The following is a 144,179-nucleotide window of genomic DNA, read 5'->3' on the forward strand; positions in this document are numbered from 1 at the left end:
TCCCAGAATACATTTTAAAATAACTTGATGTTCTAGAGTGGTGCTACCCTTGGCCACCATAAACCCTTCAGGTTAACAAGGAGAATGAGATGTTCTTTTAAAAACAGATGGGGAAAGAGAGAACAAAGTGAGAATAAAGAAATAGGATATGAAGGGGGCAGAGAGGAATCTTGGCCTGGGTCAGGCCGTTGGAGAGTAGAAAAATGTTGAGAACAGGATAAATGGGCACAGAAGGAGGAGAGACCCTGACTGAGCACCTGGAGCAAGCATCACGTAGGAGGCTTTCCCCAAAGAGGAGGGACCCAGGCATTCTTGAGGGGAAGCAGCTGCTTGTCTTCCAGGGAATAATGATGTGGTTCCCAAGGTGCTGTCCGGTAAAAATTGTCCAATAAAAGTCAGAGGAACAAGTGAGCATTTCTTAGTGGTAAGAAATGCTAATGGGGATAGTTTCAGAAGAACCTGGTAAGATTTGTGTGAACTGATGCAGAGTGGAGTGAGAACCAGAGGACAGTTTATATAATAATACCATTGTCAAAACAAACAACTTTGAAAGACTTAAGAACTAAGATTAATGAAACAATTAACTATTATGCCAGAGGACCATTGATGAAGAAGGTTTCTCACCTGACAGGGGATGGACTCAAGACACAGAAGGAGACACACATTTTTGGGCATGAATCTAGGGTTACATGGGAATCTGTTTTGCAAAGGTTTTCTTCCCAGAGTGGGGAGAGGGAGGCAGGAAGGAATTAGAATAAATGCTTATTAATTGAAAAAAAAATCCAAAGTCTTTTTTTGTTTGTTTTAAAGAGATGACTAGTGGAGCTTGTGCCTGCCTACTCACGGGTACAGAAACAGTTATTTGTCAACCTAATAATAAAAGAAATCTGCTGTCTTACCAGGGTCTGTATCCAAGAGAACTTCCCAAGACTTGTCAGACCTGAAGATTCCTGTCTGCCTCTAGTGATTCACTTGGGACCCATCCGATAGTGCCAGAAGAATCATTAGCATTGCTAATGATCGTGAAGTCATGGGAGAGAAACTGAAGACCTTCAGGACACAGGTGGAATTTTCATCATGGCATTACATCAAAGGTAAAGGAGTAAGAAGAGAAAGGCAGGATGGGAAAGTGAGCAGCTGGGAAAGAAGATCATGTCTGAGAAGGAGATTTGGCATTCTGGACCATAGCTTAAAATAGACAGGACTGCCTCCAGGTCCAAGATGCAAGACACCTAAGAAGGGCTGGTCACAATACATTAGTCTGAATTCTTGCAAATCAAATCAAAGGGCTTTCAAACTGAAAGGGAAGGGAGGAGAAAACTGCCCATCTAAACCCATTCAGCTAAATACGGTAGAACAAAGAATAGCCATAGAGACAGCCAGAAGACAAAAATCCAAGAATCTAAGCCAGTAGCCTCACATATACAAAGTATGGGTAATGGGCAAGACAAATTAGAAATTTTAGAGAAAATCAGAGAAAAATTTCATCTCCTAGGTATCACTGAGACTCAGTGGAATGAGATTCATGTCTGACTATGGCTCTGGGAGTATAGAGGATAGACTATGTGACCTGGAGTCCAGGAGGCCTGAATTTGAATCTTTCCTCTTTCTGCCTCAATTTCCACATCTGAAAAATGAGAATACTAGCAACATCGACCTCTTGGAGATATTATGAGGATAAAATCAGATAATATTTGTAAACTTTAAAGCACTGTATAAATTCCAGCTATTTTGATGATGGCGATGATGAGCCTTTCAGCTGTAAAATTCTGTGAGATGGCTCTAGGCCTTAGATAGGTGTCTTTGGGGATGAGAGAGATCAGGGACTCTTAGCCTGCAGTCTACAGACCCCTTGGTCCATGAATAGATTTCAGTGGGTCTGTGAGCTTGAATGAGCGGGAAGAATCATATTTTAATTTCTATTAATCTCCAACTGAAATTCGGCATTTCCTTCAATTATTTGAAAACATTATTCTGTGAAGGGGTCCATAGGTTTCACCAGACTGCCCAAAGGGAGTCCAGGACGCACAAAGAAGGTTAAGAGCCCCTCATTTCCAGCATATGGACTGCAGGCTTGCCAGGACCCTACCGTCAATGGTCTGAGACAAGTGACCAGTCTGTACCTTAAAGCCTGTTCTGTATCAATGTTCCAGGCTGACACTGGAAAGAGGAATTGCTGTCAAGATCCCAGAATCACTGGGTCTCATTTCACAGATTAGTTTCATTGATTCTTAATTAGAAGGAATAATGGAAAGGAGGAAGTAGGCGAAGCTATAAATGACCAGCCCTTGGCTCTGATCCCCCCATAACATTAAGCTGAGCTGATCGTTCAGGAAATAGAAGTGGAGTCTCATTAGATTTCCAGTATGTTTGATGAGGGTGATAGTGGAAGAAGGAGGGAAATGATAAACTAGAATGTGGGCAGAATGATGGGCAGAATGCACCCAGTCATCAGACACAGATACACACACCCCCTAGGAGGCGGTGAAGGGTGAGGCATGTCAGAAGTCTTGGGTTCGAGTTCTTCCACTTACTATGTATATGCCCCTGGTTCTCAATTTCCTGTAAAGTGAGTGGGTCAGATTCAATGATCTCTCAAAGATCTCTTCTAGCTCTTTCAGGGGTCAAAATTATTTTCCTAATAATTTATTGTATAATTTATATAATTATATAATCATATAATTTGTTATAAAAATATTTTCCTACTAATACTAAGACATTTTCATTTTTAATATGGTTGATCTCAATAGACATAATCCACAAAAGCAGAAGCTCTGAGGTCCTCAACAAGAGTGTAAAGGGGTCCTGGCACCAAAAAGTTTGAGAACTGGTGAACTACTCCAACTCTATTTTTACAGATTAGGAAACTGAAGCCCAGAAAAGTGAAGTCATTTAGCATTTAAGAAATCTTTAAGAAGTATCTACTGTGTACAGGAGCTGGAGGAAATACCAAGCATCGATGAGATAAAATCACTAGCCTCACAGAATCAGAGCTTTAGGGGTTGAAGGCGTCTTAGAAGCTGGCTAGTCCAAGCAGGGATGTGCTAGTAAATATTTAGCAACCAGCTCTGGGGTCGGGGGTGAAAATGTACACAGGGCACACTTTTCTGTTTAATCTGCATCATTTATATTTTTCCATCACTTCTTGGGTCTAGACCATCAGCAAAACAATAAATCAAGTCCTGACTTATTGAGTTTACAGATCACCAAGTTGTAAATGTTTATTTGGTTCTCAGAGTTGGTTTGGGCTGACTCCAGCTTACGCCTTGAGCCTCAAACAGGGCTAGAGAAGCAGATCCCAGAGGGCTGGGAGTAGCAGCCCTGATTTGGCCCCAGTCCATAGCCTTGCATCCAGAGCTGGTTAACTCTAAAGACTGAGACCAGGCAGAAGGAGGCTGATTAAGAGGAAGCTGAGGACAGCAGCCAGGGTAACTCATGCTAGAGGGCCCCGATGAGCTAAATGAAAGGGAAACGCTGTCAGGAGCTCTTTGGGAATCATTTCTAGGAGGTGAGCCTTTGGTGTGCTTCTCCAGCAAGGCTGGACCTCCAGTAACACCCATGCAGCCCATCACTGGGCCTATACTCAAAGCTGACCCAGCTGGTCTGGACCAAGGACCTGTGAACCTCTGTGCACTTCCATGGCACAATGAGATGTTCAGGGAAGACTGGAGTAAAGGGGTCATCATTGTTCTAAATTAACTTAAGATAAAACCCTCCTGCCTTTCTAACCTTAGCATCACAAATCATCCAGTTTAGGTTGCCAGGGTAACAAGGCATCAGGAAGCCACTGACCGATGAGGATTATAAGGATAATGGCGACAGCTAGGGCAGGGGGTGGGGCTTGAGGAGCAGGGCATTTTTTTTTTTATTGCTGTGTCCATTGAATCTGAATTGAATGGCTAGTTCTGGGCCAGCATTATGATGATGCCCATTCGACCTATAGGGAAAATTGAGGCCCACTGAGTCAAAATGACTTACAAGAAGTAATGAGGCTCTTCTGTACCAAAGGCAGAAATTTAAACTGGTGGGAGACCAAGCCCTTATCTGGGGGTGAGGATACAGATGTAGGGAGAGATTTCTGAGCCTTTGGGGAAAAAAGCCACACAATGAACCTTTGTAGGTTTGATCTGATTCAGGTTTTTCAGCTTTGTCACTAATGACCCATGAGAAGCATACTAAGGAGCACCCAAGAAGGAGCACAGGGAAGGTCAGTCAGTCAGTCAATGAGCATTTATTGAAGCTAAATTACCATGTGCCAGGCACTGCCCTGGGTGCTGGAGATACAAAGAAAAGCAAAAGCATGGTTCCTGTCCTCCAGGGGCTCACACTCTGATGGGAGAATGGGAACAAGTATTTATGAAGCACCTACTATGTGCCAGGCACTGTGCTAAGCACTTTACAAATATGATCTCATTCTGTCCTCACAGCAATCCTGGGAGGTGGGTGCTGTTATTATCCCCATTTTATGGGTTAGGAAACTGAGGCAAACAGATATTAAATGACTTGAGTAGAGTCACACAGCTAGTAAGTGTCTGAGGCCAGATTTGAACTCAGGTCTTCCCGACTCCAGGCCTGGTTCTATCCCTTTTGTCTCCTAGCTCCTATCCAGGCTTTGGAACAGCAGTTGGGTTCAGAACATAGTTGGCCCCTTCCTTCCTTCTTTCCTTCCTTCCTTCCTTTCTTCCTTCCCTCCTTCTTTCTTTTTTCTTTCTTCCTTCCCTTCTTCTTTCTTTTTTTCTTCCTTCCTTCCTTCCTTTCTTCCTTCCATCCATCTCCAGTCACTCAGAGGACACCATTCTTTGTTTTCATGCTGGAAGGGGAAAAAATATATTTTCCTGGCAGCTGCAAGGTAAAATTTTTCCATTAATCTTCCCTTTTGGAGACTATGCACATTTCTTCACCAAGATCCAAAGAGATATAACACTGAACCCAGGATTTCACACCAGCAAGAATGGAGAAGCCCAGTCCTGGGGCCCCTGCCAGGGGCCACCAGCCTCCTGTTTGATCCTTGAAGAAAGAACGCCCAGGGGCCAGCTGTCCCCATTACATCCTGAAGAATCCCCTCCATATCCTTCCCCATTCCCTCCCTCCACATGCACCCCCATTCAAAATAAATTAATAAAATAAAGTAAATTAACAGAATAATCAACACAATAAACAACATAATGAAATTTATTAATAAAATAAATATCAAAATAAAGCAAATTCAGTAAGATGCATTTATTGAGTAAAATGAATTTATAAATAAAATAATTACCAACATTAATTAATGCAATAAATGAATTTATAAAATACATTAATAAATTAAAATTAATCAATAAAATAAATCCAAAATTAACCTTATACCATTTAACCACTCATAGCTAGTCATTGAAAGAAAAATCTATGGAGGGAAAATCTTGAAATTACAGGCCTTTGACAAACTTATTAGGTCATATTGTTAAGAACATACCCATGTACACACACATCTGGATATCAAAACAAAAATATAAAGAAGGTGAAATCTGGGGGTGGCCACTGGGTTTTTGCCCCACCTCCGCCATCCCACCCAGTGGGCCAGACTTGCTGTTTCCCAAAGCCTTGATCTGAGATGAGCCTCCCCATCTCCCTCTCCTTCGTGAGCTCATCACCTTCGTCTCCTTCCAGCATCACTGGGTGTCCTCTAAGGTGCAAACCTGAAGCATCTGGAGTCCGATGAATCGTCCAGATGTGCGATGGATCATCCATGCACTTTGCAGCACACCATGGGGTGCAAAAGAGGCCAGCCAATGAAGAGGGATAGACGTGTGCCAAAAACACTTGCCCAGAATGGCTCTGGGATTGACTATAATGTATCTTGAAACGCTCCCAGAGCTTAACAGAAAAACAGCTCTGCTGGTGAACGGGATGATGGGATGGATGCTCCATAGCTCCAGATTTCTTGGGTCGGCTCCTCACAAATGCCTTTGCCGCCTCACCTCCTTACCGGGGGGCCAATGACAAGATTCCTGGGTTCCAAAGGCCTAGTCTGGTCCTGCCACCAATTGATTAGCAAGGTTGCCAATTCCACATCCTGTTCTTGCTGTACGCTGTTGGGGTCAGGAAAATAGAGGTATAGGAGGGGATGACAATAATAATAGCTCAGTTCTCCATAGCCCTTTAAAGTCTGCAGAATGTTTCACTTACCACCATGCAGGGTAAGTGTTAATGTCCATTTTCTAGATAAGAAAATGGAGGCTTAGAAAGGTTTTAGACTGGTCCATGGTCACAGAAAGCTTCTGAGACAGAATTTGAACACAGGTCTTCCTTATCCCAATTCCATCACTCTCCCCACTATCTAGCACCTACCTAAGGTTTGTACCTGCAAGCAAGCCAAGGCCATGGTTAAATTTAGAATGGAAATATTTTCATTCAGATAATTTGCATTTGTAGCATTGTTTCCTCTGATACAATAAGCTTCTTGAGGGCGGGGACTTCCATTTTTATCTTTTTATGCCGTACTCAATCAATTTAATAAGCATTTATCAAATACCTATTATAAGCCACTATGCTAGATGCTAAGGATAGAATTGAAATAGTCCCTGCCCTCGAGGAGCTTCCATTCTCTCAGAGGAGACAATATATTAAAAAAAAATTCCAGGTCATTTTTTTTAGAGTAGAAGCACAGTAGGTAGGGAGATCAGGAAGGACCTCAGGTAGGTGGTAGCATTTGAACTCTGCTTGGAAAGGAGGTAGGGATCCCAAGAAGCAGAGATCCCAAGAGGCAAAGGTGATGTGTGTGTGTGCATGTGTGTGTGAGAGAAAGAGAGCATGTGTGAGAGTGTGCGTGTGTGTGTGTGTGTGTGTGTGTGTGTGTGAGAGAGAGAGAGAGAGAAAGCACAAGGTGATGGGAGATTTCAATCAAAGCAAGAAAACCACTTGAGCCAGAATGTGTGAAGGGGAGTAATGTGTAACCAACTAGACAAAGTAGGCTGGTACCTGGTCGTGAAGGCTTTCAATGACAAACAGAAGAATTTGTATTTGATGGTAGAAGTAATAGGAATTTGAATATGAATAAGTAATTAGAATAAGTCACAGGAATGAGAAGTAACAGGAAGCTGCAGGAGCTTTCTGGACAGAGAGGGACATGGTCAGTCTGGTGCTTAGGAACGCTCACTTTAGCAGCTATCAGGACATTGGACTGGAGAAGGGAGACCCCTGAGGTAAGAAGATCAATGAGGAAGTTGTCCAGGTGAGAGCTGATGAGCTCCTGAGCTAGGAGTGGGTGAAGAAAAGGATACTCTACTGGGATAACTCCAGGAATCTATGAAGTTAATACCCATCTAGCATATTCAGTTTCATATCTGAAAGCCAACAAAGGCCATTGTTAAACTTAGAAACAGAATATTTGTCCCAGGTAGGAACTGATAGCAAGTTGTCTCCCTTGATGGACTGTAAGCCCTTGAGGCCAGGAACTGTCTTTGTATGCCCAGCATATTGACCAGCACATAGTAGGTGCTTAATAAATGTTCATTGATTAATTGACCGCCATAAATGTGCTATGATGCCATAGATGTACAGGATAGCACCAAGGATGGGTATGCCAGCACATGTCATCTACAGGCATACTTATGGTGTTGAAATCTGTAAGGGAAACAGAAAGGCCAGACACGCTGGTATTAACCAGTGAACCAGGATCAGGTGAAGGTAGATGCTACCAGGTGCAACCAAATATTTCAGGCCCCCAGTCCTTGTTCCTCCCTCTTCCTGATCCCCACATTGAGCCCTGCCCTGCTTGGGTCACTGAGGCTGAACAGATCTTAGGACTTCTGCTAGCCTCCTGTCTCTGACCCTTTGAAGTGCTGATTTTAGCTGAACCCCTGCTTTCTTTCCTCCTGTGTGGGTGGCTTGCCTCCTATACCAGCTCCACCTGGCTGCCTACATTCCATTTCCAGGTAACCTGGCCCCAGTTCCCCATTGCTCCCTTGGATGGTTTGGCTGGCACTTGACCCTGACTCAGTGACAGACCCTCATCAAGAGGGCCTTAAGCACTTGGCACCAGGGTGGCTTTGGCAAGGAGTTATTTCCAGAGGTGGGGTGGACATGGCAGGGTTTATTTTCCTCCAATTGATCCAGGATAGCCACCCTTATAGAGGCAGAGAAGGAACAGATGTTGCTATGAGCCATAGAAGGGGCAATGAGGACAGATGAAAGTCCTCTATCAATGGGGGGTCCTTGCCTAAGACCTAGACTCCTCTGCAAATTTGCCCTATTGTGGCTAAGATTATTTATCACCCCTATTCTACTTTAGTGAAACCACCTCACTGAATACTTGGTCAAGAGTCATTTATTAAGCATTTGCTATGTGCCAGGCACTGTGCTAAGAGCTCTATATACTAAAAAAAAGGCAAAACCCCAGTCTCAGCCCTCAAGGAATTCACAATTCTAATGAGGGAGACAATACGCAAAAACTGTGAGCATGCAAGATAAACAAGTGGAAATGGAGAAAGGCAATCCCAGAGGGAAAGCCCTTGTTCAGGGTAGGACTGGGGGCTTGGCTAGGAAGGGTGGGATTTGAGCTAGTTCTGGGAGCCACATTTTAGGAAGTACCAACTGGTGGGTATCCAGAGAAGGCCATCCGGGGTGGTAAGAAGACTGGAAATCATGACCTATGAAAGTCAGTTGAAGAAACTAGGATTATTTAGCCTAGAGAAAAGAAAAATTAGGCAGAGCAACATGGCTATCATCAAACATTCAAAGGATGGAGACAGAGAAAAGGGACTAGATTTTTTTCCCCTTGGCTCCAAAAGACAGAAGCAGTAGTGATGGGTGGACGTCACACAGAGGCAGGTTATAAGGAAAATGAGACAGGTGTGGGGCAAGCAACTAGACCCACAATTCCACTGGAACAGAAAACTCCCAGATGAGGAATCTCCCTGAGCAATGTAAGTCAGCATTTTCTCTGCAATTTATAGTCTTAAAGAGCTGTATGAGAAATGAAATGGCTTACCCAGAGTTACACTATACGCTATAAAGCAATAAGGATACTAATTAGTGGCATCAAAAAGTAGAATGAGCTATCTTGGGAAGTGTTGGATATCCTCTCACAAACTGGCTCCTGTTGGAGGCTATGTGACCACTGGTAAGGTTTCAGAGAGGGGATTTCTATTCAGGACTATGCCATTGGAGCAATTGGCCTCTGAAGTCCTTTCCAGCTCTGGGATCCTGTGATTCTGTTTGTCTGATGACTAAGCAAGACTCGGAGTTTAATCTCATTTCCACAATGTCATCCCCAAATATATTTGTTTGCTCCTTTGCTGGCTAAGAAGCATCCCTCCTGTTCTCAGAGCTGGGACTCATCTGGACTCATCTTCTTGGTATTTTTATTTCTGTTTGTACTGCTTCTTGGAAGCTGTAAAAAAAAAAAATGACAACCCAGGTGTTTTATATGGTGATAAATTGTTTTGTTTTGTTTTTAAAATAAATTCTGCTGTTCTGATTTTGAAATCCTCAGTCTGGGTTGTGGTTAGCTCCACCCAAATGTTATTCTGAAGCTAGGGAATTTGAATTTCTGTAGAAATTTTGGCAGCCAACATGCCCACAACACACACACACACACACACACACTCACACACTCTCCCTCCCTTTGATAAAACTCTTCCAAAGGAAGTTAGTGAGACTGGAAGACTTCTGGAAATATGGAATTGGGCAAAGGGCAGAAGAAAGGGGAAGAAGAGAGAGAAGGAATGATCTTGCATCACAGAGGATTGTCATAGGATAGTGTGACCATAGATTTAGAGGTAGAAGGAACCATAGAGGTCATTGTGTACCCCTCATTTTCCGTTGAGGAAACTGAGGCATAGGTTAAATGACTTGCCTAAGATGATAAAGCTAATGAGGCAGAATTTAAACCTGGTCTTTCTAACTCTAGAATCTATCTACTTTTGTAGTGTGGTGGATAACACTGGACTTGGTAATCTAGATTACTAGACCAATGGGAAGAAAAAAAATGGGTCTTTCTTTCTTCTGTACTCTTGGTTTATTTTTCTTTTTTTTGATCTCCAAGGAACCCAAACCCCAACCTTTACAAAAAAAAGGGGGGGGATCATCTACTATTGTGGAATCCTCCCAGTTTAGAATACTATGGGCATTTATTCATTTAACAGTCCTCTTATGAAGCAATGTCTTCTAGGTATTCTTTTCTCATCTTTTGAGTCATCATATTAACTTCAACTACATTTTATCTTTTACATCCTTTTTCATTTTTAGGGCAGAAGTATACCATCTATCTTTACTGTTTGCTTTTCAGTAGCTACAGCTACACACGTCCCACATACCAGGTGACCTGAACAGAGAACACTGACCCTGAGCCATCCATCAGGAAAGGAACCCTATTCCTAAGCTTCTTCTGTAAATGGGCACTAACCCCTGAAAATTGGGATATGGTTGTGAAATGCGGAAGGCTGTCCTTCCTGTTCTTGTTTAATAGTCCATTTCATCCATTAAAAGTCTCTGAAATGGCAAGTGTCAACTTTCAAGAGTTTAGAAGGAGTATTTTTCCTGTTTTGTAGCCAAAGCTTTTTCTTCTGGATGGCTAGGTGGCTCAGTGCATAAAGCCCTGAACCTGGAGTCGGGAAGACCTGTGATCAAATCCAGCCTCAGGCACTTATTAGCCTTGTTACTATGGGCAAGTCAATTAACCTCTGCCTGCCTCGGTTTCCTCACCTGTAAAATGGGAAACAAAGTAGCACTTACCCTCGAGGGCTATTGTGAGGATCATGAGAGAGTATTTGTAAAGTACTTACTTAGTGCAGCATCTGGCCCATAGTAGGTGCTTAATAAATGCTTTCCCCCTTCCCCTCCTTGCAGTTTGATTGGATCAGGCCGTTTTTCACCCAGGGAAGGAAGGAGATCATGTATCTATGAATGAATGGCCAAAGGTCACATATGTCACAGATAGAAACAGCTATAGTGACAAAAAGTACTCGTGAGTACGATCCCTGATTGTCGCGAAATTCTGCCAATCACTATGTTTGGCTTTATTTCCTTTCCAGAAGCCTGGTGTACATTTAGGAAACACCATTACCTTTGACTGTTGTTATTCAGTCACATCTGACTCTCTGTGACCCTGTGGACCATATCCTGCCAATGCTGTCCATGGGATTTCTTGACAGACATAGTGGAGTGGCTTGCCATTTCCTTCTCCAGCTCATTTTACAGATGAGAAAACTTAGGAAAACAGGGTGAAGTGACTTGCTAGTCAGTGTCTGAGATTGGATTTGAACACAGATCTTCCTGACTCCAAGCCTGGTGCTCTATCCACATTCATTAAGTGCCCATTATGAGCTAGGGACTGAGCTCAGCATGAGGGGGATACAATTAATAAAAAGAAAGTATCTGCCCTCAAGGAGCTTAAAATTTAATTGGGGGGGGGGGCGGAAAGACAACACATAAAAGGAAGCAGGAAGGGGAGGGGGGAGGATGAGGAAACAGGACACAAAGGGTCACCCCTCCTGGGGACATTTTGTTCTGTGAAGTTGAAACCAGGTGGGGCAGCTAATGCAAAATGGAGGGAGAAGAGTCAAGTTTCTGCCCCCTGTAAAAGAAGGCACTGGGTGAAACTGATTACTCTGCCATCCAGCTTTCTGATCAGAGGAGACAAGAGGCCGAGGGAGGTGATACCAATCAAAGCTTGAATCGGCCGCTTGGTGGTGAGTTTAGAAGTGATAAGCCTAACCCGGAAGGGGCATCTTGACATGAAGTTGAAACCAGACTGGACAGCACCACCTCCAGTTTCTATGATGCTCACTCAGATAGGTCCTATTTGTGTTGGGATCTCTGAGTTCAAATCCTACATCAGAGGCGGTTGGACACAATGCTCTCTGAAGACCCTTTCAGATCTAAATCTGTGATCCTATGATTCTAGGCACTGAAAAAGAGACAGAAAGGAATAAGAAATTATTCCAGATCTTTCCTAGCCCTTTGCCCCTTCCTAAGTCCTAAGAGAAACCACTCCCATATATAAAGGATATGACTTCTCCCAAGTCCTGGACTGAAGCCCAACTTGTTATGCCTTGGGGCTGAAAATGGAACACCTTGACAGTAAGCCAATGTGTACTGAGTATCTGAGGGTGAATTTCCTGATATTTCTAAGTGTTTACATCCTGTGCTTCAGAATTTATTTGAAATGTTTTGTTTTTTAACATTTGTTTCATTCCCATGGTGTTCTGAGAACTGTGCACAGTTCATTTCTTCATGAGGTTTTTCTGTCTGAGGAAGACTTACAAGCATTTCTTTGCAGCCTTTATACTTTGGTCTTAGCTTCCTTTAATTGGGGCAGCCCCAACTGAGACATCTTTGTCCTTGGTGTCTTAACAATAGTAACCTAAAATTGCATAGAGCTTGAGGTCAAATTCCGTGACAAGGAACTCTCAGTGGCTGGTACAAATCCCTCTAAGGAAAGTTCTCAAACTTTTTGCCCTCAGGACCTCACTATGCTCATAAAAAAAAATTGAGGACCCCCAAATTTTGCTTTTGTTTATGTGGTTTATATCTATCAATATTTCCTGTATCAAAAATTAAGACTGATCAAATTTTAAAATATATATTTATCAATTCATTTAAAAATAGCAATAAACCCATGACATGTTAACACAAATAACACATTTTCATGAAAAATAATTATACTTTCCAAAACAAAAAAGATGTAGTGAGAAGAGTGGCATTTGTTTTACATATTTTTGCAAATCTCCTTAATGTCTAGCTTAATAGAAGACAGCTGGATTTTTATATCTGCTTCTGCATCCAATCTGTTGTTTTGACTAAGTGTATGAAGAAAATGCCACCTCACACAGATATGTAGTTGGGAAAGGGAGGAGCATTTTAAGGAGAATTTAGGAAAATAACATTTTAATATTATTGTGAAAATCATTTTGACCTCAAAGTCTTCAGACCACACTTTGAGAACCACTGCCCTAGAGTTTTCTTGTAGTAAATAATGCTTGAAATAAGTGAGCCATTGGAAATCATTTTGTTACTGGGATTTTGTTACAACAATATTTTCTTGAAAAAGGCAGGGCTAGATGGCAAAGAAAAGGCAGGGACTCACCTAAGCTCTCCCATATTCCCTTCTAAACAACTTTAAAATAATGCTTCAGAGTGAATTTTGGAGTGGCAGAACCAATAAGAGGATGGGGGGAAACAATTTTCCAGACCAAGACAACTTAGAAGGTTGGCAAGAAAGATCTGTCATGCTGGGGCAGGTGGGAGGAAAGGGCAACTGATTCAGCAGCAGCAGCTTCCAGAACTCTTAGCCTACAGACAGTAAGGGGGTTAGACAACTGGTCAGAAGGAGACTACAGGAGTCCCTTTGCTAGCACTGGCTGCAGCACTCTGTTGCATTGCCCATACGTGGATCCACGTCTCAGTCCTCGGTTGCAAATCCCAGGGCAAGGATGATTGCCAACACACCAGAATGTGGGGTCACAGGAAAGTGAGGGACCCTGGTCACAGTTCCAGGATGAAAAACAGTGCTTGTGGCCACTCATGGAACAGAGCACAGACCAGGAGAGTAGTAAACACACTTCTCCTTAAATCATACCACTCGGGAAGAACTGAAAGCTTGCAGACCCCCAGAATTAGCTTTGAAAACAGCTGTACAAAAACACTTGAAGCGTGGGACAGTGCTCCTTTCCTCTCCTCACCTCCCCCAAGCAGAGCCCAACCTCAACATAAAATTAAAAGTCAAGAAATAGGCTGGAAAATGAGCAAACAACAAAAAAGAACCTGACTATAAAAAGTTACTATGGTGACAGGGAAGATCCCAACAGAAACTCAGAAGAAAAAAAAAGTCAAAACTGTTACCTCCAAAGCCTCAAAGAAAAATGTGAATTGGTTTCAGACCCCAAAAGAATTCCTAGAAGAGCTCAAAAAGAATGTTAAAAATCAAATAAGAGAGGCAGAGGAAAAATTGGGAAAAGAAATAAGAGTGATACAAGAAAATCATTTAAAAAGTGAACATTTTGGTTAAAAAAAAAAACCTCAAAAAAATACTAAAAAAATAACACTTTAAAAAATAGGCCAGAAGATGGTGGCTGGAAAGCAGGGACTGGCCTAAAGCTCCCCCCAGGACCCTCCAAACATCTATAAAAATGACTCTGAACAAATTCTAGAACTGCAGAACCCACAAAATAGCAGAGGGAAGCAGGGCTCCCGCCCAGGACAGCCTGGATGGTCACTGGGTAAGGTCTATCCCATGGAGCTGGGAGTGGAGCAGAGCAGAGCCCAGTATGGGCTGCGCCTGGACCAACCAGACAGGGATCTGGAGGAAACAGGCCCTAGCATCCTGAATCAGTGAGTTATGGCAGTTACCAGACTTTTCAACCCACAAACACCAAAGACAACAGAGGTTAGTGGGAAAAAACTGCAGGGATAGACTGAAAGGAGTTTGTGGTTCAGCCACTGCCCCAGGGGCAGTGGAAGTGCTGTAGCTGCAGTTGTTTCTGGCCCTAGGCTCACCTGGTGGGAGGAATTATGTGGCAGATGAGAGCAGGAGTGCAGAGCCTGCTCAGATCTGAGTTGAGGTCTGGGTTGGCAGTTCTTGGGGGAAAAGGAGCGCTGGTGTGGCAGAGCTTGCTGTGTAGAAGTAGCTCTGAAAACAGCAGCACAGCCCATCAAGCAAAGTACTCTGTACTCTACAAGCAGTCATACCCTGACGAAAAACTCGAGGGTCAAGTAGTTGGCCACGCAGTGAAAATGGACTTGGATTCAGACTCAGACTTTGGGATCTTTCTTTGGTGACAAAGAAGACCAAAACATACAGCCAGAAAAAGTCAACAAAGTCAAAGAGCCTACATCAAAAGCCTCCAAGGAAAATATGAATTGGTCTCAGGCCATGGAAGAGGTCAAAAAGGATTTGGAAAAGCAAGTTAGAGAAGTAGAGGAAAAATTAGGATGAGAAATGAGAGTGATGTGAGAAAATCATGAAAAACAAGTCAATGACTTGCTAAAGGAGACCTAAAAAAATACTGAGGAAAATAACACCTTAAAAAATAGACTAACTCAAATGACAAAAGAGCTCCAAAAAGCCAATGAGGAGAAGAATGCTTTGAAAGGCAGAACTAGCCAAATGGAAAAGGAGGTCCAAAAGACCACTGAAGAAAATACTACCTTAAAAATTAGATTGGAGCAAGTGGAGGCTGTGACTTTATGAGAAATCAAGATATTATAAAATAGAACCAAAGGAATGAAAAAATGGAAGACAATGTGAAATATCTCATTGGAAAAACTACTGACCTGGAGAACAGATCCAGGAGAGATAATTTAAAAATTATTGGACTACCTAAAAGCCATGATCAAAAAAAGAGCCTAGATATCATGTTTCAAGAAATTATCAAGGGGAACTGCCCTGATATTCTAGAGCCACAGGGCAAAATAGAAATTAAAAGAATCCACAGATCGCCTCCTGAAAAAGATCCCCAAAAGAAAACTCCTAGGAATATTGTCACCAAATTCCAGAGCTCCCAGATCAAGGAGAAAATACTGCAAGTAGCCAGAAAGAAACAATTTGAGTATTGTGGAAACACAATCAGGATAACACAAGGTCTAGGAGCTTCTACATTAAGGGATCAAAGGGCTTGGAATATGATATTCCAGAAGTCAATGGAGCTAGGATTAAAATCAAGAATCACCTACCCAGTAAAACTGAGTATCATGCTCCAAGGCAAAAAATGGATTTTCAATAAAAGAGAGGACTTTCAAGCTTTCTCAGTGAAAACACCAGAGCTGAATGGAAAATTTGACTTTCAAACACAAGAATCAAGAGAAGCATGAAAAGGTAAACAAGAAAGAGAAATAACAAGGGACTTACTAAAGTTAAACTGTTTTGTTTACATTCCTACATGGAAAGATGATGTGTATAATTCATGAGACCTCAGTACCTACATACATGTATATAGATAGATATAGATATAGATAGATAGATATGTATAGATATATAGATAAATGAACAGAGGGCACAGGGTGAGTTGAATATGAAGAGATGATATCTAAAAAATAAAACCAAATTAAGGGATGAGAGAGGAATATATTGAGAGAGGGAGAAAGGGAGAGATAGAATGGGGTAAATTATCTCACATAAAAGTGGCAAGAAAAAGCAGTTCTGTAGGAAGGGAAGAGGGGGCAGGTGAGGGGGAATGAGTGAATCTTGCTCTCATTGGATTTGACCTGAGGAGGGAATAACATATACACTCAAATGGGTTTCTTACCCCACAGGAAAGATGGAGGAAGGAGATAAAAAAGTGGGGACGATAGAAGGAAGGGAAGATAGGGGGAGGAGGTAATCAAAAGCAAACACTTTTGAAGAGGGACAGGCTCAAAGGAGAAAATTGAATAAAGGGGGACGGGATAGGAAGGAGCAAAATATAGTTAGTCTTTCACAACATGAGTATTGTGGTAGGGTTTTATATAATGATTCGTGTGAGACCTATGTTGAATTGCTTGCCTTCTTAGGGAGGGTGGGTGGGAAGGGAAGAGGGGAGAGAATTTGGAACTCATAGTTTTAAAAGCAGATGTTCAAAAAAAAAACCAGTTTTTGGATGCAACTAGGAAATAAGATATACAGGCAATAGGGCATAGAAATCTATCTTGCCCTACAAGAAAGTAAGGGAAAAGGGGTTGGAGGGGAGTGGGGTGACAGAAGGGAGAGCTGACTGGGGAACGGGACAATCAGAATATATGTCATCTTGGAGTGGGGGAAGGGTAGAAATGGGGAGAAAATTTGTAATTCAAAATCTTGTGGAAATCAATGCTAAAAACTAAAAATATTAAATAAAAAATGTTTGAGGAAAGAAAAATAGGGCAAATGGTAAAAGAGACACAAAAATCCACTGGAGAAAAGAACTCCTTAAAAAGCAGAATTGGGTAAATGGAAAAGGAAGTACAAAAGCTCACTGAAGAAATAATCCCTTAAAAATTAGAATTGAGCACATGGAAGCTAATGACTCAATGAGACTTCAAGAAACAATAAAACAAAATCAAAAGAATGAAAAAACAGAAGAAAACATGAAATATCCCACTAGAAAAATAACTGACCTGGAAAATAGATCCAGGAAAGATAATGTAAGAATTATTGGACTACTTGAAAGCCATGATTAAAAAAAAATCTTAGACATCATCTTTCAAGAAATTAACAAGGAAACTGCCCTATATTCTAGAACCAGAGGGTAAAATAGAAATGGAAAGAAACCACCAATTACCTCCTGAAAGAGATTCCAAAATGAAAATTCCCAGGATAGCCAAATTCCAGAGCTCCCAGGTCAAGGAGAAAATATTTCAAACACCCAGAAAGAAACAATTCAAGAATCATGGAGCCACAGTCAGGATAACATGAGATTTAGCAGTTTCTATGTTCACATATTACAGAGCTTGGAATATGATATTCCAGAGTCCAAAGAAGTTAGGATTATAACCAAGAATCACCTAGCCAGTATATTAGGAGGGCAGAGTTTATAATCTCAAAGAGGATCATAAACATGTCTGAAAGGTTCGGAACCGCCGGATATAAGAAACTCTCAAAGTAGAAGGCAGAAGAATCAAAACATATATTTAGGCTCCACAGTAACCAACCCATGAACCAGCAACCCCATTTTGATATATTGATCAAAAGCTTCCAGGCCCAATAAGTATGCCTTGAAAGAGTAACCAGGAGGCTACAGAGAAGCATGATTGCATAAAGCAAAATCATGCTTCCCCCTCTATGGTAAAAAGATTACCCACTGGCCTGAAGTCTTTGTTCAGCTTCCTCCCGTAGGTCAGCTCTGCTACTGGCAGCTCCTGCTTCAGCTGTGGCTGTGGCTGTAGCAGCCTCTGGCTCCAACGGGAGCTGCTTTTAACCATCCAGCTTCTGCGGGGGTGTAAAGTACGCCGGGGAAAGCACAGGTTCTTTCAATCTGCTTAAGCAAGGTGAAGGGGTTGACTGGGAAAGCACAGGTTCTTTCCATCAGCTTAAGCAAGGGAAGCAAGGTGAAGGGGCCGACAAGCTTACTCCAGTCCAACATACAAACAGCATTCAGTTCAGGGGAAAAAGCCAAACTAGTCAAGGGCACTTGTTGACTAAGTGCTAAGGAGCCCATTTTTGGTTGCCAATACAGCCAGCAAAATGGAGTAAAACCTTTTGGGGGAAAAATGGATATTCAATGAAATAGAGGACTTTTGGTCATTCCTGATGAAGAGACCAGAGATGAATAGAAAGTTTGACATTCAAACACAAGGCTCAAGAGAAGTATAAAAAAGGTATATAAGAAAGAGAAATCATAAGGGATTCAATAAGGTTAATCTGTTTATATCTATGTATGGGAAGATGATACTTATAACTTTGAAGAACTTGATCATTATTAGGGCAGTTTGAAGGAGTAAACATAGGCAGAGGGCACAGGTATGAGTTGGCTATGATGGGATGATAGCTAAAAAAATAAAATTAAAAGGTGAAAAAGAGGGCTGCCCTGGGAGAAAGGGGAAGGAAGAAGTAGAAGGGGGTAATATCTCACATAAAAGAGGAATGAAAGAGCTTTTACTCTACCAGGGGAAAGGGGGAGGTGGGGGAAGAGTAAGTATACTTTGCTCTCATTAGAATTGGCTCAAAGAGGGAGTAACATACACATTCAGTTCCATATAAAAATCTGTCTTACCCTACAAGGAAGTAGGGGAGAAGGGGGTAAGAAGGTGGGGCTAATAGAAAGAAGGGCAGATTGAGGGAGGTGATAGCCAGAAGCAAAATACTTTTGAGGATGGACAGGATGAAAAGAGAAAACGAGAGATAAGGATAAATAGGGAAAAATAGGATGGAAAGAAATACACAGTAATCATAACTATGAAAAAATTTTTACAGCAAGTTTCTCGATAAAGGCCTTACTTCTCAAACATATAGAGAAATGAGTCAAATTTATAATAATACAAGCCATTCCCCAATAGATAAATGATCAAAGCATATGAACAGGAAGTTTTCAGATGAAATAATCAAAGCTATCTATAGTCATATGAAAAAATGCCCTAAATTACTGTTGGTTAAAGAACTGCAAATTAAAAGAACTTTGAGGTTCCACTCCATACCTATCAGATTAGCTAATATGACAGAAAAGAAAAATGACAAATGTTGGATGGAATGTGGGAAAATTGAGACACTAATGCATTGTGCATGGATTTATAAACTGATTCAACCATTCTAGAGAGTAATTTGGAACTATACCCAAAGGGCTGTAAAACCATCCATATGTCTTTTGACCCAGCAATTCCACTACTAAATCCATATCCCAAAGAGATATAAAATAAAAAGAAAAGAACCTATATGTACTAAAATATTTATAGCAGTCTTTTTGTGGTGGCAAAGACATAGAAGTTGAGGGGATATCCATTCACTGGGGATTGGTTGAAGAAGTTATGGTATGTGATTGTGATGGAATACTATTGTGCTATAAGAAATGATGAGCAGGATGCTCTCCAAAAAACCTGGATTTACATGAATTGATGAAACATGAAGTGAGCAGAGCCAGGAGGTCATTGTACACAGTTACAGCAATATTGTACAATGATCAATTGTGAATGATTTAGCTATTCCCAGCTCCAAGACAATTCTGAAGGACTTATCATGAAAAATGCTATCCACCTCCAGAGAAAGAACTGATGGAGTCTGAACGTAGATCAAAGCTCACTTTGAAAAACTGTCCTTGTTTTTCTTGTTTGTTTTGGTCTGTGTTTTCTTTCACAACATGACTAACATGGAAATATTTTTTGCGTGACTGCACATGCATAACCTATATAAAAATGCTTTTCTTCTCAGTGAGGGAAGAGAAAAAGAAGGGAGGGAGAGAATTTGGGACTCAAAATTTTTTTTAAATGAATGTTAAAATTTGCTTTTACTTGTAATTGGGGGAAAAAATAAAATACTTTTTTAAAAAGGCCGGACTGGCCCTATTGAAATAGGAATACATTTCAAATTTTCTTTTCCTGCCCTTTCATTTGTCCTGACTTTCTGTAAGTGCCTAAAAGGCATCTAGTAGCCTTATGATCTCTCTCATTCTGCTCCCCCTCCCCCACCTCTCATGTTCCCCAAGCCCCTACTTTCTAAAAGGGCTCTGGAGTTAGCCATTTGCTGAGGCCCCAGGTAGTCTCTTCCTTCATCCCTTAACTATTTCTAGGGTCCCATGAGAACATAGTTCTTGAATTTAGCTCTACCCTGTTCCTTCCTCCTCATTTTTTTCTTTAATAGTGTTTTTCCTAATTCATGTAAAGATAGTTTTCAACATTCATTTTTGTAAAACTTAGAGTTCCAAATTTTTCTCCCTCTCTCCTCCCCCTCTCCCCAAGACAGGAAGCAGTCTTATATAGGTTATACATGTACAATCATGTTAAACATGTTTCCACATTAGTCATGTTGTGAAAGAAAAACCATGAAAAAGAAAAACAAAAAGAAAGTGAAAATAGTATGCTTCAATCTGTTTTCAGATTCCATAGTTCTTTCTCTGGATGTGGATAGCATTTCCTATCACGAGTTTTTTGGACTTGTCTTGAATCATTGTATTGCTGAGAAGAGCCAAGTCTATCAAAGTCGATCATCACACAATGTTGCTGTTACTGTATACAATGTTCTCCTGGTTCTGCTCACTTCATTCAGCATCAGTTCATATAAGTCTTTCCAGGTTTTCCCAAAGTCCACCGCTCATCATTTCTTATAGCATGATAGTATTCCATTACATTCATATACCACAACTACCTTCCTTCCCATTCTTATGAACCTGGAGTTCCCAGTTCAGGTCATCTTCATAACTCCTATAAGGAAGTACCAAAAACCTGAGAAAAGAAGCAGTTTAAGGAGAAAGAGTCCCACATACACTAGAATATGGGGAAACAGGCAGCATCATGCAGTGGTTTGAGTGCTGGCCTTGGCCTCAGGAAGACCTAGGTGGGTATCCATCCCACCTAGGAGCATACTGACTATATGACTCTGAACAAGTGACTTCATTTCTCTGGCCCTCAGTTTCTTCAAATGTAAAATGAGGCTGTTGGATTCAGTGGCTCTAAATCTAATCTACCTAAATCTATAATTAAGCTATCAGCTTTGGATGAGTTAATTAAGGTAATTAAGCCTATCAAATAATGCCTATGAGAGGCTGATGAGGCAACAAACTGGATGGGAATAGAATACAGGACCCGGAGTCAGAAGGCTCGAGTTTAAATGCTGCTTCAGATACCTGCCAGCTGTGTGACCATGGACAAGTCACTTACCTTCTCTCTTCCTCAGTTTCCTCTTCTGCAAAATGAGGATAATAACAGAAGCTACCTGTCACGTTATAAGGATCAAAAAGATAATATATGTTAAAAACTGTTTGCAAACTGTAAAGAACTACATAAATGGCAACTATTATTATTTGTAGTAGTAAAGACATATAAAATTTGTAAACTCTAACTGTTTAAAACTGTTTAAGACTTTTGGGACATCCTGTAGAGGGTTTTTAAAGCTGGCAAAGCATTTCGCATACATGATCTCCTTTGAACTTCAAAGCAACCCTGTGAGAGGGGTACAGCAGGTGTTATCATTTATGAAGAGGCTCAGAGAATTGGCCCATTGCCCAGGATCACATAGCTTTTGAGGATCAGATACAGAATCGGAACCTGGATCTTGCCATTTCCAAATAGACTGTAAGTTCCTGGAGGGCAGGACCATTTCATTTTTTATTTATATGCCCATTTATATGCATATTATATCCTAAGGACTTTCTAGTTGAATTGAATTCCCTGACATCTGGATTTGTCTTCAGCGACTTCAGGTTGTCCGTGTTTCATGGGCACAGTTCTAAGGGTGGCCCAGGAGTGTGTGGATGAGGGGCAAGTGAAAACAACTTAAGATCAAGGGACATGGAGAGTATAAATAACAAGCTTTGTGTTTGCATTCTGTTCAGCCTTTATTCCAGGGCTTTTCCTTTTGCCCTCAATCTTTCCCAACATGAGAGTCTTCTCATTATGTGGCCAAAGTATTTAAACTACAGCTTTAGTATTTGATCTTCCAGTGAACATTATAAATATACAAAAATTTTATTATTTTATTATGTTTCATGTATTATATTATATGGCTATCCATCCACCTCAGAGCCTACTGGCTTATGACTCTGAAAAAGCGATTTCATTTCTCTGGGTCTCTCTCCTTTTCCTTTTGCCCTCAATCTTTCCCAGTATCAGGGTCTTTTCCAATGAGTCCCATCTTCTCACTAAGTGGCCAAAGTATTTAAGCTTCAGCTTTAGTATTTGATCTTCAATGAATAGTCTGAATTAATTTCTATAACTATCGACTGATTTGACCTCCTTGTTGTCCAAGGGACTCTCAAAAGTCTTCTCCAGCACCACAATTTGAAAGAGTTGATTCTGTGGCGCTCAGCTTTCATCATCTCATGGGCATACATTGCTACTGGAAAAACCACAGCTTTGACTACATCGACCTTCATTGGCAAGGTGATATCTCTGCTTTTTAGTGTGTTGTCCAGATGTGTCATAGCTCTCCTTCCAAAGAGCAAGCATCTTTTAATTTCATGACTTCAGTCACTGTCTGCAGTGCTCTTCGATTCCAAGAATATAAAATCTGACACTGCTTCCATTTCTTCTCTATTTGCCAGGAAAAGATGGGAACAGTTGCCAAGGTGGGGGGTACAAATACAAAAAAAAAGTCTCTGCTCCCCAGAAGCTTACAAGTTAATGGGAAAAGACAACACACAAAAGAAAGGAGTAAAGGGAGGAATGGGGAAGGAAGGTATCTGGTGCTGGAGCATAAACTAGTCTAGGACTAAGCCTACCTCCTCTCGAGGTGTTCTTAGGGAAACTGAGAAAACTGGCCGCCAATGTCTATCCAACAATTCCTTCAAGACCACTGCTAAGTCCTCAATTCACCAATTAAACCTAGTTTTCCTCACCCTTCCCACGCTGTCTCCAGGGTCAGAGAATCTTTGTGGTTTGTTGAGATCCAACTTGAACCTTGCAAAGCTTCTGGAGGAAGCTAAGGCTTGGGAATCGACAAGGGACAGGGGAGAGGAGGATGGTTTCCTTCAGGCAGCATGTGCAGAACAGTATTGGCGTTGGAGAAGGCTGCTTTCTTTAGGTGAGTGGGGGAGTGAGCAATCAATCTTTCTCAAACCCACACAGGGCTCAGTAATCATGAACATGTGCCTCACAGCAGCAGTCTACTGCATGGAAAAGAGACTGAGTCAGTACCATCTGAGGCCAGAGACTGTCCCTTTGCTCTCACCAATGCTATGAACTGCTAGACCCCTGGCTTTGGGTTGCTGAGGTGAGCACTGTCTAGAAAATGGTAGAAAGTGGAAACAATTTGTAATTATGCCCAAAGCATTATTAAACTGCCTATACCCTTTGACCCAGCAATGCCACTACTAGGTCTATTTCCAAAGATGGTTAGGGAAAAGGGTCAAAAAACCTATATGTTCTAAAATATTTATAGCAGCTCTCTTTGTGGCAAAGAATTGGAAATTACAGGGATGCCCATCAGTTGGGGAATGGATGAACAACTTGCGGTTTATGCTTGTGATGGAATTCTACTGTGCTGTAAGAAATGCTGAGCTCTATGATCCTGGAAAAACACGGATAGACTTGCACAATAAAGAAGAGTGAAATGAGCAGAACCAAAAGAATGTTGTGTAATACAGTGACAGCAATATGGTATTAAGAACAACTTTGAGTGAATAAGTGGCACCCCAATTAACTACAAAGGACATATGAAGAAAGGTGCTATCTGCATCCAGATAAAGAAATGATAAATAGAAGTGTGTATAGAATGATTATACATATATATGTGTGTATATATATGTATATATATATATATATATATATGTGTGTATATATATATACACACATATTTGTATCTAATGGTAGCCATCTTTATGGTGGGGAAGGAAAAAAAAGCTTACATGATAACGTTATTATATATTTTAAAAGGAATAGCAAGCTGTACATAATAGATTTGCAGTTTCATGTAATCATCTTTTTATTGTTATGGAAATGGTTGTTTTATCCCAGAAATTAAAAATAAAATAAATAAAAATTTAAAAGGATATTCTAGAAGGCTAGATTCTAGGATGGGACAGTGCCCTTGAACTCTCAGGAACTTTCCTTTCTCTGACAGATTCTGAAATTCTCAGACTTCCCTAAAAAGCAGGGATTCTGGATCCTGTGTCACTCAAGACTATTTAGTTTTCTTCTCAGTAGCTGCCCCATGGTTGAAAGTGCCTCCGCCATTATCTCTCTAGAAATTCTCAATTCCACCACCACCAAGGTTGCTGCCTTCTTTTGTTCCACAAGGATCCTTTTTCTGGGTCACATGGCCTCCACATTTACCGTGTGGTTGAGAGCCCATCGGTCTGATGCACCATGGCCCAAGGCAGTCATTAATGGCCTTGACCCTGTTCCAATCCTAGATCTGCCAAAAGGTAAAAGGGCCCAAGCATCCCAAGCAGTCTGTTGGCCCTAACAGCCATATCAAAGAATCCAAGTCAACCAATTTATTATCCACCAGATACATAGCTCCTCCCACAAGGATGGTCCCATGACAGTAGGAGCCAATCAGTTCATCTTGGTGGCAGCCCTAGTCACTTGGATACCTTCCAAGATTTGCTTGTATGTTTCTACCCTTCCTGTGGAAAGATTCAATCAGTATCCTAATCATGGAACTCTGTTAATTAACTACCTTCATAGTTACTTGTTTATGTATCACATATTCCCTACTAGACTATAGGCTACACGAAGGCAGAGACTGTATCTTATCTAAACTTCATATCCCTTCATGGTGACTAGTATAATACCCACAGATGTTTAATAAATAGTTGGTTTAACTTGAAATGGAATGGTCTCTTGAGCCTGGCCAAACAACCAATGTTGTGGATGATGGGGAAGTGGTACAGGGGTTGGTGAGCAAACCCCAAGTTCCATGTGTGTGGGTGCACATAATACAAAACTGTCCTATTTTGAGAGCAGAGACAGCTTAGTCAGGACCTTGCTAATTCATGCTGCCATCTGTACAGCATCTGGGAGACTATTCTTAGTAAAAGTTTTGCTGTGATACAGCAAGGCTTCACACTCGTCCTTTGTTTACAGTTGGCTCTCTGGGCACTCCCGTGTGGGATGGCCTCCCAGAGAGATGGAGGGACTGTGTGGTCCAGTATTAAGCTCCAGCTTTAGAAGGCTGATTCTGAATAGAACATGTGAAGTTCAAGTTTAAGCTAATCCCAGGACGTTCAAGAATTAAAGAATGAAACTGCTACAGAAACTTTCAGTTTGGGAGTTGTCCAGAGGAGCAAGAATGGTTTAAATGGCCAGGGATTGCATGTCCAGCTCTGCGAGTTTCTGGATTCTTGGCCCCTGACTCCAAGACTAAATGTGCCCAACTGGATAGACCTTGTTCATCTAACCCCCTCTGGTGGTTATCAGGTGCAATAGCAACTTAAAGAGGGTGTTGACTTGAACCAAGGTTTGTGCTTCATCCCCTTCGCAGATGTGTGTGGGACTGCCTTGATTGAAGAGAAAGTGATACCCAATCATCTGAATTGCTAGTGCAGATTAATTGTATGTGCTCCCATAAGGCTTTGCGACCTTACAAAAGAGCTTTCCACTAGATCTTCCTGGGTACTTTGGCCAATATTTTATTTAAACATTTTTCCCCCAAGAAAATCTCTCGGGTGAAGCCAAGTCCCCCTTCTCTTCCTTTGAAAATCATCATAATACCTTGTATTTGTATAGAGCTTGCTGGAGTCAAGGAGGTGGTGTGGTCTATATTGCAAGGTGAACTGGTCCTGGGTTCAAATCCCACTCACTACCTGTGTGATCTTGGACAAGTTACTTCTGCTGGAAGCCTCAGTTTGCTCATCTGCGAAATGACCTTCTCTGAGATCCCTTCCAGCTCTGGATTTAGGATCCTAGTCTTGATTTCTCCAGCCACAGGCTAAGCCTTAGCCCTGACTCCTATCCCCTCCACCCTGCTCCCTTTTCTCAAACCACCCCCTGCCTCCTCCCCCAGCTGAAATCTCTTGTGCTCGGTACCTTCTAGTCTAAAAACTTCTGGTTCCCTAGTTAATTTGGTGCCTCTCTGCCCATAATAGCAGAAGTTGATCAGACTTGTATAAAGCAGGACCCTTTACCACACGCCCCCTAAACCAGCCCCGTAAAATACATGGCCCTGTTCTGTATCCTTGAGGTGAATGTAGGGAGGAAAAATCACTCCTAGCTTAATGAGAACAGCTTATTTAAAATGGTAGGTATGTGCTTAGTGTAAGGAATCTTGGCACTAGCCTTGGAAAGGGGTTCTGTTTGGCCAAACAGACTAGCTCCCAGTAGTGGACTGACCAGGGGTCATAGAAGGAACCAGGTGCAGAATTATCCCAAGTGCATCCCTGCTATCAGAGAGATAGCAGCTCTCTAAGCATGTGTTTTACCCAGAGAGGGTCATTAGCATCCTCTTTATGCAAGAGAACATTATGGCTCATTCAGGGCCAGATGGGCCCTGCCAAGCACATTGCAAAGGACTGGGAGTCTGCCTGTCTCACAAAGACCTTCTAATGGATTTGTTTTGTTTAGTCCGTCAAACCACAAGTGAGAAATAGACAACTTGACGTCTAAATTACTACTGGCCTTCCATCAAGGGCTCTTGGATGGTTCTGCAAGCTACGGCAAGGCCCTGTTTGAAAAAGCAACATGGCACCACAGGATTGGGAGTCCAAGGACCTGGCCTCGAAATCTGGGTAAATCATTTAACCTTTCTTCTAGGTCTGAGTTTCCTCTTCTATAAACCAAGAGTGTTGGGCTTGAAAGAGGGAAACAGGTATTCATTAAATGTCTACCATGTGCCAGGCACCAAGCTAAGCCCTTTACAAAGATCTCATTTGACCTTCACAACTACTTTGGGAGATAGCTATTATTTATTGCCTTCAATTTAGAGATAAGGAAACTGAGGCAGAGGCCAAGTGACTTGTCCAGGGTCACACAGGTAGTAAGTATCTGAGGCTGGAATTGAACTCAGGTCTTTCTGACTCCAGGCCCAGTGCTCTATCCACTGAGCCACTTGTAAGATCCTCTCCAGCTCTAAATCTATGATCCTAAGATTGGCCAACATTTATATATATATATATATATATATATATATATATATATATATATATGTATGTATGTATGTATAATTTATTTAATATTTTTAGTTTTCAGCATTGATTTCCACAAGATTTTGAATTACAAATTTTCTCCCCATTTCTACCTTTCCCCCACTCCAAGATGGCATATATTCTGATTGCCCCGTTCCCCAGTCAGCCCTCCCTTCTGTCACCCCACTCACCCTCCATCCCCTTTTCCCTTACTTTCTTGTAGAGCAAGATAGATGTCTATGCCCTGTTGCCTGTATATATTATTTCCCAGTTGCATGCAAAAACAACTTTTTTTTTGAACATCTGCTTTTAAAACTTTGAGTTCCAAATTCTCTCCCCTCTTCCCTCCCCACCCACCCTCCCTAAGAAAGCAAGCAATTCAACATAGGTCACACATGAATCATTATGCAAAACCCTTCCACAATACTCATGTTGTGAAAGACTAACTATATTTTGCTCCTTCCTTTATTCAATTTTCTCCCTTGACCCTGTCCCTTTTTGAAAGTGTTTGCTTTTAATTACCTCCTCCCCTATGTGCCCTCCCTTCTATCATCCCCCCTTCTTATCCCCTTCCTCCTTCTTTCCTGGGTATGTTATTCCCTCCTCGAATCAAATCTGATGAGAGCAAGATTCACTCATTCCCCCCCATCTGCCCTTCCTACAGAACTTTTTCTTTCCACTTTTATGTGAGATAATGTACCCCATTCTATCTCTCCCTTTCTCCCTCTCTCAATATAATCCTCTCTCATCCCTTAATTAGATTTTATTTTTTTAGATATCATCCCTTCAAATTCAACTCTACCTGTGCCCTCTGTCTATATATATGTATGTATGTGTGTATGTATATATGTATATTCCCTTCAGCTACCCTAATACTGAGGTCTCGTGTATTATACACATCATCTTTCCATGTAGGAATGTAAACAAAACAGTTCAACTTTAGTAAGTCCCTTATGATTTCTTTTTCTTGTTTACCTTTACATGCTTCTCTTGATTCTTGTGTTTGAAAGTCAAATTTTCTGTTCAGCTCTGGTCTTTTCACTGAGAAAGCTTGGAAGTCCTCTATTTTATTGAAAATCCATAGTTTGCCTTGGAGCATTATACTCAGTTTTGCTGGGTAAGTTATTCTTAGTTTTAAGCCTAGCTCCATTGACCTGTGGAATATCACATTCCAAGCCCTTCAATCCCTTAATGTAGAAGCTGCTAGATCTTGTGTTATCCTGATTGTGTTTCCACAATACTCAAATTGTTTCTTTCTGGCTGCTTGCAGTATTTTCTCCTTGATCTGGGAGCTCTGGAATTTGGTGACAGTATTCCTAAGAGTTTTCTTTTTGGGATCTTTTTCAGGGCGTGATCAGTGGATTCTTTCAATTTCTATTTTACCGTCTGGCTCTAAAATATCAGGGCAGTTGATAATTTCTTGAAAGATGATATCTAGGCTCTTTTTTTGATCATGGCTTTCAGGTAGTCTAATAATTGTTAAATTATCTCTCTTGGACCTGTTTTCCAGGTCAGTGGTTATTCCAATGAGATATTTCACATTGTCTTCCACTTTTTCATTCCTTTGGTTCTGTTTTATAAAGTCTCATAAAGTCACTAGCTTCCACTTGCTCCAATCTAATTTTTAAGGTAGTGTTTTCTTCAGTGGTCTTTTGGACCTCCTTTTCCATTTGGCTAGTTCTGCCTTTCAAGGCATTCTTCTCCTCATTGGCTTTGTGGAGTTCTTTTGCCATTTGAGTTAGTCTATTTTTTAAAGTGTTATTTTCTCCAGTACTTTTTTTGGGTCTCCTTTAGCAAGTCATTGACTTGTTTTTCACGATTTTCTCACATTATTCTCATTTCTCTTCCCAATTTTTCCTCTACTTCTCTTACTTGATTTTCCAAATCCTTTCTGAGTTCTTCCATGGCCTGAGACCAATTCATGTTTTCCTTGGAGGCTTTTGATGTAGGCTCTTTGACTTTGTTGACTTCTTCTGGTTGTATGTTTTGATCTTCTTTGTCACCAGAAAAAGATTCCAACATCTGAGTCTGAATCTGAGACCGTTTTTGCTGCCTGTTCATGTTCCCAGCCAACTACTTGACCCTTGAGCTTTTTGTTGGGGTACAACTGCTTGTAGAGTATAGAGTCACAAACTTGAGGGACTGTGCTGTTGTTTTCAGAGCTACTTCTACACAGCAAGCTCTGCCACACTAGTGCTCCTTCTCCCCCAAGAACTGCCAACCAGGATTGTGGCCCAGATCTAGGCAGGGCAAAGCAGGCTTTGCACTCCTGCTCTGATCTGCCACTTAATTCCTCCCACCTGGTAGGCCTGGGGCCGGAAGTAAGTGCAGCTGTAGCTCTGGAAGCAGCCTCAGAGCTGCACCACCTCTTACCCCCAGGGTGGTGGCCTACTGGGAACTCCTTTCACTCTGTCCCAGCAGCTTTTCCCACTAAGCTTCTCTGTTGTCTTTGGTGTTTGTGGGTTGAGAAGTCTGGTATCTGCCGCAGCTCACTGATTCAGGGTGCCAGGGCCTGTTCCGCCCACCTCCCGGTCTGGTTGGTCCTGGTGCGGCCTACACAGGGTTCTGCTCCACTCTGCTATGAGCTCCGTGGGATAGACCCTTCCCAGTGACCATCCAGGCTGTCCTAGACTGGAGCCCTGCTTCCCTCTGCTATTTCGTGGGTTCTGCAGCTCTAGAATTTGTTCAGAGTCATTTTTATAGGTGTTTGGAGGGAGGGGAGCTTAAACAAGTCCCTGCTTTCAGCTGCCATCTTGGCTCTGCCCCCTGACCGACATTTTTTATTGGGGGCTGGGCTGGGGTGAGGACGAAGAGCACCCTACTGAGGATTTCACTACAATGGGTAATGCCTAGCATGGAAACTCCTCTGTGGCCTCATTTTCTCCTCTGGTAGAATAGACCTCAGGGGCTACTACTGGAGGCCCTCATTTTACAGATTGAGGAACTGAGACCCAGAGATGCTAAGTGACCTATGGGTGTCCCTTTAAGATGAAGCTCAAGCAACATTTTCTGCATGAAGCCTTTTTTGACCCACACCCCTGAAACAGTAAGGCAATAAACACAACATCAACAATAATCATGAATATGCCTATGTAGTTCTGTATCGCAAACTATGATAGACTCTCCATAAAGAAGGTAAAAGAAGTAGAACATTTATTCAGACACCAGAAAATCATACCCATAACCAAATGTTCAGCTCCCACAGTCTTCCACTATGATGAAGTCCACTTCATCATAGCAGCAAGGAACTTAAAACACCATATAACAGCCTGGAGCCTTGCCATCCCAAAATCTCTCCGACCCCCTGCTGGGGTCTTCCCAAAGACAAACTCGAAGGACAGCTAAGTCAGCCTGTTCGGTTCTATCAATCACGAGGCAGACATTAGCAGCCGCCAGCAGCCATATTGTCTTTCTCTCTCTCTCAGCATTTTCTGGAACATAACTTCCTTTTCCTGTCAGGAAACTCCTCCCACCACATGTGTCTTGGGCTTCCTATGACATAAGCAGGTCACATGGCCTATTAATGGGCAGGAAAGATTTTCAAATCTAAATTGCTACTATACCACCCCCCCCCCCCACTGTTAGTGCCTCCCTCCCAGGCTTCCCTGTATCTAGCTTCTTTGTATATATATTTATTAACTTTATATTTACTCTGAATGTATTTTTTCATGTACTTGTCTCCACTTATTAGAATGTAAGCTTCTTGCAGGTAAGGCTTGTTTCATTCATTGTACTTGTATCCCCAGCAACTAGGACAATGCAGGCATTTAATAAGTCCTTGTTGATTGGTAGGATTCTATCCCATATCCTCTGATTACAGAATCAGGATTCTTTCCACTGAACCACACTGACTCCCTCATGGTTAGCCAGCTCAGTTCTACTCTGTCCCCTACCCTGCTTTGTCCAACTGCTATTCACAGCCTAGATCACTAACATAACTCTAAATGCTGGCCATCTGCCTTCTCTTCTCCTCTGCTCCCAGAGTCTCTGAATGCCACTAGAGGAAGCCACACTGTGAGGCTGACCAGGTCCACCTCAAAGTCATGTGGCCCCACCTCAGCCGGGACCTCACTCCCACATGGCAAAACCTTCATTCCTACTTAGCCTACTTCTTATCCCACTCCTCTCAGTTGTTGTTCCCCACCTTTTTCCTCGTGGCCACATACCTTTGCCACCACCACCTCCCTACCCTGCCTCTCGGTAGAGAATCATGTATAAGAACTAGAAAGACCTTGGAAGCCATCTAGGTGAATCTCTCATTTCACAAAGACACTAACACCCTGAGAGGATTTTGCCAAGGTTGGACAGACTGCAAGACAGACAAGTAGCAAGAAGCAGGATTCAAACCCAGGTCCCCTGACTCCAAATCCTGCACACTTCCCACCCTGGCTTCCTGTCTTTCACTTCCTACTTTGCTGAGAAAACCAAGAGTACATTTATCATGAGTTTCCTATTCTCTCCATACCTTAAAACCTTTCAACATTTTTATTCCCCTTGCTAAGGAAGGAATGGCCTTTTTCCTTGTCATGGACTTTAATTATCTCACCACTTCCCATCTTCGATAAGACCCTACCCCATCCATTATATCCATTATATTCTCTCCCCTCCCCCCCCTCTCCCTTCCTCCCTCTTGTTTCTCCTCTCTCTTCCTCCTTTCCGCTTTCTCTCCTCTCTTCTTTTGTCTTTGTCTCTCTCATTCTCTCCCTCCTTTCTCCTCTCTCTGATTGTCTTCCCCCTTTCTTCTCCTTCTCTTCTCTCCTCTGTTTCTATCTTCCTTTCTCTCTCTTTCTCTCTCCTGTTTCCTCTTTCCTCTCTCTCTGTGCCACTCTCTCCCTCTCCCTCATCTTCCATATCTCCCATATTGCCCTTCTATCCTCATACCAATCCCATGCTTTTAAAGCCCTCACTTGCCCTCTCCTTGAGCTACAGTTTCATATTTCTTTGCCCTGAAGAAAGAAATAAGAATGAGAATGTTCTACACTCACTGCCTTCAGTTCCTCACTACCCACTCACTTCTCAACCCCTGGCAATCTTTCTTCTAACCCCAATGCTCAACTAAACTTGGTCTCTCCAATGAGCTCATTCCTGCTAAATCCAGTGATCTTTTCTCCATGCTCATCCTCCTTTTGCCCCATGCCTTTCCTGATACTGGTTTCTCTTAGTCATCCTCATAACTGTCTGACTTCTTCTCAGTCTTCTTTGCTAGATCCCCATCCACCTCCTACTCCATTGGCATGGAAATGCTCCTAGGGCTTTGCCCTGGACCCTCCTCTCTACTCAAAGTCTAATTTCATCTAGAACTCATCAACCATCTCCCACTGGTTCATTTATCCATGTTATGTAGAGGATTACCAAATCTACATGTTCAAGCTCGATTAAAATTAGTCACTCATCATCAACCAATAAACTGTCTTCAAGTCCAAAATGGAACTCATCGTTTTCCCCCTAAACCTGCCCCTCTTCTAAACTTCCCTATTTTGGTTCAGGGTACCACCATTTTCCCAGTCATTCCAGTTTATAACCCCAGAGTCATCCTCATCTCTCAGCATTCTCCTTCTCCCACCCCACTCCCCTATTCTAAAATCAGTGGCCAAATCTTGTTCATGCCACCTTCACACCATCTCTTGCATCTATCCCCTTCTTTCTACTCATAGCCATCACCCTAGCTCAACGCCTCTTATTTGGGCTACCGTAAGTGTCCTAATTAGCCTCTTTTCAGCTTATAGATAAATGATAATGCCTTTATTAAGTACTCACTATGTACTAGGGTGTGGCTGCTGCACATACTATAGCAATCTTGGAGCCATGGGTAAGAGTTGGGTGAAGGTGGTCGCCAAAGATGCATAAGCAGACCCAAAAAGGGTTTGGAGTACCCTCATACTAGAAGGTGCTAGTCTTCCTGAACATCCCATAGACCGACTGAACCAGGTTGAGGGTAACTGATAGGCTACGGTGAGTTAAGGGGATGTCTACCTGAAGCACGTGAAGACTTCCCCTGGTGGAGTGGGCAGATGAGAACAATTTGTTCCAACAGCCATGAAGGAGCACTTAGAGCTTGGTCAGGCATCAAAGATGCCAAGGTCATCCAGTAAATCCCAGGCCATCACCAGTCATCCTGACTTTTTGTCTTGCCACTGGACTTTGATGACTCTAGAGGAGAGAGTGAGGCTGACTTTGTGCAACTCTGCCTCACTTAAATCCAACGCACTGCCACATCAAGACATCATCCGTAATGTCATTGATCCTCTTCAAAAATGAAGGACGAACATCATTTTATTGTATAAAACAAACTGGTTCTATGTTCCAGGGAACTGAAGACTACTATATGACTATTAGAAATGAGCCAAAATCAGATGTTCCCCTAGGAACCTTGAGTAGGGAAATGAAGTATGATATTACTGACAGATAAAGCTCCCACATTCCTTCGTCTTCAATCAACATACAGATTACAGCGATCAGAACCCTAGCAAAGATCTCTTCTTGACTATACACACAAATACACATAGATATATATATATGTGTGTGTGTGTGTGTGTGTATACGTATACAGCACAGATTAGATGCTTTTAAAATGCTTGTTGATTATGCCCAAAGAGTTATAAAACTGTATATACCCTTTGATCCAGCAATACCAGTACTAGATCTATTTCCCAAGGTAATTAGGGGAAAAGGAAAAGAACCTATATGTTCTAAAATGTTTACAGCACCTTTCTTTGTGGTGGCAAAGAACTGGGAACTGAGGGGATGCCCCTCAATGGGGGAATGGCTGAACAAGTTGTGGCGTATGATTGTGATAGAACACTACTGTGTTGTAAGAAATGGTGAGATGCTTGATTTTAGAAAAACGTGGATAGACTTGCATGAAATAATGAAGAGTGAAACGAGCAGAACCAAAAGAACGCTGTATACAGTGACAGCAATGTTGTGTTAAGAACAACTTTGAACTCAGTCATTTTGAATATTATAAGTACACAAATCAACGGCAAAGGACCTGTGAAGGAAGATGCTATCCACATCCAGAAGAAGAATTGATAAATAGAAGTGCACGTAGTATGGTTTTACACACACACACACGTATATATATATGTAATATATATTTGTGTTTAATGGCATAGTGGTAGCATTCTCTAGGGTGGGGTAGGGAGGGAGGGAGAAAAAATTTTTTAAATGCACAGCAGACAGCAAAAGAAAACTTAGAAGGAAGCCCAGAAAAGCTGGGTAGTTTTGAAAACAATGTGTAGTATTTATTACACAGTTTTTCAAAAAAAAAAAGTAAACAGTGAAATGGAAATTCGTGGTTTCATATTGAATTCTCTTTATATGTTGTGCTGCGTACATGGAAATGGTCTCTTTTTTTCTTTTTGTGTTTAAGCTCAAAATGATTTTTTTAAAAATTTTAAATGCTTGTTGATTGATTCTAGCATCTACCTCACCAGGTTGCAGTGTCATTTGTAATTATCCATTTGCAGGCACAGGAAAACAGCTCTGCAGGGCACGATGATTTTTAGCAAGATTGCTAGAACCCCCCCCGGGAACAGCTCCAGCTTAGTATTGGGGAAAACTTTACCGTGTCCCTACTACTGAGTAGGGACCCTGATTGCTCCCCCCCGCCCCCGCCCCAACTTACAAATCCACGTCGGCTATGAAGGAGTTGATTCTCAGAGCTGAATAGAATGTCAACCCCATCGTTCCTCACCTCGCCTCCCCGTGCTTCACCCACTGCAGTGACTGTGAGAAGCCTGGGATGGAGGGAAGGGAGGTTTTATCTAAATGATAACACTTAATCTCCTGCCCCTTTTCAATGCCAAGCCCTCCTGGAGACATCTTGAAGCCGAAAGCCACAAGGGTAAAGCCAGTCTAGATGTGCTCTGTTGGTTTTGAATTCAAATTCAGGTGGAAACTGTCTAAGGAGCAGGTTTGAGGAAGGGAAGGATGTTGACTGTTGAATGAACAGAGAGCCCAAGTGCAGCAGAGAAAAAAGCAGGGTCTGTGGACATGGTTAAAGAAAGACGTTGGGATAAAGGACATTTAAGGAGAGGTGATGGTTGTTAGAAACTCCAAACAAATTACAAGGAGAAGCTGAAATCTGAGGGTGGAGGTCGGGGCTGGGGGTGGGGAGAATTCAGAAAGCATGACTCAAGGAGCCTGTCAGTCTGAATAGAAGTAATTTTCTATGGCATTTCCCAGAGCTCATTTTCTCTTATTATTGGAGTGATCCCACGTGATCTTCCCTGCTTCCCCCTTCTCTTCCCCCTCCCAAGTAAGCTCATGCTGTGTCTATTCAAAATCCACACATCATTTGGTTGAAAGGGCATTTTCAAGAAAATGGATTTTGCCGAGAAACCACATTTTCAAGTGGGAGTGGCTTGTCAAAGCTGGATCAACAAGAAAATACTTTGAAATCAATAGAGACTCCCCTTCTGACCCTGAGGAGTTGGCATAGGGGGAGGGTGCCTGCGAAGATGGGCTGCCAGGAAAGAAGAGAAGGAACGACCACAATGATCACAGTAACAGCAGCTGAAATGTACAAAGAGCTGTCCATAGGTGATGTCATTGCAGCTCAGAACACCACTATAAGGAAGGTACTGCGGGAATTATTCCTAGATGAAGAAACAGATTCTGTGAAGTCAGTGGCCTGCCAGGGGCCACACAGCACGGCGTCAGAGGTGGGACCTGAATCCGGATCTACTGGACTCTAAGCCTAATTCTTTATCCATTATGCCATGTACATGTAATATCATGGAAAGAAGTGTCATGGCCGGGCTCCCTTCCCAACTCCACCATCCCCTCTGAGTGAAACCCCTACCCTGTCTGCCTGCATTTCCTATATTTAAAACGAGGATGATAAATATCTGTCTTCATAGGGTTATAAGCCTCAAATGAGGTCACGAGAAAGTGCTTTGAAAAGATTCAAGCCCTATCCTCCTTTTTGTCCCCCAATGCCATTTTTTTTAAAGTTTTATAGATACTTTATTTGTTTGTTTTTTGGACTGGACCTGAGATTTCATTACAGGGCAGCTAGGTGGCTCAGTGGATAGGGCACCAGACCTGGAGTCAGGAAGATGCATTTTCCTGAGTTCAAATCCGTCCTCAGACACTTACAAGCTGCGTGACCCTGGGCCAACTCTGTTTGCGTCAGTTTCCTCATCTGTAAAATGAGCCAAAAAAGAAAATGGCAAACCACTCTACTGTCTTTGCCAAGAAAACCCCAAATGGGGTCACAAAGAGTCAGAGATGACTGAAATTAACTAAACAACTGAGATTTCGTTGGTCTAGGAAACTTCCAGTGAGAAAGCTCCCTCTACCAATGCAGATCTGTACCTTCTCTACAACATCTAGTCTTAAAGAGTTACCTAGACACTAAGAGGTTAAATAATTTATCCAAGATCTCCCAGCTAACGTATCAGAAGATGGATTTGAACCTAGGTCTTCCTGACTCCACTAAGCCAAGCTGATTCTCTTTGCTGTTATACTCTAGTTAATTTCCCACATACACTACCATCCCCATGGTACTCTCCCTCATGGTACCCAGTATATAGTAGGTGCTTAATAAACGCTTGCTACCATAACAAAGAAAAACAATTCAAGCCAAATAACACAGGAATCATGTGTGGTAGCATTTGTGAAATTCCACACCCATCATCCCCCGCCTCTTTACAAGGAGGAAGGAAGGATGTTTTATCTTCTATTCTCCTGGACCAAAATTGATCACTCAGGATGTTCTGCCATTGGGTATCCTTGTAATACGCTAGGATGAGACAGGAAGTTGAGCCGGTGCATCCAGATGTGTCCTGCTTGACCTCAAGCTGCTGCCCAGATGTTGACTAATCATAGCAGGGGGAGGGCTCACTTGTTTTGTTGTGGTACCCGGCTGTTTGGCACTAGCCCACGTCCCCAGAAGCTACTGGCTGCCCTTGGAACTTGGTCTTCATTTAATTGTAGTCTGTGTAAACGGATGGCTGCACATTCTTGGAAGAGGAAATCTATGCAGCGGGTCAATCAATAACATCTATTTTTATAAGATTGAAAATACATCATAAATAGGAGTGCTTGGCTTCCCCACTCTATAAGGGCTTTAAAGAAATGCTTCAGCCCAGGTGGAAGAGAACCACGATATGAAGGGAGAGGAGCTGTACCTAGTCCACATTCTCATTCTGTAATGGAATGATTCCTAATCTGAGGTCCCTGCATAGATTTCAAGAGGGGAAAAAAAATTACATCCTAATTTTCATTAACTCCTAACTGAAATTTAGTATTACTTTCCATTTGCAATGAAAGCAATAAAAATAACTCTGAGAAGGGTGTATAGGCTTCACCAGACTGCCAAAAGGGTCATGACACACAAAAAGTTAAGAACCCCTGTTCTGATTCTGTATGTAGCTTGTGGCTCAGTATTCAGGGCTTGGAGTTCTCATGGACCAGGTTACATCTTAGGGACTTCACACTGAAGAACTCTGTAGTGGGGTCTGTAATGTGTTTTATCTTGGTGGGACTTTGAAGGCTCCACAGGGGAAACTGAGTCCACAAGAGCGATGAATTCAAGAACAGGAGGAAGACACGTGAGAAGCTGGGAAACAGGATGAAATTTTGTGTGTGGGAAGATAACTTGGCCCTTCCCCCTGGGTAGTTTAACGGGCTTCACACTACGCAGGCTTCCAGACCCCTTTTCTAATCCTTCCCTTCATGTAGCCAGGAGCAGGGAAGTTTCTCTGATTAGAAGCCTGGAGCACTTGCTGCTTCTAATTCCTGTCATGGCCATTTAATGGCTTTAGCTAGATAGAGCCTGAGCTGGGCTCTTTGGAAGAGAAGTTAGGACAGATCTTGGAGACCTGGCATGGTCACAGCGGAGGGATGGAGGTACAAAAGATCGGCCCAGGCCTGGAATACGCTCCCTCCTCATCAACTCCTCTCTAGATACTTCAAGTCCCTTCAGGGTTCACTCCTCCATGAAACCTTCCCTGATTGCACCTCCCACCCCTAGCTACTTGTACTTCCCCCTCCTCAAATTGCCTACTAATTACTTATCTATGAATTAATAATAACCGAGTGCTTTATATAGCATTTTAAAGTTTGTAAAGTGATTTTCAAAGGCACATGAGACAGACTAGCAACCCAAGACCAGACCAGTTTGGAAATTCTTTACTGTGTATTCCAGGAGCAAATCTGCTGGAGACAAATTTATTAATTAAATAATTATAAGCATTTCTCCTTAGAGACAGAAAATCTAAAGGCACGGGTTTGCCTGCCTTTGAAAATCTCTCTGACATTAACCACTTCTACTCATAATTTGTGGTATTCCTAAGCAAAAGACAAAATTTTACAATACAATAAAGGGTAGTCATAAAATTGAGCTAACAGTTTTAGCTCATCAGAGAAAACAACCATCCCTTAACTTTTGGGGCGGTCTAGACCATCATTTTTCTAAAGCCACTCAGTCTCTCTTTAACTACTCCCTCACAGGATTCTTTTCAACCTGGTCAACAGTGAACTCGAAAGATACTTCCACTTAATTAGAGGCAACTAGGTGGTGTGGTCGATGTTGGGCCTTAGAACAGGAAGACCAGAGTTCCAATCCAGCCTCAGACGCTTACTAGTTGTGTGGCCCTGGGCAAGTCATTTAATCTCGGTTTCTTCAACTGTAAAATGACCTATATTATTTGTAAAAAGTCTATAGCACTTGACACATCAATGCTTATTCCCTTCCCCCAAGTGAATTAATCAGAGCTATTTATTCTTCCTTCTCTTAGTTTGATTAATTTCAGGGAGAAGTCCTTCCTCTCTCTCTTAGAATTGATTAGGCCTTTGACATAAAAAGGACATTAGAGTAAGATGCTATCTCCTTGGCATTGTTTTATATTCAAGAGAAAATTAATTAGATGTTTCATCCAAGTGAGACCAAGACAGTGAATAAGCATTATTCCTTCATATCGCTAAGGGGGAATCTAGGGAGCCTCCATGTGCTTCCATAAGGGGGTGGACTTGACTAATACTGATGGCTACCATGAAACCCCAGCTTTGGTGATTCTGGGAGGGAGGCCAATCCAAACAAGAGTGCTTCCCCCACCCCCTTTCTTTGTATCCCCAGCAATAAACCCAATACTTGGCATACGATAAGGGCTTAATAAATGTTTGTTAGTAATGATGATAACAGTGTGATCCCTTGTTTTCTGTTTGCTTGCCCAACCTATCTTGGTGAGTTCCAAATACACAACCTTTTCCCTTATCCTCCCCACCCCACCCCCATCTATCAGCTAGGAAGAGGTGTATGAGAATAGGAGACAAAGCACCATCGGCAATTTCTTTATATTCTTTCTAATTTTTCTAAGCAGCAGTACCACTTACAGTTACTTACTGTACCGTGTCATAAACCACCTGCCATTAAAAAGTCAGTCTTCTGAGACTTACAAATATAAGGCTGGTGGATGAAAGAGCAGATTCCCCAAATTCAGGATGGAGACTCAGGAGAAGCAAGGAGAGGCTTTTCCTATTTTAATGATTTTACAGCATATTCTCCCTCATGCTCCTGCATCTATACTGAACCTGGGGTCAGCACCCAGGCATTGGGAACTGAATAGACTCAGCTTGGTGGAAGCAGGGATAGTTCAGTAGTTTGTAGGCTGAAGCCTTCTGGTGAGCATCTGGAATACTTTGACCTCAGGCAAAGCCTGTATATGCACATGGATAACCTCTGACAGTCACTTGGCTAGTCAGCTGAGCATAGCACCACCTGATGGCCAAAATATCAACTACATCCCCTTTCTGGTTCATTGAGAGATTAAGACAATCTACTTTTCTCTAGGCTACAAAATGTGGAGTGATGAGCCTGCTGTGGGTAGCCATTGTTAAGGCAACATGACCATGTGTACATTCAGGGGTGAGGAACCTGTAGCCTCAAGGCCACATGTGGCCCTCTAGGTCCTCAAGTGTGGCCACACTTGACCTAGAGGGCCACGTGACCGTACTTGAGGACCTAGAGGGCCACACGTGGTGGCACTTGAGGACCTAGCAGGCTACATGTGTCCTTAAGGCCACAGGTTCCCAACCCCTGCATGGCATACCAATGATAATTCCTTTGACTAATGCCCAACCCAGTGTTTCTCTAGGGAAATGAGGAATTTGGCTCATCTTTAGGACAGTACAACACAAAAAGTTTTCTCAGCTCCCATGCAAATCCTCAGGCTAACAAAACAGAATATAGGACAATGTTTATTTCTTTTTCAAAAAAAAATATGAAAAAGAATCATACCCAAGTCCACAATGAGCCAAGCCAACCAACTCCTTGACCCTCTCTAGTGATCCTCCACTATCCCCTCATTACCCTCAGAAGATCTCACCATCTCCACAAGGGGAGAGGTTGCCAGATAGCAGAGTTTCTTTACCTGGGATCTGCAAACTTGTCTGATTTTTTAAAAAATAATTTTGATAACTCTACTTCAACATAATTGGTTTTCTTTACAATGCCATACATTTTCTTTTATGCATCATTCATATGCTTTGCCAGACTGCAAAAAAAAAAGGTCCATGATGCCAAAAACCAGTGAGAACCTCCGCTTTAGAGTCAAGTGACTCCTCCCTCTGTGATCCAGACCTTCCCTAGGGGCCTATTTAGTCACTTCAGATTTATAATGACCCCCTAGAGTTGGGGTCCCTCCCCAAGCAAAGAAAGAACTCAAGATTGCTAGAGAGTTGATCCTTCCTCCTTCTGATGTGCACAGTCCACATGACTCACTGTAGTGTACCATTTAAGGATAAGGGAGCAGGTTTGCTTCTCATTGGGGCTCTGTGCCTTTTTGCTTCTTGGTTCGATTTCCCACAGCTCCAGACTTGAAGCAGGTCCTTGTGTTGGTATAGGAATGCTGTGTCACACCGTCACACTGCTTTACTGGTGCAGGTTTACATTACATTCATGAAACTTTCCCCTTGACCCAGGACTCCTCTTGGCTCCACTGTGCCCACATAGCCTTCAGGAAGACCATTGTTTAAACGGAGCTCTCTCCAGAGAAATGTCAGCATCTATGTGGAAACCCTTTCTCCTCTCTCTAGGCCTTTCTGAGTTCCCTGTAGCACCCCTTTAGAAGCCAACCTCAAGGTCAAAGCTAAGGCCAGTGAACTAGCTGTAAATGTGAGCCAATGTGGGCTTCAGCCCACAAACTTTTAACAATTCCCCCTTTCACCATGGTGAGTTCGTTAAACTCTGATGCATAGGTACTGACCCCAGGTTTAATACAGATTTAAGAGCATGATATGGAGCAGGCACCAAAATGACTAAAATAGGAAAGCCTCTCTCAGTGGCTCAAGAAGGACTTCCCAGATGTTTCCACATTATTAATATAGCAGGAGAGAGAGCTCGTCCAAGGGCCTGTCTGGGCATACTTGCTACAGAGAGATGCAGCTGTAGAAGAAAGAATATGACCAGAGTCTGTATAGACTCTAGGATAAATGCTAGGATTTAGGAGTTTGTTTAAGTAAATCCCTGATATGATGTTGTTTCCTGATTTTTCCTCCTCCTAAATACAGACGGTCTCCCCCGGTCCCCACAACCTCATCAAATTTCAGTTAAATAATTTAGCAGTCAATCAAATTGTGAGGCAATGTGGTATAAAGGAAAGAATATAGGCTCTGGAGTCAGAAGACTTGAGTTCAAATCTTGCTTCTGTGACCTTAAGCAAATCATTTAACTTCTCTGCGCCTCAGTTTCCTCATCTATAAAGTGAAAGGATCGGACTAGATGGCCTCTGAGGTTCCTTCTAGCTCTAAATCATCATCTTCTGATTTGGAGCATGTGTCAGCTGAGCCCCTTTCCCCACACAGCTCAAATGATCGACCAATCCATGAGCCTCACACCTGTATCATCCAAGAAATTCTACCAACTAAGGGTACGTATTCACCACTTAGGATGATTGTATTCTGAAGGTGCTTGGGCTTTGCCTACATTTGTTTTTTGTTTCAAAAAAGAAGCATCAGCCTTCTTTGCCTCCTAAATATAAAACAAGACTATTTTTAATCATTGGTGTACTTCTGTCCTAGCCCATAATTCTGGACAGGGATAGTTTTCCTGGAACCACATGAGCTTCTTTGCTTATCAGAGATTAGGACAGCTCAGAAACTGAGTGGCCACTGGTGCTCCCTGATACATGTACCATTGCATTCTTTCTGTGTGTGCACCCCTCGTGGTGTGTTCCTATTATCAATGAACCTAGTAGAGTTGACTTTAAGGAGTATGTGCCTGTTTTTTCTGTTACTTGAGACATAGAACTGGACTAATTTAATCAATTAATCAGCAGCAAGCATTTATTAAGTCCCTACTGTATGCCAGACACTGTGCTAGGTAATGGGTATACAAAGACAAAAGCAAAATGGTCCCTACCTTCAAGGAGCTTATACCCTCCCGGGAGAACAACTTGTACACATATAAGTAAATACATAGCATAACTCTAGTTTATAATGGTAACATGGTTCATTATCATTCAATGTCAACCACTGTCATAGTTGATTATCTAAGACCAACTCCAGATCTTATTGTGGGCTTGTGGAGAAACTCCCAAACACCTTAAACACTTGTTGTCCCCAGCAAATCAACCAGGGGAGCTTTTGAGAATTTGGAAGCAGTCCAGGCTTTGAGCAGTTGTGGAGTGTGACCCCTGTGCTTATACCAGAGGGAAGCAAGCATGTGTGGAGGGACTTTCTCTAGTCTCTCTTACTCCATGTTGGCCCTGTCACTTTGAAGCCCGGATATTTGACAAGTAAGAAAGCTCTTAGATTATAAGCTTCCCTATAATGAGGTATTGAGGCACGCCACACATGTTTTCCTTTCTATCCTAAAGGAGATAACCTGCTGAGAGCTAGAGCTCAAATACCCATCAAAACTTACCTATTCTGTTTTTCATTCCCCTGATTCTCTGCTCTCTGTTACTTTGCTAAGGCCAAGAAAATGCCTAAAAGCATTCTACTTCCTGCTTGGTGCTCCATGTATGTCTATATTATTTTGACTAAATCTTGTTAATCTCCTAAGGAGAGGAGCTACATTAAATGTGCACATTTGAAAGTGAATTTTACATTTCCTGGAGGAAAAAGAAATATCCAACCAAAAGGAAGAATCTTTACAAGTTATCACTTTATTAGTGACATTTTTTGGCTTTGAGATGAAATTTACCTATAACATTCATCTCTAGATTCATATTCCATAAATGCAGATGAATCACATAGAGGGTTTCAAGAGAGAGTCCTCCAACAAGTTAATTTGAACTATGAGGATTTAAGTGAAAAACCTGTTTTGCTGAAGGACCTACCATGATGCAGTAAATTTGTACCAGAGTCATATTTTCTCATATTTAGGATTTTGAGCTGGAAAGGACTTCTGAGATCATCTAGTCCAATTTCTTCACTTTACAAATAAAGAGAATGAAGCTCACAGAGGTTAAGCCTCAGGTCTTCCTGACCTGAGTTCAAATCTGACCCTGGGTGAGCCATTGAACCTGTTTGCCTCAGTTTCCTCACCTGTAAAATGAAGATAATAATAGCACCTCCCTCCCAGGATTGTTCTGAGGATCAGATGAGACAATAATTATAAAGGGCTTAGCACGGTGCCTGGCATATACAGTAAACACCATATAAATGTTAGATATTATTATTATTATGAAGCAGCACGTCCAAGGTCACACAGGCAATAAACAACAGAGTTGCCATTCTATCCTAGGCTTCCGACTCCAAAGCCAATGTTTGTTCTATTAACTAATTTCTCCTCCCCAACCTCCTACAGTGACACACCCAATGAATGAATCAACAAATGAATGAATGAAAAAGCACTTACTAATTACTTATTGTGTGCCTTATACTGCACTAGGAAAAGGGAAGGGCTCAAAACAATATAACAAATATGCAGCCAGTGCTGACTTGGGTACTTCGTCACCCCCAATTTTTGCTATCTGGTGTACTCTAGGCTCCTGGCATCAGGCACCCCCTACAGTATGTCCTGGCACAGAAGACAACCCTAGGAGGGCCATCACACAAGGGGATCACACCCCCAGAAATGCAGACGTCAAACAACCATGAGCAGCTAAATCTCGCACGTACATTATTGTGACAGAATCCCATCTGTCTCCTCACTCCTCCTTCCAGAATGACAAAGTTTTGCTTCAGCAGAATCACTAGGACTAGTCTGTAGCTCCTGCAGTGAGAGCTCTGTATCTCTTTGCTTGATTACAGGGAGACCCAGCATGAGAAGGATACCAGTAAACTCCTCTGGGTTACTGGTCTCCGTGTTGCCCTGCTTTCTTTGATGTGCTAACACTTGGGGTGTGGTGTAACCACTTGAGACAAAGGTGTTCCTTTACAGCCACGCACAAGAATCTTGTATTAATAGGGCCTCAGAGATAATTATGAGAAATAAAACTGTCAGTTATGGGAGAAGAGGCACCCTCCCCTCCATGTGGGGGGAGTCACATGCTTTAGTTTTTCATATAGAAATAGTCTCAGACGAAGGGATCTCATGCTGAATCATCTCTGTGAATTTCCACTGTAGTCGTCAATGAGGGAAAGAGTTAGAAATGGAATTTCAGCGTTGAATATTTAAGGCTAACATTCTAAATAAGAAGTATCAGTGTGTTGAAAGGCAGCTAGGTATAGAAGATACGATTCTAGATTTGGAGCTGAGAAAACCTGGGTTTGAATCCCACTTCTGATAGTCATTAGCTGTGTTATCATGGGAAAGTGGCTTGACCTCTCTGAACCCTCGTTTCTCCACCTGTAAAATGGAGATGATACCACCTATAACACGAAGCCATTGTGAGGGTCAAATATATTTTCACTGAAGGTATGTGAATGAGCTTCATTTTACTCATAGGTAAAATAACTATACTACCCAGTATATCACACCATCTGGGATATTCCTCCTAACTCATACTGGAATTTGTAGGTTGGATTCCCAAAGGATGGCTACTATTTTGAGATCAAGGGTGTTCCTCTGTGGTTATCTATAGCTCTGGGGTACGCACCAGCGCACATCCCATTAATTGTCAGTCAGTTGGTACATTTAATTCTTAGCAAAGGCATTTACTAAAATGGCTCAGTAAGAAAAATAAATACAAAACATTTCCCCCACAAAACTGGGATGTACTCTTCCACAAATACCCCTTAAAGCACAACAAGGGAATTCACAACTTTGGGGCTACATAGCCCCAAAGTCCTTTCTCTCCTGTGGTCTTCTCTGCAGCCCAGCCCTTGATTACCAAGACTTTCTGCCAACTCTCTTCTCTGCTGCCAGAGGTCCTGCCTCTCAAAGCTACTTCTCCCCTCTAGGGAGGGCCTCTTGTAAAATCCTAAATTGTCCAACCAAATCCTGCCCCCCAAAAACATGGCTGTCTCCACCAACATTCATTCGGAGAAAGGTGATGGACCATGAAAGCATCATCATGTGTTTAACATCTTGTTAGCACATTCACACCTCATTACTTCTGTTAACTACTCTTTGCTTTCTGTGACTATATCAATGTTTGGGAGGAGGGGGACCGACTCCTGCCCCTTTTCCTTAAACTATTTCACAGGGTTTTTACAGGGAAAGCCCTTTATAAACCTTTATAAAGCCTTAAGGCTATGTAAAAATGAGAGATGGTTATCATCTACATTCATGGAGAGAGGGGAAGTAGGAAATCAGTTCTTTGGACTGAAAATAACAAATCTTGCTTAAGGAAGAAGAAATTGAAATCGAGTTGGCCTAAAAAAGAATGACCAGAGTTGATTTATATGAGTAAGCAAAGCTCAGACTTTCCAGAAGGTTTCAGGAACCCTATTTTCACATCCTCTTGGTTCGGGTAGTTTTTATCCTTTAAAACATCTGGTCTGTTTTTCCTTGTCAAGAGGGAGGGCCCAGCAGGCTGACATACATGTGTCAGTCTCTTGTCTCTACAAGTCCTAAGATTGATGGGGACTGTAATTGTCTAGCATAAGGCAGTGGGTCTGACTCAAGACAATGAAGCCAAAGTGCCCCCAGTTTCCACACAATGGAGCCAGTGATGGCTGGACTCCCATCTAATGGCATGGATCAGCCACAGCAATTACTGATGAGCTCTGAAAAAATCAGGAGCTGTGAGACAGAGACAGACCCAGAACCATATGAGGGAATGTTTCCATGCATCGATCAGGGAAAGAATAAGTCCTGATTTTGAAATTCATGCGATGAAACCCACGGAGGAGGATTCTGATAATATGGAAATAAATGCTGTATGTTATCAGATGGGAAAACGTGCTCTGAGATGCACTTTATAATCCCTAGGGAAATGCTGCTGCATTTTGTTTTAGGAACCACCTCCACCAGGGCTTGGCTGGATTTTATTAGCATCAAGCACACTTTGGCACTACTGGATAAGCAAAGTGTTTGAACCAATCACTAAATATTAGGAAGCTTAAAAATATAAATAAAAGCTTTCATTTAAAATTCCTTAAGAGATTTTCTTTTTAAGTCTTGCTTGATTAAAGAACTTCAACCTCCCCACTTTTCTTGTTTTTGATTTTACCCAGCTCTTGAGTTGGAGAGGAGAAAGCGAAGAAGCAGCAAATGCATCTTGGGGGAACGGGTGGTTTCCAAGGAAGTCAGTTAATGACAAACAGGTAATGCTACCTGATTCCTCCACTCCAGCCCCACCCCCCAACCCTGCCAGTCCGGGACGTTCACGTTCCCTGTATCAGTGTCTGAGAAGAATGCTGTCATTCTTTGAGCCCGAGGCCTAAAGGAGTGGGCAGGGCCCTGAGGGCAAGATCTTGTGTCAGCCCCAGGGACTACAGCAAAAGCCTCCTAATTGGGCTCCCAGCTTCCATTCGCCAATCTCTCCTTCACACAGCTGCCAAAAACTAAAAAGTAAAACCTTCATAAAACACAGGTCTGACCATAACACTCTCCTCTAGCTCCCTGTTGCCAGGGCTTCTGGCCTCCTTTCTCTTCCTCTCACAAGACTCTCCATCGTCTGACTCCATGAATTTTCCCTGGCTCTCCCCCAGGCCTGGAAGGCTCTCTCTCCTCATCACCATCTCCTGGCTTCCTTCATGTCCCAGCTCCAATCTCATCTTCCACAGGAAGCCTTTCCTGCTCCTTCTTAATGCTGGTGCCTTCCCTCTGAAGTTATCCCCAATTTATCTTGTATATGTATCTTTGCTCATTGTCAGGTGAATGATGTCACACACACACACACACACACACACACACACACACACACACTCATATACTCACATCCTCACCTCCTGTTAGGTTGTAAATGCCTTGAGGGCAGGGACTGGCTTTTGCTTTTTCTTCATACCCCAGAGCTTAGCATTGTGTTTGGCATGTAGTAGGTGCTTAATAAATACTTATTGATTTGATTTGACTTAAAACTCTTTATAACATGGCCCCAACCTATCTTTCCAGTTTTGTCATCCATTACTCTTCTAGCACTCTGTGATCCAGCCAAACTGACTTTCTCTTTCTTTCTCACACATGACCCTCCATCTCCCATTTTCGGGCTTTTGGTCTGGCTGTCCTCCATAGTTGAAATATGTTCCTCCTCCTCCTCTTCTTCCTCCCCCTTCTCCTCTTCTTTCTGTCATGTCTGACTCTTTGTGACCCCATTTGGGGCTTTCTTGGCAAAGATACTGGAGTGGTTTGCCATTTCCTTCTCCAGCTCATTTTACAGACAAGGAAACTGAGGCAAACAGGGTTAAGTGACTCACCCAGGGTCACACAGCTATTAAGTGTCTGAGGCTGGATTTGAACTCAGGAAGATGATTCTTCCTCACTCCAGGCCCAGAGCTCTATGCACTATGGGACCACCTAGCTGCTCTGGATAAATATTAATCATTATTCTATCACAAGTGTAAGATATAAAAAATAATAACCAATTTGTATTAACAACGTATTTGTTGAAAGACTTTTGGGGTGAAGGGAGTACATGGGACCACAAGAAAGTTGCTTCTCTTCCAGATTCTGGCAATGGTTTGTCCCATAGCAGAGGTAAATTTACCTTATATAGTGGGAAGAACTCTGGGTTTGGAATCTGAGACCCTGAGTTAAAATTCCAGCTTTACCATTTACTGTGTGATTCCAGACAAGTAACCTCACTTTTTTGGGCCTCAGTCTCCTTGTCTGTACAATGAGGCACCTTCCAGCTCTCCATCCCGTAACCCTATGACATGAAGAACTCCTGGCTGGTTTTCTGTTCTGAGGTATAGGGCTCCCAGCTGCTGAGAGGTGAGGATGATTTAGATAGGAGGCAGTGATCTGTGGAGCAGTTGAACCTTTTGGAGCAGAGAATTCTCCGATTATGAAGTATTTAAAGGTTTTCTGATGCTGAAGGCTGGGGGGGGAGGAGCACTTAAGTGTTACAGCCTTAGCGTCATAGGTCAGCAAGCATATGAAAGTTCAATGGACTTTGAGCTCCTAGAAAATGTGGGACATGACTTGGGACTAGGAGGGTGGGGTGGGGAAAAGACAGAGGAGTTGGCCAGACTGCTCTGATTTCTGTCATTTGTACACTCATAGAATGACAGGAATGAAAGTCACCTAAGACATTGTAACCAGAATTGTCTTTGTTTTCTTTGAGTGACTCAATTTATCTCAGTGAGCTTTACTAGGTGCTAAGCCCCAGGCCCAAACCCCATTAGGTGTTAATGTAATCCATGTGAATGTGAACATCCCAGGGTCCTAAGGGGAGGGGCCAACTCAAGAACCAATCACCAGAGCCTGAGCTCTGGTGATTCAGATGATGTCTGATGATGTCTAAAGCCCTATAAGAAGGGAGGACAGAGCTATTCGTGCGGGGCTCTGGAGATGGTGTTGATGAGGAGACTCTGGGCAGCTGTAGCTAAGGAGCCCTCCAGCCCGGCTGGCAGCTTCTGTGGGGGTATAAGATTCACCCACAGCCAACACCCAGAAAGCTGCCAACAGCACAGGTTCTTTCCATCTGCTTAATTAAGGAAAGCAAGGTGAAGGGGTTGACAAGCTTACTTTTAATTCAAATATCATTCAGTTAGTTCATGGGAAAAAAAACCAGCACCCTGAACTTCAAAACAAAATGCAAATTACAGACATCAATAGACTTTGTCTGATTCAAGTCCCAACAGATAGTTACCACAGTTCAACAAAGTTTCAACATCCGGGTTTACAAGCTGGACCCCAACACGGTGATGTCGTTTTGGTCCTCTTCAGGAACAAAGGAGAACAACCAACCCGGCATACTTGCACTGGGTCTTTTCCAGTTCTGTAGGGATGATGAGATAAAAGCAAATGGGAGTCTGATCATAACACTTTACAAATGAGGAAACTGGAGCTTAAGTTTACCTGACTTTCTGGTTATTGTTTAGTTGTGTGTGATCCTATTTGGAGCTCTCTTGGTAAAGATGCTGGAGTGATTTGTCATTTCCTCCTCCAGTGAACTAAGGCAAGCAGAAGTTAAGTGACTTGCCCAAGGTCACACAGCTGGTAAGTGTCTAAGGCTGGACTCAGATCTTCTTGACTACAGGCCCAGTACTCTATCCACTGAGCTACCTAGCTGCCTCCTGACTTTCTAGTGGCAAATCATAGAGCTTGAGCATAAATTTAGAAATCACCTAATCCAGCCCTTTTATTTTAAGGGTCAGGAAAATAAAGCCCAAAGATGCCCTAGGTCATGCAGCTACATAGGGACAGAAGCAACACTTTAAGAGATGTGACCTATATTTCGGGGCTGACAACTCACTTGATGAGTTGGTGGTTCTACTGAACCCCCTCTTTTTTTATTCTTTGTTACACAGAAAGAAAACTGTGTACTCTACATTTTAGCCAAAGTCCATCCTTCTGCTCGGAGAGAGATCCAGATAGGAAGCTTCCCCACCCCCAGCCCTGCTCATTAGAAATCTCTGATCCCAGGGATCCAGAGGAATGTTCCCTTTTCACTTTATAGCCATCGTGAAACAAAAGACAGAATTCCACACCAAGATAAAAGAGAAGTACATTTAAGTTTAAGGGTTTCGATTCATTTAAACAAAACTATAGCAAAGCTAACTGTTAGCACAGCCATGGAGAAATATCTTCCTGAAACCATCAACATTTTTGCCTTTCATTCTGGTCAAGAGTGAAGGAGACAAACTGCTCTTAATTGGATTAAACAAGAAGACTTTTCCCCTCCCATTATGGCTGCTATAAACAAGCCTTAGATTCAGGGAATTGAGATTCCTCCTGGAAATGGATTGTCTTCAATTCAAGGAAGACTGATTAGGTCTTTAATTCAAGGGAGACCAAGGGGTTCAGAAATGAAACTGTCATAATATTCATAATATGATTTCTTCATTTCTACAAGACTCCTGAGGCCCAGGTGGATTGACTTCCACAGCTATAAGAAAAAGCTAAGGAAGGGGGAAGAGATTTAAGAGCATTTAAAAGCAAAAAATGCCAATCAACATTTTTTTAAATGTAAAAGATCCTCAGAAGCCTTGAGTTTGAGGCCCAGCTTGAACACTAACTAGCTTGCGTGACCTTGAATAAGTCACTAATTTAATCTCTCCAAGGCCCAATTTTCACATCTGTAAAATGAGGGTAATCATAATTCTTACACCAGCTTCTTCACCTGGCCCTAAGTTCCTCCTCCAGGGCCTCATCCTGACAAGAAGGTGGGCCTGAATTCTCAAAAGCTGGGTAATTAAACCCATCAGGCACAGCCTATCAAGCTGGAAAAGTTAAAATATGGCTTTCTCAACAGACTCTGGAGATCTTTTCTGAAGACCAACTGGCTGCCTCCAAAGAAGCCTCTAAGCAGGTTGGCAAATAAACTCTCAAAGATCTTCTATTAAGTGGTGGAGGCATTGCAGTCTATGTGGAAATCGCAGGTCCTTGAAGCATCCAAGTGAGTACAGAATTATGAACTCTTAATTAAAGCTGGGGTTGACACCCAAAAGGCCCAGGCACTACCACCGTGTCATAACTTTTGAATTGAATCAAACCTCCTGGAAAAATTAATTTTCTAGTAGCAGGAACGGTGATACCTTAAAGACACATACATTACCTAAATGAGTCCAGCACATAGCTGGTCATAAATCTGGAGTAAAAGGACAGATGCTGAGCGGGCTCCAGGCCTGGTCCCTTTACTCTCTTAGGAGCACATTTAGGGCTTTCCATTATACCGGGTGGCTAAAGATATGTTAATTACATGTGTCAAACCAACCAGCCTGGCCCCTGCTACCTGAAGGCCAGGTGGTCTACATTTCACTCCTCCCCCAGGGTTCTCTAGTACCTTTAAGGGGGTTAGGGGGCATCTAGGCTTTCTGCAAATGGTTCAGGCCTCCACTGATAGTGTTCCTCCAATTGTAGGGCGTGGTCCCCTGAATTCTTGTTCCATTTTGCCACCAACAGTCAGACTAGCTTTTACAAAGAAATATTCACTTCAAAAGGTGTAATCACAAATTTCTAAACTTACTCCCCCTTCCCCCAGGCCCCATCACTACCTCAGTCTCTGGGGAGAGGAAGGGGGTGAGATTCACATCATCGTTGTTGTGAGATAGTTTCAGTTGTGTTGACTCTTCATGACGTCATTTGGGGTTTTCTTGCCAAAGTCCAGTCTTCCTAACCTAAGTCTTGCCCCCGGACTCCAATGTCTCTGGAGGAGAGAGTGAGGCTGATGGCTTTGCACAGTTCTGCTTCACTTAAATCTAATTCACAGGCAAGTCAATATATCCTCCTCCTGATGTCATCGGTCCTCTTTGTGAAGGATGAACAGCAGTGACGATAGCCGGAGTGGTTTGTCATTTCTTTCTCTAGCTCATTTTACAGACGAGTAACTAAGGCAAATGGGGTCAAATGACTTGCCTAGGGCCACACGGCTAGTACCAAAATGTCCTCTTTACAGCAACATTGCTAACTTTCTACTACAACATGTTTAATTGACAAAGCAAGGAAGGCTTCATGGAGGAGGCAAGACTGGACCTGAAAGATGAAAAGATTTGGACCATTCTGGAAAGCAACTTGGAACTAGACCCCCAAAGTCACAAACCTGTGCATACCCTTTGATCTAGCCCTACCATTACTAAGCCTGTGCCCCCTAGAGACTAGTGGAAGAGGAAAAAGTCCCATACATACAGCAATATTTATAGCAGCTCTTTATGTAGGGGAAAAGGACTGGAAACTAAGAGGTTGGCCATCAACTAGGGACTAGCTGGACAAATTGTGGTATATGAATCTAATGGAATACTGATGTGATGAGAGAAATGATGTAGGTAGGGGATGGTTTCAGAGAAACCCGGGAAGTCTTGCCCTGTCTTAATTGGATTTAAGTGAGAGCAGAAAGACAGTCCCTGCCTAAGGAGCTTATGTTCTAATGGGATAAGACAACATATTAATGGGAGTTAAAGAAGGGTGGGGGAAGGGAAGTAGATGTAGGTACTGGGAGCAGGATAAAGTCTAGAGAGTCAGGAGTTCAGATTGGAGAGCTACGAAGACATGGCTGACCTGGGCATTCTCTTTAAAATAGTGATTCTGGGAGGGAGCAACCAATCAGAGAGAGAGAAAGGCAGAAGGGGTGGAGGGTACTTCCAATGTATGAAGTCGAGCTTCCAGAGTAAAGAAGTTTCTGTGGCATAGTAGAGGACCAGAGAGTCAGGAGGGCAGCCTGGAGAGGGCACGTTTAGGTTGCAATATTGATGCCGGAGGGTGGGTCAACTGCACTGCCAATCACCTACAGGCAGTGTGATCTAGTGTAAAGAGATCCCTGGAAGTTAGGAGCTTGGTGGTCTGGTTTCAGCTCTGCCACCAACTAGTTGTGGGACTTTGAGCAAATCATTCATTTCTCTGGGTCTCAGATGGCTCATCTCTAATATGAAGGATTCAGACTAAACAATTTCTAATAATTCTAGTTCTAAAAATTGTTTCCAACAAGTATTAAGTGCCTTCTGTGTGCTGGACATTGTGTGAGGCCCTGAGGATACAGAGATTAAAAAAAAATGCTCTCATCGGGCTTTTGTCTTTGCCTAAGTCCATTTCATTCCCTACCTCAATGCTCAAAAGTTTTGGTTCCAGAGTTACTTAATTTTTATCTGATAAGTAGCCTCACTGCATGCAAGAGTAGGATATTGAATTTTGAACTATATTGTATGATCTACACTTGTTTGCCCCACATGAAGGAGGGCTAAGCTGTGCATGTCCTAAAACTTGAGTTTAAAGCAGCTTCTGACCCCTTTGAGGTTTTCTAGGATCCAGAGGGCAGCAGACGTATAGCTCCTTGGTAGATGTTTCATTATGTATTGTTTTCTTGTTATTATATACCATTTATTTAGTTATTGGTTCTGTGTCAATATTAAAAACGTATATCATTTTTGCCCTATGGCACTTATATTCTGTCTGAAAAAAAGCAAGAGGAAAAGGTCAGGTTCTGAAAAAAAGGCACCGGGGTTGGCTAAGTGGGAGTGTCACACAGTAGAAACAAGCTAAGTCATCTGCATAGGCATATACTCTATCCTCCCACAAGTGACTACCAGTGAACGAAGATAATGATGGTGATGATGAGGATGACGATGGTGATGGTGACGATGATGATGGTGATGGTGACCATGATGACGACAACGATGATGATAGCTAACACTCATAATGGTCCCAGAGGACAGATATTGACACGTGGCTCCCTCTCCTCAAAAGATAGTACAAATATTGTTACCCCCACTTTATAGATAAGAAAACTGAAGCTCAGAGAAGGAAAAGGACTTGTCACTTTTACACAGCTAATAATGATGAAAAGATCACAAATTTGGAGGAAGAGAATGTGGGTTTAAATTCCAACTCTGTACTTAAAGTTCTACAACATTGGATTAAGGGTCATTTCCCCTTTCTTGACTTCCTTATGTGTAAAACAATAGGGTCAGACAAGATCATCACTAAGGTCCATTCCAATGAGAATCCTACAATCAGAAAATCAAAGAATCTCTCAGTCGGAAAGAGCTTGAGAAACCCTCTTATACCTGAACAACAGGAGCCATGTCTTAGGATTCCAACTCTAATGTTCTTCCCATCTTTCCTCTCTAAAATTTAATGGTTTTTAAGTACCAGACGGGATGGGAGAGGCTTGGCTCCTCCACAGTCTGTGTCCAAAAACAAAAACACCAGCAAAGCAACTAAGGGTCTCATTGACCACAAGTTCAATATAATACAGTAAGATGGATGCTAAGAAAATAAAAAGCTAATGGAACAGCAAATGGGCGTGTATGACTGGACCATAGAGTATATGGCATAGAGTAATATATAAAAAGACTGGAAAGACAGGAAGCAGCCAGATGGTGAAGGCCTTCAAATGCCAAGTGGAGGAGTTTATGTTTGATCCTGCAGGTAATAGAGACTCACAGGAGTTTATAAATCACTAAAATCAAATTGAGTTTGTTGCCTACTTTCAAAAGCAGCAGCCCATTCTATCTCTGAGTGGTTAAGAAGTTGTGCTTAATGTTACTAATTATATACTATCTTGTTCTCTGATTATTTCATGTGTGAGTGTATTGCCTCCCCTAGAGTGGAAAGTTCTTTTTGGCGAAAAGTAGGACTTCCGTGTCAATATCCTCTGTAGCACCTAGCATTGTAAAGAAGAAAGAATGATGATTCCTTTGGGGTCGAATGATGGAGGTGGGAGCAGCCTGGCCACCTGGTTATTATCAGCAGTGGTTCTTCACTATTGTCACTATCGTCGATCACAAAAGGAGGGCTTTCCACAGCCTATTGGTGAAGCTATGGATTGGTCTAATCATTCTGGAAGTTGACTTGGAATCATGAAAGAAGAGCCATAATCGCTGACCCAGAGATCCTGCTACTGGGCATATAGCCCGAGGAAATCAAAGACAGATAGAAAGGATCCCTGCATAACAAAATATTTATAGCAACACTTTCTGTGGGACTTCCGGCCAAGATAGCTGCCTTGAGTAGAGGCAGACCATGCAGCTCCCACACCCCCACTCTAGCAAAAACCTCAAGACAGGAATAGATGGAAAAACAATCAAGAAAACCAAGAAGCAGCTCCAGGAAGTGACTTCTTTCATCATGGAAATTCAGAAAAAAAGTCATCCAGAAACCCATAGACATGAGAAAAGGGGCCAATGAGAAAAGCCAGCAGCCCGAAAACCCAGAAGAGACAGGTGCAGCTTTTGAGGCTTTGAACCCAGAGGCAGCAAGAGTAGAGAATTCCACAGAGAAAGTGCCAGGTTGGTCAGAAACCCAGTGTGGACCTTGGCAGCAGGTGGGAGTGGAGCAACCAGTGAAGTGAGACTGTGCTCATGACAACTCTGAGAGAGAGAGAGAGCCCAGTCTTTAGTGCTCTATCCTGTGATGCCCAAGAGGGCCCTGAAGATCCAGGACTCTGAACCTCAAAGATCCAGAGGGGTCTAACCCCGAGACGAAGTTCAGGAACTCAGGTGACCCAGGGCAAAGCTGAGTATACTCCTGGCTGGTGAAGGGAAGGAGAAGACCTGTAGAGGGATGTAGAACTTTAAAGCATTTTTTAATGAAAAGAGCAAAGCCAAATGGAATTTTAAAATATAAACACAGGAGTCAAGAGAAACCAGAAAGGCAAATTTATTTGAACGACCGGAAGGAGCTATGTGATGGTGTCGTACTAACATCATCATCATTGTCACAGCGTTTACAGCTTTTAAGGTTTACAGAATGCTTTGCAATAAGATAAAAATTACTCATTGTATCCTAACAACCACTCTGTAAGGTAGATACTCTTATTATCCCCATTTTACATATTAAAAAACTGAGGTAGACAGAGATTAAGCAACTTGCCCAGGGCTACACAGCTAGTAAGTGTCTGAAACAGGACTTGAATTTAGGACTTCCAGTGCTCCGCCCACTATGGTACCTCGATGCAGAAGCTTAATCTCTTCAAAGGGTACAGAAGAAGTTGATTTTTTTTTAAAAGGCCCTGGGAATGGATTGATTCTGTCCTAAGGATTTTAAGAGGGGTAAAGGAAAAGAAAGATAAAGGAGCACCCTAGTGTAGAAAGGAGGAAGAGAGAGATGCCAGAACTTGGTGTTTTTCCTAATTAGGATTCATGAGAAGAGGAATGATGGAAGGAGCTGGCATCTGGTGACCTCCACTCTTATCTCAGCGAGACACAGGAGGACTGAACACACACACACACACACACACACACACACACACACACAGCTCCTTTCATGAACACACAACTGCACGTAGAAATATACCAAATGCCACTGGGAAACAGGTAGAGATAGAGAGAATAGGGGTTAAGGGGAAGAGTAATAACAGTGAGGAGAGACTTCCAAGCAAAACAAACTTCCCAAGAGATTAAAAGGAAAAAAAGAAGAAAATATTTGAAAATTAAAAGAGTGCCTGTAAGTTGGATTATGGCTGAGCAAATGATGGTATATCACTTTTATTGATCTGTAAGAAATGACAAAAGACTCGATTCAGAGAATCCTGGGTTAGCACTAGGGGTGGGGAGCCTGCAGCCTCGAGGCCCTCTAGGTCCTCAAGTGCGGCCCTTTGACTGACTCCAAACTTCACAGAACAAATCCCCTTAATAAAAGGACCTAGAGGGCCACGTGTGGCCTTGAGGCCACAGGTTCCCCACCCCTGAACTGTAAAGAAAAACAGCTTTGAAAGACTGAAGAACTCTGATCAATTCAATGACCAAGGACCAATGATGAAGGATGTTAACTTCCTCCTGGTAGAGGGCTGATGGCTTTAAGGTGTGCAGAGACACATTCGTTTTTGGAAATGGCCACTTGGATTCGTTTTGCTTGACTATGATAAGTTGTTAGATTTTTTTCCTCTTTCTAATTGGGAGCTAGAGGAGTAGCAAGAGGTATGCCAAAAAAAAAAAAAAAAAGAGGAGGAGGAGGAGGAGGAGGACTATTGAGAACAGGAGAACAATTAGGAGCTTAGGAGGATGAGAAGGACAGTTTTGAAAGTGGCATAATGAATTCATTATACACCTTTTAAAAAAGTGAGCAGCATAGAAAAGAGATTCATAGTTTCATATGCAGTCTTCTTTGTGTGTTTAACTTGATTTATAGAAATATTCAGGTTTTTAAATGTTTAAGTTAAGAACTTTAAAAATTAAAATTAGGGAAAAAACACATTCTGTGGTAGGAAAAAAAAAAACCAGGAAACAAAAGTGATTGTCCATCAACTGAGAAGCAGCATGAAGGATTCAGAGACTCAGTTTCCTTATCTGTAAATTGGAGATGATGATATAACATAGCCTAGCTCCCAGGGTTATTGTGGGCATCAAGTGAGATAAGGTATGTAAAAAGCTTTGGAAAGCTTAAAGGGTCATCTGACAAACAGCAAGGTCAGGCTACCTACAAGAAGCACATCTACCCTACTTGGATGGAGGTTGCAGTGATAATTGGTTTTTATCATTTCCCCCTGGAAAAGGTATGGAAACCACTGCATGATTTTTCTCCCATAGTCATCATGGAATATGGATAGGGTCTGGACATCTGATTTCACTGATATTAAAAACTTCCAAATGAAAAAATTCCCCATAATAGGACAAGCCACCATCTTCTTGGTGACCTACAGTCCTCATGTATTGCGGTTCAAATCTGTGATTTTTAATCAGTATAAGGAATTCTTCACCACTGCAGAGATATATGTTGTTGTTTGTCCTTCATTTTTGAAGAGGACCAATGACATCATGGGGTGATGTCTTGACTTGCAGGTGAACAGGATTTAAGTGAGGCAGAGCTGTGCAAAGTCATCAGCCTCACTCTCTCCTCCAGAGTCATTGAAGTCCAGTGGCAAGACAAAAGTCCAGGTGTCTGGCAATAACCTGGGATGCAGTGGATGACCTTGGCATCTTTGATGTATGACCACGTTCCAATCGCTCCACAGCACCTGCTTCAGCCTTCATGGCCTTTGGAACGATTGCTCTCATCTACCCATTCTGCTGCCAGAAGTCTTCACACTCTTGGGGGTAGACACCCCCCTAACTCACCGACTAGTCTGAGACCTGTCAGTTACCTTCAACCTAGTTTAGTGCATTTGCCAAGATGGTTTACCAGGATGTGGCCGCTGTACATGCTACAGCTTCTTGGAGCCACAGGTGAGAGTTGAGTGCTGGATGGACACCAAGGGTAGATGAGCAGCCCTGAAGAGGGCTTGGCAAGCTGTCATACCAAAGGTCCTAGTCCTCCTGGGACAACCTATACATGCCAGCAGAGATAAACACATAGATATATTAGATATACACATACGCATATACATATAAGATGTAGGTCTACACACAAATATACATATATGCATACATACACGTGCACACATACATATATACACACACATTTGTAGGGATGAGATGTCTGGACTAGACAATGATGTCAGACTCGAATTGAAATGAGGACTTCTCTGGATGGCTATACATGAGGATCTCTGGGGCCGCATATTGGCTTAGTTTTACAATGTAATGTTACCTATGTTTTTTTGTAATTTCATTTATTTTGTTACATATCCCCCAATTGCATTTTGATCTCTGCACTCGGGAGTGTTGAAGGCCATGTGTTTCCCTGCTAAGATCCTTTTCAGTTCTGAATCCCATGATCTTAGTTTGGAAAGGGCCTGAAATGTGTATGATGTCATTCTCTCTTCTAGTTTGCATCTTTTCCAAATAAGAATGAGAAATAGGGGTGTAGACCTAGAGGCAGAGTGGCCTTTTGGGTCACCTAGGCTTCTCTTCATTTTATGGAAGAGGACCCTGTGAGGTGGGGAGGGGAAGGACATCTACCCCAGGTCACACAGGTAGGGTTGTGGAAGTTGTTCCAGACCAGGAACCCTGACAATTTCCCTCAAGCATCTTGCCCAGGCCTGAGAAGGGGCTCCATACCCACATCCCTGAGGAGAAAACCCCTCAGCTGGGCCAGCACCACCACGTGGACCAAGCTGAATTTGAGCAAAGTGCCATCTCCCAGATGATCCTTTGTCTAGAGACCTACTTAGTGCCAGCCTCCTCCACCTCCCCCCTTCCCCTCACTGCCTAGGGCGTGGGGTCCTTCTGCTTTGGTGAGAGCTCAGCCTCTGTCTTTGTGGAGCAGACTAGCACTGGCCTCTCCATCCCCAACCTTTGTGACATACCAGTCAGAGGGAATGTTCGGAAGAGGTGCTACTGCCTAGGTCCATCTAGAGACCGTTACCTTTTCTTTCCTTCCATGTCACCTTCAACAAAACTGATGAACCAACCATGAACATGTGCCTGGTATCACACCACGGGAATCCTTTGAACCCGGGAGCTCAACCATGACAGGCTGTAGACTAAAGAGTGAACGAGATCCTTGGATTCCAAATTTAGCACTTATACCACAGGCTTTGGATCAGGAGTTATTTGAATAAAATATTTTTAAACAAATCAGATGTAGATTTTTCTATTATTTTAGCTTAAGTATTTAAAATATCATTAATGTAACAAGAAGGCCACTGATTTAAATTAACACTGGATATTTACGGAAAAGAACTCAACATCTTCACTTAGAGCAGGAGTCTGCTATCACTTTTAGGGATGGGTTGATTCTCTCCTCTCCTCGCATGCCCATTTGCCTTCAGTTCAGGTCCATGACCCTTTAGGGGCACTTCTGCCATCAGAAGGGCAAATGGAAATTATCATGTTCCTCCTTTTCACCATCCCTTGTTACTTGGAGATTTACGTGCCTTAAAATTATTTGGGGGACCTTATTATTTCAAGACCCCTGCCTTTGGCCTTATTCCAGCACTTTCTGACATTTTTTATTAAGTGGTCATGTGCAAACTCAGTCTCTTTCCTCCTGCCCGATGTGATATAGGGACTGTAGCTAGCTTATGCAATTTATCACACATGTACAAAGAACTGCCCAAGAGGGAGCTGGACAAAGAGAAACTCGGAGGCTGATTCTTTACCTAGGCTGATCAGTCAGATCTCAAGCCCCAACTTTTGATCTTTTTTTTTTTCTTCAGATGAATTGGAACACAGAATTCTTTAGTTTGTCTATTATGTTTCCACCATTACTGCCAAGGACTTCCCTCAAAGACTAAATGGAACCATTGTCTGCTTGGCTCTTTTTGTAATAGCAAAGAACTGAAAACTAAGGAGTCACTCATCGATCGGGGTATGACTGAACCAATTATGGTATACGAATGAGGTGGAATACTATTGTTCCACAGGAAATGATGACAGGCACTGTTTCAGAGAAACCTGAGAAGACTTCTATGAACTGATGCAGAGTGAAGAGAGTAGAACCAGGAGAACAACTTACATATCAGCAACAGATTGTAAAGACAAACAACTTACAAGGACACAAGAACCCTGAATAATGCAATGACCAACCATGATTCCAAAGGGTCCAGAGGAAGCATTTTACTCACCTCCTCACAGAAAAGTGACGGATCCTGAGTGAAGAAAGAAGAATATATATTTTGGACGTGGCCAATTTGGTCATTTGTTTTGGTTGACTATGCATATTTGTTACGAGGGTTTTGTTTTCCCTTTTCTTTTTTCAACTGAGTAGGGAGAGATGGGAGGGAGATAAAAAAAATTTTTATTAATTAAAAGAAAATCAAATTAAAAAAACCAATTTGTTTGTTTGGAAGATTTCCTCCCTATCTACATGTTTCCCTCTTGACCATAGAGTATTGATTCTTGGGAGGAGAAAAATAGTAAATACTTGATAAGAAAAAGAACAGAGGACAGGCGAAATAAATAGTACAGGGGACCAGGACCAGCTCTGCCCTGAGCCATTTGTGACCTTGGGTAAGTCTCTGATATTCTTGGTGTCAGAGTCCCATCCTTAAATGAGGGGCTGGACCAGAGGCTCTCCAAAGTCCTATTTGGTGTATGACCAGGGACAAATTATTCACTTCTTCTCTCACAGGACTTATGAGATGCAAAGTCCTTCCAGGCCATGTAATTGAACCGCCTTCTTCCCCAGAGGAGGCGACTGGGACCAAGAAGCGATGGAAGTTGCACAATAGTAAACTGCACAGTCAGCATTTGAGCTTCCATTTCCTTGTTTGTAAGATGTGGTTGACAAGACTCACATTACCCACACCCCGGAATGTTGTTACAGGAAATCATTTATAAACTTTGAAGCATCCCGCTCCCTGCCCCCAACACAAATCACTGTATTTATCTTGTGTCTGTCCTTTATTTACTTAACTAGCTTCCTTAAAACTCAATGCCTCCTCCCACAAGAAGAAGCCTTTTCTGGTCTTCCAGCTTTGGTACCTCCCACCTAATTACCTTATATCAACTGTGCACAGCTAGGGAGTGACATAGAACATGGAGCGCTGGGCCTGGAGTCAGGAGGACTCCTCTTCATGAGTTCGAATCCAGCCTCAGACACTTCCTAGCTGTGTGACCCTGGGCAAGTCATTTAATCCTGTTTGCCTCAGTTTCCTCATCTGTCCAATGAGCTGGAGAAGGAAATGGCAAACTACTCTAGTATCTTTGACAAGAAAATCCCAAATGGGGTCGTGGAGAGTCTGACATGACTGGAAAAAACATACACAGGTCACTATGTCACCCTATTCAATCAACTCCATTGATTCTCTATTTCTCCCAGGATCAAACACAATAAGATCAAACATAAACTCCTGTGTTAGACTTCATTAGACTGGAAAAGAGGGTCTGGGTTTTGCCTTTCTTTGTATCCCCAGTGTTTAGCCCTGTGCCTGGTATGTAGTAGGTACTTAATAAATGCTAGTTGACTGACTGGCTTTTTTTTTTTTGGAGACAATTGGGGTTAAGTGACTGATGCAAGGTCATACAGCTTGTGAGTGTCTGAGGCCAGATTTGAATTCAGGTCCTCCTGACTCCAGGGCCAGTGCTGTATCCACTGTGCCATCTAGCTGCCCTGTCTGGCTTTTAAAGCCCTTCACATCCTAGAGCCAACACCTTCCACTATTCCTCCCCTCCCCCACGAACTCTCGGTCCAGCCAAAATGACCCTTGTGCTGTTCCTCTCTCTGCCCTTGCACTGGGGCCTCCCATGCCTGGAATGTGAATCCAGCTCAAACATTCTGTTTTACATGAAACCTTTCCTGATTTCTCCAACTGCTAGTGTCTTCTCTCCAAAAACTATCTTGTATTTCTTTTCTATGTAATTCTTTAACCCTCCTTTGGCTATGCCCAAGGAAGACGGAGAGTGTTGGCATGGAGAGGATCATGGGAGCCTAAGTGACCCCCATGTGTCTGGCCCAAAGGAACATAGAGAGACTTGGGAAAGAGGACTGACCTACTGGAGGAGTAAGTGGTCGCTGAACTCCCCAGGGCTCTTTCTGGATGCTGTGGGCCTGGCTAATGGCAAGTTACATTCACATGTGTACAAGCTGTTGTCCTCCCACCCCCACCCCCGGCCATAGAACTTGAACTCCTTCAGAACAGGGATTGTTTCATTTCTATATTTGTGTTGCCATTGCCTAACACAGTGCCTGGCACAAAGTAGCATTTGATAAATATATGTTGATTAACTGATAAAAAATGTAAATCCTTACTTTTAGGATGAGCCATGAATTTACAAATCTACAATGGAGTCTGAAAAAGATGGTGGCTTAGATTTCCCAGAGTTAACAACTCTAGTCCCAAACTTTACAATCACATCAACAGAGGGAACAATAAAATTCTGTTGACACACACAGACACACATGAACACACACATATATGCATACATATGTACACATATATTATATGCACATGTATAGATGGGGGAGAGCCAGTGAGAAATGGCTATATATAGATATACTTGTACCTATCTACATATCTTACACTTAATGGCCCATCAGCTGTTTATAATTAGCAGCAGTCTTTGTAAGTGTTTGGGTCCTTCCCCACTTCCATCTCACACTCACACCCACCCTCTTGGTAACCTAAATGCTGCTAACTGGCCTAGCAAGAATAGACCAGTCAGACAAACAGCCTTCTTCACATCACTAGGTTCAGCTTTACAGATGACCATGTTCTAGCATTCGACCTTTGCTCCTTTCTCCCCCTCCCCTCCTCCTTCCTTTATGATCTCATCCATCACAGACAGCCCAGGATGTCTTTTTTTTTTTTTGTAATACATGAACTTGCTGCTGGTTAGATATGAATTCTTCTATTTTGCATAGGTAAAACAATCCCAGGCTTAACTCTCTAGATTTGAGATGAAGAGGAAAAGCTAGTTATGGATTTAGGCCAAAGTGTCGGGGGTGGGGAGGTGGAATTGCAGAGAATTGACTTGGAATTTTTCTAAGCTCTTGGGTCAGAGAAGATGGTTTCTTATTATGGTTCTTACAACTGTAAGATGCATTTGTGAATATCTCATTTTTTCACACATGTGGCTTGGCATATGGTTTCCCCAAGCAGTATATTCTTAATTTCTTAATTAAAACCAAGTTTTGCACAGAAACGATTGTGTAACTGAATGGCAGGAATGAGTTGGATCCAATGCTGCTTCTCAGACTTCTGCAGTTGCTGAATATAAATCAACATGTCTTGAGAGGGGGTGGTTAGGATACAACATTATCTCGTCCTGCTGCTTGCTTCTTCCCAAGCTCTTCACAGCCCAAATCAGGGTGAGAGCAGGGTGCCGAAGAGCTGAGAGATGGACAGCAGGGAGCCTGCACAGATTAGGTTCTGCCTCCGAGTGTATGTGGTGTGGGATGGAGAGGAACATATTGGAGAGATGAGCTTCTGATTGCACCAGCATTTCCATCTGGGTACCTAAGAATCTGGAGACCCTCACCTTCTAGAGGGAACTCCTCTGCACTGGATACTCTCCATGGCAGGGGCAAACCCCTGTGGCAAGCATGGGAATGTCTTCCTGGTTTGGGCTTCTATTGATATGGCCAATCAGAAGATCATGGAACAAAGACATCTGCTGTTGCATCTATCAAAGAATCTTGTATGATCTTAACACATGAATGGGAGACACATTTTTGGAGGAGATCCTTCATAATCAACAGTGAGCACAGTGCCTACATGGATGTCAGAGAGTAGGAAGGTAGTTGGTGTTTATGGTGGTTTGATGAAGAAACTGGTCTACACTTTCAGTTATGGGAGAGCTCAGTGGTAAAACTGGGACCATTTGGTCAGTCAGTGGATACTATGGCCAGGGTCAGTGGACTATGGGGCCAAAGAGAGACCAATCAAAGCTGAGAGTCATAGTGATGTAGCAATGGCTGTGGCTTGGGTTTCAAGATTCCTCCCCTTGAGTCGTCATCATGGTGGAGGGGGATGGGGGGGTAAGGAGAAGGGGTGCACAATGAGAGTCCATGTTGGTCTTGATTCATAGCTTGAGATGCTCTCATACCCATATGGAGCATTCACTAGACTTGGCCAGGTAAATAAAGAGGAGGGTTATGATTGGAGCCAAACTGGGGCTGTTCATCCAGATTGTTCTAGGTGAGCTTGCTTCCAGTTTCCTCTCTCCAAAGAAGCAGTAGGCCTGATCAGTCGCTCAGTAAATCAATATGTGCAAGATACCTGTGCTAAGTGCTGGGGATGAAAATATGAAAAAGAAAGTCTCTGCCCTCGAGGAGCTTATAATCTAATGAGAGAAGCTAATACACAAAAGTAAGCTAAAAGGGGGTGGGGAAGAGTACCTGGTGGGGGTATGATGAAGTCCAATCAGAAGGAATGCTGCTGGGTGGGTAAATGACGGGAGATGGCTGGCCTGGGGCCCCTCTTTAAATGGAGGCTTTGGGAGGAGTTCTTTGCTCCACCCTTTAGCCCTCCAATCAGAGGGGCAGAGGGTACTGATGAGGCTGTTACTAGCCAAGTGACCCTGGGAGAGTCACTTAACCCTGTTTGCCTCAATTCCTCATCTTTAAAATGAGCTGGGGAAGGAAATGGTAAATCAATCCAGTCTGCCAAAAAAAGAAATGGAATCACAGAGAGTCAGACATGACTGAACAACAACTGCAATCTGACAGAATAAGGAATGTCTTAATAAAGGTCTCTATGGGGGGCATGATGGAGTCCAGTCCAAAGGAGTGTCGCCAAAGTGTAGCCCCACTTTTAGCTTCCTTTTGTGTGTTATCTCCCCTCTTAGATGATAAGCTCCATGAGATCAGAGATTTTCTTTTTCATATTTGTATCTCTTTATAAATATTTTTTGCCTTATTGACTGACCAGACAAGGGGTGGGGAACTTGTGGCCTGGATGCCACACGTGGCCCTCTAGGTCCTCAAGTGCAGCCCTCTGACTGAATCCAAATTTCACAGAACAAATGCCCTTAATAAAAGACTTTGTTCTATAAAACTTGGACTCAGTCAAAAGGCTGGACCCAAGGACCTGGAAGGCTACATGTGGCCTCAAGGCCACAGGTTCCCCACCCCCGAAACAGACTTAACCCTTCTCTAGCAAGTTCACCTAGTACAATTCAAATGAACAGCGCCATTCCTCCCCTCCCCCTCCCAGGTTGGCTCTGGCCACGTGTAACATCTCCGGACTTTCAGGACAATGTCCTGAAGCTGTGAAAAGCCAGGTAACCCCTGAAAGACACTGAATGATAAATTCTGATCTTTCCCTGTTTCAGGTTCTGCTCTTCCCCCATGTTCCAGCTTTTCCATGAGACCTTCCTCCATGTCTCCATTTCCCAATGATCTTATTTTCTGATCTTCTACACTGGGTCATACCATCTGATATTTAATGCATATTGTTTTATAATGTCCTTCATTTGTTTCATATGTGCAAGTGATCTTTGGTCATAAGAGCTCTGTAAGAAGCATAATATACTGGAAGGAATAGTGGGCAGCGAAGTACCTTAGGTACTAGCTGTGTGACCCAGGATACTTAACCTCCTCGATCGTATTTCCTGAGCTGTAAAATGACTAGTTGATCTCAGGATCACAGAATTTAGAGTCAAAAGAGACCTTTGACCTCATTTAGTCCAAATCTATCATTTTACATGGAATGTACTGTCCCTTTAAGACTGATTGCTAACTTAAGTGTGTTCAGAGTCCTTAGACTGTAACTCTGAGAAACAGTCTTTCAAGCAGTTACTATCAGACTCAGGTCTGAGGTAAGCAGTGAGTTATTGCTGAGTTCTGAATGTGACAAGCTATAGCAAACTGGACAGATACAAACACTAGAATTATCAAATGATTATGAGACATATCAACTTTATCTAATTATAGAAAAAAGATAAGAGTTTTGTTACTACTGATAAACTAAGGTAGTCATTCTTAGAGGTGGTCCAGAACCTGAACCCAGAAAAATAAGAGAAAAGAGAAGTGAAAGGATAGATTTTGGAACTGCATTAGCTAAGTTTGAAACTGAAAGTGATGGACATTACAGCTGCTGTGGAGAAGTAAATCTAGCTGATCAAAGGACAGTTTGGAAGCAGAGAAATTACTCATTGGATTAGCTAGTTTGGCTGAGATATCAAGTGAAATGTCAGTCAGGTGCAGCTGGATCAACTCAACTTAGCAGTGAAAACATTTATTTAGCAGAGAATTTGCATTCACCAAGGAATGTTTGTTGACGGTCCTTGAGGGCACCAAAGTTTACAATTCCAGAGTTGTGAATGATCTCGAACACTTGGGTTTTCCTCACTCATGGGTTACCTTGGCGGGCTCCTGTGTATTCCCACTTTCCTCCAAAGATACTGAGTCCTTGGTGGGGTGATGGGACCCAGATCTATGTGCGAATTGTGATGTATTTATTTTCTATGCATTTGCTTTAATATATGAGAACCTGTGATAGTATTATTATTTCTTTTGCCTTTTAAAGTAAATGGTGATATTTAAGATCTATAGGTGACATTATTGTTAGGGAAATTATACAAATAGAAACACATTTATGGGGGCTTGAGACTTAGAATGGTGAATCTGAGAAGAATATGCTTTCACTACAGTTTCCCCGAGGATTCTAAGAGAATTTGAATGCAACCACATTATGGTGGTCTTTATTTGCCCTCTAAGGGCCCTTCAGGCTCTTTTGGTTGTTTGACCTATTGAATATGTGGTACTGGGCAAGTCACAACCTCTTAGAGCTTCTGTTTCCCCATCTCTAAACTGGGGACAATCATAGCTATAGAAGTTATCTCCCAAGCTGGTTGTGCGGTTCCTCATGGGGAATTCCCTATAGCAATAGAACATGGGTCTAGTCCCTATCCCTATAAAGATGCACACAACTCTCATATGTAATACACACATGCAAATACTTGGAGGAATACCACCTGATAAGGTGGGCAATGCCATTTGGGTATCTGGCACTGAAGAAGAAAACCAAAAGAAGAAAACCAATCAAAATTCTGTACAGCTGAAAGTCAACCACTCCCAGCCTTCACTCAGTCTAAATAAGAGTTATTCTGATCATATGTGATGTCCTGGCAGTAATAACTCAAAAACAAGGAAGCATGGCCTTAGGGTAAAGATAAAGTCAGAGATTTGTAGAAAGCAGAAAATACATCTTCAGCTACAGGGTGCTTCTTTCAGGAGGTATCTTTTGCCTGCATTGCAGACATGGACAATATGCAGTAGATGGATTTGCCCAGAATAAATGGATGAATCCCCATGAACTCTGAGGGAAGCAGTGTGATGGAGGGGAGAAAGAGCCATGCTTAGAATCAGGAGGACTTCAGTTCAAATCTCACTTTTAGTGTTTATGAGCTGTGGGATCATGGTCATTTAACCACTCTACTGCTCAGTTTCAGAACCCCTTTCATAAAGTGGGGATAACACCTGTGGTACCTACCCCCACAGGGCTACTGGGGCAATCAGATGAGAGAATATCTGTAAAGCATTTTGAAAATGTTAAAGTGTTATGTTATGTAAATGCCAGAAAAGTCGCCAGCTAGGAAATTTCCATTGTTGGAAAATGTGTGAGAATAAACCTTCAGAAACCACACTGTGGCTTCACACTTTCAGATATTAGAGGGCTGATAAGGAGAATGGAGGGAGGGGAAAGGCTAATATTTCACAAGGAGGGCAATATTCTTCTAGTAAAAAAAAAATACCTCCACATAAGGTTCCCTGGATCTAAGTTAGCAAGTGCCCCACTCCTTGTGTTTACAGCTGCCCCTAAGGGAGGGGAGGGAGGAGCTGGCCACTAAAATATGATCCCACTAATGCTGTGAAATCAGCAAGAGACCTTTTCGAGGGAAGAATGTGGCTTCCAGCTGTAGAACAAATTCTGTAAAGAGGAACGAATTTCAGTATGCGTTCTGTTCAAGAAACAACACAATAACGGGCATTAACGTATCATTTTGCTCAGCAAGTCATATCCTCCCCAAACCCCCATAACTGAACTTTCTTCACTGAAATAATATACAAAAAAGTCCCTTTTAATTTCAGAATGTCACTAGTTTTCACCATTACACTGATTTCACAAATACATGCCACAAGGACAGAGATCTGGGGAGAATTCAACTTAATTCAATCCAAAGGCATCCAGTTCCATGCTAGGATTTGAGCATACAAAGACAAAAAGCAAAGCTGTCCCTGCCTTCAAAGAGCTGGAGGATATATCCCGCACACCGGTGTTATTCAGTCATTATTCAGTCGTATCTGACTCTTTGTGACCCCATTGGGAGTTTTCTGGGCAGAGATACTGGAGGGGTTTGCCGTTTCCTTCTCCAGCTCATTTGACAGATGAGGAAACTGAGGCAAACAGGGTGATGTGACTCGCCCAGGGTCACATAGCTCAGTAAGTGTCTGAGGCCAGATTTGTACTCAGGAGGATGAGGCCCTGCACTCTTTCCCCTGTGCCACCTATCCACCTCCAGCACCTAGCAGTCCCCAATAAAGGAATTAGTATGGGTACCTAAAAAGGCCACTGGCTCTAAAGTCAGAGGTCCTGGGTTCGAATCTCACTTCTGATTCTTATTATCTCTATGACCTTGGGTAAGTCATTTGACATAAGGTCTCAGTTTCCTTGTCTGTAAAACAGACTAGGTGGCCTCTGAGTTCTAGAACATCAACCAAAGAAATTGAGTTGAGGGAGAAGGAAGAGCAGTAACCACCAAGGGGACCAGAAAAGGCTTTTTAAAGGAAGTGGCGCCTGAGCCAAGCCTTGAAGGAAGCTAAGGATTCCAAGAGGTAGAATGGTAAAGAGGGACAGCATTCCTACTTTGGGGCAAAGATAAGGAGGTAGGAAATGGAATAACAAGCAGGTACGTGGGTGTGAGGGAGCAGATGGCTGATAGGTGAATTTGGCTAAACTATATAGATTTCAGGGTGGGGAGTAATGTTATATGATCATGGAAAAGTGAGCTGAAGTCAGATTGGGAAAGGCTTAAATGCTAAATGAAAGAGTTCCATTTTTTTTAAATCCTAGAAGCAATAGGGAAACCCTGAAGCTGCTTCTTTTTTGGGGGGAGGCAGTCAGGGTTAGGTGGCTTGCCCAGGATCACACAGCTAGTAGGTGTCTGAGGCAGGATTTGCACTCAGGGCCAGTGCTCTATCCACTGCACCACCTAACTGCTCTTCCCCTGAAGCTTCTCAAGCAAGGTGGAGAACAGCAAACTGAGAGGATAGCATCAGGAGCTGGGATAGAGGCCAAGGTACCTGTGACTCCTTGGGAACCTTGGACAGGAGGGGCTAATTGCAAGAGAAGCCACCTAATGGAACCTGACACACTGTGGCTCTCCCAGGTAAGGCTTGCCCGGTGGTCAAAGGGCAGGAGGAACAGGAATAGGACGCTGGGCTGGCGAAGACCCAGAGCAGAACGCACTGGGTACAGTGGGTCCTGCCAAGGTAGGCACCTCCATTGCCAGGAAGGACACACAGTACCTTTGCCCACAGCTTCTATCTGTCCCTCACTGAGGAGAACAGCCAGAGCCTGAGGCAATGTATAAAGTGTGAGAAGTTTCTCTTTTCTATCTTCCCTTTTCTTAGCCCTTCCATGACCCATTGGTGACTTTGCTCCCCACTTTCAGGACCCTGTATCTCCCCATTCTCTAACTCTCCTTCCTCCCAAACTGGGCGGCATTGGCTACCAGAGTGACTCTTGGACTGAAACTCACTCATCCCAGAGTGCTAACTCTGCAACAGCACAAGCATTTCAAGTGTTTTCTAATGATATAATTAAAGGCTGGGTCTTCTTCAACATCAGCTGGAGGCAGGGAATAAAGGTACTCTGTAAAAAAAAAAAATCATAATGTTAACGACAATAATAATAAGAGGTTTGGAGAAGGGAGATTGCATGGCGTGAGGGGAAGGGGCACTGGCTCTGGAGTCCCAGCTCTGCCTCTTACTGCTCGGGTGACCTTGGGTAAGTCCCTTATGGCTTGGCAGGTAGGCATGACTTCACTTAGGGGAACCAGGGTATTTGGGAAAGATTCATGAACTTGGAGTCTTGGGATAGGTGCTCTGATGTGCTCTGCTACATCCTGCCTGCACAATTTTGGGCAAATCATTTTCCCCTCCACTTTGCCTCAGTTTCCTTACCTGTAAATTGAGGGAATTGGTCTTGATGACCTCTAAGATTACTTCCAGCTCTAAAAATATGATCCTATGATCAGAAGTCACATAGCACCAGTGGGAGAGCAAAATGGGGGAGCTACAAGAAGAGACTTGGGAAGGAAGGTCCTTTCCCTTTGACCCTGAAATCACATTAGCTTAAGGCTGGCTCTGAAGAAAAACTTATTTAAATCATTGTAGGAAGAGGTCAAAGGGACAGTAGGATGCCTGGGTTATTCTACTCTTCCTTCCCCTGACTTTTAAAGCCAGAAGAGACTTTAGATACTATCTAATACAACTCTCCCATTTTACAAATGAGGAAGTTGAGTCCTAGAGAAGTGATATACCAAAGACCACAAAGCTGGGACCAGTGGCTAGCATGCTACAGCCCAGTTTACTCTCAACACATTGCTCCAAGGCTCCCAAGTTGTGAGAATCTTGAGTTGGCTGTTTATGGCCCTTCCCATGTCTCTTAGCTCTCCTCCTGTTCTGGGTCTTCTCTCCTTCCTTCCTTCTCTCTTTCTCTCTCTACGGGGGCTGGGGGACTTATTCTGACACATTGAACTGGTAGCCCAGAAGGGAAGCTTAGAAGCTGGTCTTGGGGCTTGTTTTCTCTCAAAAAAAATCCACCAAAGATGACCATTTAAAATTTGATTTAATGCTATGAAATTTCTATACTTGAGTAATAGAAAAAACAGATCTTTCTTTTAGAACAGTTAAAGGTAAGCACACAAGAAGATAATAATGAAGATAATACTTTCAAAGGAAGCTTTTAAAGCAATACTCCCCATGATCCAATTCAGCTTCCTTCTTCACTATTATTAAGCCATCATTCCTAGTTAATTTTCCTCCTTTATCTCGATATTCCATCTTCAAAGAGCCACTCTCACCTGCTTCACTTTGGATCAGAATCTTACTTGCTCCGGACCAGCTTGCTAGCCTGGTATCAAAACTTTTCTGACTCCTTTCATGTTGGAGGATTGATATCCCCCATCACAGAGTCATAGAATTTGAGAGTTGGAAGGGATCCCACTAGCCATCCAGTCTAATCCATGCTCCAAAGACATCTCCACTACAACATAGCTAACAAGTAGTCATTTGCCTGCTGCCCAAATTCCTCCAACAAGGGGAACTTGCCTCCTCTCCAAGCAGACCATTCTACTCAAGGACAGCTCTGATTGATAGGAAGCTTTTCTTGGCAATGGTGCCAAACAGAAGAAACTTATCTTTCTCTGACCTAACAGCACTTCAGTTACTTAAAGACAGCTTTTATGCCTCTCAGCCCCATCTTCGCTTCTCCAGTTTCCTAGTTCCCTCTGCTAATCCTCATATGATGTGAACTTAAGACCCTTCACCACCCTAGCTGACCTCCTCTGGAGTCTCTTCAGCTTACCAAGATGAGAGCTGGGGGCATTGAGGGGTGTAGTTGGCCAGAGGTTTAAAGACTCTGAGATCAAGAGGCATCAAGAAGTCACTTGGTCTAGCAACCAAGAAACCCCATATCATTAAGGAGACTGCTTCTGCCAGTGGTCTGGGGCAAGTCAAAAGTCTGAAATCAATCAAGGCAGGAGAAAGCAAATCAGCCACAGAGAAACTTAGAATTGAAGGGACCTTGGAGTTCCCAGCAGTCAAGGCAAGTAGGGGTCAGGAATCTGTAAAATCAGGCAGCTTAGCAAGTAGAAACCCAAAAGTGAGCCACTGTTTGCCTGTTGCATCTCTTAGACCTTGTGAGGTGGATAGATGTGTTACTATTGTTTAGTTGGTTAGTCATGTCCGACTCTCCATGACCCCATTTGGGGTTTTCCTTGGCAAAGATGCTGGAGTGGTTTGCCATTTCCTTCTCCAACTCATTTTACAGAAGAGGAAACTGAGGCAAACAGGATAGAGTGACTTGCCCAGGGTTACACAGCTAGTAAATGTCTGAGACTGGATTTGAACTCAGGAAGAAGAGACTTCCTGACTCCAGGCCTGGTGCTCTATCCACTGTACCACTTAGCCACCCTAATGAATGTATACAGGAAAGAATTGCCCTCCGAGGAAGAATAAGGAGCCTGCTGATGTTAGCTGGGGCAAGAGCAAGAGAAATCTAATTCTAAAAAGGCTTTGTTTTAGTGACTAGATCACTGGACTTGGTGTCAGAAGAACCTTGATTCAAAACTCACATCACAGGATTATTCGCTTTATGATCCTGCAGTATCGTGTTTAACTGAGCTTCAGATACTCGACTTCTTCCCACCTCCCTCAGCCTCTTCTGACTGGAGGGCAGAACACCCAATGCCTCCCAAAGTTTTCCTTTAGAGAGGGCAGGCCCTGGACTTTCTGACTCATACTTTCCCTAGGCAGCTCTGCTCACTTTTAACTGCAGGGAACCTGACTTCCCCTCCCTTTCCCAGTCCCAGCATCCTTTTGTGGGTTTTCTTGTCCCATTAGATAGTAAGCTCCTTGAAGGCAGGGAATGTCTTTTTCTCATGTGTATCCCTAGGACTTCTCACAGTGCCTGTGCACTAAGCACATAGTTGGTGTTGTCATAGGTCATTCTGTTTTTTCATGATGGCTGATGACATCATGGGATGATGTCTTGACTCATGCATAAATTGGATTGAAGTGAGGCAGAGTTGCACAAAGTCATCAGTCTCTCTCTTCCAGAGTCATCGATGTCCTGTGGCAGGACAAAAATCAAGATGACTGGCGACGGCCTGGGATGCAACAGATGACCTTGGTGTCTTCCATGTATGACCAAGCTCTTAGTAGGTGCTTGATAACTGTTTATTGAATTGCCTTTCACCTCTCTGATCCTCAGTTTCTGAATCTGTAAAATGAGAGGATTGGGTTCTCTGACCCAAGTTTTCTTTGAGCTCTAAGTATATAAGCCTCTGGCCTCCCAGCCCAAGGGCTTCATTCTCAGCTCCTCCTTCTGTTGACTACCAGGGAAAGAACAGGGTAGGGGCAAGCAGGACTCTGCGCCTTTATTGTCTTCCTTTCTCCAAAGTATCTTTTCCTCTGAGAGAAGATGACAAATGAACCTTCTGCCCAGATCCTTTTAAAGAGATTGTTTTCCTTTCTTCCACTTTATTCTCTCTAAGAGGCCTGAAACCACCTACTCCCTCCCACTGTTATTGGACTTCCTTAGCTGGAAATCGTAAGGGAAGAGCTGAACGCACTAGGTTCCCAGCTAATTTTTTTTTAACATCCTGCTTTTTCAGGATCTTCAGAAAGCATTTAAAGTTAGCAAGGGCCCAACTCATAACCAAATATTTTGAACACAGGATTAAAGGGAAGAGAAAGGACCAGTTATTAAATACCTACTATGTGCCAGACCCTAAGCACTTTATAAATATTATCTCATTTGATCTCATTTGAAATTAAACAGACATCATTGTACCTACAACTAAAAATCTAAGAGTCAGAGTTCCCAAGGAGCCTACCTGGGGATTGCAAGCTATGGGCCTCTTCATGCAACACTCCTGTATACAGAGGCACTCCCCACCCCATCCCCATTCCTACATACAATCATCGTATAGCAAATCATAATTCCTCTGCTTCCGAGAGGAAATGCATGCCTTAGCTTGAGAAACCACCATCTTCTTACAATTAGTGGGCTAGATCAATGAATTATCCTTCCCAGCAGCGAATTTCTATTACATTAAAGAAAAAATAGCACTGCCCATCCCAGTAGCATACTTTTTTCTTCTCAGTGCCCTTAATATTCCCATTAAAGATGATGATAAGACACTTGGGACTCCTGGAGGCTCCTATTTGACCATCTTCATGTGGATTCTCATTTATTAAAAGGAAGGTTATTACATTAGCAGTCATTAACGCATCTGTCAAGGGTGGGGCTAAATTGTCCCCACAACTTAAGAGAAAATGCTATGGGAGGTAGGGGGTCTGTATTTCTTCAAGAAAAAGGGTGGCATTAATTACTTAGCAGAAGAGATAAAAGCTTCTTGGCTATAATATTGCTCTCCTAGATACAGGCTAAATCTGACTCTGCATTTTCCTGATAGAACATTTTGTCCTTTTATTCAAGGTCTTGTACATAGTAGGTACTGAAATAAAGGTTTATTAAATTAAGTTGAATGGAATGAAATTGTTCTTTCTTGCCCCACGGATGAGTTGACTGGCATGTGGCCAGCGCAGCTGCTGTTTTGGCAAGCTCTAATCAATCCAGATTCAAGATTCTCATTATGTCAAATCAGGGATGTCACAGTGGCTTCCAGGGCAGTAGGTGTGTCTATTCTCTTTTTCTACTGCCCCCTAAACTCAAAAGCGTCAAGATTGGAAGGTCAAATCCTTCTCCAAATCCATTTGATTCCAGTGGCTCTCAGTTCACTACCTAGAGGATGAGTTTTTGTTCTTCACATTTCTATGCCAAGTAAAAGGAGAAAAAGGCATTTGTTCCTCACTTAGCAAACAAATGTAGAACTGGCAATTTGAAGGAACTATCTCCTTAAAAAAAAGGCAAATTATTACTTGTTAGAAAATTAATTATATTTTCCCATAACTCCATCTTATTCCAGATCTACCTTTTCTAGGAAGAACGTATTCAAAACCAAAACAGAAAAGTACATTTGCTATTCAATCCCCTCCCCCAACTCTCTTTATTCACATACATAAATGATTAATTCATATATATATAACATATTAATGATTGATTATATTAATGCAAAGCCCCCTCACATGAGTGATCAGCCCCCTGCTTTTTCCTCTCTATAATTTCTCCCTTGCTCTCTCATCTACTCTCTATATCTACTCTATATTATATTATTAATTATCACCTCCTCTATGAGACTTATAGGGCAGGTAGGGGGCACAGTGAATAGACTGCCAGGTCTGGAGTCAGGAAACCTGAGTTCAAATCTGGCCTCAGATACTGGATAAGCCACTTAACCCTGTTTGCCTCAGTTTTCTCATCTGTAAAATGAGCTGGAGAAGAAAATGGCAAACTACTTCAGTATCTTTGCCAAGAAAATCCGAAATGGGGTCACAAAGAGTCAGACATGACTGAAATGACTGAACAACAGCAACAAAATACAGCAAGAAATACAGTTAGAATGGAACACAAAAGCCAGGAATTCAGTTGCTGATATATATATGAATAATAAAAGAGAGAATATAGTCCAGTTAATCCACCTGAATTTTTGTTCTTCTCCTACTTTCATTTGCAGGCCAATCAAAGAGGATTTTGGTTGGGGAATTAAGGCTCATAATCAAGGACTTAATAGTAATTTAATTTTCTAAATTAATTTAGTTTTATAGATCATATAATGATAATCAACACCAGAGAAAGACGGTGAAAAGAACGGACAGTCTCTCTTGGCTAGATATGAGGGCCTCAGCTGCACACTAAAAGAACTTCAACTTTCTCTTGTCAGTGAGAGGCTTTCCAGCCATTGCACCTTAGTAAATGGGGGTAGAAAGCAGCAGATGGCCCTGAAGAGCTGAAGCTCAGTAACTGTGAGACTAAGAGATGTAGCAGAGGCAATGCAACAGATATCAAAGAAATGATTCGCAGCAAAGAGCAATGTAATAGCATAATAAGAGGACAAGGATCATTGTAAGTAAGTAATTAATGTTGATTGCCACAACTGCTCCCTAGCCACATATGCCTCTATTAAATGTGTGCCTTCATTCCTTATGTTCTGGTCACACAGATTCCTGATGTCTGTGCCCTCCGTGCATGAACTCCAGTCACACATGTTCTCTGCATGTGCACCCTTCTTCATTGGCTATGGTAATCTGTGGGAGAGTATACCTTTTCTATGCTCAGAAGGACTTTTTCTTGTTGTCTCATTTGCCTTGCTGAATGGTCAAATGTCTTTCATTTTTAGCTAATCTGGCTGTGAAAAGTTAACGTGTTGGTAGGAATGTGTGAACTATAGTTTTGGGTGGCTACTGACCTATAGAATGCCTCAGACCTGGGATGGATGTAGGAGATTTTGTGTTTAAATTAGTAGGGGGCCCAGAAATTCCCCTCATAAATGCATGTCACCAACCTTGACCCCTTTGCTTAGATCCAATTTTACACCTTACATTTTTCATCTGGTTCTACCTGATTCCTATAGTTCTACCATCACTTGGGACTTGAAATTTCAAGAGAGAAATTCAACATCTTGCCCCCAAATAGATTTTCCCTCTAGAGTTCCCTACTTTTCCCAATGACTTAACCTTCCTCCCACCCAGACTCAAAATCTCAACCAGCTTAGACTCCTCCTTCTCCCTGGTTTCTCACTTCTGATCAGTCCTTACCAAATCTTGTTTGTCCTTCCTTGAATGTGTTTTTCATGCTTGAATTCCTGTTGCCAATACTGCAGTTCAGGTGTTCTTGCCCAGTATGTGGCTTCCTACCCACTCTCCTCGTTCCAAGCCTTAGTATTCCTCTTCATCCTGTACAGTGCTATTATGTTAATCTTCCCAAAACATCATTTCTTAGGACACACCTTGTTCAGAACTCTCCAATAATTCCCTATTGCCTATATCATAAAAACCAACCTCAATCAATAAACCATGTATTTCTTTTAAGCTAAAAAAAGTTTTCTTAATGTCCCATTAGGGGCCCTACTTCTCTTCACAGCCTTGTCACCTACTACTCTGCTACTGTTGCACCTAAAGCATCAGTATTCACAGATACTCTATCCATCTCATAGGGTGGGTAAGAGGAAAGCATTTTGCTCAGGAGATGACTTAACAACAGGACGGTGAACTATGCCATTATTTTCTAAACGATATAGAGGGTTGGAGTCCTCCAACCTCTTTTTCCCAGGCTCCATTCACCTCTGGCCCAGGCACACCTAGGGAAATAGGGAAGGGCTCAGAGGATGTTGTCAAGGACAAGGCCATCGCTTACCTGGTTACAGGGTTCTTATCGTCCTTTCCTTTACTGTGGACTGTGTCTTCCAACCTCCAACTGTTTGCAAAATAATTCACTATACCAAACTCTCCCCAGGAGGATAAATCCAACACTGGGGAGTAGAAACACACAAGGAAAATGGTCTCTGGGACCACTGAAGCTACATGCACAAAGGTCTCACCTGGCTCTCTTATGGTACTTCCTAACAGCCTGCTCAGTTTTGCCATAAGAGACTCTGTTTGGAAATTTTAATGCAGAAGTCCAGGGTCATTAGCTCTGCTTTGATGGTCTGGCTCCAAGACGTTGCGGAAGGGCAAGAAGAGGCTGGTGTCCAGATCAGTTGCCCTGCTTCCTAGTAGTGGTAATGAAGGAAAGCCTCTGAACCCTAAAAAAACATGTCCATAAGATTATGGAACTTTAGAGCTTAGAGGGCTTTGGTGATTACCTAAAAAGCCCCTTTGCTTAACAGATGAAGAAATGGGGGGAGGGGAGGTAGTGAGAGAGGAGGGAAGGAGAAAGAGGGGGCAGAGAGAATGTGAGGGGGGAAGAAGAGGTAAAGGGAGAGGAAGGAAGAGGGAGAGGGGGGAGGAGGAAGAGGAGAAGGAGGGGAGAGAGAGAGACAGAGACAGAGAGACAGAGACAGAGACAGACAGAGGAGAGGAGAGAGAGAAAGAGGGGGAGTGGAAAGGAGAGAGAGACAGAGACAGGGAGGGAGGAAGAGAGAGAGAGAGAGAGAATCCAAAGGTATCCAAGCACACTATGGCAGAGGCAAGATTCAGACTTCAGTCTCTTGACTCCTAGTCCAGCCATTTTTCGGGCTTTCCTTACTCAAAAGCAGAAGCAGGGCTATCTAATAACACTGTGACACAGAGCTCACAGGTGAAAAGCAGCCTGATGTTCTAGAAAGGGCACAAAAGTCAGGTGACCCCCATCCTAACTTCGGCTCCCTTCCTAGCCGATCTCAGGACAAGTCCCTTCCTTTCTCTGGGACCCAGCTTCCTCTTCTGCATGAGGAGGAGCAGAGGTTGAGCCAGATGAGAGGCTGGGATGCAATGCAAAGAGCACTGTATAGAGGATCTGGATTCGAATCCCAACTCTGACATTTACTATCTATGAGACCCAGGACAAGTCACTTCCCCCCTCACTGAGCCTCAGTCTCCTGGTCTGTAAAATGAAGAAGTTGGACTAAATCTCTGAGGTCTTCCAGCTCTACCATTCCGTGATGCTAGGAACGAGTAATGTCATCTGTGCCAGGGCCATCCTACTCCTATGTTGCATAAGTCCTTCTGCCTACTTTCCTATTCATCTCTTCAGAGAATATTTCGAATATTCATCTCTGCCCACCCTACCTCCTTCCCCCGTACACTTGAGGCTCTTTGGAGCCCCAGCACCCAGCAGTGCCTGGCAGGTAATAGATGCTTAAGAAATGCTTGGATTGGATTGGAAGGGACTGTTTCAGGCAGCTGGCTGCCTAAGGAAAAACCAAGGTCCTGGGCCTCCAGCCAAGCCCAACCCCTGCCCCCTAGAAGGCTGAATTTGGTTTAAAGAGCACTAACACAGGTGGAGTCCACCCTAAGCCAGAGCAACTGTCTAAACCACGGCAACTATATGCTTACATTCACCACATTAATTTTTTAAAAATTCAATAATTCACTCAGCCATAACCTATCTGTGTCAAGGATGAAGATCCCATAGTCTAATGTCCACACTAAGAAACAACTATCTATCATTGGTCAGTTTCTACTTCCTTTTTTGAGAGTAATAGTTTAAGGGAGGTTTCTCTATCCTGATCAGAGGGTATTAACCGTGGATGTATTTGCTGAGCCTAGATCCCAGTTGTAAAAGGCAAGACATGTAAAATTCAAACACAGGGAAAAAACACTTTTGTTCACAAATGGCTCACCCAGTAAATTAGTCTGTTTTTGCTTATCTGTTTACATTTTAGATTCCACTGATGTGAGCTCCCTGACTCGAGGAACTGTTTATCTCTCCCAATACATAACAGCTACCATTTACAGGGCACCCGAAGGTCTGCAAAGCACTTTACGTGTATTATCTCTTTTTGACTATCATTCTCATTTTTCATAAAAGAAAATGAAGCTTAACAGAGGATAATTGACTTGCCCAGCCTCATACAACTTACTCATTAAGTTAGTTTAACTTAATAAGTAAGTTTCTGAGGCAGCATTACAACTCGGATCTTCCTCATTCCAAACCCAGAATTTTACACCCTGTGCCAAATCATTTTCTCTACCAAAGACTGAATCTTAAACTATGGGTTGTGTGTGGTTTGTCCTTCGTTCTCGAAGGAGATCATGACATCAGAAAGATGATGCCATGACTCGCAAATGAATTGGATTTAAGTGAGGGAGGGCTGTGCAAAGTCACTAGCCTCACTTCCTCCTCCAGAGCCATTTGGGTCCAGTGGCCAGATATAGATCAGGACGACTGGAAATGGTGCACAATGTAGTGGGAGACCTTGGCCTTTTTTAAGTTCTCATTTTGGTTGAGGCAATGCCCATTCAGTGATGAGGGCTGTTTGAAAAGTGAGCCAATGGATGGCCCCTTTAATAATAATAATAATTAAAAATCAGGCTGGGAGGGGAAGACTCTCAAGGTTTCTGGCCAAAAGAGAATTATGATTTACTTTCACTCTGAGCCATCCAGGCCCAAATAATAACCATTAAGTGGTGGGTAGGAAAGCATAGGTGCTTAATAAATGTTTGCTAGAAGACTCAGATTCTGGCTTTTTCGAATTAGCTTTAGCAGTAAAAATGTAAACTAAGATAAGTCATGAATCGTTCCTGTCAATCTCGTCATCATCCCCTGGTGTTGACTCTGACCTGGCAAAGCTCTCAAAGGTCCTTTTTTCCTGCCACGACTTTAGGTCTTTACTGCATTTCAACCTTTAAGCTTATCACAAACTGTAACTTTCAACAAACATTGGGGCTTGATCTTTATCTAGCAATGTCAGAATGTCCAGGAAATGAGAAACATAAACACGTACAGCTCTAGGGGTTACTGGATACCAGGGTGCTCCAAAACAATGGCTTCCATTCCCTATGGAACACTGATCAGCACAATTACATCAGGGAAAAATAGAACCAAAGCGTTCTTTTCTTTTGTCAGGGGAGTATGAAAAGAGATGCAAAAAAAAAAAAATTCCTTAACCAGGAAAGAGTTAGAGGAACAGTGACTTCTTTAATCATTTATAGCTATTGCCATGTGAGTGAACAAGTAAAAAGCATTTAAAAGTGCCCAGGGCTGAGGATACAGATATAAAAGTGAAAACACTTCCTGTCCCCTCAGAATTTAGGGGAGACCTGGTCTGTTGGGAGTTGGTGCTCAGGGAGGGTTATTAGGGTTTGTAAAGTTAACTGACTGGAACCCTAGGGGAGTCAAAGACTTCAAGAATCAGAAGGAACTTCTATTTAATCCAACCCATACACAAAGGACTCCCCACTGTAACACACCCACCAAGTTATCATCTTTGTATATTGATATATCCTTTCTAGTACCAATTAAAAGAATCTTCCATATTTATCCAACTCATGCCCGTCACAAATATGATCTCTTTTGATCATCACAACATTCCTGGGAAACAGCCACTGTTATTATCCTCATTTCGAGTTGGAGAAACTGAGACAAACAGGGGTTAAGTGACTTGCCCAGGATCACACAGCTAGTAAGTATCTGAGGCTGAATTTGAACTTGGGTCTTCCTGATTCCAGGCCCGGTTCTTTAGCCATTCTCTAGCTGCCTAGGCAACTTGATTGATTGATTGGTTAAGTAGGAATCAGGGGTGGGTTTGGTGCAGCTTCCTGAAGGAGGTATTTGCCAGTGGGTGACTATTCCAAGTGCCTAGCACAGTGTTTTGTGAGTAGCAAATGCTTAATAAATATTTGTCAACTTGAATTAAATGATGTGATGATTAATTAAATTATGTTCAAAATTAATTAAATGATGTTCAAAGCTCATCTTCGACTTAGGTTTTCCTTTCCCCCTTCCTTCTTCAACCAGCTGCAGTTACATCTGCCTCACTGGTTTAATTTGCGCCCCTTCAAAACTCTAGGATTTCGTGAGTTTTCATATTTAAGGATAAACGTTATCTCAGCAAGTGTCTAAGTCTTAGACTCTAAGAAGCAACCAGCAGGGTGGAGTACGAGTGCCCCCTCCCCCCATGGGAAAGGCATCCCTGCCTATCTGGGAAATGGCGGCAACACAGGATTTCACTTCAGCGTCTCTTCTTTTACTTCTATTCTGGAGGTGAAGACAGGAGAAGAAAAAAGGGAACAGAAGGAAAGAAATACCTGAGTTCTCACTAGGCTTAGGACTAGATCTGCAGGATTTATGTGCACCTAATACTAGGGTGTTTTGGCAACCAGGGAGAGGAAAGTGTATTTATACTTTTATTTCCATTCTTACGCTTTTAGTTATGGCTAGTATTTTGTAACATACATAAAAGCAAGGAATGGGTGACTTCAACTAACAATTGAAATCAATCAGCAAGCATTTATTAAGTGCCTACTGGGTACCAGGGGCAGCTAGGTGGCAAAGTGGGTAGAGTGCCAGGCCTGAAGTCAGGAAGACTCATCCTCTTGAGTCAAATCTGGCCTCAGACTACCTGTGTGACCCTGGGCAAGTCTCTTCACCCTGTTTGCCTCGGTTGCTGATCTGTAAAATGAGCTGGAAAAGGAAATGGCAAACCATTTTAGTATCTTTGCCAAGAAAGCCCCAAATGGAGCCATGAAGAGTAGGACATGACTGAAATGGCTCAACAACAACTGTGTGCCTGGAATTGTGTTAGGTACCAGGATAAAAAGACAAAAAAAAAAAAAAAAAAAAGAAAGAAACTGCCCCTGCCCTCAACGAGCTTAAAATTCACCGAATGAAATTGAATCAAGCAATATCACACAGGACCATGTGTCTGGTTTGCTCAAAACAAAACCAAAAATCTCATATTCTTACTCAGAGAAAATGCTTTAAAGCAAGGTTCTATGAACTTAGAACAAGAGTCTGTGAACTTAAAAGTTTTTGGGGGGGATAACTACATTCCAACATAGCCTTTGTAATCCTATATATTTCATTTTATGCACTTAAAAACATCACTTGGGGTGTAGCGGGAAGCAATAGGCTTCACTTCCAGAGGACCCACGCCACATGAAAAGGTAGTTATGAACATGTGCCTTACAATTCAATTGAGCTGAAACAGGGAAGGAGAAGGTTTCACCTTTTGGCCATTAGCAACAATGTTCTGAGTCATCTGTAGAATTCTGAGTTGAAAATACAAACACACAGCATCGTGTGTGTTTGTTGAGGCTCACATCAAGGCAGACAATGTATTAAGCAGAACATAAAACGAGGAGGCGTTTTATGGTAGAGATGCATGTAGTAAGCTTGACTTTTGTATATTATAGACACTCAGGCCCAAGGGTTAGAAGTTGTTTTCAGTCCTTCCAGTCCTTCATGACCCCATTTGGGGTTTTCTTAGCATGGTTTGCCATTTCCTTCTCCAGCTCATTTTACAGATGAGGAAACTGAGGCAAACAAAGTTAAGTGCCTTGTCCAGGGTCACATAGCTGGGAAGTGTCTGAGGCTGGATTTGAATTCGTGTCTTCCTAACTCCAGGCCTGGCACTCTATCCATTATGCCAACTAGCTGCCCTCTACTTAAAGTAGACCCTGGATAAGTCCCTTAATATCTCAGCACTCCGGACAACTCACTAAAAGCTATAAATTATAGATAAATTATCTATAATTGTGGAGGGAGATTCAATACTGGAATTTTCCTTACACTAAAGAAATCCCAGATTCAGGTAGGCTCTCTCACCAACAACGCCCCACCAAAAAAAAGGATGAAGGCCAGAGGATTTGAGGAGGCTGGGACCCAGCTCCAACTGGTTTGAAATACTTCTACTGAAGGATGTACCTTTGTTGGTGGAGACATTGCTTCGGATACCACCAGAATACAGAGAGGAAGCAGAATGGGGTTAGATGCAGGTTGCTACGGCGACCAGCCTCCTCGTGGTTGTGTGTAGCATCTGGGTAGCAGCATCAAGTCAGGGGATGCTGGGGAGCTGGTTTTTCTCTGGCTCAGAAGTCGCCTCTAAAACTCAGTCCAATGTGACTCTAGGAGACAAAGCAGAAGAGACGGCAGGAAAACAAACACCAAACACTCCATGTAGATCATGGCAGGACTCTTCTCATCTTCACATGTATAGGAAAAGAGATACTCGGGCTTCTGTCATTATTTTTTTAAAGTATTGCTACCTTTTGTTTTAATATCATCTACATTTTCAAATATATAACCTCCCCTTCCACTCCCAGAGAGCTATTCCTTGTAGCAGTATGAGCAAGAGGGAAAAAACCCATCAGTACAACAAAACAATGTCTAACACCCATCGTCCCCCTCCTCAGCAACGATACTTTGTTTTTCTAATGCTGTGTCTTGTGGTCAACTTCCTTCGCACAGTACGTGTTCTGAACTGCTGTTACTCCTCCCTCAGAAGCTTCCAAGCCAGGTTTAGGCATTAATCGATTGCCATCTTCTCACCTCTTCCTCCAAGCTGAGGAGAGCTTTGTCACCTTCCTTTGATGGCTAATTAACACTTTCTTCCCAAAGTCCCAGTGGAAACCACAGCTGACATCTATGAGGGAAAAAAAACCTAGCTAAATGAAAGTTGCTATGCTCTTTGCGTCTCTCTCTCCTCATCTGTCCTCTCCTAAGGTGCTCCCGTCTTCCTCTAGCTCCTCAGCCTATTTCCATGGGCTAGATCTCGAAGAGGCAGCTGCATCTATCTCATTCTCATAGATGGAGAAGGCAGCCACCAGGGGACCATTGGGACCTGTGGCCTTTGCCTCAGCAGGGTGGGAAGAAGAATCGACAGTAGTCACGGTCTGCAGTGAGAATGTTTTCCTGCTTTGCCCCAATAGATAAATTACTCTTCCTTCATTAAATGGATTCCTGGCATCTCTCTCTCTCTCTCTCTCTCTCTCTCTCTCTCTCTCTCTCTCTCTCTCTCTCCCCCTCCCACCTCCTTCCTTCTTTCCTTCTTCCTTCCTTCTTTCTTTTTTTCTCTCTCCCTCTTTCTTTCAGTCCAAAAGAGAGTTCTAGATGACAAGTTATTTCATTATGTAATTCTGAGTTAGCAACATTTGCCATTTATCAAGTACTTTGTATCCATTCATTAATGAATCATAGACTTAGGGTTGGAACACACTCTAGACAACATCCATTCCGGGGGTTCTTAACTTTTTTTGTGTCATGATCACAGACCCCTTTGTCAATCTGGTGAAGCCTTTGGCCTCCTTCTCTGGATAATACCTTTAAATAACAAAATAAATACATAGAGTTACAAAGAAACTCTGATGATAATAACAGTACAGTAGCTAGCATTTCTATAGTGTTTTAGAGTTTACAAAGCACTTTACAAATATTATCTCATTTGATCCTCATAACCACCCTGTGACGTAGGTGCTCATATGATCCCCATTTTTATATATGGGGAAACTGAGGCTGAGAGGTTAAATGACTTACCCAAGTCATTCTTGTTACTCTCTGAGGCAGGATTTGCTCTCAGGTCTTCTGACTCAAAGTCTAGCACTTTACTACTATTAAAGTAGTTATCAAACTATTATAAAAGTAAGATCACAGATTGAAGGTTAAGAACTTCTGATCCAAGGTCCTCATTTTACAGAAACTCAGGTGTGGTGGGGACAATCACTTACCCAACATCACAGAGGCAGTAAGTGACAGCCTAGATTGGAACTCATCTCTTCTGGCTCTATATTCAGCGTTTCTTCCACTACTTGTCAAACAAATGACTCCCACTGAACTCTACAAAGCTGCAGGGAGGGGAGGCATGGGAGGGCACCCTGGAAGGATTACAACCAGCTTTCTTTTGCCAAGGGCAAAAATGAGCCCTGACATGAATCTCTCTCTATCCAGCCAAGCCATAGGGAAATAGAATGAGAACTTAGGTTTTATTTTATTTTAAAGTGTTGGTCCAAAGGCCTTCCACATTTGGACACTTAATATTTTAGGTTGGCTGGTCCTTTAAGGGGAAGCAAGACCTCACTTACACTCTGTAATATGAGAGCAGCATTTGTATAACACTTTGCATATGACCCTCTTGCTTACGTGATTTCATCAGCTATCCCAACATCCCCATGAGATAGTACAAATATTATTCTGGTTTGACAGATCAAGGACTAAGCCTCAGAGAGGCGCTAGGGTCATCTGATCCCCTGACCACAGTGACTTTTGCCCTGTGCTGTCTGTCAGCAATACTTCACTTGAGAGCACATTCTCTTCTTCCAAACCTTTTCACATTCAGAGACTTCTAGATTTTTTTTTGAAGTTGGAAGGGACCTTTGATCTTGCAAATAACCCTTTAAATTTGGAGATTATTAGTCTCCCTTGTCAGACAAGTAAATGCATTTGCAGATTGGGGTAAGTGATTTGAATGAAGTGACCCTGCTAGTTAATGTCAGAGCTATTTCTAGAAGCTGGGGCTCATGAATCCAAGTCTATGTTTTTTTCTACTATGTCATACTTCCTTCTATCATTTACAGGCCAAGGTGAGCCAATAAATGTTTAACAACCAGCTCCCAAGAGAAAAAGGGGAGGGACATTCCAACAATACTTTTAAGTATGGTTTGCATTATTAATATTTTCTTCATTATTTTCTCAAGTCTCAATAATCAACAAAACAATAAATCAAGCCTTGTTTTGTAGCTGATTTCTGAGGCTCTAATGTCTCTATTGAAAATTCAAAAATCAGGTCTCTCGAGCCCATTTCTGAGCTGGTTTCTTCACATCCCCTGTTTACAGGTAACTCTTTATTAGATTATAACTTGTATGTGGTGGATCAGGCCCCAAAATGGAGGTAAAGGTATGACTTCCCTGAATGAGGTGTGAACTCTCCTTTCCCCAATAAGGCCTTTGATTTGATGCTGACTCAGGTTCCCACACCTGGAGCTCTGCCCTTGGAGACATATAGTCTGTGGAAAAGACCAACACACAGACCTGGACTTGGCTACCTGGAGAGAAACTTCACTGTCTACACAGACCCTCCAAGGAAATAGGTAGCACTCCCTCTCCCACCTTCACAAAGAATAAGAACAGATGTCAAATAGAGACACATTGATTAGGAACTGGAGGTTAGAAGGAGAGAGGCTTGAAAGCAGGAGGAGCTATGATAAGATGGAGATGTGAAGGGGAAGAATAATCAACATAAAAGAGAGCCAAGTCGGAAGGGAGCAACCAGGACCTGCCCTTTGGCTGGATGTTATAAATCCTGTGAACTGTATGGGTCCAGATGGAAGGTAGGATCCACCAGGAGGAGGAAATATTTGGTTCTCTAGCAATACAGATTGTTCTACCCCTTGCTAGGAGGCCCCACTCAGGGTAATGCTATTCCTGGAGGACTAGAGAGGCCCTTGGGGAAGACAGAGGCCTTTCAGAGAGGAAAGGGAAGTTGTTTTGATTATTTAAAGGCTGAATGTCAGTCCTTTGCATTCTTTTTTGGTCAAGTTAAGTTTGTTCTATATTCAGAGTTTTGTTAGCCTGAGTGCTTGCCTGGGGACCTTTAAGGGTCTTTAGAAGAAGAGAACCTATTCTAATATTGAGGGGGGGAACCTCAGGAAGAACCAAAGAAATATGTGAGAAGCCTTCAAGATGCAATACAATGATATAAGATAATTCCAAAAGTCTTATGATGAAAAATGCCATCTGCCTCCAGGCAAAGAATTGATGGAGTCTGAATGCAGATCGAAGCATATTTCTTTTAGCTTTCTCTATTTTTCTTGTGTCTTTTTTTCTTTTCTTTTCGGCTTGTGTTTTCTTTTGCAATGCGGCTAATTTGGAAATATGTTTTGCATGACTGCATATGTGTAAATTATGTCAAAATGCCTGCCTTCTCAAGGAAGGGAAAAGGAAGGGTGGGAGCAAATTTGGAACTCAAAAATGATTTTTAAAAAAAGAATATTAAAAATTGTTTTTGTCTGTAATTGAGAAGAAAAAAGACTGAGTAAAGTTCACCAAGGTTAAGTATATAGGTATGTATAAGTATATAGTATCTCAGGGTTTCCTTATACCTCAGAGGCAGCTGGTGGGCAGTCTAGGCCTGAAGTCAGGAAGACTTGGGTTCAAATGTGGTCTCAGATGCTTACTAGCTATGTAACCTGGGTAAGCCATTTAACCCCTGTTTGCCTCACTTGTTGTAAGGATCAAAGAGGATAATATTTCTAAAAGTGCTTACTTAGCACAGTGCCTGGCACATAGTAGGTTAGCACCTACTAACTACTCTAAACACTCATTCCCTCCCTTCCCCTTATTAGAGATAGGAAGATTTATCCAACCCCAGCAATAATTGTCAGAACACAAAGAACCCAGCCCAGGTTCCTTCCAGTGTATCGCTACTTGGTTGGCCTTTTTTTGTGTGCTCATCTTTGTGTGTACATAATGGAAAGCAGGAACAATTATACAGGAATTGAAGCAAATAAACTCTGAGAAAAAAGAGGCTAAACAAATTCTGCAGATTGTCTATCTATAATGATCACATTTACTGGAAGATGATTTGGATCTTCTTTCTCTGCCTTCTTTAGTCCAGTCCTGAAAGTTCTCTCCTGCTCCCTTCCTTCCCACTTGGCAAAATCTGACATTTAGAGGTTTGTTTTTTTTCTCTTGTATAACCTCTGACCCCAGATACCATATCCCATAGCCAGGGTTATCTGGAATATCAGAGCACTAGTCAGGGAGTCAGGAAATGCACATTCGTCTGCACTCTGCCACTATATTTGAGAAACGGGGGAAAAATCCTACGCAATTCCACTTTTCTTTACATAGTTTGTGGGTCTTTGGGTCCCTTTCTGGGCCTCATTCCCTTCATACGTGAAATAAAAATGGTTGGTGAACACCTGCCCATATGCATCCCATAACAACTCCTTCATTTTACAGACGAAGAAACTTAAACTGAGTGAATTGAGTGGCCTAAAGTCACATAGCTGGTAGGTGGCAAAGATTGAAACCCAGGTTTTCTATTCCAAATCCTATTCTCTTTCTAACTATGCCAAGCAGAATACCCAATTTTGAATTTGTACAAGTCAGACTGGAGAGAACAGGCAAGACTAAGATTTATCTTTGTCCCCCAAAAAGTTTTCACAGGCCAATCAATAAGGTAAATACGGGAACCATTTCACCTATTTGCCAGGACACCTTCCAAGCACGTGTAAAAACATATTTTATGTGGAACTGTTGCTGCTAAATAATCGATTTTTGCAGCATTTCCCAAATTAATTTGACTGAGGAACACTCTTGGGTTGAAATATATTGATGGAGTCCAGAAATACTCCTTGGAGGTATCAAGAATTCTTTGGAGTAAGGTAAGGTTGAGGAAAAGTGGAAGCAATATAGAAAAAAATTAGGCTTGTTTTTATACCAAAAGAATGCTACAATTATAATTGTCAATTTTAAATGTCAGCTATCAGTATGATTATGAATATACAAAAAACAGACCTTAATTTAGTAGAGGAACAATGTCCCACTGAAGGTAAAACTGTGTATGTTTATTCTCTATAGAACAAAAAATGTCCTGGGCTACTGAATATTTTTTCCCAATCTTGTTGTTTTGGTGGTGTACAGACAGCTCATATTCAATTTTGTACAATTTTGTAGATTTTGATAGACTTCTTAATAACTCTCATTCAACGTCTTGGGGAACTCTTCTGATGACTTCAGCTGACAGAGAAAAAGTTTAGATTTAGGAAAACTGACTCCTTAATATTTAACTGGGTCGGAGACAAAGCCAGACATGAAATATATGTCTAGATTGGTAATGTAGGATGTAAGATGCCAGATTTTAAGAGATTAAAACACATATCTTGTGGGTGTTGGGAAGAGTAACATTTCTGTTGAAACCATTCTGATTTTCTCAAGTTTCTTCAGGTTCCATGATTTGATATCTTATCTACAAAGCATGAATGCATGGTGTTCCCATTAAATATATCATTTGCCAAGAATGCCAAGAAAATCAATCTATTTATTATGCAGAACCGATGCAGGTTGGTAAATGGAAAACAAACTTTTTCTCCTTGCAATTGAAGCAGAAATAAGTTCTAGGAGCTACCTTTAACATATCTTCTTCATGTACTGAATTTAAATCCCAACAGCACTAAATTATACCCTAAATATATATTAAATACAGTAATGAGGTCAGGTTGCTTTCTGTGCTCAGACATTTAATCAACGCTATTCCCAGGAAAAGGAATAGATATAATTTGTCCCTTTATGTTTCTCAATCCCCTCCTTTCTAAAATACTATGATTCTAAGATAATATTTATCCTAACACAGTAGGATATTGAAACTGGGTGGGATAAGACCCATGACTAGAATATGTTTCTGGAAGTCGATGCCTTTTTAAAAAGAAACAAAATAGGTAGAAGAAGAGGAGGAAGACGGGGCAGTAATACATATTAAGAAGATGGAGGGGCTGGGTGAAGAAAGGCAGGTATTGTGAGTAGAATTTTGAATTAGTACAACTGCTTTGGAAAACAATTTGGTATTGTGCAAAGAAATTGACTAAAATAGCCATACCTTTCAAGCCAGAGATTACACCACTAGGCACATACCCCAAGGTGTTTGTTGATAAAAAGAAACGCCCCCCTCCAAAAAAAAAACACCCATTTACACCAAAATATTTGTAACAGCACTTTTTGTGGCACAAAGAACTGGAAATAAAGTAAATGCCTATCAATTGGGGATTGGCTAAACAAATTGTGGTAAGTTAATGGAATGGAATGGAATATTTCTGTGCTGTAAGAGATGATGAATACAGAGAAGCATAGAAAGATCTTTATTAGCTGATTCAGTATGAAGTCAGCAGAAGTAAGGGGAAAATATACAAAATGTAAATGGAAGGAACTCCAACTGCAGAACAATGGAAATGAATGTTGGAAAATTACAAAAAATAAACAGCCCCAAAGAGGAGATAAAAGACTCTTTCCCCAGCTCCTTTGTGGCAGTGGGAGGTCCACAGGTGTAGGACATTGCATATATTGTCAGGATTTTTTTTTTGATGTGTTGATTAGTTTTACTGATTTTTAAAATATCTTCCTTTTCTTTAAAAAAAATTATTTGTTAAATAAGATGGCTACCTGGGAGGGAGAGACAGAAAAATACAGGGGGAAATATAGGAGATATAAAACATTTTAATATAGCAATGAAATTTATTTTTTCAAAAAAAAAAAGATTTGCTTTTAAGAGCTCTCAAAGGGTATGTTAGTGGTAGTTAGCTTAAGCTGGAAAAGGGTCAGGTTTAGACCCAGTGACAGAACAACTTAGCCAATGTCAGAGAGGTTCACTGCCAGGCTTGTTTCAGGATGATTAATTTCTGGCCACAACTCCTAAAGAACAACTATTTACTCCCAAGGTTGTTGTGATTTGCGTTGATGGAGGAGATATTTATACCAAAAATATTAGATGTAACCCTGGTGTTCAAGCCTTGGGTATTTGTTTGCATTAGACTCTCTCTTCAGTCAATCAATCACTAAACATTTATTAAGTGCCTACCATGTACCAGGCACTGTGCTAAGTACTAGGGATACAAAAAGAGGCAAAAGACAGTCTCTATACTCAAGAAGCTCACAGTCTAATGCGGGAGGCAATATGCAAGTGAATTTGTAAAAAAAACAAGCCATGTACAGGATAAATTTAAGTAATCAACAGAGGGAAGACACTAAGAGGGGTTGGAAAAGGCTTCCAATGCAAGATGGGACTTAAATGAAGCCAGGGAGGTCAGTTGGTGGAGCAGTGGAGGGAAAAACCTTCCAGGCATAGGGGACAGCCATAAAAAATGCCAGGAGCTTAGAGATGGAGTATATTGTTGATGGAACAGCCAGGAGGCCAGTGTCATTGAATTGAAATGAATGTGTCCAAGAGTAAGGTGTAAGAAGACAGGAAAGGTAGGAGGGGGCTAGGTTGTGACTCATGGTGAAACATTCTCCACCTGCTGATGGAGAGGTAATGAACGTATGCAGAAGACAGATGGGGACACACAGTTTTTGGACATGACCACCTCAGGAATTTGTTTCACTTGACTATGCATATTTGTTCCATGGGTTTGCTTTGCTTTTTTTTCTTTTGCAGTGGGGAAGGGATGGGGAGGGAGAGAAAAAATATTTTTTATTAATTGAAAAATATTAATTAAAAAAGGACTTTTTCCTTGGTAGTAAGAATAAAGACTAGGTGTTTAGTGCCTTAAGAGAAAAGAGACATACTGTTTTTCTGTCTTCAGAGAGGACACACAGGATTCCAGATCCTCTTTGGGGAGACATCAGAAGAGAGAGAGAATAAGAGACTTTGGAAGACCTCTCTGCAGCTCCCTCTCTCCTCCTTGGTCTCTTCTCTGTAGGTTTTCAGAACACCATTCTTTCCTGCTGGATCTTCATTTAGATCATGCCCTGTAACCATAGGTGTCTCTCAGGGGCCTATCTCTTCTCTCTCTATACTATTTCACTGGTGATCTCATCAGTTTCCATGGATTTAATGACCATCGCTATACCGATGATTCTCAAAGCTATCTGTTCTGCCCCAAGCTCTGTGCCAACCTCTAATTTCCCATATCCAGCTGCCTTTCAGAAATCTCAAGCTGGATGACCAGTGAACATCTCAAATGAAACATGTCCAAAACAGATTTCTTTATCTTTCCCTCTAAAGCCTCCCTGGCTCCTACTTTCCCTATGACTATAGAGGGCAACACCATCCTCATCGTCCCCCAGGCTCACAGCGTAAGAGTCATCCTGAACTCCTTACTCTCCTTCATTCCCCACATCCAAGCTGTGGCCAAGGCCTGTTGATTTCACCTCTGCAGCATCTCTTCAATTTGCTCCCTTCTTTCCTCTGATGCTGCTGCTCCTCTGGTACAGGCCCTCACATCTGGACTATTGCGATAGCTGTTGTGGGGGTCCTGCCTGCCTCAAGTCTCTCCCCACTCCAACCCATCCTCCATTCAGTCAGCAAAGTGGTTTTCCCAAAGTGCAGGTCCAACCCTGCCAACCACCCCGCCCCCCAACTCAATAAACTCCCATGGCTCCCTATCATCTCCAAGAACAAATACGAAATCTTTTGTTTGGCATTCAAAACCCTTCATAACCCAGCCCCCTCCTACCTTTCCAGTCTTCTTACACCTTACCCCTGGATATTTCTTTTCAATCCAATGACACTAGCCTCCTGGATGTTCCACAAACAAGATACTCCATCTCTCTACTCCAATCATTTTCTCTGGCTGTCTCCTATGCCTGGAACTCTTTCCCTTCTCCCCTCTGACTACTGATCTCTCTGGTTTCATTTAAGTCCCAACTAAAATCTCATCTATTGCTGGAGGCCTTCCCTAACCCCTTTCAATTCTAGTGCCTTCTTGCTGTTAATTATTTCCTATATATCCTGTATATAGCTTGCTTTGTATATATGTGTTTGCTTGCTCTCTTGCCCATTGGGTTGTGAGCTCTTTGGAGACCTGGACTATCTTTTGCCCCTTTTTGTATGCCCAGAACTTAGCACAGTACTTGGCACATAGTAGGTGCTCAATAAATGCAGATGTATAAGAGAAAGCCAGTGCTTCAAAATGTTCCTATTTCTAGCTTACCTTCCTAGAGTCTTTGGAGATTTTCTCTTGATGAGCTATCTGCTCCAAGTAGGAATGCTCATTGACTATGTATTGTCTGGCATCTTCTCTTCTGTATAACTTCCCTGATTTCTGTTTGCTCTCAGCTTTGGATAAATGGGTTCACTCTCCATTTACTATTTGTGATAGTCTTTTGTGAAATTAGCATCTGGTGGAAAGGAGCCATCTTCAGCTATAAGCTTAAAGTACCCCTTCCTCTTTAAGGAACATTGACCAAGAAAGTAGCTTGAACATTAGAAAAAATCATTTCCCCAAGATTAGTAATATGTGTGGTTGGCAGATAGATATAATTATGGCTCAGTACCACTTTCTGAGGAAAGCAGAGCAGCTAGCCTCATGGCCCCTTCTCCTCCCCTTAAGGAAGGAATCACAGTCTCCCCTGAAGAAGGGTGGGCAAGATTGCTAAGATTTCTATCAAAGCCTCCCCTGGAGCCACACGCAGATAAATTCAGGTAGACAAACATGTAACCTACGTGAGCAGCACAAATACACACTACTCATAAATCCTCAAGCTTTTAAAATACTCCTGTGAGGAAATCCAGGAAGTATGGTACATAGCAGTGAGGTGAAAATAAATGGAGACTAAAAGCAATGTCATTAAAATATTATGCTACAGACCACCTGGGCAGAAAGAAGAACAGATGAAGAACTGAAGAAACAGTTTACAAACCCAGCACAAAAATATTATATTGTAGTGATATGGGACATTTGCTGGTACTTTCAGTTCAAAGCAGAAGAGCAGGGGGAAGCTAGGTGGCACAGTGGGTAGAGCACTGACCCTGGAGTCTGGAGGACCTGACTTCAAAATCTGACCTCAGACACTTGACACACTTACTAGCTGTGTGACCTTGGGCAAGTCACTTAACCCCAATTGCCCTACCTTCCCCTCTCAAAAAAAGGTAAAAAAAAAAAAACAGAAGAGCAAATAACATCTCAAATTGTCTTAATAGTAATGTCATCCATTAAACAGTAGGGGTAGGGGCAGCTAGGTGGTACAGTGGATAGAGCACCAGCCCTGGAGTCAGGAAGACCCAATTCCTTCAAAAAAAAAAGGTAGAGGTAGCACAAAGGGGAACTTCTAGGTTGGATCTTACTCTCACTAGCAAATAAAATGAAGATGGGTGATCAAGATAGCTTGGGAAACAGGTTTATCTCCCCCATCTTAAAAAAAAACTTTTATGAATTTTAACCCAGAAATCTGTAAAAATTCTAAAAAAAAAAATTCATCTAACAACCTGAATGAGGTTCCAGAAAGTTTGTCCTATGAGGGTTAGTTGAAAGAATAGGGTGTGTTTAGCTTAAAGATGATCAAAGGGAGGCATGATTGAAATCTTCCAGGATTTGAATGGCTGCCAACTAGAAAGGGAAACAGACTTGTTTTGTGGTGCTCCTTAAAGCCAGATTAGAACCAATCAGTGAAAGATGTACGGAGGCAGAGTCTAGGTCAACACAGACGGAAAAAAACCCCAAACCCTTTCTAATGAATAAGGCTGTCTCATAAGAAAATATTCAGCCCTGGAAGGGTGGGGAATGAGCTCTCCTTCACTAGAGTTATTTAAGCTCAGTCTGGGTGACCATCTGTCAGGAACATTGGAGAATGGATTATTCACTAAGTGGGAGGTGGGCCAAGTGACCCCTAAGGTTTCTTTCTGTTCCAAAATTCTGTCACTCCTCTCTTCCAACTGCTTGCTAGATCTTCACCTGGAGGTATCCTGGAGTCACTTCACTCTCAATATGCCGAAAATGAAACTTAACCTTTTTCTGCCAAAGTCAAATGGGCTTAGCTTAAATCCTGCCACCTCTATGAAATTCTCAGGACTTCCCCATTTCTGTAAAAGCAAACATTCTTTTTCTAAATCTTTAATTTTTTTTCAATTAATAGGCATGTATTTTCTCTTCCTTCTATTACCACTTCCTATTTAGAAAAAAAAAAAAAGAAAGACAAAGTCCTTGTAACAAATGATGTAATGGAGTAAAACAAATTCCTTCAGTGGCCATGTCCCAAAAGGTGTATCTCATCCTACATCTTGAATCCATCATCTGTCAGGTGGTGGATAATTTTTCAGCAAATAGATAGATGGATGGATAGATAGATAAATAGATAAAATGGACAGATATGTAGGATAGATAAACAGACAGACCGACAGATAGAACAGATAAGTGAGTATGTATTCAACTATTTTCCAGTCACCAGATATAGAACCTTGTAGTTTTCTTTGATTCTTCTTTCTCCTTAGCCCCTGGCAACTGATCAGTCACCACCTGCCACTGTTTCTGTCCCTTCTTTTCTACTTTCCTTCATTAGTTATCACCTCTTTGTTGTCGTGCAGTCATTCTGGGTTTCTTTTTCAAGTCACATTTGATAGTGACCCCATTTAGGGTTTTCTTGGCAAAGATACTGGAGTGGTTTGCCATTTCGTTCTCCAGCTTCAGGAAACTGAGGCAGACAGGGTTAAGTGACTTGTCCAGTGTTACACAACTGGAAATATCTGAGGCCAGATTTGAACTCAGGAAGATGAGTCTCCCTGATGCCAGGGCCTCACCCCTGAATTATTGAACTATAGGTTGAGAATAAAAAGAACCCAATCCCACATTCCCCTACCTCCAGGGAATGAAACAAATGAACAAAATCAAGTCAACTAGAAATACCAACAAGTATGTGGCTGATGCCAAATAAGGGGTATAGTCAGTCAATAAATACTTATTCAGTACCTACTACGTGCAGCTTAGTCCAAATGAGTCACTTACTAGCTGTGTGACCTTGGGCAAGTCACAAGCTCTGTCTGCCTCAGTTTCCTCAACTGTAAAATTGGGTTAATAATAGCTACCAGAATTGTGATGAAGATCAAATGAGATAATTGTGAAGCTCATAGCTTAATAAAGACTGACTGATTTGACTGTTGCCACCTAATACACTAATTTATATCCATAGTTAACTTTCATTTATATTTGTCTTCCCTCTCCAATTAATTTATATGATCTCCCTGCGGGCAAAGATTGCCCATGATGTGCTTCTTTTTATCATTCGCAGTGCTCAGTACCATGTCCTTCATATAGCAGATGATTCATAGATAACCACCGATTGATCTGAAAGACTCTTTGAGCTCTCCTTTCCCTCTTTAGTGAAGTTGGGGGGGAGACCTATGGGTGGGAAATGTTGCATATTTCCTACAGACATATTGGCTGGTTATCTTGTCTGCTTCTTTTTTTCTTTTTCTTTTTCTTTTTCTCTGTTATAAAGAATTGTTTATTGGCTAAGGGGAAGGGGGCTGGATATGTTCAGAAAAGAAAGTGATGTAAAGACAACAGGATATCAATAAAAATAAAAAAATAAAAAGCATTACATAGTTATGTAAGGGTTAGAACAAATGCCTTACAGTTTTAATATTTCAGTCTTTTCATAGGATTTCTTCCATAGTCGAGAGAGCTTCAAGACCCATAATAGGGGACTGACAAAAATGAAAACCAGCCCCCCTCCATCTTCCTTAGGAACAAAACACCCACCTGGCTCTACCTCCTACTTCTTAGAGTGTAAGTGGGTGGGCTCTGCTACATACAGCAATTCTGAACTGTTTCAAAATCCTTCTGTGCACTGGGAGTATGAAGTGGAGCTTGCTTTTTTCCCCCCAAAGTTCCTTAGCAGCTGCCTGATGCACAGCCCACATGCTCTGCTGATGGTGGGAGAGGAGAGTTGCCCCAACAGTGGCTTCATCAGGACAGGTCGTTGAAAGAACAGATACCAGCTAACTGACCAGGATAGCATGTGCCTCCCCCACTACAGTGGCAGAGCATAGTAGGACTTCGCATGGCCCAGGTTTCAGGAAAGAAGAAAAGGGGGCTTTAGTAGGCTGCTGACAAAACTACCTTCGGGACCCAGTGTGAATATGACTGACCCTCAGAGATAGACAGACAGAGACAGAGACTGAGACAGAGAAAAACAGAGACAGAGAGACTGAGCTAGCCAGAAAGAAACAAAGTCAGAGATACTCACAAAGAAAGACACACAAAGAGACATAACAAAAGAGAGAGCATGGTTGTGTTTTTTTTGAGTGGTCTGCCTGGTACATCAGCAGATTAGCTTTATACTGGAAGAGTTAAGGGATTGTTGAATTGGGGAAACTGATCCACAAAAGGAAGGTCAAAAGAGATGCAAAGATTTCAAAGGGAAAGAGAAGAAAAATTCTCCCATACTCCACCAGCACAGTTGAAGTTCTAGCAGGTCACACCAGGCTGGCAAGGCTTGCAGCATTGGTTTGGAGAGGAATGTTTGTCTGTTGACTTGGGGGACAGACTAGCTAAATCCAGAAGGATTCATGAACAAGAAGCTGGCCATTGGTGGTGAGATTTTTGTCCACAGCCACACGGAAAGTTTAGGAGCATCAACCTGGGTAGAATTCTTAGCCTTTCTAGGTGTTAAAGTAGAACATTCGAGGTATTTGGACATTTGTCAGTCAGTGGTCTTCTTAGCCCCAATAGGCACAGGAGCAAAATAACAATACTTTGGTAAAGTGCGCATATTAATTCCTCAAGAAGACAACACAGTTCACAGAAACAAACATGAATCTAGAAGGAAAAACACCTGATTCTGTGTGGAAGCATACCGTAGAGGTCACGTAGTCGAATCCCTTCATTTTACACATGAGTAAACCGAGATGGGGAGGGGAGGGAAGGGGAGGGAAGAGGAAAAAGGGGAGGGGAAGGGGGGGAAAGACAGAAGAGAGGTGGGAAGGGAGAGGAAAAGAAAGAAGAGGAAAGTAAAAGAGGGGAGAAGAGGAGAGGGGAAGGGAAAGGAAAAGAGAAGGGGGCAAGGAAGAGGAAAGAAGGGGAAAGGAGGAAAGAGAAAAGAAGGGGAGGGGAAGGGAAGGAAAAGGTAGAAGAGAGGAGGGGAGGGGAGAGAAGAGGAGAGAAGAAGAAAGGAAAAGAGAGGAGAGGAGGGGAGAGGAAAGGGAGAAGAGAGGTGAGAAGAAATTGAGGCAAAGGTGACTTACCCAAGGTCACATAGGTAGTTAGTGGAGGAGAGGTGGGATTTCAGCCCAGATCCTGACTTTCAGTCTAACAGTTTCCACCTCATTATACTGCCCCCAGCAGAGATCTGTGGCTCCATAACCAAGGGTGCAGCTCATGTCCTTCTGCAGCTGTAGGCTGCCCTCTGACTATCATTGCAACCAGCCTGCTCATTTTGGGGGCCTCTGTTTCCTCACCCATCAAATGACTGCAGTCAGTCTAGCTGATCTGTCTCTGAAGTCTCTTCTATGACTGTTCATAGAACATGTTCTTAAACATAGTCTTGTGACTTCCAGCCAAACAGGTTTTTACTTAATTCAGACTCGGGAGTTGAACTTTGGGAATAACATGTTTCCATTTTCCTCATTAAGAAGGTTAATAGTGGGTCCATTAAAAGTGTCTTAAGGTTTCATTGTGTTTACAAAAACACTTGGTTCTATGGTTCTTTTTTCACAAGTAAAATAGATCATTAACAAAAATTCTTGAGTTCACATTCAAATCATAACAAAGCCACATTAGGTAAGAACTGAATAAATAAAGAAAAGAAAATCATAGATTTAGAGCTGGGGCTTTTAGAGGACATCTAGCACAACTCCCTCATTTCACAGATAGGGAAACTGAGGCACAGAGAAGATAAGTGGCCTGACCAAGGTCATATAGATAGTAAGAAGCAGGATCGGGAGGTTCTAGAAAGGACTCTGGGGACTAGTCCTGGCTCTACAGCTAACTAGCTGTTACTAGTTACTATGTCACTAGTCACCTCCTTGTAATCTCCATACCATACGATCTTTACTCTGGGCATCATATCCACCTCTGCCCCACAGGAGCCTTCAACTTCATCCCTTGAACGCACCCTACACTCTGATATGCTTGTTTTTACCTAAGCTTGACCAGATCTAGGCTTCCACCTCACTTCTAAGCCATCTCTATGAATGAACTCACAATTCTAGCCATCATCTCCACCTGCCTCTCATCCCCCCCCTTCCAGCTCCTCTCATTAGACTGTAAGTTCTTTAAGAGCAGGCACTGATTTCATTGCTTGTAATGATATCCCCAGTGCTTAACACAGTTCCTGGCACATAGGAAGTATTTTATAAATGCTTGGTCTATCATCTTTCTGTTCATCTATCTATCATCTATCTGTCCATCCACCTATCTACCTATCCATTTATCATCTAACTATGCATTCATGCATCCATCCAACCAGCATTATCCATCCATCTGTCATCTATCCATCTATCATCTATCTCTTCATCTATCAATTTGTCTATTTACCAATCCATCCGTCTACCATCTATATTCACCCATCCATCTACTTATCTATCTGTCCATTCCCCCGTTAATCATCTGTCTATATATCTACCTATCCTGTCTGTCTGTCTGTCTATCTATCTATCATCTCTCCATCCATCTACCTGATCTTGGGCAAATAACTTCACCTCTCTGTCTCAGTTTTTCCCTCTGGTTGGGCTAGGTCCCCTCTCAGAACCTTTCTGCCTCTAAATTCTTTAGTCACATAAAATAATGATTTCAAGAGACACTATGCAGTTGCCTTTGGCATAAAGATAAACTAATGCTTGTTGAAAATGTTGAAGGAGAGGCTTTACTAGGAAAGGAAAAATTCTAATAAAATCCAAGGAGGAGAAAACGTATTTTCACAGTGGTTGGTCTTTTGGTTCCTGGTATTTCTGCTGCCTGGATGTTTACATCCTGGAAAGAGGTTGGTTGGATTTTTTCTTTCTTTTTTATGATACCAGACCCCTTTGTTTACAAAATCGATGCACACATGAAAAGAATATTCAGTGCCAAGAATAGAGGCCAGAAGGGACAATTCCTGGACTTCAAAAGTGTCAACACAGCAAAAATATGAGAAAAGACAGTGCGTGTGTGTCTGTGTGTGTGTATTTAAAATAATAAAATCAAAGCAACTTTTCTTCTTGCCTCAGGTAGTGGCTCTATTCAAATGGTTTATTAAAACATATGCACATACAATAACAACAACACAACTTTCTATTTATAAGCTATACAATCACACCATGTCAAGGTCACAGTGCACGTTAGGAAAATGAAGGAAATATCTCCTCAGCATAGGTGGAGCTTGGCAATCTTCACATCCAGTAATTGTAAATCTCAGTCTAAAAAGACGCTTAGAAAGGAAAAGTAACCAACTTTGCTTCTGCCAAAATCTGACCATTTGCAAAGGGGAAGGAGGGGTATCAGAACCTGGTTCCCAAAGTCTTATTTGGTCACCATCTGTTTTTCAAATACAAACTTCCAATCAGCTAAGTCTAAGCCCATCTCAATCACTGGAAATGGATTCAGCTGACTTCTTTGTGAACAAAACCTATGAATATCCTTGTAAAACCATTATGGGTCCAAGGAGTGACTACAATGAGATGGCCATCTACCCTGAGATCACAGGATCATTAGAACTGGGAGAGACTTCAGAGGTCAACTGGTTCAATCCCCTCATTTTATAGAGGAGGAAAGAGAGATGGGACAGTGACTAGCCCAAGGTCATTAATAGAAATAGCTCACATTTGTATATGGATTTAAGGTTTGTAAAACACTTTACATACAATATCTCCTTTGATCCTCACGATAATCCTATGAGTTGTCTGCCATCTTTATTCCTTTTCTACAGATCACAGGAAACTGGCATTCTGAGTAGTGGTCACCTGCCAGGTTAGTAAGTGTCTGAGGCAGGATTTGAATCCAGGACTTCATAATGCCAGGTCCAGCATGCTAACCGCTATGTCATGCAGCCATTTAAACAAGTAGCTACGTTCAAACATTATTGACCAGTTGGTTCAGCAATAGGGTTCCCCACCCCATTCCCAGATGAAGCCAGTTCAACTTCCTAAATATAAAAATGAAGTTTCACCGTCAGCCTGGGTTCTTAATAGAGACATTCTAGATATGCATTTTAATTCTGAAATAATTCCTATGTCCCCAGCTAACTCCATACTAGCTAGTTCTACCTTGACAACATCTCTTGAATCTGACCCCTTATCTCACTTCACACAACTATCACCTTGATCACCTAATCAATTGCTTCTCCTCTGGAGTATTGCAACAGCCTCCAGATTGGGCTCTCTGCCTTATATTTCTCCTCTCCCCACCCTCCACTTCCCACTCCCCTCCAAAGAGCTGTCAAAGGGATTTTCCTTAGACATAGGTCTCACCGTGTCTCTTTTCTACGCAACGCCAGTGACTTCCCTAGGACCAAATACAAACTGCTCTGTTTAGCTTTTAAAAGCCCACCACAACCTCGTCCCAACCTATTTTCCAGCCTCAGCATACGTTACTCTCTTTTCTGCTAGACTCGATGGTCCAGCAGGTCTCGGTTGCTCACACATACATTCCTTCACCTGTCTCTTTGTCTTTGGTCTGGCCCATCTCCCTTTCTCTCTCCTCAGCTCTGCCTTTTAGAATCCCTAAAGCCTCAGCTCAAATGCCATCTTCTTCGTGAAACTTTTTATGACCATCCCCCTGCAACTAGTACCCAACACCTGTAATTGTGTATATACTTATCCTGTGTATATATATGAGCCTGTTGTCTTTCTCAATGGAATATAAGTCTCCTGAGGGCATGGACTGTTTCATTATTGTGTATATACTTATCCTGTACATATATATATATATATATATGTGTATATATATATATATACATATATATATTATACACACACACACACACATACATACACACACATGAGCCTGTTGTCTCTCTCAATAGAATATAAGCCTCTTGAGGGTAGGGACTGTTTCATTTTTGTCTCTGTATTCCCAGCACTTAGCACACTGCCTGGCAAAAGATAGGTACTTTAAAAATGCTCATTGATTGATCAGAGTTCCTCAGCTGCTATGATCATGGGTGTGGGCAAATATGTATGAACAACAACACATTGTTAAACTTAATCTTCATTATTAACATTTTTCTCCATCAGTTTCTTAATTCTAGACAATTAACAAAACAATCAATCTCTGATTTGTAGTTTTGCCAATTTCCAAGCTGTAAATACTCACACTGAATATTTAACAACAGGCTCTCAGAGCCAACTCCAGAGCACACCTGGCTATGATCCTATAAACACGAGGGGAAATTTAAATAAAAGAATTGTAATTCTGTATGGTTATAGGTTCATGGCTCAGAGCTAGAAGGGCCTTCAGGGGCCATCTAGTTCAACTACCACATTTCACAGAGAAAGAAAGCAGATCAGTAAGTTTGTGGCTAGTCCAAGGTCCTAAGTGTCAGAGGCAGTATCCTAGCCCAGGTGATCTTTTGGATGTACTGAAGAGGGTGTGGCATCATTTCAAAAGACTGCTGTTAAAAACAAGCATCTGTCACCTGAGAGGGTAGGAAAGCCAGGGAGCTATCTCTGTCTCAATAACACTGCAGAGATTCTTTTGTCTACTGTTGTCTCCTCAGAAAGCAGAGAGAACAGAGTCCTAAGGGGATAAGACACTGGAGAGGTACATCTTGATACTGAGGATTAAGTAGATGGAAGGAAAGTTCAGGAACAAAGGACACTACCTGGGGAGGACAGGCCTAGGAGGGGCATCACAGCCCTTGCCAGCAGCCAGAGGACAGTAGGAAGGTAGCCGGGCACAGAGAACAGGCTCTGAATGGGGAGAAGTATAGGGCAATGGTGTAGGCATGGGCTAGTACCCACCTGCCTAAGGGAATGAGCAGGCTAGAAGGGCCTTCAGGGGCCATCTAGTTCAACTGCCACATTTCACAGAGGAGGAAACCAGATCCGTAAGTTTGTGGCTCGTCCAAGGTCCTAAATGTCAGAGGCAGTATCCTAGCCCAGGTGATCTTTTGGATGCCCACCCAATCTCCACTCACTTCCCTTTGCATCTGGCTGCCCGTCTCTACTCCCCAACCATTTCGCTTCCTTCAGACTCCTCGATTGGAGAAAGTAGATACTTGAAAAGAAATTTCCCCGGAATGGTGAACAAACAACTAAACCCACACAAATAGGACCAGTGTGGCTCTAATGTTCATTGAAATGCCTCAGTCTGGCATATAAAGCCCTTCTCAGCCTGGCTTCTGCCCTCAGTTCCAGGTTTGACTCATGTTACTGTCCTTCATCCTATGTCCCAGCCAGACTGGCTTCCTTCTCTCACCTGGCCTCAACATTCCATTTCCTGGCTCCATGGTTTGGTACAGGTTTTTTGTTTTTTTTTTTTTCCATGCCTGGAATGCCTTCCCTTCTTGCTGGGAACCTTTATCTTCATTCAAGGCTCAGCTCCAATGCTCCCTGCCTCACTCTCCTGGGAGGCCTTTCCTGACCACATCCAAGTCCACAGCTTTCCCAGACAGCTTTTCCTCTAGAACCTAGCCATCCAGTCACCCAGCTCAGAGCTTTGCTGCTACAGAGTGGTGTCTTAATAAATTTCCATTAAATGGAATTGAATGTGAGCACTTCCACCAACACAGAGTAAAATAATAACATCATATAAGAAAGAACCTTAGAGGGCCCTGAGCCCAACCCCCTTATTTTACAGATTAGTAAGCTGAGGCACAGAAAATAACTGGCCCAGGGTCACACAGCTTTTAGGTATCTGAAGCAGAAAGCAAACCTGGGCCTTCCTGATGTCAAGTATGACACTGTATCCATGATCCCATACAAATTCATCCATACCTTCTCCTCCACACCATCCTTATTCCACCTCCTTCCATAACATATTCATCAAATCCATTAGAGATCCACCACTGGTTCTTTTAATATTTTGTACATACCACTGCAACTGGACCAATCCATTTCTATGCCTCAATTTCTTCTTCCGTTAAAAAGAAGGGGTTGGACTCTTCAATGGCCTTTTGTCTTCTAATCTCTAAGCCCTCATACCGATGAGCAGCCACATTCACCCATGTCTTTGTCGAAATTTTTTTTAAAATCACTTCTGCTCCCATATGTGCCTTTAATAAGTTACAATAATAATAATAATAATAGCCAGCATTTATATAACGGCTATCGTGTGCCATGCACTGTGCGAAGCGCTTTACAATTACCATCTCATTTGCTCCTCACGCAACCCTGGAAGGCCGTGCAATTCTTAGTTCCATTTTTCAGTTGAGGAAATGAGGCGAACAAAAGTCTAGTTATTTGCCCAAAGTCACAGGGCTAGTAAGTGTAGAAATGTCCAAATGTCCATTCAAAAAATCTCACTTTTTAAAAAACCAGAAAGTATTATTTGAAATGATGGTGGGAGGGGTAAGGGCTGGAGATCCAGTAGCTAGGGCACCAAAAGCAAGTTTTACCTACTTCGTATTATGCTGGAGGTTGGCCAAGGCAAATATTTCCCCTGAACCTCAACCGCTCCATCCGTCTTTAAATATACAATATCTTTCATTCCTGAATGAGGAGGGCAAATTACTGTAGTGGAGTCGGGCCCTGAGCATCGCTCCAAAGAATGAGCATTTGTGATGTATTACTTGCCTTCTCAAGGGGTGAGGGAGAAGCAGGGGTGAGGGAGAGAATTTAGAGCTTGAAATTTTTAAAAATGAATGTCAAAAATGTAATTGGGAAATATTTGATGAGATAAATCAAAATATATTAAAAAAATAAAAAAGAATGAGGGTTTGGATTTATAGAGGGGGCTGGGCCAGAACAGAGAAGAGGTCTTAGACTTTTCCTTCCCAGCCTCCCCACCCACAGAAAGTAAGCTCCTAGAGGACTGGCAATGTTTCATTTTTGTCTTTGTATCGTCAGTGTTTGTCGCTGTATGTGGCATGCAATAGAGGGCAGCGAGGTGGCAAAGTGGACAGTGCCAGCTTTGGAGTAAGGAGGACCAGAGTTCAAATATGGCCTTAGATACTTACTAGCTGTATGACCCAGGGCAAGTCACTTAACCCAGTTTGCCTCAGTTTCTTCATCTGTAAAATGAGCTGGAGAAAGAAATGGCAAACTACTACGGTATCTTTGCCAAGAAAACCCCAAATGGGGTCACTTACCAAAAAAAATGAATAACAACCGGCCCACAATAGGGACTTAATAAATGCTTTCTGGTTGATTGATTAACTTATCAACAAATTCTTATTACATTAAACAGCGTGATCTTTATTCACCTGCCACAGAGTACTAGTCAAGTTGGAGTGATCTCCCTCGAGGAGCAGTGAGTGAGTAAGCACTTACTGTTTACTGTGTGTCAGGCATTACTCTAAGTGCAGGGGATACAAAGAAAAGAAAAAAAAAAAGGAAAAGTCCCTTCCATAGCTCAGATTCTAATGGAAGAGACAATATCAAAACACTATGAGCATCATAGATGCAGCGTGAATGGAAGGTCATCTCAGAGGGAAAGGGAGGTGGAGATAGAAAGGAAAGACATCTTGCAGAAACATGTATTTGAATAGAGTTCTCTTTTTTAATGAGAAATAACCTGGCGTAATAAATAGACAGCTGGGCTCAAAGCCAGGAAAACCTGGATTTAAGTTGCACCCTGACATATCCTGGCTCAACCTCCCTGGCCAAGTCACAAAACTCTATCGGTGCTCAAGGAAACTCTCTAAGATGGTTAATTTGCCCAAAAGGCACCAGGCAGCATTGGTGGAAGGCAGTTTGCTCATCTTGAAGTTCCCTATATGAATAAAATCACACGTCTGGTCCCCTTCACACATATTGCTTCCTGCCCTGGAGAAAAACAGGCCTGCTGTCCTGTATTGACATGGGTGATCTATGTCTTCCTGGGGAATAGACTGGAATTCATTGCCACACCCTGGTGCTAAGCCTGAGTTGGACATGAATGAGCTGGCTGACTGCAGCCCAGACCTGAAGGCTGGTGCAATTCAGTAGGACCCAGGACAACTTACTTGTTTGGCAGGACTGTATTTAAAGCATCCCGGAAAGAAAGCAGCCGTGACCCTGAGCAGATGTGCCAAGCAGGCAAGCTTGTCTTTGCCTCTGCCTCTTCCACCCCAATATTCAACACCGGGAAATCTAATTAATACCAATTAAGCACCTACCAGGTGCAAACCACCAAGGATAGAAAACCAAAACAATCCCTGCCCTGGAGAAACTGATACTCTACCATAGGGGGAGGGGCATGCTATAACATAGAGACAGAAAATCCATACAAGATAATTTGAAGAGAGAGAAAACATTAGGAGCTGGGAAAATCAAAAAAGACTTTCAAGAAGAGAGGAGGCACATGAGCCGAACCTTGCAAGAAGAGAAGATTTAGGAGTTCAGTCATTAGTTCTATGTATAATCTCTGAGAATTGACTCTTGGGATCATAGTCAGAGCTGTAATGGAAGACAAATGTCATTTATCTGGTCCAGCCTGCTTCATTTATACAAGAAGGCCAAAGAGATTGAGCTGCCCAGAGTCACACAAGTAGTAAGTGGTAAAGCTGGGATTTGAACCTAGGTCCTCTGGCACATGCATGTGTGCATATGTGACACATATATGTACATGTATATATACACATAGGTGTATATCATATACACATGTGTGTATGAAATATATAATATAGATTTATACGTATAACATATATATTGTGTGTATATGTGTATGGAAGAATGAGAGAGGAAGGGAGGGAGAAAGGGAGAGACAGAGAGGGAGAACAAAGAAACAGAGAAAGAGAAAAGAGGGGAGAGAAGAGGAGAGGAGAAAAGAGGAGAGGAGAGGAGAAGAGAGGGGAGGCAGCTGCATGATGGATAAAGAACTGAAGTGGCCTTGAAATTTAAATCTTGCCTCAGACACTAATAGTGTGACCCTGGACAAGTCACTTAACCACTCTGACCCTCAGTTTTCTCAGCTATAAAATGAAGAGATTGAATTTCATGATCTTAAAGGTCCCTCTTAGTTCTGAATATAAATGTACATGTGTACGTATATAGCTTTATAGAGAGATAGAGATAGAGAAACAGAAAACAGGCAGAGAGAATGACAGACTATTTTTGCTGAAATTTTAAATTGGCTGAGATTCTGAAGACTATTTTGATCTTTTATGACTGTACATAAGATGTCATCATTTTAGCCGTGCTAAATCTACCTGTGAAATGAAACCACACAACATTCTGATTTCTCCACCTTTGGCCTGGACCATTATTGCCTTCTTCCCTTCTCTTACTACAGCCAATAGCCCAGGCTCACTACTCATGCTAGGTCATCACATTCAAGTCTTCCTTCTCTTTTGGAAGCACATGCTCCATTCCTCTGACCACCCCAACAACAAAGAAATGGTCAGTTGAAATTTGTATACACTAAAAAGAAAGTCTCACTCATCAGTTTGCCAAAGCTTCTTTTGTTACAATGAGGCATTCTAACATCTCACAGCCATTCTGCTAAAGGTCTTCTCATTATCAAACATGAGTCCCTCTTCTTGTAGTTGAAATCATTGGCCTCCAATCTTCTTTGGAAATATAGAATGACTCTTTACCACCATTTACAGTCACATAATCATCATAGGATTTAAGGATAGAAAGGACTTAGATAATTATCTTCTAGTTCCAGGGTCTGGAATGTGGTTTTTTTGTTTTGTTTTAATACTTTTGACAACTGTATTTCTATGTAATTGCTTTTCATTGTTTTTTGATCCTATGTTTTGATGCATGCATTTACAAATATTATTCTGAAGAGGGCCCATAGGTTTCACTGCCAAAGTGGGCCATGACACAAAAACGATGAAGAATCTCTGATCTGATCCAACCTGGCCAACTCCTCACAGTGCTGCTCCTACATGGTCCATCACACTCATCTCCTCCAACCCACCACAGCCTTGGATCCCCTAACACTAAAAGGGGAGCTTTTACCTTATCTTACCAGGACAGGCTTCTATGCCATTTCCAGGTCATCTCTACAACAGGCAACTATGAAAGAACTCCCCACCCCTTCCCTTTGTGCGCTGTCTTCCCCTATTAGAATGTAAATCAGTGAGGGTAGAGACTATCATGCTGTGATGAAGAAAAAACCCTGAAAGAGTTTCTGGGTAACAAATAACTTATTAATTAGGTTGGCTGGTAATCAATAAATTGGTGGTCAGTGGTTTCTCTTGGTAACCAAAGAAAAAACATGGAGAGCCTGAAAGCCTTAAATATTTTTCAAAAGGGAATGCTTCTGACAATTGAAAATCAACCCTCATTGGCGGACATTTAATGAGGAGGTAAGCTGGAGTCCAGCTCCTTCTGCTGAGAATGTGGCTTGATCATAAGACTCAGCCCCCTCCAGCAATCTGGACAGCTCCATCTCCATCTCCATCCATATCACTCTGATTGGTTTTCTCTTTCATGAGCCAAGTCACCTTAAACTCTAATGGAAGAGTGAAAGGACAAGGGCTCCTCCTCTCTCCAAGAACTCACCTAGACAGAATTCTATTTATACTCTAAACAGAAGTAAGATCTCCTAGTTGAGTGGGGTCCTACCCAAGACTGAAGAGCATGTACCTTGAGGTACATGGACAATCTCGTCAATCAGTCATGTCCTTCAGATATGGACTTCTTATAGAGACCAACTTTACTTTTAAATGAGGAAATGAAGGAGAAAGGCCTGGATCCCAAATTAATAATTAGATGTTACCATAATAGTAAAATAATCTCTCTCAATCCTCACTTGTATTTTGTAGTATTTAGTAGAGTGTCCGGCACATAATAAGGGCTTAATAAATGCTTGTTCACTCTATCTTTCCATATCTATCCATCCTATCTCTCTCTCTATCTCTCTACCTACCCATCCTGTATGACTATCTATCCATCTATCCATATCCATCTATCTATCTATCTATCTATCTATCTATCTATCTATCTCTTGTCTATCTATTCACCCATCCATCTATCTCTCTCTCTCACCTATCCATGTGTCCAACTCTCATTTTACAGATAAAGAAACTGAGGCCCAGAGAGGAGAAATGATTTGTCTGAGGTTCAGGTGACAAGCAATAGAGCCAAGATTAAAACTCAGGCCCTTAAAGTGCTTAGCACAGTGCCTTGGCACATAGTAGGCTCTTTATAAATGCTTGTTCCCTTCTCATTTCCTCTCTTCTGACCCAAGACCCAGTGTTCTTTCCATAACATCATCCTGCCTGGGGAGACATAGAGTCATAGATTTTAGAACTGGTCTCTTTATGTACTTGAAGATTTCTTTTTGTTTTGTTTTTTTAATTACTAGATCTGTGCTTTCATCATAGCCCTGTGAAGGGCTCCTGCTAATGCAGATCTGATAACTATCTTGTAATTCAGAATTGCTTAGGGGCAGCAAGAGGTTGAAATTACTTCCCCAAAGTCATATAGCCAATAGGTGTCAGAGGCCTCCCTGGTTTTGAGGCCAGACCTCTATCCAAAAAGATAAGCTGCCTCTCCCGAAGATTTTTTTTAAACCACTCTCCTAACAACCTTGGCATTAACTTCAGAATAGAATTATAATTCAATATTCTTGAGCTTGGTCTGTTACCCTAATGACAGGCCCCCTAACTCAACCATATCACCATCCAGCTACTCTCTAGTAATGCCCATACTCATCACAGATGAGATCAGACTTCTTTGCTTAAGGATTCCTGAGATCACTAGTGTTCAGTGAGGTAAGGTATATGCCAACCCAAAACCACTCCTATTATAAATTCAGTTTCAATACTCTGCTAGAGATTGGGATGAAGTGATCTTGTGGATTCTGATTGGCTCCAGGACAATCCTAGGAGTTAGTTCCGCAATGGACTCATCCTATAAGACCTTAATATGAATATAGTTAAATACTACTGTGCTATAAGAAAAAGGGAAAGTTTCAGAGAAACCTGGGAATGCTTACATGAAGTGATACAGAGTGAAGTGAGCTGAACCAGGAGAATGATTTATACAAGGACAACATCATTGTAAGGATAATTCAATTGAAAGACTTAAAAACTCTGATCAATGGAACAATTGAGCATGATTCCAGAAGGCTGATAATAAAGCATGTTACCCACTTCCTGTCAGAGAGGTGATTGAGTTAAGGTTATGGAATAATAAACATGTGTATGCACCCGTATATGTATATATATGTAGTGCATACAGACATAGGTATAGATATTGGCATGTCCTGTGCAAGAAATGCTTTTGCTTAACCATACATGTTTATTACAGGGTTTTGTTTTTCTCTATTTTTTTTCAAGAGGGAGAAGTAAGGAGAGAAAATAAATGTTTGTTAAAATAAATGATTAATTAAAAACTATTTAGCCAGACTTAATTAGCTTTTAGAAATAGCTATTAATTATGGTGATATAGTTGGTACAAACTATCCCCCCGAATTAGGGGCACATTATCTCACTAGTAAATATAGAGTCCAGCAGAAAATAGGTTCCAGCTTGTAGAACCCATGTGGCAAAGGGGGAACTCAGAGCTCCTAGAAGGCCTTGTGCTAGAATCCTCAATATCTTCCCTTTGGTATGTAGGCTTCTCTGCTGGGCTCCTTCTACAGCCTCAAGTATGCCTTTTCTCCTTTTTCTAGTCTGTCCTCAAATTCCAGCGCACAGAGATACTGAAAGAGTGGAGTATGCTCATCCCACATCCAAATTCTCCAGCCAAGCTCACAAGAGCCTTCTCTGGCCAAGAGCGGGGAGCAGATCACAGTGGAGGCTGAGGTCAAAGTTCTCCTCCCTCTCCAAGGAAGGCCTCCTCTGGGTCTTGGCTCTGAATACTATCTGCTGCCAGACACTCCAATCTCTGGGTTATGAATCATCTGCCATTTTTTAGGTGGCCCACTGGGCATACCTGAGTTTCCTCAGCCTATCTCAACACAATTCAAAGTAATGTCACTCCAGTTCATCTTGTGACTTTCAAGGGCAGCTCAGTTGATCAAAGCCTTTTTCCACACTTCAAGTTTGGAAGTTTATGACTGACTCATTTAACAGAGAAGTGTTCTCATCTGGTTAAAGTGTCAGAATAGCATCTAAACACTTACTTTAAATGAGAATGGGTGGATTGGCTTGTTTGAATGATTCAATCAACCCCCCAGCCTTACACAGACTTAGGGAGCAGCTATTATAAAGATGCTGGGAGCTGGTAGAAGGGGTGTCCTGTGTGAGGAACAGCAAAATAGGCTCCTCTTGAATTGTTACAGTTATGGCTTTTAAAACTCAAAGGGGGTGAGTTTTAAAGCTGTCTATCCACCAACGACTTGTCCTTTCCACTGGCAATGAAAACATTTGCTGAATGAGAAGGCTGATGATGCCTCTCCATCTCTAGAAGACTTGGGAATTGGAAGCTGCTCAGCAGCTTCATTACCATATCTGGGAGTAGTCCAGAGAAAGATTTAGTGCTTTTCAGGTTGTTTCAAAGGGATTGATTATTTGGAGCTTCCTGCTAGTTTGTGTTCTTGGGGTGGGAGCAGTGGACTCACATCAAGGATTTATGGGACAATATAAGCATATGGCAAAGACACTTGAAGGTGAAGAACGTATATCTCCTATGAAATATGTTTGGCTGTGGATAGATATCACTGCATGAATGTAAAATACATGTTACATTCTCCAAAGAGTTTTCTGTTGTCTGAAAAAAGTTCCAGTCCTGAATCTGCTCCTTACAACTTACCTGACCTGGGCAAGTCATTTTCATCTCTCAAAGTCCAAGTTTCCTTATCTGTCAAATGAGGTATTTGGATTGGATGATACATAAAGTGTCTTCTAGATTGAAATCCTATCATTTTCTTAATGTTCTGAGTTTCCAAAGGGTTTAGCATATTTATTCATAATCTCATTGACTGTTTCTTCATGGTAAGTTTCCCATACCAATAAAATCATAGGTGCAGTCGGAGAGAGAGAGACAGAGACAGAGACAGAGAGACAGATTGAGAAAGAAAGATGGAGAGAAACAGAGACTGAGAGAGAGGAAGGGAGGGAGAAAGAGAGAAGGAGGGAGGGAGGGAGGGGGGTGGAGAGAGAGAGAGAGAGAGATTATGGAGTTACAAAATGTAATTCTTGATCATTTCATCAGTTCCCATGAATTCAGTTATGATCTTATCTCTATCCTTCAACCCTCTCCTGAACATCAGTCCCACATTATCAATCATCTGCTCGACATTTCCGACTGGATGTCCCATACACATCTCAAACTCAACATATCCAAAATGAACTTACTATGTCCACCCCTACCCTATCATGAACGAACCTATCTTTTTAACTTACCTATTTTTGTCAATGGCATACCATCCTTTCAGTCACCCAGGTTGTTTAGAAGCAGCTAAGTGATAGAGTGGATAGAATGCTGAGCCTGGCATCAGGAAGACCTGAGTTCAAATCCTGATTTTGGCACATATTAGCTAGGTGACCCAGGTCAAGTCACTTAATTGCTATCTGCCTCAGTTTTCTCAGCTATAAAAATGGGGATAATAATAACACCTACCTTCCAGGATTGTCATGAGAATCAAATGAGATAATATTTGTAAAGCACTTTGCACAGTAGCTAGTACATAGTAGTCACTTGATAAATGCTTGCTCCCACCCTCTCCAGGTTCACAAACTTGGAATCATCCTTAACAGTTCATTCTCCATCACCCCTCTTAGATCTGAGAGAAATGATTATTAGTAACCAATGATTGCGGAGATCTAGAATTTCCCCCTTTTCTAAAATCCTCATTTTCAAAGTTTATTCTCTGAAGGTTGAACTAATTTTCTCCTCAATCCTGATCAGATTCCACCCATGACAAGGAATCCCTAATCTAAAGTGAATTCCCGCCCACGGTATTCCATTCAAGCAAGTTTGGGTGGAGGTTAGATCCTTTGCCCAAAGCTGGGGGGTGGTCTGGGTATAGAGAAAGTCTCTTTGTCTAAGAGTAACATAATGTCATTCTCTCAGCTTCTCATTGGAGTGAGCCCCATTTCTCATTGTAATATTTATTCTCTCATTAATTGTTAACCAATCAGAGTTGATTGCCACCCTCTAGAACACCAACTTTTCCAAGGGCATATAAGCTGTGAGCATGACTATCTTTGGCATTTGAGAGTGCCACTGAGCTCTTTTATTAATGAAATTCTAGCATTGTTAATAAAATGATTAATTATTCAGAAATTATGTCTCTCAAACTTTTTAAACATCACAGATCCAATCAGTCACCACGCCCTGTCAATTCTCCCTCCAGAGCATCTTTCTCCTTCGTCTCTGAATGTCCACTCACATAGCTACCACCCTAGTTCAGGGCCTTATCATGTCTCACTTGGACTATTACAATAGTTAGCTAACTAGTCTTCTTACCTAAAGCTACATATCTCTCCAATTCACCCCTCATACAGCTGCTGAACTGATATTCCTAAAGCATAGATCTGACCATGTCACTCTGCTGCTATAGAAGCTTCAATGGCTCCCTACTGCTTCCAGGATGAAATATAAACTCCTCTGTTAAGTATTTAAAACCCTTACTGGTCTGGTACCAACTGATCTTTCTAGAATGATTTCACATTATACCATCTCACACAATCTATGTCGTAGCCAAATCGATCTACTTGCTATACGTGACCTTCCATAGTCTCTGTCTTTTCAGAGACTTCCCGGTGCCTAGAATGTGTCCTTCGTTGTCTCTGTCTCTTGGAGTTCCTAGCTCCCTGCCATACTTGCCTCAAATGTCACTTTCTTTATAGGGTCTTTCCTGATCAATCAGTAGGCATTTATTAAGTGCCTGCTGTGTCCTCAGTTGCCACTCCTCTCCTCTCAAAAATTACTTCATATTTCCTTTATTTTTTTTCATTTATCTATTTGTGTGCATGTCACATGTATCTTACTTCCCACTCCTAGAACATAAGCTCCTTGAGGGCAGGGACTAAGGCGTTATTGGGTTTTTGTCTCTGCAAGCCCAGTATTAAGCACAGTACTTGGAACATGATAATCACTTAAACACTTAATGAATTAAATTACATTAACAATTATTTATACCTATTAATCCAATTTGGATCAATGATTTTTTTAAACTGTCTATTAAGTAATAAATAATTAGGATTAGCTATGGTGATCTTCTACTTAGCTCTTCCTACAATGCCTCATTATAGCTGGAATGGGAAGGATCTTCAGTCCTCAAACATTATAGAAACAGCTTAAGCTAGAAAGCCTAGGATTGGGTCATCCAAGGACCAGCTTATATATGTCTGGAGGGATCATCTCACAAAGTTGCTCACCTGGTAGTGATGAATTCTTTTTGCCACAGCAATTCACAGACTATCAACTAGGCCAGGGCTGTCCAGCCTTAGGTTTTTATTGAAACAACAGACAATATAGTTTGATTTGCCATTTTAGTGAGAGCTCTGCTATAGCTCGGCTTTGTTTACTAAAGCATTTATGTAAGTTTCTATGCTTGTAGGCCGGCTGCATTTTGGACAGCTCTGAACTAGGCTATGGAAGTATTCTGTTTTGCATCAGTTACAGACCTTTTGATTGACTAACCTAAGTATTAGTGAGATCTTTATAATGTTAACTTTAAGGGAAAAAATCATGAAGAGGATATTAGCACTACTTTAGAAGATTGATGTCATTCTGTTATTTTCAGTCACTTCTGACTCTTTGTGACCCCATTTGAGGTTTTCTTGGCAAATATACTGGAGTGGCTTGCCTTTTCCTTCTCCTATTAATTTTACAGATGAGGCTTTAGAACATACCAAGTGTTCAATTAGAATATTAAGAGCATTTTAAAATTTAAATTTAAATTTTGCAATTTAAAATTTTATTTCACTTAAAAGCAAGCAAACTTAGTACCTAGTTAGTAAGAGTTATTGGTTAAAACACTCAGCTAACCTACTTGGGAAGAAAGATGGATCCTGGATGGGATTTGAGAGGCCATGGAGACCAGTGGAATCAAGCACAGATAGAGATGGACCCCTGCTACACATATTGACTCAGAAAACCACAAATTAATATTATCTATGCTATCTTGTGTTCATTTATTTATTTTGTTAAACATTTCCCAAGTACATTTTAACCTGGTTTGGGCACACTTGGGAATGCTGTGGATTTGCATACTCAGATGACCAACCACTTTATATTATAAATAAGGAAGCTAAGCCACAGAGAAGTTGAATAATTTGCCCAAGATTACATAGTGAATAAGTGGCCAACTTGGGATTCAAACCCAGGTCCTCTAGCTCCTAATACTGCTTTATTTCCACAGCACCACTGTTTCTCAAGGCCATAAGTCAGAGGTTCCTTATCAAATATGCCCCATTTGGTTTTTTTTAATCTTGATTTCAAAGGTATAGAATGAAGACCTTGACAATAATTTTAAAAAATTGGTAGAAGACTTGACAATTATTGTAATCATAGTACCTATTAACTTTATATAAAATAAATTCGATCCTATTTCAACTGAAATATTTAACATTTAATTTGGAAATGTCTAGTGACACATCTTATAAGTATGAAAGAAATGCTGTGTGTAGAAAAATGTATCTGAAAATTAGGTAGTAGCTGTGTGACCCTGGGCAAGTCACTTAACCTCAGTTGCCTCATCACAAAAAGAAAGAAAGAAAGAAAATTAGTGACAGTAATTGGTGCAGCATCATGACGAACAGAAAAGGCACTGGTTTTAGCACAATAGATCTTGGGTTCAAATATCAGTAGAGCTATTTCATTTGAGCTGTGATACCTTTGGAAAGTCACTTTATCTCTCTAGGCTTCAGTTTCCTTATTTCTAAAATGGAGGGGCCAGGCTAGATTACCTCTTGGGTTCCTTCTAGCTCAAAATCTATGCTCCTATAATTTACTTTTCTACCTTATAAAGAATTGCTAGATTCCCAGGCCAGGAGTATTCTAGAACCAGCTTGGACTTCTTGGTAAGAGCTGACTGTTAACCTTTCAGTGCGAGCATTTGCACCTCAGAAATTGGCAAATGGTACAAATCCGGGTTTGATTTATTATTTTGTTGATTGCCTAGACTTAAGAAAGTGATGGAGCAAATATTAATAATGCAAATTAAAAGTAAAGGTGTATTATGCTTTTTTGGAGAGCTGGATATTAAACTTTTATTAGCCCTTATAAAAGAATCATTTCTTGCACATGGATTTGAATTTTTGCTCTGCTACTTACTATGGCTGTGATTCTTTTGGTAAGTCACAACCTCTGTGGGCCTCAGTTCCTTATGGATAAGACAAAGGGGCCAGAAGATATATGTTTGCTAAGTCCTATTCATCTCTAAATCTATGAGCCCATGACCTAAGATGACGATAAAATAAATTAAAATAGTAATTTTAAATTAAAAAAAGAATCATTTTGTTTAAGATCATAGATTTAGACCTGTAAGAGATTTCAGATTTCTTCTGGTCCAACCATCTCATTTTATAGATGAGTAAACTGGGATCAACAGAGGGTGAGTGACTTGCCCAAGGTTACACATTAAGTGGCAGAGATGGGATTTGAATCCAATTTCTGACTACCAATACAAAGATTCAACTACATTTCTCAAAATTTTGATACAAAATCATGCTTATAAATAGTCTATCCCCAGCCGTGATGCCAAACAGTTGTTGCTTCCCTTCTCTTCCTATTTCACTGAGGGCAGTGCATTCCCAGACTGGGAATGACAAAGAACCCCACTATTTGGAGAAGCCCAGACATAGGTCTAGTAGGTCTTAGGGAAAGCTGATAGAGAGACCTCCTTTCCCCTGATATCCTTTCAGGCTCTGCTGCAAGGAAACTGGTGAGGAATTCTGTCAAGTTGCCACTAAATCTGGTTTTTTTTTATCTAAATTTAACTTTTCTGTCATCATTCTCACAGTTAATCATATAGTTGCATTGAACCAAACCTCCCAACATTTTCTGTAGCCTTGCAGATGAGGCAGTGGACAAGGCCTGGGGAGACAGTGTCCCAAAATGGAAAAAAACCAAACCAAAACAAAACAAAAACAAACCACTGGCTATGGGGTCAGAGAACATGGATTCAAATTCTGCCTGCAATGCTTAATACCTGTGTGACCTTGGGAAAGTCACCCTCGCTGTCAAATTTCCTCATTTATTGTGTTGTATTTGTCCTTCGTTCTCGAAGAGGACCATGACATCAGGGAAATGATGACATGACTTGGATTTGAGTGAGGGAGGGCTGTGCAGGGTCACCAGCCTCACTTTCTCCTCCAGAGCCATCTGGGTCTAGTGACCAGATATTTCTCCTCATCTATAAAATGGGAGAGTCAGATTAGATGGCTGTGGGGATCTTTTCCAGCTTTTCCAGGTCTCTGGTTCTTTGATTATGTGACTATTCATGTATGATCATGAACATCTCCTCCACCTTTTTTCAACCCCCTGAGCCAGCCAAAAACCTTTGTGATTCTCCATCCAGGGACATTTTCCTAAGTACGTCATCTGTCTCTTTTGCCAGTTACCCTTCACAGAAGAATTTAATCTTTCTAGTTCATGCCAAGTCATTCATTTTGACTTAAACCACTTCTAATCACCACAACTGCTAGCACAGACTAATTGGATGACTTAGACAATGTAGTGGGTGTTCCCAGGTGTGATTCAGACAGGAACCTTCTTCCCTGTATTACATCCTGAACAAGGTGAGATATGATCTGGGATTAGGGAAACTTTTCAGCCAGGTATAAATTCTCCTTGTTTTCACACTTTTTACCCCACCCATGAGGCCTCTGTTCTGTAAGTGATGTGTGAACTTGACTTGTCCTTGGTTACGTTGATTTCCAATTGATAATGGTTGATGATTTATGATCCATGACTTACAATTTAAAGCTAATTTTTGTATCTGAGTTTTGAAAAAGTGTTACCACTGAACACTAGAGAGCTGGAGACACAGAGAAGAAAGGGGCCACTAACAGAAATGTGTTTAGTTGCCTGGGAAGAGGCTTGCATAGTTGTGAAGGTCCTCCAGAGTACTATGTGCAAGATGAAAAAAAGCAAGTAGAGGAGTTCTAAACCAAATGGATCCCGGAGTGGAGATGCATCAAGGAACAGAGCCATGACATGGAGGAGCAAACCTAGATCTTGCCTTTCTCTGGTATTCTGAATTATTTATCCCAGAACACCAGAGGAGAGGAGCTGATTCTCCCTAAACTCCAAGTGCTTCCCCTTGTAGTGGATCCTTGAGGAAGTACTATAATTATGTACTACTATATAGGTGCCTGAGGAGACTGGGGGCCCACCAGAGAGATAAGGGGAAGGAAAGAGAATGCAGGTCCTTTCCATCTTTGTCATTGGATAAATCTTGTCTTATATTTAAATTTTATTAGCTTACATGGGACCTTTTCCTCTTGTGATGAATACTTAGACCAAGACAAATCCTGGAGGATGTCTTGGGGAGAGGAGCAGAGCACAAACTTTAACTAGTAACACATGCCAGAGAGATTCTGGTGAGAAGGCTGCACAAATGAACCTGACCTTTGGGAACCGAGAGCTATGGTTCCGAGTCATGAGTTATAAAAGTATCACTGCCACAAGTCAAAATATGTTGGACCGTGTTCCTGCTATGACCCTTCTCCGCTTCCACAAACCATACAAGAAAAGTATTTATAGTTACACTTCAATGCACTCATAATCTATATTTTGATTTCTTACTACAGTCACTATGAGCCATGTGGCGATCAAAATGGGTATGGAAGAAGACTGGGTCAGATACCATAAATACTCTTGGCAAATCTAGCTTCAGGCACTTACCAGCTGTGTGGCCTGGGCAGGTCACTTAACCTCTGTTTGCCTCAGTTTCCGCATCTGTAAAAAGAGGATAATAATAACATTTCCATCTCAAAAGAGATAACTACATTAAAGCACTTGGTACCGTGTCTGGCATATAGTAAACACTGTACAAATATTAGCTATTATTGTTGGTGTTTTTGTATTTATTATCCAAGGCGACACAACCTCATGGAGTACACTGATCTCAAGCCTGATAAAAAAAGAACCCTAGCATTATTAGCCAAAGCATTACCTGCCAAGTTCATGCTTAGTTGTGCTAAGTGTTTCTCTGTTTGTCATTGACATTAGTCCATTTCAGAGTGCCGCATCATGGAAAAAAAAGAGTCCCAATCCTTCGAAAATATTTAGGTCTTTGCATACAAATACTGGATGAGTATGTCTCATATTCTCAAAAGATCTGTAGGTTCATCTACCTGGACAATCCTCCACCAATGCATATATCACAACTCCTCTCCAACTTGGTAGGCATTTTAAATGCTATGTTGCTTTGACCAAAAAAATGATCATTTAGTGGCCATATTGCTGGTGATCAACCTCCCTGAATTTTGTTAGGCTGGTCTTTGGTTAAAAGGTTTAGAGTTTGCCATTGAATGTGTGTTCATTGTCTTTGTCTACTGTATTTGTGTGTCATTTGTCATGTCTACTGGTGTGGTTTTTTGGACTTTAGGCTCTTAAGGAATACACAATGAAGCTTTTGAATAGTATGGTAGTAGAAGTTAGTGATGCAAGCACCCTTAGGATTTTAGCAATGGCTGAGAACATTCTTCACCTAATGCCCTGCCTTCAATAAAGTATAGCTTACTAAAATGGAACATGGCATTTTATCCAGCAGTTCCAACTCATGCAAAACCCCATGAATTTCAATAGGATGAACATAGTTCTTACTTATCCATATAATGGACAACTCATATATTTCATGAGCTAAATAACTGTTACACTCCTAGGCCCAGGTCTTTAGATGACCAAATATATTTCAATGATGAAGATATTGAGGATCTCCCTCCCCAATGTGCTGTGACTTTGGAGGACCTGTTTATCCCAACTGATCTCCCATTTTATGCAAAAGATGTGGACTTACTTTCTGAAGAAGAATGCAAGTTTCTGGGGGAGTGAAGATGATTCGTTGATTCAGTAAGGATTAAGCCTAACAAATAGTCACAAGATCCCCCTTACGCCAGAGTTCCACAGCTGGAAGTGGTAAGGCAGAGGCAGTCAACTGTATACGCTTAGATACCTGAGGATAGCAGTTCTCAGCCTCATGATAGAAGCCATCAGAACATCTTCCTTCTTAGGTAGCTATCCAGAGTACTGAACTACCCCTGTCTGAAGCTTTTCTTTATAGTACCGAGTATGAGAGGGCTCTATTTCTGCCCAGCTTATTGATTCTACCTGCCTTGACCCTCATCTTCTTGTCTTTGATCATCCCTGATACCAACATCTACCCCAATCCATACCCTGCCTCGCCTCAACTTCTAAGCCATGAACTTCCTCCAGTCTGTATCAGACTTGCCCTGTGTGCTACTTGATTTCTACTATTACTACTAAAGAGTCATAGTCCTGAATTCGAATGTGACCTCAGACATTTGCTAACTGTTTGACTCTGGTCAAGTCACTAAAAGCTGTTTGCCTCAGTTCCTCATCTGTGAAATGAGCTGGAGAAGGAAATGGCAAACCATTCTAGTGTCTGCCAAGAAAACCCCAAATGGGGTCATGAAGAATCAGACACAACTGAATAACAACTGCTGTCTAGCCAGTGCCCTAGATTAGCATCCAGGGTCCCTGGATTACTTCCCAATCCCTTAACTCTTCAGCTTGTCAGGGAGTCTAATTGTGTATCCTGCAGTGACGGTATGGTAATGGAGAAGCATTGGGGGTGCAGCCTTGCAGAATTTATTTTTAGCTGCTTACCAATGTTTTTGAGGTTGCTTAGAACTATGGCTTCAATTCTAGGATACTTGGGGGTGCCCCACCATCATGTTGTTCCTGTCTTACCACATTCTGCCTCCCAGACAGATGTACCTACTTATCTAGCTGTAGGCTCTTAGCTTTCTATGTCTAAGAACTGCTTCCCCCCATAGGAGGGAACATACAAAAACTCACTTGCTATGGCAGAGGATTATCTAAATTATTCAGGTCTTCTTGTTGCTGCTGCCATGGGTCTGGTGTCAACTTGTTTGCCTTATTCCTGACCTGCCCGTGCTATCAAGACTTACTTCTTCTGCTTTTTGACTGCCTTGCTACCTATGTGATCTTGGACAAGTGTCTGAGTCTCAGTTTTCTCTTTTTAAAATAAGTGGTTTGGATTAGATCATTTCTATAATTCTTCTCAGCCCTTAATCTAGTATGATAAGATCCTGTATCTTGGCTTAACCTTCTATATTCTTTTTACCATCTGTCTGTTTTATTTCAGACCTACAGCCACACCTGACCTCTGGTATGCCCTGACTTCATTTCCCCAATTATGCTTGAATCCAGATCCCATACCTTGACTTGTGATAGCTGATTTTTGTCTTCCTCTAGATTTCTGAGTATTTCCTAGGTTGGGCCCTCTCCTATGCCTGACCCTCACCCTTCCAGTCTTTCCTGGAGTCTCCTGATCCTAGCTTTTTCCCATCTGTATTCTTATAGCCTTCCATATCCCCAGCACTACCAATCCTTCTGTTAACTTACTCCCTTAATCTTCATATGTGTCATCATCATTATCACAAAATCAGCATCTAATAACATATAAGAAGATCAAAGCTGAATACAGATTATGCTCAACATAACACAAATTATAATGATAAGAAAAGATGCAAAAATCCCAGCCAAATGCCCTTCACCTGAAAGGAAAGGATGTTTTATACTGCACTTGATTGGTGATTAAAAAATTTCCACAACACTTAAATTGATTTTTAGCACTGTCCTGATGTTTTCTTTTCCTTTTTTTACCCCATATTACTAACTTTTGGGGATTTCCATGGCATTACTAAAAGTTAGATCTCACTGCAAACCAGATCAGGGCAGAATTCACATTTCAAATCAATGTCAAGATTAGAGTTCAATCTCTATGGGCATTCGTGTCTTTCTGAGCTTTTCAAGTGGATGCTCTGTCATTCTACTTCAGTTAGGAACAAGGTAGAGACTTTCCAGTTCATCAGGTGCAGTAATCCTACTTTATAGATAAGGAAGCCAAGGCCCATCAAGCCTTGCTAGAGCCAAAACATTTTGTTGCTTAGTCATTTCAGTCATGTCTGATTCTTTGTGACCCCATGGACCAAAGCATCCCAGGCCCTTCTGTCATCTACTGTGTCTCAAAGTCTGTCCATGCTCATGTTCATTGCTTCCATGACACTATCTATGCATCTCATCCTCTGCTGTCCCCTTCTCCTTTTACCTTCAATCCTTCCCAACATCAGGGTCTTTCCCAATGAGTCTCATCTTCTCATTATGTGGCCAAAGTATTTAAGCTTCAGCTTTATATTTGACCTTCCAGTGAGTAGCCTGAATTAATTTCTTTAAATATCAAATGATTTGTTCTCCTTGCTTTCCAAGGGACTCTCAAAAGTCTTCTCCAGCGCCACAATTTGAAAGCATTGATTCTGCGGTAGTCACCTTCCTTCTAGTCCAATTCTCACAGCCCTGCATTGCTACCAGAAAAACCCTAGTTTTGACTATATGGACTATATGCCTTTGTTGGGTGACATCTCTGACTAGAGCCTGTATATGTTCTGTTTAGCCTACCTAAAAAAAGAGAAAAGCTGTGTCAAGCCAAGTCTGTCTACATGGGAATTCTTTTAATGTATATCCTTGAAAAAACCTTTTGTGATCTTGGGCAAATCGTTTAACCTCCCTTTCTTTAGCGGTAAAATGAAGGCATTGGGCTGGGTAGGGTCCTTCTGGCTCTAGAGTCATGATTTTATCATCTTAATTGGAAAGCTTTAGAACTGCTCTACAATTAAGACTTTCCAGTAATTAAGACTTTTCTATCCAAGTGGTCAGAATCAATGAAATCGTATTGGTGCCTATATTAGCAGTTCTCATTATGGAGTCTTTAGAGGATTCCATAGATTCTTCATTCATTTGTTCATATAATAAACATTTTTGAATGCTTACTCCATAGTAGGCACTTTGGGGCGGGATGGGGAGGGGTGTTATGCAAAGATTAAAAAGGCGAATAATAAACAGTCTGGCCTTAAGAGTCTAGGTGGTGCAATGGATAGAACTCAGGTTTTGGAATTCAAAAGACTTGAGTTCAAATCCTGCCTCAGACACTCAGTAGCTGTGTGACCCTGGGCAAGTCACTTAACCTCTGTTTTACCTCCATTTCCTCATCTATAAAGTGGGGTTAATAATAGGACCTTACCTCTGGGATTCACCATGAGAATAAAATGAGATAATATTTGTGAAACACTTCGCAAACCTTCAAGCACTATGTAAATACTGGTTATTATGATTAAGGACATCACAAGCAAGTAAAGGAGGTTAGATGGCTATCTAGATATACAATAGATAATATCTTACGGATTGCTATACATATCATGAGAAGCATATATTACCAATCACTATGAAGTGTACAAATGATAGGGACGGGATTCACACTGGACCCCTAATAAAAGGAAAGACCACGTCTTTGGGACGTTTAGGTCCACCACAAATCCTGTCCCCCTCACATACAATAAGGCAATAAGACATAGGGAAGGCTGGTCTTGGAGCCAGGCTGTTTCAGAAACATACCAGCTGTGAGAACCTGGGCCAATCACTTTCAGTGCCCCAGGCCACCCTCTAAGACTTGCAGAATGGCTGCTGCTCTGCATTGGAAGAGGAAATTTACTTCACCATGAGTTCTCTTCCATGTCGTCATGGTCCTCTTTGAGAACGAAGAACAAACAGCAGCAAGCAAACCCAAATAGAAATGGATTGGGCAGCTAGGGAGTGCAGCAGATAAAGCACCAGTCTTAAAATCAGGAGGACTCGAACTCAAATCCAGCCTCAAACACTTACTAGCTGTGTGACTCTGGATAAGTCACTTAACCCCAATTGCCTCCAAAAAAAGATAAGAAATGAATCGCTGCAGCCCATATATTGGCTTAGAAAACCACAGATTAACATTACTTAGGTTGTACTATATTTTTATTTATTTTATTAAACATTTTGCAAATACATTTTAATCTGGTTCTGGCCTCACTCCAGAGGTTTGTGAGCCTGCAAGTTTGACCCCTCTGCCTACTAATGAGCGATATGTAACGTATTAGAGGTAGAAAGTGGCAGGTGTTTGTAGAGAGGTACAAAGTGACTTGAAAATCTGGAGGAGAACAAGTCATTCTTGTAATATCATTGGTGACCTAGCCAGTGGCTAGCCAGCAGCTATGTATTTAGGTAGTCTGGACAGAGACCAAGGTGATCTAATGACCTGACTTTTCCTGATAACTGAAGCTTTTCTCTTTAAGTGACAAAACTTTTTTTTAAATTAAGTTTGAATAGGAATCTTTTTTTAAAGAGTTTACTTTCACATTTCTTGCTGTTTTAAGCAGTATCTGAACACCACTGAACCTTTTCTTGCTGACTTGGGGTCACCATTATGAACATGAAGCCGTCAAACAGTGATGCCTTCGGGGCTTACGGAGATGAGTGCAATTGTAGGCTCCAGAGAGATTGCTTTACAGCTGCCAATTCTGCTGCTTCCGTTTCTTCCCTCCTTTTCATTTCCTCCCCCCCACCCTGTCACTTAGTATATAACAGCTTGTAGTAGCTCCCCAGCCCTCACGCCCTTCCTGAGATTAAAACAAGAAATTAAAAGCGATTTAAGTCAGAAAGGCTAATTTCACATAAAATCCTAATGAAGAAGCTTCACTCCTGAGCAAATTATATGCCAATTCATACCTGCAGATTAGTTTCCCTGTGACAGGACCAATATCTACCAGGATTTTCCATCCCTTCCTCCCCACTCCACCTGAAACAAGGTTAGGCTAGTTTTCCTGGAAAGGCAATAAAGCTGCCTTGGGATTTGATTGGCCAGGTGACCAAAGGTCAAGCTACACCCGTCCTGGTTCAGCTTCTGGGTAGCCTTTGGCTATATTGACATAGATTTCTGGTCATCCAAGGGCATAAAAAGGCCCATGACATGGATTTTGAGCCCTTCAGACTTTGCTAAAGTTTGAAGACCCAGAGCACCAGTCCCTGCGGCACTAACTAGACATATGCAGGCAAGGGGGGTCCCAGTCCTAGAGTATGCTTATTGAATATTCTTTCTGTCTCATGACTATGTAAGCCATGGCCTAAATTCCTCCCAGGCTGCATACAAGCACATGTCACCTATGGTCTTGTGCTTCTGTTGCATAATGCCAAGGTTAGAGAAATCCTCTCCCTTTCCATCTCTCCTGATGCCCCCACTAAGTAAAGAGGAACATACCAACCCTCAAGAGCTAAGAGCATCCTCAAGAGTTGAGTTCTTCCTCAGCCAGACCTTTCTCGATTTTTAAACTTTCGGGGTCTCCAGAGATAATCTCCTAAATGAGTGAGTGAACAAAAGGCACAAAAGCTGTCCATGCCCTTGAGCAAGTCTATGGCCTGCCAATACTTCTATCCTAGTTTCCTTGCCCTTTCATATGAAAATAAATCATTCAAAGTTTAATATCCTTAACTTCAACAAGTGGATCAGGGAACTCAGTTGGTCAGAGATGTCCGATCAAATCTTCTCTCACATTCATAATTCATAGACCTTTCCTCTCAAAGTTAATAAGTCTATTCATTCAACAAACATTTATTAAGATCCTATTCTGTGACTAACCTTGTGCTTAGTGTTATATAGCCAAAGACAAAAAAAATAGCCTATCCCCCCCCAAGAGCTCATATTCTATTAGTGGAAATACCACATGTACTCAGAAACATTAAAGCAAATACAATATACTTTCTAGGAGGAGACATTAGCAAATAGGAAAATCTGGATAGACTGACATGACATCTTTTTTTGAGCCTTTAAAGAAACCAGGAAGTCTTTGATGAGGAGGGAGCAAATTCAAGAAACTATTCATACAGTTAAACTTGACGGAAGTTTGACTAGCAGACATGTGAGATATTACTAATTGGGTTATCTCAGGATTGCTATTGTTATTCAGTCATTGTGTAGTCCTGTTCAATTCTTCTTGACCCCATTTGGGGTTTTCTTGGTATAGTGCTGGAGTGGTTTTATCATTTCCTTTGTCATTTTATTTTACAGACAAGGAAACTGAAGCAAACAGGGTTAAGTGACTTGCCCAGAGTCACATAGCTAGTAAGTGTCTGAGGCTAGACTTGAACTCAAGAAGAGTAGTCTTCTTTACCCCAAGCCTGGTACTCTATCTACTTCTCTACCTCGCTGCCCCTATCTCAGTATATGTAAGTTTTAAAATATTTGAGGTCAAAATATTTGAGGCTTGGTCAAACTCTGTACAACATAATTTGGAGCAGTATACTAACATTTAGGGTAATCCATTTTATTTTACTCATTTTTAGTGTGCAAATTCCAGGGTTATTCTTGAGCTCCTCTATAATAATTTGTCTTTATTTAAAAAGCTTTATTCCAGAGATGATCATAATTCAAAAAAGCACAGCAGAAAAATTAATTATAATCTAATTTTTGAGCTATAATTTGCAAGACCTGTTTATACTGAAAGTGAAGTTTTCAGTCAAATGTAAAGTTGGAATTATTTCAGATTTAGCACTAATAATAGGCTAGATTATGGAAGTTAGATTGGGAAGACAATTGGATCCAATCATTGATTGGATCACCAAGCCATCTGACTGCCAGGGCAGGAAATGTTTGCCACTTAAGAGAAAATAACAGCGTGCCATCCAAAAGACTAAGATTTAACTGCATCCTAAAGAAGTCATTCCTTACTATAGATAGACAGACAGACAGATGGATAGATGATAGACAGACAAACAAGATAGATGATAGATAGACAAGGTAGATGATAGAGAGACAACATAGATAGATAGATAGATAGATAGATAGATAGACAGAGATAGATAAATAGATGAATAAACACACATGCAAATAAATAAAGTGAAACAAGTACAAATATTACCCTTTGATTTTCATTCTGTAGACCCACTGGGAATTTTGGTCTTTGTAGACTGGGTACTATTTTGTAAGAAGTGCTTTCTAAACATATAGGAAACACTCCCTTACACCGCAGTAACTTTCCACATTTCTGGCATGTAAGTTTTTGGCACTCTCAACAACTTGGAACACATCTGAGAATCTGAAAGAAGGTTTAAAAAGGGAGACTAGCACCTGAAAGAAAGCCCAATGACCAAAATCCACCCAATCACCTTAGTCCTCAGGTCCTGACATGGGACCTAATGTCTCTCATTTTTAGAGATGGCTCTGATAAACTTGGTTACCTGTTCTTTACACTTTGAATCTAAAAAGTATCATGCAGCAGGAAAAGTAGGCTGCTAGAAAGTGGCACAATGCAGTAAGTTTTCCACCTTTTTTCTGATTGCAGTTTCACAGTGAGACACAATGCAGGAAGAAGTGGTAGCTCACAGCAAAGGAAGATATGAGAAAAACGATCAAACTCTCAAAGTCCAGTAGCAGGAGGACGTTGAGTGTAGAGGCAGACAGCCCCATGTGCCACAATAGACTCTGAGGGCATCACTACATGACAACATGGCACAATAATAGTTGTTCACCATGACTCCAGGTTATCAAGGAAAGATTGTATTATACTCAGCCAACTCTGTTTACTAAGTAAATAAGACATTTTAGAAAGGTTTCTATTGCTTCTGTAGAATATGAACTCTTTGAGGTTGGGTACTATTCAATTTTTATCTTAGTACAATCTCTTGCACTTCACAAATGTTCGATATTAAAAGAATGATTTTTAATACATAATTTATGTATTTATTTTTAGTTTTCACCATTTGCTTTCATAAGATTTTGAGCTCCAAATTTTCTCTCCATTCCTCCCCTCCACCGCATCCCAAGATGGTGTGCAATCTGATACAGACTCTACAAATACATTCATATTAAACACATTTTCACATTAGTTATGTTGTAAAGAAGAATTGGAACCAATGGGAGGACCACAAGAAAGGAGAAAGAAAAAAAGAGAGAGAGCAAATAGTATGCTTCGATCTGCATTTAGATTCCATAGTGCTTTTTCTGGAGGTGGATAGCATTTTCCATCGTGAGTCATTTGGAGTTGTCTTAGATCTTTGCATTGCTAAGCAGAGATAAGTCTATCAAAATTAGTCATCTGACAATGTTGCTGTTACTGTGTAAAATGTTCTTCTGGTTCTGCTTTCTTCACTCAGCGTCAGTTCATGTAAGTCTTTCCAGGTTTTTCTGAAGTCTGCCTGCTCATCATTTCTTTTTAATATTTAATTTTTTATTTTTAGTTTACAACACTGAGTTCCACAGGTTTTTGAGTTCCAAATTTTCTTCCCCTCCTTCCCCTCCCCACTCCCCCCAAGACAGCATGGAATCCAATATATGTTCCTGCTCATCATTTCTTATGGAACAATAGTATTCCATTACAAAGAATGATTTTTAAAAAATAAAAGAATATTGGCATTTAGAAGGGATAAGCACCAATCATTCAGAAATTTTACTTCCTCACAGAAGTCAATCAAATATCATTGTGTTTCTATTTTCCCCTACTGAAATCAAATAGAATATTCATAGCATCAAAGATTTTGAGATGTAAGGGACCTTAGAGGTCATCTAGTTTAATGCCTTCATTTTACAAATAGGCAAACTGAGACTTGGCTCAAAATGACCTGGCAAGTGGTACCAGGATTCAAACCCCAGGGCCTCTGACTATAAATCTAACACCCTTTCCATGCTTTATGACTCATCGTTTTTCTACAAAATAACTTTCTTAAATGAATTCATTGTTCCTTTAGATATTTATAACCTACTTTTGATCATCCACTTGGCAGATTAGTGGCATTTTTTAAAGTCCTCCATTTGACTTTCTCACCTCCTACTGATTTACTCTTAATCCAGTCAGCAGCAATTTGGAGTTTCCTCCTGAGTCACACATAGTCTCTCTTCCCCCAGTTCCAGCTCAGCTACATGAAAAGACTGCCTTTAAACACAAACATTTAATTACTTCTCTGCCCACCTCTCCCAAGAAGTCATGAACCAACTAGCCTGGCAGCTTGCAAAGAATCATCCTCAGAGCCCTGACTGCTGTTCATCAGTCAAGCAGAGAGTTCCTACTGTCTGTCCCCAACGTGGTATGAGGATGCAGAGTTCACATTTCACGTAAATGTCAAGACTCACAAAAATAGAAAAAATGAGCCAGTGGGCAATATGAAGAAACGATATAGCTTTCCATGTTTTTCCTGGTTGGGTTTTCACAGCGTGGCATTGATATTTTGTTTGAAGTTTTGTTATGAATTCCCAGGACATGGGACACACCCAGACATATTCAAATACCATCTGAGTACAAAAACACATTCCAAAGGCAGAGAGAAATAAATTTTTGGATGATCGGGCACTTCAGAAGACCAGTGGGAGTGTCTTTCATGCCCAAGACAGCCTGAAAGAGGCTAGTAGAGAAAAGAGAGAGATATATTGAACCATCTGAGCTAGAATTCTGATCTAGATCAGTTCTCTGGTGCCATCTCTAAAACTGCATGTGGTTCTTTCAAGCTCCTGGAAACTCTTCTAAAAGGCTAGTTTCCCTAGGGGGACATTATATTATACTAAACTGTACAGGGCTTATGGCTCCATAGGCTAAGAGTGATTGCAAATGTGGCTTCTAATTCATATAACTGTGAGTCTGAAAGCTGGTCAGGCACCCTTACCCAGGGCTACTCATACTCAAAGCACAATTACTTGAGTATCAGGTGCTTATACTCAAAAGTCAATTAATCAGAAACCATTTTTTATTAAGCACCTACTATGTGCTTAATGAGAAAAATCTTTATGTCCTATATGTGTACACTGTGTCAGGAGTTGGGAACATAATGACAAAAGTGAAATAGTCCCTGCCATTTATATCCTAATAGTGGAGACCGACAATAGAGATAGGTAGTTATAGGTATACATACACATATACTATACACACACACACACACACACACACACACACACATATATATACACACATATCCACAATGTGTGTGTATATATATATACATACATATACACACACATATATATTCATATATGAATATGCATATCATGTAAAAATATGCAAAATAGATAGAAGGCAATTGAATTCCTATTTGGTCCTAGACACTTAACAGCTATGTGATTCTGGGCAGGTCACTTATTTTATATCTGCCTCAGTTTCCTCAACTGTAAAGTGGGAATAATAATGACACCCACCTCTCAGGCTTGTGGTAAGGATCAAACAAGATACTATTTGTAAAGCACTTAGTAGTTGTTTAATGGATGCTTGTTTCCTTCTTTGCACATGGAGGGGAGGTGCGGGGGAGGAAGGAAATACTAGCAACTAGGCTAGGACAAGGGATTCAGGAAAGGCTGCAGGTATACGATAGCTCTTGAGATCCCCAAAAGTATGTTCAATATTTTCAGTGTTGACACTTCCCCAGGCATTATGATTCAGACATAGAGTTTTCATAGAACACTGGCATTGAAATGTTTCTTAAGAGAGTATCATTTGTCTTCATCTTACAGAGGAGGAAACTGAGTCTCAGTGAGGTTAAAAGACTTCCCAAAGTCACATAGCTTGTCAGTGGCAGAGCCATGATTCACACTCAGGTCCTTTGATTCTAAATCCAGGGCATTTACCATGATACCACCCTGCCTCAGTCTCCAACTCCGCAACCAGAAATATGTCCAAGGTATTCTTCTTCTACATCTCAATTATAACCCTGCTGTTCTTCACTTCCATCCTGTTGATTGAAGACATATATGGGACCCATTACCCAGAACTTGGGCACAAATTCAATCTTGGAGGTTCTCAATAATCATATTCTTTGGTTCATATCCTCAAGTAGGGATTGCCCTGAAAATATCACAATATAACTTGTGTCTAGCTCTCCTATAGGTGCCCCTGGTTCCCTTGCAAGCATCAAGCTAACAAGGCATAGAATATTGAACAAGTTTATTATATCCAACAAAGAATGCAGAAAGGACCCACAATCAAACTCATAGATAGTCAAGAAAACCCATGTGGTAAGCCTCACCTCTCTCCAGGGACCTATATCTATGCTCCGGATAGCATACCCTTGCCACAATAACAGAGACTCATAGCCTTGTTACATTTATATCACTGGATCCTGTAACTTCTAGTTGCTCTATAAAATGTAGTGCCCTGAATTATTACAATGTTGCTCATGGTAATAAAGTTTACTTGCACTGAGAGTTATAATTATGTATGCAACATTCATATTAGAGAAGATATGGGCAGGGGGAGCCGAGACATGGTGTGTGTTTTAGGGCCCATGTCAGAATACAAGCCCTGCTGAAACTGTTTGATGGCATCTGCAGAATTGTGACTTTCTATGTTGTCTCCCCAAATTTAGTTGCTACGGTCATTCCTATAAAGAGAATTTAAGTCCCTTCTCAGCCCACCTTGTCAAGTATATCAACGTTACCCTTGTGAGAGGACCAAAAATGGTAGTACTTGACATTTACATGATGCTTGTCTTTCCACAGGTTCCTAAATTGCTTCATAAGCTATCAGATCAACATATGACAAAGGATTGGACCTGTGGGTATCAGCCACAGATATACCTAGAAAGGGATTGGCTTGGCTGAATGGTCCAGGAGAAAAGGAAGCTTAGAGGTCATCATTCAGCATTGGATCTCTGGGAAATGTCCAACATGATAAACGCTCGCTGTGGCTGTATACAGTTTCATTAAATCCTAGATGTCCATAAAGCGATAGCAGGGTGTGTATTAAAGGGACAAACAAGTAAAGTAAACTGTGCCCATTATCTTGGGAGGAGGGGTGTCTGATATCAGGAGGTATTTGCAAAAGGAGTTTTAAGTTTTTACTAAATACAATCATAATACAAATTAGAAATCAGACAATCTTGATTTAATTACTGTTCTGAAACTTAAGTCACATCAGGAAGATTTTATTTAGTAAGTAAAATGACAGATGTCCATTTGAAACATTATAAATGTTTAACTAAAATGTATACACACTTTATCATCAAATTTAGTCATCCGTAATGAGAATTACAATGTCAGAAGGTAACACCACATAACCGGGATTAAATGACCTATAAGGCCCCCTATAACTCTGGCAGACTGTGAAGATAAGGGTTTAATAAAGACTTATTGAGCTGAACTAAATTGAATTTGGGATAGGAGAAAGATAATATAGACTAGACCTATGATGTCATTAGTATAGGGAACTCCCAGGTGAGAAACCTCCTTTTACCAGTGCTGGTTGCCACCTTCTTGGCAAAGTATAATCTGGGAGAGTTGCCTAGGGTCAAGTTAGTCAATAAGCATTTATTAATGGCTTACCATGTGCAGGAACTGTGCTAGAGCTCTGAGAAGTTAAATGATTTGCCTAGGGTCACACAGACAATGGGGGGTCAGAGGCAGAATTTGAACTCAGATCTTGTCAAGGCTAAGACCAGCTCTTTAGTCACTTACAACAACACAATGACCTGCTTGAATTGAATGAAGAAGGGAAATACCCAAAGCTCAAAATGTTCACAACCAGCTGAGATGCAGGGTGATATAGGAGAAAGTTCTGGACACTGAATGAGGAGCCCTGGGTTTGATGACTGGTTCTAACAGTTAGAGGCCCTGTGAGCCTGGGCAAATCAGTCAACCTTCCCGTGCCTCAGTCTACTCAGGTGTAAAATGGGAATGATTATATTTCACTGCCTACATTTCAGGCTTATGAGGAAAATGCTTTGTGAGTCTAAATACATATGAGCTGTTGTTAGAATCAGCACCTATGCATTTGGGGGAATCTCACACACACACACACACACACACACACACACACACACAAGTATGCCTAAATCAGACGTCTATAACTTCCACCAATTGTTTCTAGTTCTGCCCCTTGGGACAAAGCAGGCCAAGTCTAATTCCTGTTGCTTGTGTTGTTGTTCAGTCAGTTCAGTCATGTCTGACTCTTCATGACCCCACTGGGTTTTTTTGGGGCAGAGATACTGAAGTGGTATGCATTTCCTTTTCCATCTTTCCATCTCCTCATTTTACAGATGAGGAAACTGAGGCAAACAAGGCTAAGTGACTTGCCTAGTATCACTTAGCTAGTAAATATCTAAGGCAGACTTGAACTCAGGTCTTCCTGACTCCAGACCCAGCACCGCCTAATTTTAAAGATGCTTAGTATCAACACCTGAGTCAATCAATCCACATGGTAAGGAGATTTCAGGTGATCAGCTTATCCTGCCTAGGGGGAAGGTGGACAGGGCAGGAAGGGAGTAGAGCAGTTGATGGAAAATGGAGCTTTGGGATCCACCCATCAGCTCTCCAACCTGAAAAAAAAGGCAATGGAGGGTGAATTGAAAAAATGTAGAGTATCAAAACCTGAGTCATTCTTCATACTTCTGATGGGATTTCAGGTGGTCAGCTTATCTTGAGGGAGGCACCATGTTCACGGAGACAAAACCAAGCCAGCCTCTGATGATGAAGAGGCAAATGAAGAGATTTTTTTAAAAGATAGGTTACTTATTATTGTTCTTATCCAGATCATCTCTGCTTCCAACCTAGCATACAATACTAAAATGGTTATGCAGGGGTGGTTTAGTATCTCATTCATGCTTCCAAAATCATTACCTCTCAAATGTTTTCCATATTCCAATGACATTTTTAGACCAATTTATATTACTCAAAAATTAGATGCATTTCTGTCAATTTGAATTTCATTTTTAATTGAATGCTGCTATCCATACTACAATCAATGCAACAATACAGGATATAATGTCATAACTGGAAATACATTTAAAGACTATTTAGTCCAGTCCCTTCATTTCACAGAGGGATGGAGAGGGAGAGGAAGAAAGTGTTTAAGATCTCAACCTAAAGAAGTCTATTCATTTCTGAGCAACATTAGGACCCAGAAATGTCCTCCAAACTTGTAACCTTCTAGAACATAATCTGAAGGAAGTAGATGAGAATTGAGCTGTCCTTCTTTCAGTGGGTATTTATCTGAACAGATTTGAGGGATTTAATAGATTATAAACTCAATGAATCAATAGTAAAATGAGGAAACAAAAAGCTAATTTGGTCCAAGGTGGTATTAAAGGAGAAATGGTAGCTGGAATGAAGGAAGTGATAGCCCCATTATATTCCATTGAAATAAGGTCCCATATGGATGTTGTATTCAATTCTGGGCACTACATATTAGCAAGGGCACAGTCAAGTTGGAGAATATCCAGAAGAATGAAGTCTAGCCTAATCAACCAACAGGGAATTGCCATCAATGTGTTTCATATTTTTTTTGAGTCATAATAAAGGAGATCTAGTCCAATGCCCTCATTTTATAGATGAATGAATGAATGAAAAAGCATTGATAAAGCACTTACTATGTTTTTTTTCATTCATTCACTCATTATCTATAAAAGGAGAGCACTAGGGAAGAAATGGCAAACCACTCCAGTATGCTTGCCAAGAAAACCCCAAAATGGGGTCATGGAGAGTTAGACACGACTGAAATGATACAAGGATGACAACAACAACAAAGTGCTTACTATGTGTCAAGTAGTGATAAGCTCTGGAGGTGTAAGCAAGACAGTCCCTTCACTGAAGGAGCTTACGTTCTAATGAAGGAAGACCACAAATACAGGGAAGCTGGTGTTAGAAGGGGTGGGGAGTGGATGTGAGTGGAATGCACCCCCAGAGTCAATGGTGGCTTCTCCCATAAACTTCACAAGTACTAAATCAGGGAGAAGCAATTAGATAACAGTTCATGTGAAAGAGATTTGGGGGTTTTCAGTTGCAAACACAATATGGTTCAACAATATAATGTTTGCCAAAGCGGCAAAAGCAGTGCTAGGTTGCTGTTGCAAAAGCCCAGTGACAAAGAAAGTCATGGTTCTGCCTTACTCTATCCTGATCAGACCACATTGGACGTATTGTGGTCAGTTCTGGGTATTATGCTGTAGGAAGAGCATTGAAAAACTGGAATGAGCCCAGAGGCAGGTGACTGGAACGATAAGGACACTGAAAACAGTGTCATACAAAGGCCAGCTGAAGGAATTGGGGATGTTTAGCTTAGAGAAGAGAATATATAAGGGAGACATGGTACTCTTCGAGTATCTTAAGGGCTGCTATGGGATCAGACTTGCTCTGTCTGGCCTCAGAGGGCAGAAGAAGGTTTTAGAAAGGTGGACTTCAGGTCAGTGTAAAGATAAACTTCCTTCCAATTATTCCTGTCCAAAATTAGAATGGACTGTTTTGTAAGGGAGTGAGTTCCCCATCACTGGAGTCTTCCCACTTGTGGGGAATATTGTAGGAGAGATTGCTGTTCTCTGTAATCTCCTCTAACTTGGAAAATCTATGATTCTGAGAAATAGGTGGAAAACTTTAGCTATATGGCGACAGTTACAAAAAAATTAAATGCAAAATTAATTTATTTTAGCCTACTAATAGAATTGGAACATAAACAAAAATGATATATACATGTTGATCAAACAATTAATTAACAATCAAGGTGGGCTGACCTCATCTGACTTGAGATTTTTTGCTCGTGGATATTTCATTTAAACAGATTTTTTTCATGAGAACAGAAAAAAAATACAGAATCTACAGACATAAAATTGTTTATTATGATGTAGGATCAATACAAACTCTCTGTTTCACATTCTTTGCTGTCAAAGAAATGCTTTTTATCTTTTCAGAGAATCATCACACTCCCCCAAGTTGACAAAGACAGGCCTTTCTTTTGTGCATTTCTAAGAGTCTTGCTTTTCCTCCAGCCTCTTCATCTTTTAAGATGATAAAGGTATTTGTTTGACTCATGTTTGCATGTGGTTTTAACTATACATAAGTTATCCAAGTATTTTTATGGGAAAAAAATTTCAATTTTTTCTTCTCAAAAGTAAAATTTCCTTATATAATCTTCAACTACAATAAGAATTGCAAAAAATCATTGTGAATTCCTCTCATGGGAGAATGAATATGGGTAATATTTTCAACGGTGGGGTATTGCATTTGTTGATTTTTACAGCCTCCCTTTGCAGAAAGCTACAGTAATAAATAAAATAAAGATACCGTATATTTAAACATAACAAAAAAAGGTACACAAGAGAGTCCAAAAGACCTTGTAAAAGATAGACCTGCACAGAACTGTTCTTGGAGTTGTGTGCCTAAGGTTAGTTAAGATTTAGAATGATGGTGTAATACCAACGGGCCTCTTGCCAACTTTTATAATATGCCTGTGCCAGCAAAGGCAAGTACACTGTTGAATTTAGAAATGTGATAGTGAAAGAACTCTACCACTAAGCACTAATAAATGGCAAGGCTTCCTTGTTAGATCCTTCCAGGTCCGGTTCTCTAATCATGGCTCCCATTGGAAATTGGGAGAATTAGGCTGTAAATCTCTGGAGCTGTCTACTCTGGAAATAGAGCGATTCTTTCAATATGCCACCCTTGCATTCACTCAGGTTGGGCTGCTTATGAGGTGGGATTCCTACCTGTTCCTTACTAGCCCATAGGTGCATCCAATAGTAAGCCTTTGGGTTGGTCCAAGAGCCAACTTCATCCTTCTAGGGGTCATCTGACAAGGCACACCCTGGCAAAGAGCTGTTTCTCACCTGAACAGAGATTGGTGTCTCTAATTTGGACCTGTATTTCTGAGACTGGACTATCCAGAAGGAAGGTGGTATTTATTGGAGTTTCTTTCAAGGAAATTAAGGTTTGGGCAGACACTGAACCAAGCCAAGCAATTTGCCTTGGATTTCCTCAAAGTTTTTCTATAATCTACAATTTTTCTTCAAATGGAAAAGGCTTTTATTAAAGTAAATTTTATTTTGAATTAACAATAACTATTGATGCAAATTTTTCAATATACGTGGAACAAGAAAGAAGATTTTTTTTTAAGAAATGGTGAATTTCTATTACTAATTCTTGCTTTAGAAAACTCTATTTCCTTCCTTTGGTTAGGTTTCTATAATATTCCCTCCTCTCCTGGACCAAACAATTACCTGCCTCCCTTTTCTCCTGGAAGCTACATTTGCCCTTCAATCTAAGCCAAACAAATCCTACTTTCATTCTTTTCCCAGCATTAGTCAGATTGTTAAAGAGAAACCTCTTCTGATTGCCCTAGAATAGATCAGGGTGTATCTATGTGGGAGCGGCGGGGAGGTAATGGGATTTTTGGTCAATACATTTCCTAGACACCAGGAACAACTGTGACCTGGAGTTGGGAAAGTCTTGGCCACTTTGAGAGCTCATCAAAAATTCAGAAACTCCTTTCTCTTCCATAAACTATTCACATAGTCTGGATGAAACCTAGACTTTTAAGTAATGTTGAGACTCAAAGGTTCACAGCCATTAAAGCTGGAAGGGATCTTAAAGATCATCTATTCAATTCAGTTTAAGAATCAATTCAATTCCACAAACGTTAAATCCCCAAAATTGTGTACTCAGGATTTGTTGTTGTTGTATCTTGGGCTGACTCTTCGCCAAGGTATTTGGGGTCTTCTTGGCAAAGATACTGTTTTCCAGTTCATTTTACAGATGAGGAGCTGAAGCAAACAGGGTGAAGTGACTTACCCAGGGTCACACAGCTGGCAAGTGTCTGAGGCCGGATCTGACCTCAGAAAGAGGAGTCTTACTGAGCAGGCCTGAGCCTCCTCAGGATACAAACACAAAAATGAAACAGTCCTTTCCTCAAGGGAACTTTCACTCTAGTACAGGCCTTTCATTTTACGGAGGATAATTTGAGGCCCAAATAAGTAATTAACCCAATGTTACATAGCCGGGAAGTGGTAGAACCCGGGTGCCTATTTTCAGATCCAGTGTTCCTTCCATTGTACCAAGGCCCATTTTGGTTCTCGAAATTACTTTCTTTAAGTCTCCATTTACACACACACACACACACACACACACACACACACACACACACAAAATGTCATTATGTATATTTGTAACAAAACAAAGCACTGCTGAGCTGGGTAGAGGAGGATGGGGCTGGCATACTTGCCTTCTCTCTCTGCACCAAACGTCCCGTCTCAGCTCAGGACCCTCACAAATGACACAGGTTCATTTTTAGTGGAGCCTGATTCCTAAAGACAGGGGTCGGGTTCTTTTTTTTTTTATTTCTGCTTATATCCCTTCACCAAAGCCTCAAGAAAAATTATTTAAATTAGGTAAAAGACAGCTATTTACTTTCTCCACATAGAAGAAATGCTGAAAACACAAAAACTCACAAGTTCATGGTAACTTAAAACTATTGTTATACCTTCTGGGAGTTGGATACTTTAGACATCAAACCATGAAGAATATTGAAGGAGTACTAAATCAATATTTCACTTTTACCCCAAACAATTGCTTTCAGATCCACATCTTCTGCCAAGGCAGGATGGGGGGGGGGGCCCTCCTCCTGCTAGTGATCATCATTTTTTTTTCATATTATTATTTTTTTAATTTTTTTTAAATTTATTTATTTAACATATTTAATTTTCAGCATTGATTTTCACAAGAGTTTGAATTACAAATTTTCTTCCCATTTCTACCCTCTCCCCCACTCCAAGATGGCGTATATTCTGGTTGCCCTGTTCCCCATTCAGCCCTCCCTTCTGTCACCCCACTCCCCTCCCATCCCCTTTTCCCTTCCTTTCTTGTAGGGCAAGACAAATTTCTATGCCCCATTGCCTGTGTATCTTATTTTCTAGTGGCATGCAAAAACTTTTTTTTTTTGTTTTTGAACATCTGTTTTTAAAACGTTGAGTTCCAAATTCTCTCCCCTCTTCCCTTCCCACCCACCCTCCCTAAGAAGTCAAGCAATTCAACATAGGCCACATGTGTATCATTATGTATAACCCTTCCACAATACTCATGTTGTGAAAGACTAACTATATTTTGCTCCTTCCCAACCCATCCCCCTTTATTGAATTTTCTCCCTTGACCCTGTCTCATCTCCAAAGTGTTTGTTTTTGATTACCTCCACCCCCGTCTGCCCTCCCCTCCATCATCCCCCGCCCCCCCCCTCCGCTTTTTTTTATCTTCTTCCCTCTTCTTTCCTGTAGGGTAAGATACCCAATTGAGTATGTATGGTATTCCCTCCTCAGGCCAAATTTGATGAGAGAAAGATTCATTCTTTCCCCCCTCACCTGCCCTCTCCCCTCCTCCCACAGAACTGCTTCCTCTTGCCACCTTTATGTGAGATAATCCACCCCATTCTATCTCTCCCTATCTCTCTCTCTCTCAATATATTCCTCTCTCATCCCCTAATTTGATTTTATTTCTTTTAGATATCTTCCCTTCATCTTCAACTCACCCTGTGTCCGCTCTCTCTCTCTCTCTCTCTCTCTCTCCATATATATATATATATATATATATATATATACACACATACATATATACATACATGCACATTCACTTATATATATATGTATATATGTATATATATACATACATATATAAACATTTATATATATGCACGTTCCTTTCAGCTACTATGATATTGAGGTCTCATGAATCATACACATCATCTTTCTATGTAGGAATGTAAACAAAACAGTTCAACTTTAGTAAGTCCCTTATGATTTCTCTTTCTTGTTTACCTTTTCATGCTTCTCTTGATTCTTATGTTTGAAAGTCAAATTTTCTATTCAGCTCTGGTCTTTTCACTGAGAAAGCTTGAAAGTCCTCTATTTTATTGAAAGTCCATATTTTGCCTTGGAGCATGATACTCAGTTTTACTGGGTAGGTGATTCTAGGTTTTAGTCCTAGCTCCATTGACCTCCAGAATATCGTATTCCAAGCCCTTCGATCTCTTAATGTAGAAGCTGCCAGATCTTGGGTTATTCTGATTGTGTTTCCACAATACTCAAATTGTTTCTTTCTGGCTGCAGTATTTTTCCTTGATATAGGAGCTCTGGAATTTGGTGACAATATTCCTAGGAGATTTCTTTTGGGGATCTTTTTGAGGAGGTGATCTGTGGATTCTTTCAATTTCTATTTTGCCCTGTGGCTCTAGAATATCAGGGCAGTTCTCCTCGATAATTTCTTGAAAGATGATATCTAGGCTCTTTTTTTGATCATGGCTTTCAGGTATTCCAATAATTTTTAAATTATCTCTCCTGGATCTATTTTCCAGGTCAGTGGTTTTTCCAATGAGATATTTCACATTGTCTTCCATTTTTTCATTCCTTTGGTTCTATTTTATAATATCTTGATTTCTCATAAGGTCACTAGCTTCCACTTGCTCCAATCTAATTTTTAAGGTAGTATTTTCTTCAGTGGTCCGTTGGACTTCCTTTTCCATTTGGCTAATTCTGCCTTTCAAGGCGTTCTTCTCCTCATTGGCTTTTTGGAGCTCTTTTGCCATTTGAGTTAGTCTATTTTTTAAGGTGTTGTTTTCTTCAGTGTATTTTTCAGTATTTTTTTGGGTCTCCTTTAGCAAGTCATTGACTTGTTTTTCATGGTTTTCTCGCATCCTTCTCATTTCTCTTCCCAATTTTTCCTCTACTTCTCTAACTTGCTTTTCCAAATCCTTTTTGAGCTCTTCCATGGCCTGGGACCAGTTCATGTTTTTCTTGGAGGCTTTTGGTGTAGGTTCTTGCACTTTGTTGACTTCTTTAGGCTGTATGTTTTGGTCTTCTTTGTCACCAAAGAAAGAATCCAAAGTCTGAGACTGAATCTGGGTGTGTTTTCGCTGCCTGGCCATATTCCCAACCAACTAACTTGACCCTTGAGTTTTTCAGTGGGGTATGACTGCTTGTAGACTAAAGAGTTCTATGTTCCATGTTTGGGGGGGAGGTGCCAGCTCTGCCGCACCAGCACTGCTCCTTCCCCAAGAACCCCCAACCCGGACTGGGCTTAGATCTTCAGCAGGCTGTGCACTCCTGCTCTGATCCACCACTTAATTCCTCCCACTGGGTGGGCCTGGGGCCAGAAGCAACAGCAGCTGTAGCTGCCCCATCCCTGCAGCCCCGGGGGTGGTGGCCTAACTAGGAACTCCTTCCACTCCTGCAGCTTTTCCCACTAACCTTCTCTGCTGTCTTTGGTGTTTGTGGGTTGAGAAGTCTGGTAACTCCCAAAGCTCACTGGATTCAGGGCGCTAGGGCCCGCTCCGCCCGGCTCCTGGTCTGGTTGGTCTGAGCCACTCAGGCTGGGCTCTGCTCTGCTCCGTTCCCAGCTCCCAGCTCCGTGTGGGATAGACCTCACCCAGAGACCATCCAGGCTGTCCTGGGCTGGAGCCCTGCTTCCCTCTGCTGTTTTGTGGGTTCTGCAGTTCTAGAATTGGTTCGGAGCCATTTTTTATAGGTTTTTGGAGGGACTCGGCAGGGAGCTCACGCTAGTCCCTGCTTACCAGCCCCCATCTTGGCTCCGATCATCATTTTCAAGAAGCACTATTTAGTAGTTACCAGGGCTCCCCACAAAGTGCAATTGGTACCAATGAAGAGTCCTAGAATTCTGGACCTCTCAAACTTTTCAGGTTAGCTTCAAAGCTGGAAACATCCCTCTCAGGATCATTATTTAGTCACCTGTTTTCATGAAAGAAAAACAAGGCAGAAAAGCAACTAGGGCTTTGAAATCGTTTCTAGTTCACTTAGGTCAGCAGAGGTGCTGGGCTTAGGAAGAGGATGCCAGATCCAGAGAGAACTTCATGTCCCAGAGACAGGAGAGAGATAGCAGATGCTATCTCCCCCATAAAGGCTAGAGAGTGTGTAACTTTTCCTGGCTCCGTAGTCAGGCTTCAGTGCCTTCCAGGTAGGCTCTGATTTAGGGAATGACACATTTCTATACAGGATCTTCTGTAGAGTGTGAGAAGCAGAATGGAGTGTTGAACTTGAATTTCAGAAGACCAGGGTTCAATCCTGCCTCTTACATTGATTAACTGCATGACTGTGGACAAGTCATTCAATCTCTTTGGGCCTCAGTTCCTCATCTGAAAACTGAGTGGTTGGATTATATACATTTAAAGGTCCCTGGCAACTCTAAATTTGTGATCCTACGATTCTAAGACCTGTGGAATGAACAGGTAAAGATGGTACAAAGTCTAGGTCTTTATTAGGTTGCATTGAATAACGAAGTGTCAAAAAGCATAGGCTAACTATAAGAAAAGCTCACATTCATTATTAAAAGTATTATTTATTTTTCAAAGAGCTGTAGGGCACCTTAGAGAGAATCTAGCCCAATCTTATTTTACATGTGAGGAAACTGAGGCTTAGAAAGGTTAAGTAATTTGCCTGATGTTATTTAATAGGTAAAGTGGTGACCCAAGATTCTCCTCAGGTCTTCTTACTCTAAATCTATCATACAAAGACTCCTCATAGTACTCTATCATAATAAACAACTTCACATACATTATCTTATTTGATCTATTATGTTATTTGATTAGGCAGCTAAGTAGAGCATGGATAGAGCACTGAACCTAGACTTAGGAAGACATGAGTTCAAATCCTGCCTCAGACATTGACTAGCTGTGTGACTCTGGGCAAGTCACTTAACTTCAGTTCCATCATCTGTAAAATCGGGATAATAAAAGCACCTATCTCCCATGTTGAGAGGATCAAATGAGATAAAATGTGGGAAGATCTTGGCAAATTTTAAGGTACTTAATGCTAACTTTTGTTATTGTTGTCATCCCCCAAGTAATAATAGCTATTTTATATTGCTATATGTCATGTGTATGATATATAATAGATTATTGTTAATGATAATGTTTATTATTATTATACTATGTGCCTGGCACATAGTAGGTGCTTAACACAGACTTGTTGATGAATTGATCCTCAAATGATCCTGTAAGAATTGTGGAATCATAGATTTAGAGATGGAAGGGCATTAAGAGGTTATCTTGTCCAATTCTCACTTTACAGATGAGGAAACTAAGAAGTAAAGTGATTTTGCCCTGGATCATTTAGGTCTAGCAGCAAAGACAAGATTTGAAGCCACCTCCACTGTTCACACTGCCTGCCTCCCTGAGGGATAATACAAATAGCCTGGATGAAATCATTTCAGGAATGCTCTCCTCTCCTCTCCTCATTGTGTTGCAGATGAGGCTCTAAGCCCCAAACCCTCTTAGTTCAGGTTTGATGTTGGGACTAAATGAGACACTCAGGAGTCATTGAACACGGGTTTACTTTGCCCAAACACGGCAAGAATGCACAGTAAAGATAAAGTGGCAAACGTGTCTAGTGAGTATGCCATCAGGATTTGGTGATTTGCATGCTCTTGGGTGCCTGCCATGTCTGAGAGGCCCTGATTACGTTTGGTTGGGACCTTTTCTGCTCCAAGCCAGGAAGCTGTGTCAGGGAAGCTGGGGCTAATAAGGTTGAATGGAAAGTCAGGAAGTCAAAGAAGGATGAAAATGAGTTTCAAAGAAGTTAATTGGTTTGTCCTTGTCTATAGAGCCATGGCATATCTGGGACTCACGTAGATTTCTTCTGACAACAAATTCAGTGCCTTTTTGATTATACCAATCTTGAGAATAGTCAGGGAGACAGATATGATAGTCCTATAGGAGTGTGCAGTCAATCAAACCACCAGTATTTATTGATCACTTACTACATGCAATATGGTATAGATGATATGTAGAAATATGTGACACATTACCAGCTGACTGGTCTCTTTTTCCTTGTTCTGATGTCAGTAACAACTCTTCCAACCAGGGTTCTTTTCCTAAGCCCACTTTGAAACAGGAGGCAGGCTCCCAACTTCTCCTACGCCCTAAGTAACCACACAACCCTTGGCAAGGAGATAAAAATAACAAATATGGGGGAGATACAAAGTTACAAGAATTCTTTAAAAACCTTGTTGCAGTATAAAAAAAAAATCTTGTTAAGCACTTAAAACAGGAGTTCTTAACCTGAGGCCCATGAACCTATTTGTTTTTTTTTTAATACTTTGTTAACTGTATCACAATATAATTAGTTTCTTTTGTGAGCATTTAAAAAACATTTTTCTGAGAAGGGGTTCATAGGATTCACTAGTCCACAACACAAAAGTGGTTAAGAACCCCTGGTTTTAAAGATAGTGTTAAAGGAAGAGAGAGTGGACTCAGCTGGCTGTTCAGCTTGGCTCTCTTGGGTATCTACATGTTGATGGTCATCACGGGTCTAGGGTATGATTCTCACTTTGACAGCTTCAGAAACTTGATTTTTACCAGTCACTCAAGTTGATCAATCAAACAGTATTTATTAAATGCTTGACTTGTGTTAGTCATTGTAATAAACATTAAGTATACAAAGAAAAGCTAAAACGCAAAAACAGTCCCTTACCTCAAGGAGCTTCCATAAGAATGAAAGACAACGTATAAATAAATAGGGACATACGTGATAAATACAGACTAGATGGATGGTGATCTCAGTGGGAAAGGAACTAGCAGATGGGGAAATCGGGAAAGCCTCCTACAGAAGCATTTGAGCTGACGCTTGAAGAAGCCAGAGAGATAGAGGGGTAGAGGTGAGGAGAGAAGGAATTTCAGGCACGGAAGAGAACCAGTGCCAAGGCTG

Source organism: Trichosurus vulpecula, chromosome 5 (genome assembly GCF_011100635.1).
Source record: "Trichosurus vulpecula isolate mTriVul1 chromosome 5, mTriVul1.pri, whole genome shotgun sequence".
Lineage (NCBI taxonomy): Eukaryota > Metazoa > Chordata > Mammalia > Diprotodontia > Phalangeridae > Trichosurus > Trichosurus vulpecula.